The 126,078-nt window shown below is 41.3% G+C and overlaps 1 protein-coding gene across 1 annotated transcript; it reads left to right on the top strand.

Moving 5' to 3' along the window:
* Positions 1-6,984: 6,984 nt before the first annotated feature.
* On the top strand, positions 6,985-117,863 carry WDR27 (WD repeat domain 27). The gene is made up of 24 exons (XM_065401452.1): positions 6,985-7,179; positions 7,545-7,686; positions 22,057-22,181; positions 22,775-22,888; positions 26,389-26,440; positions 27,127-27,197; positions 28,177-28,291; positions 28,971-29,103; positions 33,296-33,399; positions 33,839-33,906; positions 38,286-38,419; positions 46,509-46,591; positions 51,688-51,766; positions 55,690-55,764; positions 59,386-59,489; positions 61,441-61,530; positions 68,263-68,384; positions 69,730-69,863; positions 77,587-77,684; positions 78,860-78,981; positions 93,457-93,554; positions 97,802-97,904; positions 116,792-116,890; positions 117,816-117,863. Exons 1-24 carry the CDS (start codon positions 6,985-6,987, stop codon positions 117,861-117,863), a joined length of 2,508 nt encoding a protein of 835 aa, XP_065257524.1.
* Positions 117,864-126,078: the final 8,215 nt, after the last annotated feature.

The following is a 126,078-nucleotide window of genomic DNA, read 5'->3' as shown; positions in this document are numbered from 1 at the left end:
GGCGGGTGTCTGTTGGAAGCGCGCACCTGATGCGCCCACTTTAATTTGGGAGCCGAGTGTGAACATCCCAGTCGGCAGGGTGAAATTGACCGACGCGCGGCTGGGCCGCTCGAGTCCAGTCCAGCGATCGTCTCCCTTAAGCCTTGTTGTGAGCGTTTAAGTCAGGTATGTATGAGCCTTGTGCTGGTCATAGGGGTGAATTATTGCACCCATGAAAAGTTCCCTTGTGTTTTAGGAGTACGTGTGTGAAATCTGTTCAGGTAAGCAAGGGCTTGCCCTGCTGGGAAGTAATCGACACAATCATTTTTAAACAGTAAATTATAATCAAAACTAAAAATATTCTTTAAGGCTTTGGTTCTCAATCTCAACCCTTTGGGGCTCAGGACCCACTGGTAAACCTGGATGGCCTGTGGCAACCCAGTAAGTAGGTTTTGTGCCCTCCCTGCCCACCACCCAAAATCTGGTTTATTAAATATTTCTGACCCAGGATATATAATATACACACTAATGTACTAAGTACACCATGTGTACCTAGTGGTGGCTTCTGTCACACAGGGCTGGCTGGGCTTGGCTTCCCACTCTTTTTGACCTTTGGGGTCACAGCACTGCTCAGGCTTGGCCCAGTCCCCCCTAATGAGGGCCCAGCTGGGTCAAATTTGTGAGAGTGGTGTCGTGACCTGGTAGATGGGATTGTAATGCTACTTACACAAACTTGTCCCAGCTGGTCATGCATTATCATGATGGAGGGGCAGCTGGGTCAAACGTGTGGGTGCTGCAACACTTTGAATGGGAAGTCAAGTTTAGCTAGCCTTGTGGGACTGGAGCTACGGGATCTGCCTCTGTGAGGTTAGTATAAGGCAGGCTCTGTATCTTGCCAACTTTGTAATATTTAAAAACCGGACACTCCAGCAGGAGGGCCGGAACCTCCCCATAAGAACAGCCATACTGGGTCAGACCAAAGGTCCATCTAGCCTAGTATCCTGTCTTCTAATAGTGGCCAATGCCAGGTACCCCAGGGGGAATAAACAGGTAATCATCAAGTGATCCATTCCCTGTCACTCATTCCCAGCTTCTGGCAAACAGAGGCTAGGGACACCATCCCTGTCCATCCTGGCTAATAGGTCCATCAATGGCTATCTTCCACGAATTTATCTAGTTCTTTTTTTGAACCCTGTTATAGTCTTGGCCTTCACAACATCCTCTGGCAAAGAATTCCACAGGTTGACTGTGTGTTGTGTGAAGAAATACTTCCTTTTGTTTGTTTTAAATTTGCCTATTAATTTCATTTGGTGCCCTCTAGCTCTTGTGTTATGAGGAGTAAATAACACTTCCTTATTTATTTTTCTCCACACCAGTCATGATTTTATAGACCTCTATCGTATCCCCCCTTAGTTGTCTCTTTTCCGAGCTGAAAAGTCCCAGTCTTATTAATATCTCCTTATACAGCAGCCGTTCCATACCCCAATAATGTATGTTTGCCCTTTTCTGAACCTTTTCCAATTCCAATATATCTTTTTTGAGATGGGGTGACCACATCTGCACATGACACACTATTCAAGATGTAGGCGTACCATAGATTTATATAGAGACAATATGATATTTTCTGTTATCTATCCAGATATCTAACAGCGGGAGTTTGCCTGGGAGTTCGCCTTGGGGGAGTTCCCTCAGATTTTTTTGTTTTTCAGGCTTCTGTGAGCAGTAAATACAGCATCTGAAGAGGTTTGAGTGGTAGCCATGTTAGTCTGTATCAGCAAAAACAATGAAGAGTCCTTGTGGCACCTTAGAGACTTAGAAGGAAGACAATATAGATAGTGAGCGATCAGCTGTTGTGACTTGCACAGGATGTGCCATGTTTGTCCTTCTCCCAGAGGATAGAAGTGACTTGGTCTGTAGTGCAAGCTGGTCTCCATATTGGAAGAGAAGATTAAAGGACTAGAGCCCCAAGTAGCAACCTTGCGTTGCATCAGAGAAAATGCTGACTTTCTGGATAGAAGTCAGCATTTGGTCCTGCAGGCACAGCATGCTGAAGCATCAGAAAGGGCAGTGCAGAATGGGGAAGAAAAGCAGCATGTGACCTCCAGAAGAAGAAAGAGGAGAACTCATGTACCCCCAATACAGATAGAGGTAAGAAACTGTTTTCAGGCTCTCTGCACAGGTACTACAGCAGAGAATGGTTTGGAAGAGTCATCTGAGGGAAGGGATCAGAAGGAGACCCCATTGACCAGAAGGAATGGGATGCATTGCCTTAAGGATGGGGGTTCCACAACCACCACTCCCAAGAGGAGGAGACAGGTGGTGATGGTCGGGGGCTCCCTCCTAAGGGCGATGGAGTCATCCATCTGCTGTCCAGACCGGGAATCTCAAGAAGTGTGCTGCTTGCCTGGAGCTAGAATTCAGGACATGACTGTCTGCTGAGACTGATCAAGCCCTTGGACGGCTACCCCTTCCTACTTCACCAATGATACTGCCAAAAATGACCTTGAGCGGGTCACTGCAGACTACATGGTTCTGGGAAGAAGGATAAAGGAGTTTGAGGCGCAAGTCGCGTTCTCGTCCATCCTCCCTGTTGAAGGAAAAAGTCCAGGTAGGGACCATCGAATTGTGAAGGTAAATGCGTGGTTGCGCAGGTGGTGTTGGAGAGAGGGCTTTGGATTCTTCGACCATGGGATGTTGTTCCAGGAAGAAAGATTGCTAGGAAGAGATGGGATCCACCTAACAAAGAGAGGGAAGAGCATCTTCACAAGCAGGCTTGCTAACCTAGTGAGGAGGGCTTTAAACTAGGTTTGCCAGGGGATGGAGACCTAAGCCCTGAGGTAAGTGGGATACTGGGAGGAAACACAAGGGGGAGGGTGCAACAGGGGAGGCCTCCTGATTCATACTGAGAAAGTAGGGCAATCAGCTAGCTATCTTAGGTGCCTGTACGTGAATGCAAGAAGTCTGGGAAACAAGCAGGAAGAATTGGAAGTCCTGGCACAGTCAAATTGGAATAACAGAGACTTTGTGGGGTAACTCACATGACTGGAGCACTCTCATGGATGGGTATAAACTCTCCAGGAAGGACAGGTGGGGGAGAAAAGGTGGAGTTGCACTGTATGTAAGAGAGCAGTATGATTGCTCACAGCTCCAGTATGAAACCAGAGAAAAGTCTTGAGAGTCTTTGGGTTAAGTTTAGAGGTGAGAGCAACAAGGGTGGTGGGCGTCGGCTAACAGCGTTTCTCAAACTGAGGTCTGCAGATCCCTGGGGGTCTGTGAGAGTACTCCAGGGGGTCCGTGGGCCCCACTGACAAACTCCTCCCCCTTCCTCACAGTACTTTCTGCTCGCTGCTGAACAGCTGTTCCCTGGTGTGCAGGAGGCTCTGGTAGAGTTGCCTGCCTGGGGCTAAGGCAGGTTCCCTACCTGCCCTGGTTCTGTGCAGCTCCTGGAAGTGGCCGCTAGGTCCCTACGGCCCCTAGGCACATGGGCAGCCAGGGAGTCTCCATGTCCTGCCCCTGCCCAAGTGCTAGCTCCGCGGCTCCCATTGACCAGGAACCACGACCAATGGGAGCTGCAGGGGTGGCGCCTGGGTGCGTGAGGGCAGCGCGTGGAGCTTCACTGGCCACCCATGTAGCTAGGGGCCACAGAGACCTGGCAGCTGCTTCCTGGGAGACATGGTAAGCGCCTCCAGGACCCCACACCCTGAACACCTTCTGTACCCCAACCCCCTGCCCCAGCCCAGAGTCCCCTCCCACACCCAAACTCCCTCCCAGAAACCGCATCCCAACCCTCTGCCCCAGCCCCGAGCCAACTCCTGCACCCCAAACCCTTCATCCAGAGCCCACACCCCCAGCCAGAGCCAACACCCCAACCCCCTACCCCAGCCCTGAGCCCCCTTCTGCACCCAAATTCCCTCCTGGAGTCCGCATCCCCCCACACACCCCAGCCTAGTGAAAATGAGTGGGGGAGAATGAGCAACAGAAGGAGGGGGGGATGGAATGGGCAGGGGGCAGGGCCTCGGAGAAGGGTCAGGGCAGGGGGTCCCTGAAAATTTTTAAATCAAAATGGGGGTCCTCGGGTTGCTAAAGTTTGAGAACCCCTAGACTGTAAGGTGGATAGAAAGCTGGCTAGATCGTCAGGCTCAACGAGTAGTGATCAATGGCTCAATGTCTAGTTGGCAGCTGGTTTCAAGCGGAGTGCCCCAGGGGTTGGTCCTGGGGCCGGTTTTGTTCAGCATCTTCATTAATGATCTAGATGATGGGATAGATTGCACTCTCAGCAAGTTCACATCTGACACTAAGCTGGGAGGAGAGGTAGATATGCTGGAGGGTAGGGATAGGGTCCAGAGGGACCTAGACAAATTGGAGGATTGGACCAAAAGAAATCTGAGATTCAACAAGGACAATTGCAGAGTCCTGCACTTAGGACGGAAGAATCCCATGCACTGCTACAGGCTGGGGACCGACTGGCTCAGCAGCAGTTCTGAAGAAAAGGACGTGGGGATTACAGTGGACGAGAGGCTGGATATGAGTCAACAGTGTGCCCTTGTTGCTAAGAAGGCTAACAGTATATTGGGCTGCATTAGTAGGAGCATTGCCAGCAGATCGAGGGAAGTGATTATTCCCCTCTATTCTGCACTGGTGAGGCCACACCTGGAGTATTGTCCAGTTTTGGGCTGCCAACTACAGAAAGGATGTGGACAAATTGGAGAGTCCAGCGGAGGGCAACAAAAATGATCAGGGGGCTGGAGCACCTGAGTTATGAGGGAACTGGATTTATTTAGTCTGCAGAAGAGAAGAATGAGGGGGGGGTTTGATAGCAGCCTTCAACTACCTGAAGGGGAGTTCCAAAGAGGATGGAGCTCAGCTGTTCTCAGTGGTGGCAGATGACAGAACAAGGAGCAATGGTTTCAAATTGCAGTGAGGGAGGTCTAGGTTGGATATTAGGAAAAACTATTTCACTAAGAGGGTGGTGAAGCACTGGAATGGGTTACTTAGGGAGGTGGTAGAATCTCAATCCTTAGAGGTTTTTAAGGCCCAGCTTGACAAAGCCCTGGGATGATTTAGTTGGGGTTGGTCCTGATTTAAGCAGGGAGCTGGACTAGATGACCTCCTGAGGTCTCTTCCAACCCTAATCTTCTGTGATTCTATCTTTCTTAATGACTCCCAACGTTCTGTTCACTGTTTTGACTGCCGCTGCACATTGAGTGGATGTTTTCAGAGAACTATCCAGAATGACTCCAAGATCTTTCTTGAGTGGTAACAGCTAATTTAGACCCCATCATTTTATATGTATAGTTGGGATTATGTTTTTCAATGTGCATTACTTTGCATCTGCTACTCTGATGCCCAGTCACCCAGTTTTGAGAGATCCTTTTGTAGCTCTTTGCAGTCTGCCTGAGACGTAACTATCTTGAGTAGTTTTGTATCATCTGCAAATTTTGCCACCTCACTGTTTACCCATTTTTCCAGATCATTTATGAATGTGTTGAATAGGACTAGTCCCAGTACAGCCCCCTGAGGGGACATCACTATTTACCTCTCTCCATTCTGAAAACTGACCCTTTATTTCTACTCTGTTTCCTATCTTTTAACCAGTTATGAAACCATGAGAGGACCTTCCCTCTTCTCCCGTGACTGCTTACTTTGCGTAAGAGCCTTTAGTGAGGGACCTTGTCAAAGGCTTTCTGAAAATCTAAGTACACTTTGTCCACATGCTTGTTGACCCCCTCAAAGAATTTTAGTAGATTGGTGAGGCATAATTTCCCTTTACAAAAATCACGTTGACTATTCCCCAACAAATTATGTTCATCTATGTGTCTGACAATTTTGTTCTTTACTATAGTTTCTACCAGTTTTCCCGTACTGAAGTCAGGCTTACTGGCCTGTAATTGCCGGGATCGCCTCTGGAGCCCTTTTTAAAAATTGGCATCACATTAGTTATCCTCCAGTCATTTGGTACAGAAGCTGATTTAAATGATGATAGTTTACAGACTGCAGTTAGTAGTTATGCAATTTCACGTTTGAGTTCCTTCGGAACACTTGGGTGAATACCAAAAGGATGCCTTTTTGCCTCTCACTGCTTCTTACTTTGTTGTTTAGCCACGGTGGCACTTTTTTGTTTCTCTTACTATGTTTTTTAATTTGAGGTATACATTTAAGTTGAGCCTCTATTATGGTGTCTTTAAAAAGTTTCCATGCAGCTTGAAGGGATTTCACTTTTGGCACTGTACCTTTTAATTTCTGTTTCACTAACCTCATTTTTGTGTAGTTCCCCTTTCTGAAATTAAATGCCAGCTCCGCCTCTTCCCCCCCCCCCCAAGGCGCCACTCCCCATTTGTTCCTCTTCCCTCTCACCACTGTCGTTCACTGCTCTTCCCCCACCCCCCTTCTGCCCTGGTTGGGAGGGAGTCATTTGCGGAGCTGCAGCCGCCTAACACAGGTAGGAGCCAGCCCCGGCTGTGTAGGGACTGGTGCAGGTGTTGACCCGGTGCCTCCCACACCCGCAGTCCCGTGCTTTGGGTGTCTGGTCAGGAGATTTGACTGGACACTGTCAGGTCCCCTGTTTGACCAGACTTTCCGGTCAAAAACCGGGCACCTGATCACGCTATCTGTACTCCTTATCCCTCCCCACAGGCTTCCCACATAACCCTTTGACGCATTCTTATTACCCAATTTTGGGTCATGGTCCGCAGGTATATTATCTAACTTTGCATGCAGAACACTGTCAGATTTTTGGAATTGTTCTTGTAATATTGTCATTCCTCTACAAGACATCACTGGGCACAATCCTGCAAGATGCAGAAAGCCTCTTTTGTAAAACTGAGTACTCTTTATCTCCAATTGTTCAGGGTATTTGGCACTTTCAGAACTAGGCACAATGTCCAATAATCTGTCTCTGGGAGTATTCTGTACTGGATGATTTGGAAGATGGCAAAATGGAAAAAACAAAAAAATCTTAATGAGAACTTAGTGATATTCTAATGTGATGTTTATTTCAGATGTATTATGGAAAGCCCAGTGGACCTTTGTTTTACTGAAGAAGGATGTAGCCATGACATAGTTCTTGAGAAACAAGTGTTTAGATCCAAAGTGCCAGAGTCTCATGTTCAACTTGCTTGTAATCTACATTACTGTGCTTTTCCTTTGAATGGAAATGAGCTATGCATCTGGAATACTGGCGATAGCCTTGCTCATCATCAGGTAAAAACCAAAACTTGTGTGTTTAGATTTTCAGTGTAATATTCTAAAGAGCACTAAAATGGATGGAAAACAGAAAAACGTTGGGTTTGGTGCATCATTTTTTGCAGTGTAGGCTATTGTCCTTACTGGACTCCACATTTTATAGCTGGAATGTGGACAATTATTTGTTATTTTGGCAAGCAGGCAATAAGCCATAATGCAGTTCAGTGAATGGATTTTAATCATTAAAGAAAATTCAGTTTGAATAATTGAGCATTGCTAGTTATTCAGATAAGTGTTAGCTATATTTTTTTTCCTCTTATTTGCTATGTCTTCATCATCATTGGAAATGATCTATGGACATAAAAAAATGTTATATTTGCCAGCCATTGCACTTGGTAGGACACCACCATTCAATCACGGCACTGGCATTTGGAAGTAAAATCAATCCACTTCTTGTCTGCTCTGCTTCTTGTGACTATGTGATAGTATGGAACCTGGATGAGTGCACAAAGAAAGCACTACAAGGTAAGGCGTTTTTATAGAAAAGTTACTTTTGAGTAGCAAGTGGTAAAGTGACGTCTTAAGGCTAAACTCTGCTACCCTTCATCATGATGCGTAGTACCTTATTCTTTGATTAGTCTCATAGGAATTACCATGGATCAGATCAGCAGACTTTCTCCTGAGGGAGAGGTTTGCTAGAGTACTCAGGAGGACGTTAAATTAATAGCAAAAGGAAAGGGTAGAAAGAGGGAAGATACGAGTACTCAGCATAAAACTGAGATGTTGAGAACAAAATTAATCAAGGAACCAAAGAACATGAAGAGAATAAATTCTTGAATTGCCTGTAGTCTGAACTGAATCCAAACCAATGCTGGGAGCCTGTGTAACAAACAAGAGGAATTGGAATTGTTCATTTATGAGCATAATTTCAATCTAGTTGGTGTTACTGAAACCTAATGGGATGATTCATGCTCATGGCATGTTTAACAAAAATGGTTAGAACCTATTTAGGAAGGACCAAGTCAGCAAATGGGGAGGGAGGATGGCACTCTGTCAAAAATGGCATTACCTGTATGAATTACTTGTAACTTGGAAGAAAATTATCTTGAATGCTTATGGATCAGTGTCCTAACAGATAAAGCACAAGATGAACTATTAGTTGGTGTTTGCTACGGACCACCAAATCACAATAGGGAACAGGATAATTGCCTCCTTATGCACTTATCTGTAATGTGTAAGGGGGGGGGAAAAGTTGTGTGATCATGGGGGGACATCAATTTGAGTGACATATGCTGGAGGTCTCATGCTGCCAGTACTAAACATCCTTGGATGTTCTAAACATTATAGATGACAATGTTTCTAACTGAAAAAGTGTTGCAACCAACATGGGGGAATTCTTTATTAGACCGTCTCTTAACAGATAAAGAGGAACTGATCATAGAAATAAAAAATATTGGTAGCTTAGGTACAAGTGATCATGACTTGATCACATTTATAATGTGCATGCAAAATAAAGTCCAGACCAGGTAGAGGTGTAGGGGTGTGTGTGTGTGTGTGTGTGTGTGTGTGTGTGTGTGAGAGAGAATAATTGAGAGTAATTTAAGAACCCCTTACTGGATGCCCCAAATGCCACAATCCTACAATCAAGGAAAAAGGCCATAATGGTTAAAAATATCAATCTGGTACAGAGGGTAAGTGAATGCAACTATATGAAATAAAAAGTAATAACTGAAAGAAAGGGGAAGTTGATAGCACAGTATATAAATCTGAAGTTAGGAATTGTAGCAAATTGCTAAGGGAAGTAAAAGGACACAAGGAGACCTCTATAGCCAGCAAAATTAAGGACAATAAAAAGGAGTTTTAAAAATGTATTTAGGAAAAATAATCCTGACAATGGTATTGATTCATTACTAGATAGAAATGGCAGAATTATTAATAATAATGCAGAAAAGGCAGATGTGTTTAATAAATATTCTGTTCTGTATTTGGGGAGAAAAAAAGTAGATGTCATAGTCTCATCATATGGTGATGCTAAAACTCTCTTCATTCCACTAGTATCTCTAGAAGATGTTAAACAGCAGCTATTAAAGTTTTTAGACTTTTTTTTTTTTTTTTTTTTTTTTAATAGCAGAAGGTCCAGATAACTTGCATCCAAGAGTTTTAAAAGAGCTTGGGTCATTAACATTAATTTCTATTAAGTCTTGGAACACTGGGGAAGTTCCAGAAGACTAAAAGAAAACTAATGTGCCTATTTTAAAAAATAGGTAATTATAGGCCTGTCTGCCTGATATTGACCCCAGGCAAGATAATAGAGCAACTGATACAGGACTTGATTAATAAAGAATTAAAGGAGGGGTAGTATAATTAATGCAAATCAATACGTGTTTATGGAAAACAGCTGCTGTCAAACTAACTTGATATCCTTTTTGAGAGACTACCGGTCTGGTTGTTAAAGATAATAGGGTTGACGTAACGTAACTTAAGCTTCTGTAAGGTATATGATTTAGTACCACTCAACATTTTGATTAAAAGCTAAAATGATATAAAACGAACATGGCATACATTAAATGGATTAAAACCTGGCTAACTGATCGGTCTCACAGTGTAATCGTAAATGGGGAATCGTCATAGCAGGTGTTTCCAGTGGAGTCCCACAGGGATCAGTTCTGTACTTTTTAAATATTTTTATCAATGACCTGGAAGAAAACAAAATCACATAAAATTGAAGGAGTGAAAAATAATGAAGAGAACCGGTCACTGATTCAGAGCGATTGGGGTTTTTTGATAAACTGGGCTCAAGCAAACAATATGTGTTTTGAATATGGCTAAATGTATATATCTAAAAACAAAGAATCTAGGTTATACTTTCAGGATGGAGCATTCTGTCCTTGGAAGCAGTGACTGTGAAAAACATTTGGGGGTCATGATGGATAATCAGCTGAACATGAGCCCTAGTAAGATGCTATGGCCAAAAGAGCTAATGCAATGCTGGGGTGCATAAACAGGGGAATCTTGAGTAGGAGTAGAAGAGGTTATTTTATCTCTGTGTTTGGCAATGGTACAACTGCTGCTGGAAGACACTAACCAGTTTTGGTGCCTGCAATTAAAAAGGATGGTGTTAATTTGGAGAGGGTTCAGAGAAGAGCCAAAGAATGAGCAAAGGATTGGAAAACATGCTTTATAGAGTCCGACTCAAAGAGCTGAATCTATTTATCTGAACAAAGAGAAGGTTAAAGAGTGACTTGATTACAGTCTTATAAATACCTACATGGGGAAACAAATCTTTAATAATGGGCTCTTCAATCTAACAGAGAGAGGAATAACACCGTCCAATGACTAGAAGTTGAAGCCAGACAAATTCAGACTGGATATAAGGCATGCATTTTTAACAGTGAGAGTAATTAACCATTGGAATAATTTACTAATTATCCATCTTTTTAAATCAAGATGGGATGTTTTTCTAAAAGTTATGATCTAGGAATTATTTTGGGGAATTTCTATGGTCTGTTATAGAGAAGGTCATTCTAGCTGATCACAGTGGTCCCTTCTGGCCTTGGAATCTATTCCAGTATCCTGTCTCTAACAGTATCCAGTACTGTACCAGCAACTTCAGAGGAAGATACAGGGAACCCTGCAATAGGCAGTTATGAGAGAACCTGCCTATTGTGGGTCTTACCTCACAGCATGCCCCACTTGTCCAGAAGTGACTCACCAGCGAACAGACTCTTGGGGTTGGATGTGGGGTTGCTGGGCCTTCCCCTTGGTTACTACCTCCTAGTGGCCGCCTCTGGGCCTTCAATGGCTTAGCCCTCTGGCTAGGTCACTTAAAAGTTCATTGCCCTTCTGGGGTACTCAAAGTCCCAAAATAAACAATCCCTTCAACGATAGACCCACGTTACTATAAACAAAGTCTTTTACCCTTCCTGGGTTCAACCTACAGTTTGCTGTTCCTCTTATGGACTGCTTCCCTGGAGCCTGGGCAACCCAGGAAGTTATTGCCTCCTTCCTGGAGCTGGATGTCCCAGTTCTCCTCCTGGAACTGTGTGTACTTTTCATTAGTCACTGTCTCTTAAATCAAGAATCCCAGCCCTCTTCCTGGAGCTGGGTAATTCAGGCTATTACCTCCTTCCTTAAGTCAGGAGTCTCTTGTTTTCTTCCTGGAGCAGGGTGTCCTTTAGCATGCTGTAGAGCCATACCCAGCTTCTTCCTCAGATGATCCTGCTTAGTCCAGAGGATTTCACACCCTTCCCCTGCTGGTTACTGCCCAGTTAGATGGGAATAAGCAGCATACATGCTAATCCCCATTGCCCAGCTCATTCCTGATTGGTCAGATGAGAGAGGAGCCTTACCCCACCCTCCCTACAGGGCTCCTGGCCCCAAACCCTTGAAGATACAGTGATGGGATTTTCTCCCAAGCACCACTTATTTCCCATACCACTTCCTCGCTATCCACATTCCCTTTAGGTCCTTATACTAGACATTTCAAACTCTTAAAGGGTCACTTGGTGGGGGGAAAGTCCACTAAATGTTACTACCTTTAAGGGACAGATTGCCACATCACAAAGCCACTAGAGAAAGTTTCTTTTTAATCCTCCAATAGTTAAGGGTTGGCTTTATGTCCTGAAGCATGAGAATATATATATCCTTTCCAAAACTCCTACTTTGCTTGTTAAAGTCTCTTGATCTCTACTCCCTGTTGAATTTGTAAACATTTGTATTGTGAAGATTTATTTTATAAATGTAAAACATTTTCATAATCATTTGCTTTGTGATCAAGCTCACTAAGGAACAGGAGAGGGGCAGAGACTTGGAGCATTGACATGAAGGAGGGACATTGGGTTGTGAGAAGTATGGGAAAGGCTGTGGAACTGGGAAACTGGTGTGTAGCAGTGTGTGGAGCCAGGGATCCTGGATCCATAAAGGGCTTGGGAGCAGGGTTCCCTATTGCCCAGATTTCCTATTTCCTCTACACCTGCTGGTCTCCCTCCACCCCTCAGCAGATCCTGTTATTTCTTTATTCTCCCAAATTGTCCCCTGCACTTTAGTTCTTGCTTGTTTTCTCTTACCAGATACCCACCAACTGCATAAGGGTAGACAATGGGATTCTGAGTCTGACAAATCTTCCCGCCCCCCAATTAACCATGGCAAGTTCATCATACAAAAACTGTCTCAGTAATGGACCTCTACTTATTAGTACTTTACTTTGTTGGTAACCTTCCCCCCCCTCCTTTTCTTCCCCACCATTTCTCAGCTCCTAACAGCAGCGGTGGACTGAGTGGGGGAAAATTGCTTGGTATAGAAGAAATAAATCAGAATAAATAACTTAACCAGGGTAGGGAGTAGAGCAATACTGGATTAGGGAAATCCCACCTCTCAACAGGTGCAAGGCATGCTCCCAGTGGAGGCACAGTTTAAAAGGACACTGGTAGCCCGAGAGAAAGGGGGGGTGAGGCTGGAGCCAGCATTGGCACTAGCACCAAGCAAGGCTGATGCTGAGAGCTGTGCAGGTAATGGCAACAGCGTTGTGAAGGCTGCGCTAGCAGCAGGGACTTGTGTTCCTCACTGTCCTCTTTGGGAGTTGAAAGCCCTAAGAGAAATTGACCGACTGAACAGGACACTAAGAGACTGAGGAGAGTTTGCGAAGCCAGTGACTGCGCCCCCAAACTGAGGAGCTCCAGACTGGTAGGAAGTGACCCAGGGGAAACCTAATTTGGGATAGCTAAGTAACTGGGCTGGACACCCCTAGGGCCCTGGGTCAGGACCTGGTAGAGTGGGTGGGCCCAGGTCTCCCTACCTTGCCTCCCCACCCTGCTCCTTTTTAGTAACTGAGCTCTGTTGGAACAGTTGGTGCACAAGGGAGTGATTGAGGCTGCAGCTGGGGATGACTACACTGGCAGAAACTGTAAGGCCAGTGTAGCCTCTTGAGCCTGAAAAAAACATTAAAAACAGGGCTTTTGAGTGGAGCTGGAGCGTGGAGCAGCTCCGGAGCAGTGGAGCTGCAGGTTTTTGCCTGGAGCTGGAGCAGAGCCGGAGCACAACTCCAAAGCCCTGATTAAAAATGTATAGAGATGGAGTTGGACAAGTTGCTAAAATGGGTTGTGGAGAATCAACAACAAGAGGCCCAGTTGCTGCAGCAGCTGGCAATGCTGCTGCAATCTCAGCCACTGCCATCTGATCCGCTGGAGGAGCGACTAACCCTAATCCAGCTCTCAGCCTTCCCTTGAAGATGACAAAAATAGGACTGGATGATGAGTCTGAAGCATTCTGAATGATGTTAGAAAACATCACTACGATGGCCTGGTGGCAACCCAGATGGTTCTCATCTCACCGTACCTGACAGGGATGGCCCAGACTGTATACTGGAGCCTAGATGCAGTGGTGGTGCAGGATTATTTCTTATTCAGGGCAACCATCTTGGATGCTTTTGGTATCTCCAATGAGACTCATCGCCGGAGATTTTGATGCGACAAATTTGCACCTGGTGCCCAACCTAGGGCAGTGGCACAGACCCTAACGGAACACTGGTAGCTCCAGCCCAAGGAAGAGATGGTGGTGCAAGTAGCAGAGAAGATTGTTAGAGCAATTCCTCCAGATCTTCCCACCTGGAGTACGAGAGTGGGTGATAAGACACTGACTGGAGAATCTGTTGGAAGCAGTGACATTGATGGGAAACTATATGCCAATTGCTGGGCTGCATGCAAAACGCTAAGACAACCCAACTCTACACTGGCCGACTCAGATGAGCAGGGGAAGAGCAAGGAGGGGAAGCATGAGAAGAATTTGGCTATCCACCCCAGTGGGGATGGTACCAACAGAGCAGAGATCAACTGCAGTGGTTTATCCCCACAGAGAGATGGGACAAGGTGGCTATTCTGACACAACTCAAGGCCCCCCCACAGGATCCCCATGAAGTGTGGGAGCCTAGACAGTTGAAGCACCTCCCCATCAGGTGACTAGTTTGTGTGCGGTCAACCGGGCCACTTCTGCCAAGATTGATTGTATATGGACTGTAGCTACAGACCAGTCTGGGTAGCTGATTTCAGAGCTTGCAAGATGGGATTGGAGAAACTGGTGGTGTCAGTACAAGTTAATGGAGTCAGGGCCCACAGCTTAATAGACGTGGGGGTGAGGGAGAAACTTCATGCACCCTATTCCTTCAGTGCATCCATGGGGTGCATGTCTGTATGCCATGAGGCAAGTCCAGCTAACAATACAGAATTGCACGGACACCCCTCATGTAGGGGTGGCCCTGAATTTAGTTTACCCTACTATAATTGGGTGAGACTAGAAGTTTTTACAGGTACTGATGGAATTAGGAAGGGGGGGTGTCCCTGGAGGGGACAGAGGGAGTTGCAGAAAATGCAATGAGAGGAGACCTCCAGGGGCTGGTCGGATTAGGTGGAGATGATGGCCCAGGGGAAGGAACTTCCACGTCCCCAGTCAATGATCCTACTCATGGCCTATGCCCTGTAATGGCTCGAGCTAAGGACTAGCACACTCCATCACCTGATGTAGAGCTGCTTTTGAGCTGAATTGACTTCATTGTCAAGCAGCAGAATGATTTAACATTTGTCTAGGCCTACAAACCGTTTGTCCATGTCAACAATATAGTACAAGAGCCACAAGTATTAAAACAATAGCCACAGTTTGAATTACACAGGGGAAAATATACTGATTGGCGAAAAACCTACAGACCAGAGAAGACTAGCTATAACTCCTTGTTTCAAAGGGAGGTGTTAAATCTGGCCCTTGTGATATACTGCAAAGGACATCTTGGGTAGGAAAAGAACATTGGAAATGGTGACCCTGTGCTTCTGTTGGCCTCATGTCCACCAGGAAGTGTGGGAGTATTGTGCTTCATGCCCCAAATGCCAGTAGGTTAGCCCCAGGAAGGTCCCTAAGGTCTCTCTAATATACCCTCTCTCTCCATTGTAGGGACCCTATTCAAAACAGTAGGGATGGGTTTAATAGGACCACTGGAAAAAGCGCAGTAAGGCACCAATACATCTTAGTGATCATGGACTAAGCTACATGCTACCTTGAGGCGATACCCCTCTGCTCCACAAAGGTGGCAGTCATCATCACCGAGTTGATGAACGTATTTGCCCGGCTAGGGATTCCTAAAGAAATAATTGCTGGCCAGGGAACCACTTTTGAGTCACAGCTAATGAAAAACCCATGTAACTTGCTGAAGGTGAAAGAACATTTGTTTATCACTGACAAACTGGTGGAGCATTTCAATAAAACCATGAAAGAGATACTTAAGAAGTTTGTGGCCTCTGATCCTCATTACTGGAATCAGCTCCTACCCTTCTGTTCTCCATACAGGAAGTTCCCTAAACTTCTATGGGATTTTCTTCATTTGAGTTGCATTATGGGAGACAGCCCTGGGGAATGTTAGATCTGATTCATGAAACCTGGAAGGGACATGAATTGGTCCACCAACTCAGGGCAGTATATATTGTGATTGAGAGAAGTTAAAATCCCTGTGTGAGTTTGCAAAGGAGAACTTATTGAAGACTCAACATGATAAAGAGAAAAACAAAGGTTCCCATATCTGAGAATTCCAAACAGGGGCCCAGGTGCTGCTTCTGTTATCCAACTCTGAGTCCAAACTGTTGGCTTGGTGCCAGGGGCTCTTTCAAATAATGAGAAGGGTTGGGGCTGTAGATTCTGAAGTTCACCAGCCTGGGAAGAGGTAAGCCTCACAAATATATCATGTCAATTTACCAAGGGTATGGAAAGAACGGGAGCGACTCTTCATCGCTCCATTCCCCGCTGAACCTGAACTCTGCCACAGTGGTTCTCCAGGTGGGACTGTATCAACTAGGGAAGGCTTATGACCCCAACAGGAACAGCAGGTATACAGTCATCAACACATTCCCCTCTGTGTTTTCGGCACCACCAGGCCAGATGCATCTATTGCTCCATTATATAGAGACTGAACCTGGCCAGAAAGCGTGCAAGCATTGCCCAGAAAAAATGTGGGAGATTGTGAGACAACAGCTACAGAAAACGTTGGCCATGGGGGTCATCCAGGAGTCTCTCAGTGAGTGGTGAAGTCCAGTAATGCTTGTACCCAGACAGGACAGCTCAACATAATTCTGCATTGATTTTCAAAAAGTGAATGCAATATCCAAATTTGATGTCTATCCCATACTGCGGGATAGACGAATTGCTGGAGAAGCTGGAGGCTGCCAGGTATATATCCACCCTTGACCTAACTAAGGGGTACTGGCAGATGCCAATTGCCCTGGTTCCAGTGGGAAAAAAAGTCTTTTGTATGCTCCTGGGCTTATTCCAATTTAGAACTATACTCTTAGATCTGCATGAGGTAATGGTTGTGTTCCAGAGATTAATGGATTGTGGCCACATAGTCAGTATATGGCTGCTTATATCAACGATATTGTCATCTACAGCAGAACCTGGGACAACCACATAAATCACCTCACAGTGGTCCTACAGACAGTCCAAGAGGCCAGGCTGACAGCTAACCTGGCTAAAAGTCAATTAGCCAACTGGGAAGTGAACTACTGGATAGGGATACCATCTGTCCGTATTTCCCCGGACATGTCCGGCTTTTGCGTCTCTAAATAGCCGTCCGGGAGGAATTGGTAATAAGGTTAAAATGTCCGGGTTTTTTTTCTCCCTTGCCTCCCTCCCTCCCTTCCATGCAGAGTGCAGCTGCTGATTGGGCGGCTGGGCCGATTGAGCCGGTCCCAGTGGCCTCCAGCAGCCAGAGCCCTCCCCTGCTCCCCCCTCCCTCTGTCTGCAGCCCTGTGTAACACACAAACTGACCCACCGGCCAGCGTGTTTTGCCTACCTGTGGAGCCAAAATGGTAAGGGGAGTCTGGGGGGGGGGGGCAGTCAGGGAGTGGGGGAGTGTTGGATGGGTCCCCGGCCTCTACCTGCCACCCCCCCGTGGGTTCCCCCCTCCCTGCCTGCCTCTCCCTTGCCTGCTTGTACTGCCAGAGCCAGCAGCAACTGCTGTCTGCTGCCCCCGGGTCCTAGCGTCCCCCATCCACTAATGGGAAGACAGGCTACCCTGCCCTTCCACCCTAGCCCTGAGCCTCTCCAACGCCCCAACCCCCTCAGCCCCAGCCCTCATCCCCCCACACCCTAATCCTCTGCTCCATCCCTGAGCCCCCTCCTGCATCATGAACCCCTCATCCTCAGACCCACAGCCCTCACCCCTGCATCCCCTCCTATCCCCAAACTCCCTCCCAAACCCCCTCCCCCTTCCCACACACCCCCTCCTGCTTTCAAACTCCCTCCCAAAGCCTGCACCCCCTCCCTTTGCACCGCCTCCCACCCCCAAACTCCATCCCAAAGCCTGCACCCCTCACCCCCTCCTGAACACCTGCCCCAGCCCGGAGCCTGCACCCAGCACCCAAATTCTATCCCAGAGCCTGCACCCCTCCTGCACCCTAATCCCCAGCCCAGGACCTGCACCCCAGACCTCCTCCCCCCACTCAACCCCCCCTCCCAAAGCCTTAGGCAGGTGGTGGGGGAGTGGGTTCTGGGCACCACCAAAATTTCTACAACCCTGCCACTCATGCGAGTGGATAAGGGTCGGGGCAGTCAGGGGACAGGTAGGGTCCTAGGGGGGCAGTCAGGGGACAAGAAGCAGGGGGGGTTGGGTTTCTGAGGGGGGCACTCAGGGGGTGGGAAGTGGGAGGGAGTGGATGGGGGCGGGGCTAGGGTGGGGCTTCCCCCCCCAGTGTCCTCTTTTTTTGATTGTGGAAATATGGTAACCCTACTACCAGGGGCACACTGTGGGTGGGGGGGACAGCTATGCCCATTCATAAGGAAGGTAAAGGCCGTGTCACAATGCCAGGTCTCCTCTATGAAGAGACAAGTACACAGCTTCCTGGGGCTAGTGGGATACTATAGGTCAACAGTTCTCAAACATTAGCAACCCGAGGACCCCCATTTTGATTTAAAAATTTTCAGGGACCTCCTGCCCCTTCTCTGAGGCCCTGCCCCTTGCTTGTTCCATCCCCCCTCCCTCTGTGGCTCACTCTCCCCCCCCTCACTCTCACTAGGCTGGGGCAGAAGGTTGGGGTATGGGAGGAGGGTGAGGGCTTTGGGGTGGGGCTGAGGATGAGGGGGTTGAGGTGCAGGAGGGGGCTGGGGCAGGGGGTTGGGGTGTGTGTGGGGGTGTGGGCCAGGGCTGCCCAGAGGATTCAGGGGGCCTGGGGCAAAGCAATTTTGGGGGCTCCTTCCCAATTGCCCCACTCCCCCCCCCCGGGGGCCAGCCCTGGGAAAAATAAACATTTAAAAACCTTCCGCATCTCGGCACAAACCCAGTTTTGAGAAACCTTGTAAAGGTGACTTGAAAAGAAGTTATCACTGGTTCTCAGCATCAGCTAGTGCTAAAAGGCACTAAAGCTCATTTAAAGGATTGGACAAATATTTTCCATCAAAACTTTTTTTGGATCAAAAACTAGGGGTTTTTAAAAAGCAGAAAAAATCATGGACAATGTCTGCTTTCCTTCAAAATTTGTTGTGGTTTTTTTAATTGAAAAGCTGAAATTAGTCTGCCAAAACCTGAACATGGTTTGGGGTTTCAGAAGTGTGTGGCCAAATATTTGCTGCTTGCTGTGTTTGATTGTTTAAAGAAACAATAAAAAAATTCTGCTTAAAAAAAATCCAAAACTTTTGAACCACCTCAGCTTGTGACCAAACGCCTGAGCCCATCCAGTCCGAGATTTTTCCAGGTTTCTGATACTCTGCTGGCTTCCTTGACTCATATCTGTCTCCATAACCTTGGGTTCATTTAGGTTAGAACATAAGAATGGCCACACTGGGTCAGACCAAAGGTCCATCCAGCCCAGTATCGTGTCTACTGACAGTGGCCAATGCCAAGTGCCCCAGAGGGAGTGAACCTAACAGGTAATGATCAAGTGATCTCTCTCCTGCCATCCATCTCCACCCTCTGACAAACAGAGGCTAGGGACACCATTCCTTACCCATTCTGGCTAATAGCCATTAATGGACTTAACCTCCATGAATTTATTTGTTTCCTAGAGACTGGCTCCATGGGGTCCCTCGCAAACTGGAGACAGTTACTGTGGGTTTGTCTTTAGTATAGCTTATGAACATATTCCACGAACTGAGCATTTGAGCTTGTTTCAGAATCTGGGATGAGCCTATGTTGTGAAAACTGAAATGCTCAAAATAGCACATGCATGTGAATGGACACAGGGTGCTAAAATTAAATTAACCCAGGAGTTCTCAAACTGGGGGTTGGGACCCCTCAGGGGGTCACGATGTTATTACTGGGGGTCGCGAGCTGTCAGCCTCCACCTCAAACCCTGCTTTGCCTCCAGCATTTATAATAGTGTTAAATATATAAAAAAGTGTTTTTAATTTATAAGGGGGGCCTCACTCAGAGGTTTGCTATGTGAAAGGGGTCACCAGTACAAAAGTTTGAGAACCACTGAATTAACCCCTCTGGAGCCTTGGGGAATGCAGGGGAGGGGGGGGTCTCCCTTGGTAGGATTGGGAAGGAGGTAGGTGGTGTATGATATTGCTCTTCTCATGTGATCCCTCCCCCATGGCTCTCTTGGCTCTATCACTATTAATCTAAAGTGGCTAATTTTATATGAAACTACCCTCCTCTGACCTGAAACTCCCTATGGCACTGAAATTAAATGTAGACTATAATTTGGCATTTGAGAAGTGAAAGGGATGGTAGCTCTAAGGGAAAAGATAACAGCTTGGCTCATTGTGTTAAAGAGCTGTCTGCAAGCCTCAAACTGCTAAATGAGCTTTAGGGTAGGGAAGGCTGTGTCTCCCCAAACAGCCTGCCCCTGCCCCCCTCCAACCCCCCACCCACTTCCTACCCCCCGACTGCCCCCCTCAGAATCTCTGACCCATCCTGCTCCTTGTCCCCTCATCGCCCCCCCAATCACTCCCCTGGAACCCCACCCCCCACCAACTTCCCCGTTCCCTGACTGCCCCGACCCCTATCCACCCCCCCGCCGAGTCCTGACAGACTCCCGGAACGCCCACGATCCAACCCCCCGTTCCCCGTCCCCTGACTGTCTCTCCCCCCCCCCCCCCCCCCGCAGCGCTGTCCAGGGCCGCTCTTGGGTTACCGCCGCCTCTCCCCTCTCTCGGAGCCTCAGAGCGCCATGTCCAGGAGCTGCCCTCAGGGCCGCCCGGGGGGGGGGGGGGGGCAAGTGGGGCAATTTGCCCCAGGCCCCGCAGGGGCCCCCATGAGAGTTTTTCGGGGCCCCTGGAGTGGGGTCCTTCACTCGCTCTGGGGGACCCAGAAAACTCTCGTGGGGCCCGGGCCCCCGGAGCTTCTTTCGCTCCTGGTCTTCGGTGGCAGTTCGGCGGCGGGGGCCCCCTGCCGCCGAAGACCCCAGACCCCTTGAATCCTCTGGGCGGTCCTGGCTGCCCTCCCCCCGGACAGCGCTGCAGTGGCATGGCTCCGGCAGGACTGGAGCTCACAGCCCCGCCCCCTTACCACGCGGCTCTGACTCAGTGGGAGGAGCTGCGGCCACGCCGCTGCAGCGCTGTTCAGGGCCGCTCCTGACGCAGCACACTGAGGCGCCGGGGGATGGGGGAAGGCGGAGGCGGGGCTGGGGGCCCCTGCGGGGCCCAGGGCAAATTACTCCACTTGCTCCCCTCCCCCCGGGCGGCCCTGGTGTGGGCTTCGGGAGGGAGTTTGCGTGAGGGAGGGGGCTCAGGGCTAGGGTAGGGGGCTGGGGTGTGGGGGTGAGGGCTCCAGCCAGGGGTGTGGGCTCTGGGCTGAGGCTAGGGATGAGGGGTTTGGAATACACGAGCAGGCTGGGGCAGGGGGTTGGGGGTACATGGGATGTGGGCTCCAGGAGGGAGTTTGGGTGTGGGAGGGGACTCCGGGCAGGGGGTTGGGGTGCAGAAGGTGTTCAAGGGCTAGGGAGTTCCTGCCCTTCAACAGGTGCAAGGCGTATTCCCAGTGGAGGAAAAGTTTAAAAGAGCACTGGTAGCCCAGGAGAAAGTGGGGAGTGAGCCGCATATGGAACCAGGAAGCGAGGCTGATGCTGAGAGCTGTGAAGGGAGTGGCAACAGCTTTGTGAAGGCTGTGCTAGCAAGAGGGACTTGGGTGCCCCCTCCTCTCCTTGGGGAGTTGAAAGCCTTAAGAAAAATTGACCGAACCCAGACAGACTGAGGAGAGTCTGCTAAACCAGTAATCACGCCCCAAGCTGAGGAGGTTCAGACTAGTAGGAAGTGACCCAAGGGGAAACCTAATTTGGTGTCGCTCGGTAACTGGAGCTGGGCACTTTGATATACCCTAGGGCCATGGGATCTGGTGGAGTGGGTGGGCCTGGGTTCCCCTACCTTGGGCCACCTTCCACCTGGCTCCCTTGTAGTAACCAAGCTCTGGGGGAGTAATGGCAGCACAAGGGGGTGATTGAGACCACAGCTGGTGCCCTCTCGGACAACTAGAGCAGCAGAAACTGTAAAGCGATGATCTGACCACTAGGCAAGCTGGTCATGAGACCTTCCTGCTATAGATACACAAATTAATTCCCCCCCCCCCCAATATTCTGTTATAAAAAGACAAAAAATGGCAAGCTATTTTGGGCTAAATTTGAAAACTGGATGACTTAAATGTTTTTAATATAAAATTGAGCAAACAATTTATTCAGAAGCTTCCCTAGAAGTTGTCTCCTGAATGTTAATTATAAATTTGGAGATGAAAGAGTGAAATTAAAGAGTGAAATAAAGGGAATAAAGTCCTGTTTTAAATGAAAAGCTCAACACATAACTTTTGAGTGGCTATTGACCTGTAGTAGCCATTCAGTTACTAAATTTATAGTTATGCTTTAAATTTAATACTATATTGAAGTGTTTGAATTTTTGTTTTTATGACACAATACTAATCTTTTAAAATTACTATAGGGTTAATGCCTCGAGGAATTGTTATAGGAACTCTTTTGGGAATGGTGCTTTATGTACGATTTAGTCCAGATGACCAGGCTGTGGCAGTATGTGCTGGAAATCGGATATATATGTTAAATGCAAAGGTGAGTTTTCTTTGGAGAGGATACACTGAATTTTTCATACGAAACAGAGGTTGAATCCCCTATTTAAGTGCAAAATAGAACTCAGTAAAACTTGATGGAGTTGCAGTGCCTCTATAACTTTGTTGTGACCTAGATTAACACTGGAAATAAATGGTAAACAATTATTACATGATTTTGAGAGCAGAATTGGTGCCAAGAAAAATATAGCGTGGTATCAGCCTTTAAGAAGTTGGGAGGGGGAACGGGAGGAAGGAAAAAAAATACAGGCATGTTGATTTATTCTCATTACTGGGAAAAACATTAGCACAAATAATAAGGGTGTGTAAATCCATTGAGGATAACAGAGACATTTATAGATGAACGTGAAAGCATTTTTATATGTTATGGTTGGAGAAGGGAATACAATAGACAGTGATTTTTGCCAGGGATACAATACATTTGGGGGTAAGAAAACAGGTGTAAGTTAAATAGTATAATGTGCCCCAATTTGACATTCTTTTTGTAGTGGTATGTTTTAATTACTTAAGTCAGAACAAATGAAACTTTTATTTTTAAGTTTGATCTACTTTTCTTTCTTGTTCAACTAATCACAGAATGAGGCTATATTAACTGAGTTGGAAGGCCATCTGGCTCCAGTGACTGCAGCTGAGTTTTGCACCTGGGAGAGAAATATGCTTATATCAGTCTCTGAAGACAGAAGCTTTAAGGTAAGGAAATTATACTCTACTTTTAACACATGTAGTCTATTGGAGTAAAATGGGCATTTCCCCCTTTAAATGTTTAACATAAGAATGGCCATACTGGGTCAGATCAGTGGACCATCTAGCCCAGTATACGATCTTCTAACAGTGGCTGGTGTTAGATGCTTCAGAAGGAATGAATAGAACATGGCAATGTATTTAGAGATCCTTCCACTGTGGTCTAGTCCCAACTTCTGGCAGTCAGAGGTTTAGGGATGCCTAGAGCATGGGACTGAGTACCTGACCATCTTGGCTAATATCCATGGATGGACCTATCCTCCAGGAACTTTATTTCCCTTCTCTATACTTTTTCCAATTCTAATATATCTTTTTTGATATGGGACAACCTGAAATGCACAAAGTATTGATAGTGTGGCATTATATTTTCTGTCCGATTATTGATACTTTCCCTAATGGTTCCTAACATTCTGTTAGCTTTTTTGGCTGCCACGGCAAATTGAGCAGATGTTTTCAGAGAACTATCCACAGTGACTCCAAGATCTCCTTCAAAAAGATCTCACAAAACTAAGTGATTGGGCAACAAAATGGCAAATGAAATTTAATGTGGATAAATGTAAAGTAATGCACATTGGAAAAAATAACCCCAACTATACATACAACATGATGGGGGCTAATTTAGCTACAACGAGTCAGGAAAAAGATCTTGGCGTCATCGTGGATAGTTCTCTAAAGATGTCCACGCAGTGTGCAGAGGCGGTCAAAAAAGCAAACAGGATGTTAGGAATCATTAAAAAGGGGATAGAGAATAAGACTGAGAATATATTATTGCCCTTATATAAATCCATGGTTCGCCCACATCTCGAATACTGTGTACAGATGTGGTCTCCTCACCTCAAAAAAGATATTCTAGCACTAGAAAAGGTTCAGAAAAGAGCAACTAAAATGATTAAGGGTTTAGAGAGGGTCCCATATGAGGAAAGATTAAAGAGGCTAGGACTCTTCAGTTTGGAAAAGAGAAGACTAAGGGGGGACATGATAGAGGTATATAAAATCATGAGTGATGTTGAGAAAGTGGATAAGGAAAAGTTATTTACTTATTCCCATAATACAAGAACTAGGGGTCACCAAAAGAAATTAATAGGCAGCAGGTTTAAAACAAATAAAAGGAAGTTCTTCTTCACGCAGCGCACAGTCAACTTGTGGAACTCCTTACCTGAGGAGGTTGTGAAGGCTAGGACTATAACAATGTTTAAAAGGGGACTGGATAAATTCATGGTGGCTAAGTCCATAAATGGCTATTAGCCAGGATGGGTAAGAATGGTGTCCCTAGCCTCTGTTCGTCAGAGGATGGAGATGGATGGCAGGAGAGAGATCACTTGATCATTGCCTGTTAGGTTCACTCCCTCTGGGGCACCTGGCATTGGCCACTGTCGGTAGACAGATACTGGGCTAGATGGACCTTTGGTCTGACCCAGTACGGCCTTTCTTATGTTCTTATGTTCTTATGTTCTCCTTCTTGAATGGAAACAGCTAATTTAGACCCGTCATTTTGTATGTGTAGTTGGAATTATGTTTTCTGATGTGCATTACTTAGTGTTTATCAACATTGATATTTAATCAAGATGATATAAAACAAATACCCATTGATTCCCTGCTCCTTAGTTGAACTGGTTGGGAATTTCCATCAAAATGATTTTTTGAAGGAAAAAATGCAGTTTCCACAAAATCAGAATTTTCCATCAGCAAAATCTAAATTAAATATTTTGCGTCAGGTCAGTTTGACCCTGATTGAAATATTTCAGTTTGTTTAACTGAACCGAAAAGTTTGATGTTGACCAATGTGAAATGAAACTGCATCTTCCTATGCTGCTGCAGTGCCTCATGGGAGTTTTAGTTTGGGTGCTTCATACCCCCATTCTCTCCTATGGGCAGGTTGCTTGGCAGACTACATCTTCCATGATGCACTGTGGTCTGCCCTTTGATCAAGTTACGTGATAGGGAAATGTAGTCTGGCTGGGGAGCCCAACCCATAGGGAAAAATTGGAGCATGAGACAGGTCCCACGAGGTACTGTGTTACCTGAGGAAGATGCAGTTTAATGTCAAACTAACTCTCAACATAATGTTCCAAGTCAGTTAAACACACTGAAATAAAATGTTTCGTTTCATTTCATTTGGACATTTCTGAATAAAATTCTTTTGTAACTTTTTGTTCAGTGAAAATTTTTGTTGTTTTGACTTATTATTGCTTCTCTGCTGTCAGTGGAGCTCTCATTTTAGTGTCACTGCACCAGAGGGCTGGGGCGAGTTCCTTGCACTCTTCCAGGAAAGTGACCTTGCGCATCCCAAAGTTCTGCAGCCAGTGTTCGCCATAACGATGCGATCCTACCAGTCAGTGCTTGTTTCTTGGGACAAGAACTGACACTCCACTGTGTTCAGCTGCTCCATGACTGTCAACAGCAACCAGGAATTGTTTCTTTCCATGGTTTCCAGCAGGGCTATTTGAAAGGAATTGTCATATTCTGCATGGTGACTCCTCTAGCGGCTCTGGAAATACTGGAATCAGGCGCGTGGTGTTTGCAATAGTGAAGAACTGTGTGGGATTCATGCTTCTGTAGAGATGGTGAATGCGTGGGTTTGATAGGCTTTTGAAAACAGGCACGAAATATGGGCTGTAGAAGAACAGTGGGATAGCTACCCAAGGTAGCTCTCTGCATCAGTGAAAGCACTGCTAGTGATGATGTGCTCCACCGACACAAGGACCGTAGCGTAGACGTGCACAACCAACTTAGTTTCTGTGGTGGCTGTGTGTTGACTTGACTTAACTAAGTCGACTTAATTTTGCAGCGTAGACATGCCCTGAGTGTTCTAGTGAAAATTGTTTTTTGATTTAGCTGAGTTAGGAAACGTTGAAAATTGCATTTTGTAGTAAAATTTTAACCATAACGTGCTATGTCATTTCTTAAGGAAGCTTGTGACTTGCATTTGTGCATGGCTAGCTTAGGCTTTGTCAGCACCCAAAAGTTATACTGATTTTAACTAAATTGTTTTAGAAACTGGTTAAACTGGTGCAAGTTCCTTGTGTGGCCACTCCGAAATCAGTTTGAATGTCTTTATGTTGATTTAGCTTAAGGTGATGAGGATCTGACATAAGTTAAATGATATAAAGCATTCTTAAACCCATTTAAATATGTCCTGACAAGAGGATAGCACTAATTTAATTAGTTTATAAAATGATTTAGTTAAATTTGTCTATACACACGTTTTACCAGGCTTAAACTGTGTAGTGAACAAATGCATCTCATAAGGAGTATGTTGAACAGAACCCTGTCTACTCATTGCCTTTTTTAATGTCTGTATTTCTCTAGATTCATCACTTGATGTAGATTTATAGTTTATATCAGTTTGCAATGTTTTACTTTTTACTTCAGATATAATTTTCTTATAATTTTATTTTTCATAATTATCTAAATAAATATTTACATTTTAATGTACGTTTTTTCCAAAGGTTTGGGACTATTGTACTGGATTGCTAATATACCAATCAGCAGTGTTAACAGGTATGGTTTTCTTTCTTTGTATGCCTGCCTTTGAAAGGAAAGCACCTTTCACTCTAAGAAAAAAATAAGTGTCCACCTTTGTGGGTTGATATACTCAAAATAGCACAGTTAGCCGGTAAGTACTAGGCCTTAATTTGCAAATTTGAAGTCAGTGGGAACTGCAGCATCCCTGAAAATATGGATTTAGTGCCAAGTTAGAAATTTTTGGCCTACTTGCGTAAAATATAACTTGCCTAACTAAAGGTATTGCATATGCACATTTTATCTGTGTTAGTATTAGTGACATGCTTGAATTAATGCCGTCTCATTTAGTACATATAGGTATTTTATGTTCTACTAGTCCCCATTATATCTGAGCACCTTGTTCTTGTCATTCATGAGATGTTATGTATGGCACAAGGGAATCTTCCCATTGTGTGTGCATACTGTAATAGCTTTTACATAAATGCTGTGTTAATATTTTCTTAGGACAATCACAATACATGGCATTTCCATGCTATTTATGCTCATTTTTATTCTAATTAGGATACACACATGATGAAAGGAGCTGTTTTGTTTTCTTTTACCACAATTTGAGAAGGCACATTAGCATGTGCTTATGGCCCATTGACTGAATTGGCACCATATTTTTAAATATAAAATCTGATTTATGTGTATTATAAAAATAACTGCATTTTTTTAAACAGCATTTCCTTTGCTAAGTCTGTTCATTGATGAAGAAAATAAACAGATTATTACAGGATGTGCTGATGGGCAGGTGAGAATCAAGCAAATGCTGTAAACATTAATTTTTGTCAAAATATCAAAACATTTAGGAACATCCCGTGTATCAGGAAGTGTCACAATCTCTGTATTTGGAATTGTTACAAAGACAACTTTAATTAGCATAATTCACTGCTCTAAACCTTAATTTTGATTACTGATAGCATAGAACTGAGCTTTAAAACTAAATGGAAAAACTTTTCTAAATACATTGGTGAAGCTGTTTAAAATCACATATCGGTAATAGAATATACTGTGTATGCAGACTGAGAAGTTGCAAGTTTGTTTTAAAATGAGGTGTGAAAATCAATTAATTTTTTTATTTATTGGCCAATCAGCATAATTCTAAGCTAGAAGTATATGGGCGAGTCTTGCTGGGAATCTTTGCAAATTGAGATCTGTGGTAATTTGTAGTTTAGTCAATCTTTAAGATTGTTTTTTAAAAAACATCTTGCTATAGCCATAAAATGCTTTATTCACCCACTGCACCAGTTCAGAGGAGTGTGGATAAAATGAAAGGCTAGACAGTTGTAGTGTCCTGAAAGTGTAAGCAATAAAGGACATATATGAGCCAATGAGATATCGCATGCAAGTTTCCAAAGGTTTCTATAACATTTTATAAAGATGATGGGGGAGATTTTCAAAGGTACAAACAGCAGTTAGACACCTAACTCCCATTGAAAGTCAATGGGGGTTAGGCTTCTTACTGCCTTCTGGCCGTTGAAAATCTTCCTTGGTATTGTTAAAACATGAATACATGTGATTGATGCTTTGTGTTATAAATTCTGAACTTGTGATATTAAAATTTCCTAAAATATGCTGTTTAAGCAATGAGATGCTCCAGTGTGAGGGGTAAATGGTATTAATTTGTTATTTAGTGTTTTATCAGCCTAATTATTAACTCCACACTGTGAATGAGTGTTATCGTCAGTGTCAAAAAACTAATGCTGACTGATTCTGTCCTCCTCCTTCAGCTTTGGATCTTCAGTTTGCTCAGTGGACATCAGTACCGTTGTGTGGTACATATAAACTTAAAGAAAGAGCGAGATAAATTCTACAGCAAAACAGGAAAATCTAGACAACAATTAGGTATTGTGATGTTTCTAGAACACTTTTCTATGTTATGCTTTAATTCATATTGTATGCTACTGAATGTATTCTCTTTATAACCACCATTAGTTGAATTCTGCCCTCAGATTTTCATGTACAGTTCTCACTGAATTCAATAGGAGTTAAGCACGTGTATCTAGGAGGACAAAGGTTGCCCTTTGTTTGTGTATATCAAATGCTGTACTTTGTGGATTAGATACTGTTCTCATTGAAGGCAGTAAGAGATTTACCAGAGGCTTCAAAGGAGAGGAGAATTGGGTCCTGTTGAGTTATTTGTCACTTGTATAACTGGAATAAACATTTGTTAATTCCTCTGAAGTTCTAAGAATCTTTATTTGTGCTATTTGCTTTTCCTCCCACATCAGTGTCTCTACGGCATAGTGACTGTTTCCATCTGATAATGACAGGACTAGGTTTCTGAGACCAGTCACCCTAAAATAGCAAAATAGAGTGGTGGTGTTTCAGAGAGGGATGAAGTATTTCTAGTGTGCTGGCTCTGGTATTCCCATCTGCTGGAGCAAAGGCCTCTAGATGTGATCCCTCTTCATGCTAGTACATTGTGCTACCACTGTGCTAACCTTTTTACTTCTTAATTCCATTTCAGTCACTTTTGATCCATTTCACTAGTCTGATAATAGTCGATGTCTGTCTTCTTTAGATCAAATACAGAAGTTTTCTAAGCTGTACCTCACAAATGACAGGAGACCAGAAGAAACAGTGGAAACAACATTGCCAGTCCTCAGAATTGAACACTGTGACCAATCAATAAATTTAGGCAAAGAAGAAAACTTGTAAGTGCAATAAATTATCATTGACTATTTGGCTGAAAACCGTGCCCAGCAATTTGATTTTGGCTCTCAAATTACTTTAATTGCTGGTTATTCTAATTTCATGATACAATAGTAACATTAGTTTGTTCATTCAGTGAGATGCAAGCCCTAGTAATTTATACTTACTTAAGCAGAATATATAAAATAATTTACAAAATACAAAATTAGCTTCTACTCTGAAAAGTAATTCTTTTTTTTTTGAAGAGGTATTATGAGATTCCATTTTTATGATAAAAAGCAACAGAGAGTCCTGTGGCACCTTTAAGACTAACAGATGTATTGGAGCATAAGCTTTCGTGGGTGAATACCCACTTTGTCAGATGCATGTCAGACATGCATCTGACAAAGTGGGTATTCACCCACGAAAGCTTATGCTCCAATACATCTGTTAGTCTTAAAGGTGCCACAGGACTCTCTGTTGCTTTTTACAGATCCAGACTAACACGGCTACCCCTCTGATACATTTTTATGATCTCTCTGTTTCCAAATCAACAGTGCTCTGTTTGCAGATTAAAAAGAAAAGAACTTTTTACAAGTACACTTCTACCCCGATATAACGCGACCCGATATAACACGAATTCGAATATAATGCGGTAAAGCAGTGCTCCGGGGGGACGGGGCTGCCGGATAAAAGCAAGTTCGATATAATGCGGTTTCACCTATAACGCGGTAAGATTTTTTTGGCTCCTGAGGACAGCGTTATATAGGGGTAGAGGTGTACCAGCACTGCAAACTCATCTTGGTATCTAAAAGTCATGTTTGGTTCTTTCCTTCTCACGCATTGCTGACAGTGAGAAAAGTTCTCCAGGCCAAACAGTGCCCATGGCAACACTTGTGTAATCTCATTGCTCTCAGTGGGGCTGTAAAGGTGTAACTCATTGGCCTTGCAGTTGGACTCTATAAACTATTTTGTTGATGTACAAAAAAGGAATAGAATCCAGCTGCCTCTCTGATAGTTTTATTTTCTCTGCCGGGTTACCAGCAGTGAAAGTAAGCTTTTGCTAAATTTTATCTCTATTTGGAATAAATTTTTTTAAAAATGTTGATCCAGGTGTTTGTTTATTTTGACATCAAAACATTGTTAGTCTTTGTCATAAACAAGTTTTTATATTTTTCCTAAGCACATTTCTCATTCTTTGAGATTATTGCCTTGCAGTTCAATTTTGGCTCTTTCCATAAGAGTAGTGGCTGAAATTGCAACAGATCAGTCTGGTCCCTTGCCTTCTGTGTTTGAGTAGTGGATTTCATTTTATAAAATTGCCAGTGTTACTGCCTTAACACACATGTGGACATTCTAGGTTTGTTCTGGCTTTGTTAGGGTGGCATTTTCCTTAATTCATGCCAGTTCTCCTCTTCTCATATCCTGATTATGTCCAAAGATATCTTTAGTTAAATTATCTTTGCTGGGTTCATGTTATAGGTGGGTAAAATTAAGGGTATATATGAATATGCATAGTGTTTGCATATATTCTTTTTATATAAAGATTTTACATTGTTCCTCTCAATTATTGCAAAATGCAATAATAATAAAAAAAAGCTTACTGTGTTATTGTGGTTTAGCACTGTCAAGTGGTGAAATTATATTCTTTATTTTAAATTCCATTTTAAACCCAGTTTGGTGCTCTTACCACCCCCCCCCCTCCCCAAACTCTGGTAGTGGCACAAGGAGGGGAATAAACAGAAAGAGAGCAAATCCTGATTATTATTTTTTTAAATAGATAATAGCAGGCCAGATTCAGTCATCCTTATTCGTGTTGAGTAGTATTTTACTGAACAAGTAGTCTCAGTAATTTGGTGTTAGAACACCATTCAGTCTTTCATGGTTGCCTTCTGTTTTTTCCTATAATTTTGAACGGGGTCTTGGAGCATCATTGGTTTTATTTTTATTTTTTTTGCGACTTTATTACTACATTTTCACTGATTACATCTTAGACTTTTAATTCCTGAAGTATTGGAAAACTGTACAATCTTCTCAGTCTTCCTTTTAGGGTCTGATAGAAAGCCCATTGATGACAGTGGAAAGATTCCCTAAGCCAGTTGGCTCTGGATCAGATTCTTAATGGGTGGTGCTGAAGGAACTTATAGTTTACTCTGAAAAGCAAAAGGATAAGTGCAGATCTGACAAAGCACCCAGTCTAGAAAAAACACTTTGCTATTAAATCTTCAATTTCATGTGTAAAAATGTATGTTAGTGAGGAAGAGAGTGGTCCACAAAGATCCACCAAAAACATGTGCATTTTGACTGCATTGCTTTGATATTATTGGAGGAATGAGAGAACCTGGAGAAGTTTGGGATTTTACTAAGAAGGTTTTGCAAAATATTTGAGAACTTTCTGCAGGAAAATATTTTCCCCACGGGGTATAGTTCTTGCCCCTATTTTATTTGGCTATTACAATGCAAATATGACAATATAACGTACTCCTTAATGGGTCTTGCATTTATTGTGGTTCACTAAAGTGTATGCAGCAATATTAATACTTAAGAATTATTTGTAAATGAACGTTACATACATGTACATAGAAAATATCCTAAATTTTAAGCAAAAGAATTCAGAAAATTTGGCAGAGCACCTTATAGTTGCTTGGTAAGAACAAAATCATGACAGGATACTAGATATCTGATTTAGGGAGTAATGCCAGGACTATTGGTCACAGGATCAGTGGAGATCATATAGGTTGTGTACTAGAAACTTTGTGAAAGAGAAACTGGTAGTTGCCTGCTGTTTTATTAACCTCTTATTAGTCTGACAGTAGCATTCACAAATATCTGTTAGTTAAACCTGTTTAGAAACTGAAATTCCTGTTGTGCGAGGAATTCCAAAATGTCTATATATATTTTAAGAATCAGAACAAAAAAACCCCCAGACATTTTGAAACTTCCTGCAGAACGAAATCCCCTAATTTGGTTTCAAATAAATTGAAATGACATTTTGTTTTGACATTATCTACATTTTATTTCAATACTATCAAAATCATTTGGTTTTGACTGTCAATTAGACTTTAGTTATATATGTTTATAATATAATATAAAAGTCTCAATGTTTGAGTATTTTGACATGTCATAATATAAATATGTTTATGATTATATTATATATTTTGATATAAATTGCTAACTGGTAATTAGTACTGCAATGGCTACTTGGTATTAGAATTAGTAATTGATATTCTAATTGTTTTTAATTGGTACTTGGTTTGTTCAACCGGTATTCTACCTGGTCACTTGTAATGGGTCTAACTGGTATTTTGTTTAGTAATTGATAATTTTCTGTTATAGTTGGTATAATATAGAAAAACAGGGAGCCCACCCAGAAGCCAGCCAGCTAGAATTCTGGGGCAGCCTGCCTGCCAGGTGGGCATCTGGGGAGCCAGGCAGCATGCCCACTAGGTGGGCAACTGGGGAGCAGGCTAGCTGGGGATTCTGATTTTCTGCCAACCTGCCTACTCAAGTGGGCAGGTGGGAGGCAGATCAGGCAGGCCAGCTTGCCAGCATATGTGGCTTCCACTGAAAATGTTGGCAGAACTGGCATGTTTCCTTGGAACATTTCAATTCCATCAAATCAGCATTTTCCAATGGAAAATTTCTGACCAGTTCTACTCTTAGGATGTCACTCCACGAGATAAGAAACTTCCCAGTCATAGTAATCTGAGTAGGAGGAAGACTTAAAAATGAAAATACATTAGTAGAAATCTTAGAAATACAAAAAAATTACCACGCTGTAACTGTTTTATATTTCAGGAATTGTAGTAAATGTTGAGTCACCACCATAAAAGAAACAAATACATAGAAGTAAAAAGTCCATATTAAAAACACCATCTGCTTTTTCCCATTCATCTTTTCTGTTTGCTTGTACTGTATTATGATTAGTTTGGCTTCTCTCTTTCAGAACCTAAACATTTTGAGCCGTTACAGAAAATCATAAATATTTCTATTCTTACTTCTCAAAGCCTGTCAACTTTTCTAATTTACTTGTATTTTCAAAAAATCTCCATTTAACATTGTAATGCCCAGTTTCATTTTTTTGGGATGCAATTTTTCTTTGTTTGTGTGGTGGTGGAATGGGGAATAGAATGCTTGAACAAAGCAGTTTGTGTGTATCTTAAGTGATAAAAAGGAAAATGTACAGATAACTCTTTTTCTTCCGTTTACAATTAGTTTTCCTGCTGTAAATGCCAGATGTTTGTGGATAGGAAGCTCTACTGGTTTGTTCATAATTAACTTGGCAAACTTTGAATTAGAAGCTGTTTTACATTATAAAGGTATGATCATAAAATATTTAATTACAGTTTGATATGATTCATAAGTATTTATTTTTTTCCCTCTGATCTGATGTGAATGATATAAGGATTTGTATGCAAAAATGGTTGCATAGGGCTGAAAGCCAGGGCTCCTGATCAATACGTGGTTATAATTCACATGCTGTCCCTTTTCCTAGTTGTGCTGATCAGTTGCACTAGCACACTGTTATGTAATGATTAGTAATGAATTTGCATCTAATTTTATAATTTATGGTTATTAGACATAATGGCTTTGTTCATGTTGCATTTTTACTGATGTAAACTGGGAGTATCTTTACTGAAGACAATGGAGTTACACTGGTGTAAAATTAGTACAGAAGTGATTTGCACCCAATATTTTATCTGATTTAATTTCCTGTTAAAAAAGGGACAATACAATTTTACAATTTTTCTGGTAAAGATTACAGTGGCCTCACCATTCAGTTTGCTGGATCATGCGCATTAATGAGGAAGGCAGTTAATGGGAAGGTAAGCACACAATTAATATGTTTATTAAACAAGTTATTAAGTATTCAATAACTTTCAGGTGAATGGTGCAAATACTGTTGAATTATTTTTAAACTTCTCTGCTTTATTTTCTAAAGTTTTGTTATCAAAATGTTGAAAGCATGCTGAATAAATTTTGTTTTACTTGCTGTGAATTGTATAGTACTTTTACTGAAGGTGGTTGATGATTCCACTGTATAGTCAATGAGTAACTTTAAAATCCCCACCACGTATATACTATTATTAGTAACAAAAACTTAAATAGATTTTTCTAGTTTTTGATATGAACCTCAGACAGTTATGTCAGGAACAACAAATGAGGCAGGTGCAGGTGCTCTGGTGGGGAAGAAGACATAAGAAGTCTTCCTCTCTCTTTCCCAAGCAGGGCCGGCCCACAACATTTTGGCACCTGAGGCGGGGAGCTCAAATGATGCCCCCATTCCCCCTCGCTTGGGCCCAAACTTTGAAAGGTCTCAATTCTGCCTTCTTCCTATTCTACTCCTCTCATGGTACTGCTCTGCTACCTCCCCAATAAAGGAGAACTAACAACTTAAAATGCCTTGTTCAAAAATGTTAAGTAACACCTGAACAGCAAATGTAACTTTTCTTGTCTGCATAGTAAACACTAGCATTTTTATCTGTTTGAATAATCAAAGTGATGCTTTCCGTGCCTTTTTGGTTGCGAAGATTTGAACTGCTTTCTGAAGGTCCACAGTCTGGGCCAGCTCATGCTCTATTGAGATGGTTGCAAGGCCGACCAGCCTCTCCTGTGTCATTGTGGAGCATAGATGTGTTTTTATTAACTTCAGCTTGGAGAAGCTGCGTTCTCCACTGGCAACTGTTACAGGAAGTGTTAGAAGTATGCGCAGAGCAACAAAAGCATTTGGAAAGAGGGTGGTCATCTTATTTGTGCACATATATTCCAGAACAGCCTTTGGAGTTGATCCTGCTGAAATGTATCTTGAAAGGGCTTTCAGTTCATCACCTAAATCACTCGCATTAATATCACGCATGTCATCATGTGTCAACACTGTCTCTAGTGCCCTGCATTGCTGGTGTAGGTCTTCTTCAGGTATAGTGAGGAGTTTTGGAATATCATACAACATCCCAAATATACTGCTGTGTTCCTTGAGCTGCATGAAACATTCAAGTGACTGTATTGCACAATCTAGCACCTGGTTAAAGAATTCAACTTTGAATTGTTGTTTGGGGTCTCTTATGGGATTATCCCGTGTCTTGTAATCAAAATGTCGTCTTCTTCGGTGACTCTTGTATTCTTGAATGGGTGGGAAAATAGCTTCAGTGTGAAGTTCCTCTGCCAACTTATGTGCACTCTTCAGAATGTTTTGAAATCCCTCATCTGACTGGTAAGACTGTAGGTATGACTTTGCTTTGTCCAGTTGTTCCATTGCTCCAGATATATCAAGGTCAACATCTTGGAGTCTCTTGCTTACAACATTTATTTCAAACAGTATGTCATGCCACAACACTAAGCCACACAGAAATTCGAAGTTATGTATGTTTCCCTCTGCCACTGTTCTCCCACGAACAGTTCCTGTCATAGCATTATCCTCCATAATGGCAACTATGGCATCCTCTATCTTCCCAATTAGGTGTTTGATAGGCTTTATCGCCTCCACTCAACTTTCCCATCATGTGGAACTAAGTGGTTTCAGTGTCAGAGAGGATGTTCCCAGATGTTGCTTCAAAATTTGCCATCGATGAGTTGATGCAGAGAAAAATACATAGATGCTTTGAATTACATTAAAAATTTCAGCAGCCTCACTAGAAGCTGATGCTGCATCACTGACCACCAAGTTCAATGAATGAGAACTGCATGGGACAAAAAAAGCTCGAGGGTTTAACTCTGGGATCCGTGTCTGCACTCCTCTGTTCTTTCCTCTCATGTTGGCACCATTATCGTAGCCCTGACCTCTCATGTTAGCTATCTCAATTCCCATATCTTCCAGCTTTTTAAGAAGCACATTTGTCATACCAGCTCCTGTAGTATCATCAATGTCAATAAATTCTAGAAAATGCTCTCTGACAGTCACCATTGCAGGGACATTTTCACTAGGTTCTGTTGTTGTTGTTACAAAATGCACCATTAAAGTCATTTGTTTCATCTGGCTGATGTCAGGTGTGCAGTCCAGAATAACAAAGTAATATCTTGCTGACTTCAGATCTGCCACAATCTTCTGTTTGACTTTTATTGCCAGAAACTGTATGATCTCATTTTGAATTGTTTTTCCAAGGTAGTGGTGTGTGTACATTTCTTGGGTGGTGACTCTTCTTAGATACTCCTGGAGTACAGCATCAAATTCAGCCATCAGCTCCACAATTTTAAGGAAGTTTCCATTGTTTGGCACATACAGCTGATCTGAAGTGCCATTCAGTGCTAGGTTTTGGGTAGCAAGCATTCTTACAATGGCAATGAGCCTTTTCAGAACATTTTGCCAGTAAAGAGACTCTGATGCAATCTTCTCTTGATGCTGATCATCTGTGGTGGCCTTTAACCTTAGTCTCATCTCAAGCTCTTTCCAGCTATGGAATGCTCTCTGGTGATTTGCTGCCTTCTCATGGCATGCCAGATTTCTAGCCAGATTTTTCCAGTCCTTTGTTCCTGTAGAACCCAATGTGGCTGGAACATTATACTGGAACAGTTTGCAACAAAAACAGTATGCAGCATTCTGGGTTTTTGAGTACATAAGCCATGGCCTCTCCACGTCGTCACCATTGGAGATTTCATGCCAGTAATGTGTTGGATGGAAACTTCTATTTTCATTGTCTTTGGGGAACATGAAATTTTTCACTTGCTGTGGCCCATGCGGTACAAGGAAGTCCCTCAGGCTACTGCTCAAGTGGGTCCCCAGTCCTGGATCATCTAGACTTAAGGAACTAAACTCAGCACAGCTGTTTCTTGCGCCTCCACCACACTCTTCTCTGATCTACACTTTTCTTCAGGAATGTGCATGGTTACATCCATTTGAGATGGAGATATGGATGCTGCAGTAGCTGCCATGTCACCTGCACTCTGACTAACTGGACGATCAGGCATCTCCTCACCATTCACATCCTCACTGGGGCCAGAAGGCTCCCCGTGAACATCTGTGTCTATGTATCTCAGGAGAGCTCCTTCCTGCTTAGATAGAAAAGCTTCCTTTGCTTGCTTTCTTTTTCTGAATGCTGCCCCAGAGGGGTGTTTTCTTCTTTCACTCATGACTGCTGTTCTGTGCCAGCTATAGTGGCTCTCAACACTCAATTGAAGGGGACAAATAAGCAGGCTGGTAGGAGGGCCTGAGTGAGGGAAGATATCAGTGTCTTAAGGGCCTAACTGGCTCCTACTACTTCAGTTGACTGTTCTCCTCAAATGGGTTCAGGGAAGCCGCAGGAAAAAGGAAGCTCCCTGAGAAGCTGGCGTTAATCAGTCCAGGCTCCTGGGGGTGCTAGAGAGGTACATAAGAGGCTCCTCCTTCTCCTCTCTCTCCCTGCAGCTCCTGCTGCTTTCTGTTATTCCTGCTCACCTTTTCTCCTGCCTACCTGTTATGTCTCTTGTGCCCTCCTTCCTCCAGCACAGCACTCCACCATCTCTGTGCATCTAGAGCAGAGAGGATACATATGCACCACCAGCAGACACAATTTTCTACACTCTGGGTCCTAGTGGCACCCCACCACAGTCTGACACCTGAGGTGGCCACCTCAGTTTGCCTCATGGTAAGGCCAGCCCTGTTCCCAAGCAAGCTGCAGGGCAGGATCCCTTCCAATCCTTTTGAGAGAGCTCTGAAAGTTATTTGATGATGTGGCAGCTTGTGCACCACATCAAGAAAGCATGACCTGTTACTTAGGGCATGTGAGTTTTTCCTGCTGGTATGGCCTATTTGCTGCAGTGCTTGTTGCCCACAGGACTGTGAACTGAGCCAAGGGCCTTATTCCTACTTAAAAACAGGAGCGTTTTTGTTTTAAAGATGACTTCTGCTCACTCATCCCTGCAGCCCAGGATCTTGATATAAATTCACTTCCTTGAAGACCCACAGAATTTCCTCCTAGATACACTTCCTTTTCATGCTACTTCTGTGGTATCACTTCACCCCAGGTATGCAGGCCAGTTTGGGGTGCAATTAAGTTCCTTAACCAGTTTGAACATATGTTTAGGAAGACAATGGCTGCCCTCCTGAGTACTGCTTAACCCTTTGATTTTATTCGGGTGGATCTAATCCATCTAACAGTTACTGGTTTATTTGCAGTTTTCATGAATGGCATTGAATAATCCCTCACTTTCTGCTGTCATCAATAATGTTTATCTAGAGTTATAGCTTAATTTGAAGTGAGGGGAATGTTACATCATGGTCTTGTCACTGCAGGTTTTCTGCTTGCTTACCTCGATGTTTGAAAATACGATTGCTTTGCTGGAGATTAACCTTGCTGCTTTGATGAGATCTCAGCAGAGTGATTTTCTCTTATGTGGAAAGGAGAAGGGGCTTTCAGTTATTGCAAGGTATGGGATGGTTTCAAATATTTCATGGTTCTAGTAGTGTCCCCATAGGTGCTCCACTTCAGATGTGTTTATATTCCATGAACCTTTGATCAGAGATTTTTGGTGGTAGAGCCCATTTGGCCCATGCGTGCACTCTACACATCCTCCTGCCCAGCACTGAGACTATATAGGGCTGTGCAGTCGAACCACCCTCAGTTCCTTCTCTGCTGCTTCGTCCTGAGACAGATTGTTAGTGTGCCTGTCATAAATATAAAGGGAAGGGTAACAGCTCTCCTGTGTACAGTACTATAAAATCCCTCCTGGCCAGAGACTCCAAAATCCTTTTACCTGTAAAGGGTTAAGAAGCTCGGGTAACCTGGCTGACACCTGACCCAAAGGACCAATAAGGGGACAAGATACTTTCAAATCTTGGGGGGGGAAAGGCTTTTGTTTGTGCTTTTTGTTTAAGGGGTTGTTCGCTCTTGGGACTGAGAGGGACCAGACATCAATCCAGGTTCTCCCCATCTTTCTAAACAAGTCTCTCTCATATTTCAAACTTGTAAGTAAAAAGCCAGGCAAGGCGTCTTAGTTTTACTTTGTTTTCTCAACTTGTAAATGTACCTTTTACTAGAGTGTTTATCTTTGTTTGCTGTACTTTGAACCTAAGACAGAGGGGGGTCCTCTGAGCTCTTTAAGTTTTATTACCCTGTAAAGTTATTTTCCATATTGATTTTACAGAGATGATTTTTACCTTTTTCTTTAATTAAAAGCCTTCTTTTTAAGAACCTGATTGATTTCTCCTTGTTTTAAAGATCCAAGGGGGTTTGGATCTGTATTCACCAGGAGTTGGTGAAAGGAAGGAGGGGGGGAAGGGTCAAATTCTCCTTGTTTAAGATCCAAGGAGTTTGGATCTGTATTCACCAGGGAATTGGTGAGAAGTTTCTAAAAGCTTCCCAGGGAAGGGAATGGTGGCAGCGGACCAGAACTAAGCTGGTAGTTAAGCTTAGAAGTCCTCATGCAGGCCCCCACACTTGTACCCTAAAGTTCAAAGTGGGAATACAGCCTTGACATGGTGGCAGAGGTGGGATCGTTTTAAACCCAAAAGCCAGTAAGATTTTTTTTCCCTTCTAGCTGCTTGGAAAGCAGAGCTGAAGGTAGATGCATATCTTATCTCTCCTTGCCTGAAGGCAGAGGTGTTAAGTTTTTTTAACAAGAGCCTTTGTTAAGAGAAGGGTTCAAAGTGAGCAAACTTTGACTAGTAAAAGGAAGTTACAAGCTGAATTGTTTTTTTTTCTTTTTACATCCTCGTGAGTAGCTAGTTAGAAAGTCTCTGTTAACTCAGCAGCAGCCAGAGCTGAGTACATCCCAGTTTCAGTCAACTGCAGAGGGGTGTGACCCAGCACAAGAAAACAGGAAAATGACTACCAAAAAAGTAGCTAACAAAATAAAACTGGCCAAACTAGAAGCAGAAGAAAATGAAAGAAAACATCAGAGACTGCTTCAAATTAAAAAACTTAAAACAGAGCAGAATGAAAGAGAAGAGAAAGCCAAAGAGGAGGCCCACAAGAGAGAGATGGAGCTGGAAAAAGCCAAAGAGGAGGCCCATGAAAGAGAAAAGAAAGCCAAAGAGGAGGCCCACAAAAGAGAAATGGAGCTGGTAGTTAAGCTTAAGTCCTCATGCAGGCCCCCACACTTGTACCCTAAAGTTCAAAGTGGGGATACAGCCTTGACAGTGCCTTTCTGTTCAAAACTACAAACTAATTACCCTTCCTACTTATCTATGTACCTAGTGAGCTAACTAGCTTGTATTTTGAAGGGTTAGTCTCAATTCCTTCCCCCTTCTCCTCAGATCACTGTTGCTCTAGAGTATGCCAGGCTCTCTAGGCTTCAAACGCTGCCTCTCTTGCCAGAAAGCTCTCCTTGTCAGTGACGGATATTCCCAGTGCATCCGCTGCTTGGAGGAGTCATATGTCCCTCAAAAGTGCTCCGTTTGCTCTGCTTTCCTAGCTTTGCCTGTAAAGAATTGAGAGATGAGACTCTGACTCTTAATGGTGGAAAGTTCTCTCCATTCAGTATCAGATCCAGGCCAGCACCTCCCCCCGGCCATCAGTTATAAGATTGGGGTACTCTATCCATTTTTCCTCCCTTCCTGCTGTCCTCTCCCCCCCTCCCCCACCTCCCCTGTTGCTCATCAGGGACTCCTCTAATGAGTTATTCCTAAGTCAGGAAGTTGACTCCCTTCTGCGTATAGGAGCTATAGAAAAGTTCCAGTTCAGCACAGAAGGGAGGGGGCTTCTACTCCAACTGTTTCCAGGTCCTGAAAAAAAACGGGGGATGGAGACCGGTTTTAAATCGAAGACTCCTAAATAACTTTTTGAAATCTCAAAAATTCAAGATGGTGACTCTCTCAGTGATAATTCCATCATTGTAACCGGGGTATTGGTTGTCGGCCCTTGATCTTCAGGACACCTATTTTCATATCACCATTCATCCATCTCAAGCGTTCCTTTGCTTTTTGATGATCAAGATCACTGTCAGTATTGAGTGCTCCCATTTGGTCTCTCTTCTGCCCCCAGGGTGTTCTGGAAGATGTTAGCAGGGGTTGCAGCTTACCTCGAACAACTGGGGATAACTATATGTCTGTCTAGATGACTGGCTACTCAAGGGCCAATCTTCAGTGAGGTTCTCTCTGCAGTAAGGAGAGCAAGGTCCCTGTTCTGTGAGTTAGGGTTGCAGGTCAACATCAAGAAATCTATTTTGACCCTGGTGCAATGGGTAGAGTTTATAGGGGCCTCCTTAGATGCAATATCAGCCAGGGCTTACCTGCCCACTGTCAGGTTCCTGATGTTAACAGCTTTAATCTCAAAGATTCAAATCAGCCCACAAACATCAATAAGAAATTTTCTTCAACTGCTCAGACACATGGCAGCATGTACCTTTGTGACACTTTGTGCCAGGCTACACCTTTGATGTTTCCAGGGCTGGCTCAGGACTGTTTAGACTCCAAACAAACACAGTCTGAGCAAGCTGGTGTTGGTCCCTTGTCAAGTTTGCGATTCTCTCGGTTGATGGAAAGACCCAAACAAGGTCTGTGTGGGAGTTTCAGGACTACAAGTGAGAGTTGGATTCTCAGATACTCAATCAGATCTTTGACTTGGGGAGTTCCAGATATAGATCTGTAACATGAGCGGACTCACCCCTGCGGCGCCTCCTGCTGGTCTCTCAGGGAATTAGCTCGACCCAGCCTCCGGAGCGCCCTCTGCAGGCCGGTGATCTGCCTTGCTCTCTACTTCTGGGCCCCGTGTCCCTCCCAGGGGTGCTGCGCCCTGGCAGTACCCACACGCTAGGTCTCCCCTCCCAGGGGAACCCCACCCACTAACCCTACCTCGCCTCAGTGTCAGGCTACTGCCAGTCACCATCTAGCCCCACTCCCTGGGGCAGACTGCAGTATCAGCCTACTCATCACAGGCAAGGTTGGGTTTGGGCCTGCTGCCTTGGCCTATCTCCGGGCTGCCCTCTGCAACCCCCAGTACCTCCTGGCCTAACACTAGGCCGCAGCCTGGGGCTTTTCAGGCTGGAGCTCCCCAGCTCCCCAGCCTTTCCCTAGCCCTGCTCCACCCAGGTACTCTGCTCTAATTCCCTGCAGCCAGGCCCTTCTCTCTCTGCACTCAGAGAGAGACTGCTGAGCTTCTGGCCACCCTGGCCTTTATAGGGCCAGCTGGGCTCTGATTGGGGCGTGGCCCAGCTGCAGCTACTTCCCCCAATCAGCCCAGGGTGTTCTCTCTCACCCCCCGTCCTTTCCAAGGGCTGTTTTTAAACCCCTCAGAGCAGGAGTGGGTGACCACCCCGCTACAAGATCATTGCCAACAAGAAGTGCAAATTACTTTGTTTGGCGGGAAGGGTGCTTAGACCATCTCTCACTGGGAGATGCCTTTCTTGTTCTGTGGACAAGAGGCCATCTCTGATACCTCTGCTTCTGAGGATGGTAAACAAAATCAAGCACGACAAGGCCAAGATCATATTAATAGTTCTGACATGGCCCAGACAGACCTAATTCACCTGTTTGTCAGGCAATGGTTCCTCTGTCCATTCCTCTTCTTCTCTCTTACGAAGCACATCGAATGTTTCACCCTACCCGAGGATCCTTCATCTCAAAGCTTGGCTTCTCGATGGTTCATAGGAATAGAGACTTCATGTTCTGAGGAGGTACAACAGGTATTATTGAACAGTAGAAAAGATTCCATGAGATATACGTAACTTCACAAGTTGAAGAGGTTCAGCATTTGGTGTGATCAGAGACATTTTCCACCCGTTCACTCATCCTTCTCAATATTTTGGACTACCTTCCAGAGTTTAAAAAGACAAAAATTATGTAAAAGTTCTATCAGGGTACACGTAGCAATTATAGCAGCCTCTCATTCCCCAGTTGAAGGATTTCAGTTTTCGCTGATCCCACAACTGTGAGGTTTCTCAGAGGGTTGCGGAACCTTTTCACTCAAGTTAAGGAACCCACTGTAATTTGGGATTTGAATCTGTACTTAAATGCCTTATGAATCTTCCCTTTTGATTCAGTGGCTACCTCTTCCCTCATTAATTCTTCTATGAAGATGGCCACATCGCCTCTGGCTGAAGGGTTGGAGAAATAGGGGCTCCCAGGGCAGGCCCTCTGTTTATAGTATTTTTCAAGGACAAAGTTTCCTTATGTCCCCATCTTAAATTTTAATCAAGGTGTCATAGGAGTTTCATATTAATCAACTCATACATCTTCCCATCTTTTTCCCAAAACCTTATCAGTCCAGGGAGGATGCTTCATTACAAACGTTGGATGTTAGGAAGGCATTAGCCATTTTTCTGGGCAGAATCAGGTAATTTGGGAATTTACTCAGACAGTTTGTGTCCATTGCAGATAGATCTAAAGGTTCAGCAGTTTTCACCCAGAGTCTCTCGACTTGGGGACTTCTGATTGTGCTGATCATGCTACAGATCATCTGACATTCAGCCTCCTTCTAGGGATTTGGTCCATTCCACGAGATCTCTATCTCTATGGCCTTGCTCAAATGTGTTCCTATTCTGGACATTTGCAAGGCTCCAACTTGGACTTCAGTATATACCCAAGATGTACCTTTTCCAGACATTATGCTGTAGTCCAGTCTTCAAGATCAGATACCGCCTTTGGGAATGCAGTTTTATCAGTCTTGGATGTGGCTCTGAAGCCCCATCCTCAACCTGCGGCTACTGCTCAGTAGTCACCTGAAGTGAAGCCCCCTGAAGAAGGAGAGGTTACTCACCCTATGCAGTAACTGGAGTTCTTTGAGATGTGTGTCCCCATGGGTGTTCCATTACCTGCCCTCCTTCCCCTTTGCTTCAGAGATTCCTTTGAGGACTTTGCGGGTTGAGAAGGAACTGAGGGCACTTTGACTGTACAGCCCTTTATAGCTTCAGTCCGGGGCACAAGGATTTGTAGGGCAAATGTGTGAGCTGAACAAGTGGTACTACCAAAAATCTCAGCTCAAAGGCGCATGGGGTGTAAGCATATCTAAAACGGAGTGCCTGTGGGGGAGACACATCTGGAAGAACTCCAGTTACTGCACAGGGTGAGTAACCTCTCATTTTTTCTCAGTGTACAGAACTATGGATTTGTATTCTAAATCTGAAATACACAGATTAAAAAACATTAGAGGTTATATTGGTCCATGATCACATCTTATTAATCTACTCATTTGCCTATCACTGTAAAATACTGTAGTTTAGCTAATATAGTGGGTGAAATCCTGAAATCCTTGGCAGACCTTCAACCGGCTTCAGTAGGGCCAGCACTTCACCCATACTGTCTTGGACTCTTCAGTCAGTATTCAAATAAATGAGCAATGAATTGGGTTTTTAAAAAAAATTCTGAGAGCAGGGGCGGGCAAACTTTCTGACCTGAGAGCCACATCAGGTTTCGTAAATTGTATGGAGGGCCGGTTAGGGGAGGGGGTCCTGGCCCGGCCCCCACCTCCTATCTGCCCCCCCGGGAATCCTGTCCCATCCAACCCCCCATGTTATCTAATGGCCCCTCTGGGACCCCTGCCCCATCCACACACCCCACTTCCTGTCCCCTGACTGCCCCCAGACCACCGCCGCCCCATCCAACCCCTCCTCTCATTCCTGACTGCCCCCTCCGGGACCCCTCCCCATCCAACCACCCCTTCTCCCTGCCCCCTGCTGCCCCATCCAACCCCTCCTCCTTCCTGACTGCCCCCCAGGATCCCTGCCCCCATTCAACCCCCGGTTCCCCCCCCAACCACCATCCACACCCCTACCCCCTGACCACCACCCTGAACTCCCCTGCCCTCTATCCAACCCCCCCTGCCCCCTTACCATGCTGACTGGAGCGCTGGGGGCGTTCCAGCCACGCCACCCGGCTGGAGCCGGGCCACACTGCCGCCGCTGCCACCACAGAGCACTGGGTCAGGCCGGGCTCTGCAGCTGCGCTGCCCCAGGAGCTCACAGCCCCGACACCCAGAGCATTGCGCCGGCAGCGGAGCGAGCGAGCTCAGGCTGTGGGGGAGGAGGACAGCAGGGGAGGGGCCGAGGGTGAGCCTCCTGGGCCAGGAGCTCGGGGGCCGGGCAGGACGGCCTCGTGGGCCATAGTTTGCCCACCCCTGTCTTAGAGTAATGTTTTGGGAGTCCTAATCCTAGGTCAGGTTTGGCTGTGCCTGTGTGGTCCTTGTAACACCATACATTTGGGGTGGACTTAGTCAACTGCGCATTCTTTAAATTTGCACTTTGCAAAACGCTAATTGGTATTTCTCTGTCTCTATCTGATAGCCAAAAATATAACTTATAGTATTTTATTCTAATATGAAGATCGTATTGTGACGGGTTGGATCACAGAAAACCCCTTGGGAACTGCCAACTGATGTGCTGGGATTACCTCTGAGCCCTTTTCCCTGGCAGCTTGGGACTTCAGTGCCCTGCCTGGTTCGAGCCAGAAACGCTAGCCTGCTACAAACACAGACCCAGGTCTGAACAACGTCCCCCAAAAGGCTTAACTGAAAACAGCTTAAGAAGTGTTCCTGTCTCCGACACTCAGATGCCCAGCTCCCAATGCTGTTCAAACCCCAAATAAATCCGTTTTACCCTGTATTAAGCTTATACAGGATAAACTCATAAATTGTTTGCCTTCTATAACACTGATAGAGAGAGATACACAGCTGTTTGCCCCCGCTCCCCCAGGTATTAATACATACTCTGGGTTAATTAATACATTAAAAAGTGATTTTATTAAATACAAAAAGTAGGATTTGAGTGGTTCCAAGTAATAACAGACAGAACAAAGTGAATTACCAAGCAAAATAAAATAAAACACGCAAGTCTACGCCTAATACAGTAAGAAGCTGAATACAGATAAAATCTCACCCTCAGAGATGTTCCAATAAGCCTCTTTTACAGACTAGCCTCCTTCTAGTCTGGGTCCAGCAATCACTCACACCCCTGTAGTTACTGTCCTTTGTTCCAGTTTCTTTCAGGTATCCTTTGGGGTGGAGAGGCTATCTCTTGAGCCAGCTGAAGACAAAATGGCAGGGTCTCCCAAGGGCTTAAATAGACTTTCTCTTGTGGGTGGAGACCCCCTCCTCTCTCCTATGCAGAATCCAGCTCCAAGATGGAGTTTTGGAGTCACATGGGCAAGTCACATGTCCATGCATGATCCAGTTCCTTACAAGTGGCAACCATTGCTTACATGCTACCTTGAATGTCCCCAGGTAAACTTCTTATGTGGATTGGAATCTTCCAAGGTTCCCTTGTCTGTTAAGTGTTTCTTGATTGGGCACTTAACTTGCAAATTCCTTTCTTAAGAAGCTGACCAAATGCCTTACTAAGGCTACTTAAAATCAAACAAATACACAGCCAATATTCATAACTGCAAATACAAACATGATACATGCATACAAATAGGATGAATATATTCAGTAGATTGTAACCTTTGCAGAGATATGTTACATGGCATATGTAGCATGAAACGTATTCCAGTTATGTCATATATACATTCATAAGCATATTTCCATAAAGCATTATGGGGTGCAACGTCACATGTATCTAATGCAATTTTGTTGATTTTTATCTTTAGTTGCTCTCTGTTGCCAAATTCTCCATTGTGTACTGAGTCTTTGAAGAAGGAAAGCTGCAAACCTACCAATAAAAAAAAACTTGGTAAGTGTAAACCAATCTTAAGGTGAACAGTCAACATACAGATTCTTCAGAATATTACCTCGTATAGCTAACTAGTGCTATATCTAGTCGATATATTATTTTCGTTGTCAACTTGTAAGTTGCATTATATTTTCAATTCTATGCTTTATTTAGTGCTACTTTCCTTCCTAAAAATGTACCTGTATAAGTGGTGTTCTTTAAAAAATTAAACTTTTGAGAACTGTCTGTAGGGAATGTGGAACCTTTGATTATGTGTTATGGCATGCACACCGAGGAGTTAGATAAAAAACATGAAATACTGTTGCCGGCAGATTGCAACATAACACTATTTTATTTCTTCGAATAATAACTTGCAAGATCCCAAGGACAGAGAGACAAAGCAGGCTAGTTCCTAAAACAAAGGGGCACAACTCACCTCACCTACTTTAGCTGTCTGCTTGCAAAATTGACTGCTTTTGGGTCCAGTTTTGCACACTTTCCTACAGAGTGCTCTAGTCTACAAGTAGGATGAGGACCCCACCTTGAAATTTGAAGTGAGAGTCTACAATTTAACAGAGGTTTTTAGTACACCACAGCTTTTCAGTTTGCACATGTGATTCAAGTTAGTTAGCTTGCTCTTTTCCCAAGGAGATTTACTATAATTTTCAGTATTGTCTTCTTTAAATTTGTATGTATTCATGGTCAGTTTTCCGGTCCTCCTCTTGAATGAGTTGTCTTTTGACAACATTTTTAACGAAAGCAAACCCCATGCAAATGCAGAGCTTACTTGATTGTAAAGATTTCAACCGGTCTACTTCCAATACCCGTGGTAGCACATGTAACATAGGATTGTTGGGGCTGCTAGGCTCCCCGCTTTGTTGCAGGATGCCTCTCATTCCCCAAAGCTCTGTCTAAAGTGGGAATCCTAGCAGCTCCTAGAGCTCCAGCTGGGGAACCAAAGGCTAGCAGACTTTCTGCTGTGGAGAAGCTAAGTGAAATCAACATTCTTGTCATTTTCATGGCTGCTATTCAGTGAATGGCAGCCATAAAATTGACAAGAATGTCAGTTTCACATTTTGTTTCAGGAACACTATAGTGTTTATGAAATGAAGTTTTTGAGGATCTCTGGTTCAATGGGAAATGTTGCTTGCATTCCAAATCAGAATGAAAGCATATTAATAAATACTGAAATCCCTGAGTTTTGGCTGGCTGTAGTCACATGTGCACTTTAAAGGGTTAAATTTGGCTCACTATCTTTTTTTTGAGTTGACATGTACAAAATATTTAACTTCGCATTATAAAAATAGAGAGTCCTGTGGCACCTTTAAGACTAACAGATGTATTGGAGCATAAGCTTTTGTGGGTGAAAGCCCACTTCGTCGGATGCATGTAATGGAAATTTCCAGGGGCAGGTATAAATATGCTGGCAAGAATCAGTCTGGAGATAACGAGGTTAGTTCAATCAGGGAGGGTGAGGTCCTCTGCTAGCAGTTGAAGTGTGAACACCAAGGGAGTGCAAATTTGACACCATCAGATCAGGATTAAACAAAGACTGTGAATGGCTAGCCAACTACAGAAGCAGTTTCTCCTCCCTTGGTGTTCACACTTCAACTGCTAGCAGAGGACCTCACCCTCCCTGATTGAACTAACCTTGTTATCTCCAGACTGATTCTTGCCAGCATATTTATACCTGCCCCTGGAAATTTCCATTACATGCATCCGACGAAGTGGGCTTTCACCCACGAAAGCTTATGCTCCAATACATCTGTTAGTCTTAAAGGTGCCACAGGACTCTCTGTTGCTTTTTACAGATCCAGACTAACACGGCTACCCCTCTGATTATAAAAATAGTTTTAAGTATTTCAAAATGATTTTCTATAAGTCTGCCATCAGTTGTACCCCTGTATTTGGCTACACCCATATAATATTCTTGACTTGGGTGAGCTCCACACATTTTACTGAGAGCAGAATTTGGTGCTCTATCCAAATTTTAAACTGTAATACAGTAGCTAGTTAATAGCTACTTTATAGTTAGTTATATAGTGATTTAATTTCTACTCCTTGACTTCTGTGAATGTTCAGAAATATGTTGGTAAAAGTTTTTTCTCTTTTGGAAAAAAAAATTCACATGGGAAATGAACATGCACAACCACAAAAATGTCACCTTCTATTCTTATAGAAGCACACAAGAGACAACTGTAATGAAATAGGCAACTAAAAAGGAAATGACAATTATGCACTATACTGTTCAAATGTCTTTAAAATTGAGTCAGTTATGCAAAGAAATATTAATAGAAATTATCAATTTTAAAATAATGTAATCATATTACTATTTATAATTACCTTTTAGACAGTAACTTCATGAGGACTCAGACCACATAAAATATCCCATACTTAGTATTAATTTATGATCATATAGTAAAGCTTCCATTATTGGAACTCTAGTTTGAAATACATGTTTTACAAAGTTGGTCATATGGCTAATTATTCAACTGTTCTGCCAGTTGTTTTAAGTTTTTGCTGCTGCTTCTAATATACTGTACAGAATCATTATTCTTGTACTTCAGGTGTTACTGCTTGTCCCCTTTGGAATGTTTTTCTATTTAAGATGACAATAAGTTAGTTAATTTATGTTTAATTTGTACACAATAATTGTCAGTTACTGTAATTTTCAGAAGTTGAACATGGAGACATTATGAAATTCATCTTACAAAGGAACACAGGTTCAGATGCATTCTTCTATTTTAATAACAAAACTTCCAATCCAAGAGAACCAACGCCCACTTTGATTAATAGGACATACTAAAAGTGTATAATATATGATAGTAATATTGTTCAGATGAGGTTGACGTAAGTTTGACCTTTGTGGAATTGATCATTGAAAAAAAATAATTCTGTTAAGACTTAATACTCTCTTCGAAACATTTTACAGCAACTGGCGAACCATTATTCCAGAACACATTGATACCTGTATGAAGTATTTAAGATGCTTCTAACAGGACTCGTGAAACAAAGTTTATATAAAATATTTGGCTAACTTGTGCTTTGTAGTGGAAGTATTTTTATAATTAATTAATAGTGCTTGTGGTATATCTCTTATAGTTACTCTCTGAATTTATTATACTGTTTACGCTGCTTTTGGTGTTCTGCAGCAATGTAGTTACAGTTTAATACAGTAAGAGTAAGAGAATTTTTGACAAATATAACATGGTAACAATTCTGGAGGTTTAAAATAGGCTATATTTTCTGATATAGTGAAATCACTGGTTCCGTGTCAGTGTTGTTAAACTGCTCCTGAGCTGAAAATTAGAGTTACCACATGATCCAAGGTTCTTTAAATAGAGGTTTGTAGAAAGTAGGTAACTGCTGAGATGGCATTTGAAGTTAGAGCGGAAGTTTTACGTGTCTTAAAAGGCCGAATTCTGTTTCCAGAGTCACATATGGTGCTCATTAACTCAATTGGGAGCTGTGTGTGTAGCTGGGGCAGATGTAAGCCTTACAGAGTGTAATCCGTGTCAGTTCATGAACAGGTGTTAGAAGAAACCAATCACTCTTCCTTCTCAAGTGGAGGAAAGTGGTGCAAAAATAGCTGTTGGAACTAGTGCATGAGAAATGCAGAAGAAAAAAATATGTAAAGTAGTACAGAGTACATGAATCAACCAGATGAGATGACAGTGGAAAGGAGAACTATTCTGTCTTTGAATAATTGGGTCATCAAAAAAACCCATGTATGATTAAGCCGTTTGCTATTGTATGGGAGATGTATTTGTTGAACCTTGTCATAACATCATAGGACAAAATTGGGATGCCTTTTGTCTCCCATCATTGTATAATTATATATTGCTCAGACTTGTAGTCAATGGAGTTTCTAATAGTCAATAGCATTTGTAATGGAGATATAAGACATCTGCTTAGGGAGGCTGTTATGTATATAATTTCCCTTTGACTTTAGTGGGAGCAGGATCATGTGCATTCTTTAAAGTAGACTGATGTCTTACTTTCAGTTAGCTCCATAGTTCTCTGCAAAGAGTGCTTTGTGTGAGCTGTATAACGCTGTCAGGATAGTGAATCCAGCTATGTCTGTGTTCATAACCATTGGCAACTTACGACTTTTGTAGAACATCATCCAAGCAAAGTATATCAGGCTGTCCAGTATATCCTTCAAGAGGGACTAGAGATCAAGGTATAATTTGTATGGTTTGTCCTCACACTTCTAGCAAAAGATCACTGATTTGCCTTTTGACATGAACCCCCTAAGACTCATGAACAGTGTGTTAACCTGCTGCCAGATAATATTCTTCCCTATGAATTTCATCTGGGGTGGGGGGAAGGCTGCTTTTAAGTAAAAGCATCTCATTACTTAAAGTTTTTCAGGTACTGGAAGAAAATTTTTGTCATCTCGTTGTCCCAGTTGTATAGAGGTGGTGCAGCTACCTCCACAGATACGGCAATTTCTGCAGTATCCTTGGGAGATCTTATTGAGTTCAGATAGCTTTGGAGACCATTGTATTATAAATTCAAATCTTATGTACTATTGTGGGATTGTATATTACTTGTCTAGGGCAGTGGTTCCCAAACTTGGTTTGTGGCTTGTTCAGGGTAAGCCCCTGGCGGGCCGTGAGATGCTTTGTTTACCTGAGCGTAAGCAGGTACAACTGCTCGCAGCTCCCAGTGGCTACAGTTCGCCGCGGGGCTACAAAACTATAAATCTTCCTGCAATTGAAGGCTTTTACGGAAGCTGGTATCAGAGATATCTATGATCACTTTCAAATGAATGCTGTAGAAGGTGAAATATTAAATCTGATATTTAATAATTAAAATTTTAATCTGATGTTTAGCATTTGTTGTTTTATTGATTTGTCACATAAACAGCAATATGTAAACAAATATAAATTGTATTCTCTCAAATGTCCAGTTACTGGTATTCTAGACAATTAGTTTGACACATCTTCCATAATCATTATCCAATTTTAAATATTTAGAATGTAGAACAATTTATATATAAGGAGACAGCAATTGTTCGATTATCTTAAAGAAATAATTTCCCTCTAACTTGAATTATGGAAATGTAATGTTAAGAAAATTCTCTACTAAAAGTTCAAGCTATTTTAATGCAGGTATGAAGGGCACAATGAAAGACCAGTCACTGGTTTTCCACAGTAAAATTAAGTCATCAGGCTACACAACAGCACCACAGTGAGTAGAAATGCTATTAAAGATATTTTATATGGATGTAATATTACTGTACCTTGTTTCCTTTTTTATTGTGTAGAAATACCTTGTGGCAACTGTGGAATAAATGATGCTTTGAAAATAAAATAATGGTACAAAATACAGATAAATAGGCTGCTAACGATGTGTTAGAAATTAAAATACTCAGTTTATGAGCAATCTATTATAGTTCATAGTTCATAGATTCTAGGACTGGAAGGGACCTCGAGAGGTCATCGAATCCAGTCCCCTGCCCGCATGGCAGGACCAAATACTGTCTAGACCATCCCTGATAGACATTTATCTAACCTACTCTTAAATATCTCCAGAGATGGAGATTCCACAACCTCCCTAGGCAATTTATTCCAGTGTTTAACCACCCTGACAGTTAGGAACTTTTTCCTAATGTCCAACCTAGACCTCCCTTGCTGCAGTTTAAGCCCATTGCTTCTTGTTCTATCCTCAGAGGCTAAGGTGAACAAGTTTTCTCCCTCCTCCTTATGACACCCTTTTAGATACCTGAAAACTGCTATCATGTCCCCTCTCAGTCTTCTCTTTTCCAAACTAAACAAACCCAATTCTTTCAGCCTTCCTTCATAGGTCATGTTCTCAAGACCTTTAATCATTCTTGTTGCTCTTCTCTGGACCCTTTCCAATTTCTCCACATCTTTCTTGAAATGCGGTGCCCAGAACTGGACACAATACTCCAGCTGAGGCCTAACCAGAGCAGAGTAGAGCAGAAGAATGACTTCTCGTGTCTTGCTCACAACACACCTGTTCATACATCCCAGAATCATGTTTGCTTTTTTTGCAACAGCATCACCCTGTTGACTCATATTTAGCTTGTGGTCCACTATAACCCCTAGATCCCTTTCTGCCGTACTCCTTCCTAGACAGTCTCTTCCCATTCTGTATGTGTGAAACTGATTTTTTCTTCCTAAGTGGAGCACTTTGCATTTGTCTTTGTTAAACTTCATCCTGTTTAACTCAGACCATTTCTCCAATTTGTCCAGATCATTTTGAATTATGACCCTGTCCTCCAAAGCAGTTGCAATCCCTCCCAGTTTGGTATCATCCGCAAACTTAATAAGCGTACTTTCTATGCCAATATCTAAGTCGTTAATGAAGATATTGAACAGAGCCGGTCCCAAAACAGACCCCTGCGGAACCCCACTCGTTATGCCTTTCCAGCAGGATTGGGAACCATTAATAACAACTCTCTGAGTACGGTTATCCAGCCAGTTATGCACCCACCTTATAGTAGCCCCATCTAAATTGTATTTGCCTAGTTTGTCAATAAGAATATCATGCGAGACCGTATCAAATGCCTTACTAAAGTCTAGGTATACCACATCCACAGCTTCTCCCTTATCCACGAGACTCGTTATCCTATCGAAGAAAGCTATCAGATTGGTTTGACATGATTTGTTCTTTACAAATCCATGCTGGCTGTTCCCTATCACCTTACCACCTTCCAAGTGTTTGCAGATGATTTCCTTAATTACTTGCTCCATTATCTTCCCTGGCACAGAAGTTAAACTAACTGGTCTGTAGTTTCCTGGGTTGTTTTTATTTCCCTTTTTATAGATGGGCACTATATTTGCCCTTTTCGAATCTTCTGGAATCTCTCCCGTCTCCCATGATTTTCCAAAGATAATATCTATTGATACTTAATAATACCTCATTTAATCAATAGGGATAGACACATGGAACTTTTGTTCACCGTACTCAGGGGTGAAAGTAGCTCTGAAAACTTACTGGTCTGGGGGCCTTGGGCAGAAGGGTAGGAGCTGGGGGATCAGCATCCCCTGGCCCGCACCGCCTGGGGCTCCAGCGGCGATTTAAAGGGCCCGGGGCTCTGGCCGCTGCCCCCTCCCCCATTGGTAGCCCTGCTGGTAGGAACGCGGCAGGGCCGCCAACGGGGGACACAAAAGAGGCAGCGATGTTAAAGCACTGCCGCGGCAGCGCTTTAAGCAGGGCCCTTGCTTTAAAGTCAGCTGGGTACGGGCCAGTACCAGCGGCCACTTTTTACCGGTATACTGTACCGGCCCACTTTAACCCCTGACTGTACTTCTCTTGCTTCTTTCCTTCTCTTTCACTCGATGACATTCTCTCTCCTTCAACATGTACTTTTGGTTTCTGTTTTTCTCTATTAAGTCTATTTAATAAAGAGTGTGCAATAATTCCCTCTTTCCTTTCTTTCTTGTATATGGTTCTTGCTGTCTTACCATCTCTCTCTCTCCTTCCCCTAATTCTCTCTTTGCTTCTGCCAAGGGAACCAACATCTTTTCCACTCCTCTACACAGCTGAGAGGCAGCTTAAAGGGGATGAGGGAGGAGCACCAGGCTAGTAGTAGGGTAACACCGACAGACCCCAGTCGTCAGCAGGCAGGATCGAACCTGGGACCTCTGAAGCTTAATGTATGAGCCTCTACTGCGTAAGCTAAAAGCCACTTGGCTCTTAGCTAAGGCTGTAGCAGACTCATTAATCTCTAAGGGGTCTCGGTGCCACTAGAGGGGACACCACACCCAGGAGGTGTGTGGGTTACAGTAGCACTGTAGAAGCAACTTCCCCGTGGTGCCTGACAGTGCAGGAAGCCCATTAAGACTGCCCACAGTAGCACTCGGACAGCTCAGTTCAAGCTCTTCTGCAGCTGTCTTCAGTAATAGCCAGTGCTAAACCTGCCAGTAATCGCTCCTCTTCTGCTGCTGCTTCACAATGGAGGAGATAGTAGGAGGGGAGGTAGCCATCAGGCCTAACACCAGTTGTTTCATGTGGTAGCATCAGTTTATGCCTAGGGCAACCCTTGCTTTGAGTAAAAAAGGGAGGTAGGTTAGAGATGTCATCAGGGCTTCTTTCTCTCCCCCATTTTCATCAGATGCCAAGTCCTTTAACCTTAAAGGTTATCTTGTTTATATTTCAGGGCACAAGTGTGCCCTTCTCAGACACTTTTAACCATCAACTAGAATCTGTACTCACTGGCACCGACTCATGACAACTACCATTTCCCCTAGTTTTTCTGTATGGGCAGAGGGTGAAAGTAATTTAACTAACATGACATGTTTTAACCCCATAAAGATTTTTGTGCTCATGTCACAATGTGACCATCCAGGTTAAATAAGTGACTAAGTTAGGTTGCCTGCATGTAACTGAGAGTAGAATTTAGACCAGTAAAAGTCACTCAGTGTTAACGTTAGCTCACAAAAACATTATATCCACGCTGGGTGTAAGTTGTACATAAATGCGCAAGATTCTTAGATCCCAGAGCCAGTTACTTATGCGTGTGTGTAAATATGTGTATATTGTGTGTGTGTATAATATTTGTGTGGATATTCATAAATATGAATGGTTGTGGTAATATGAAGGAGGAATTATGCTACAATTGTATGGGCCACCAGTTTGGGTCCTTGAAAGAAACTTGGAGAGAAGGGTAAAATTGTTTGATTTGGGCTAGGAAGGCTTATGGTTCTGTGAGATGATTGATTGGGGCTGGGAACAATCATATGTGCTAGAAACTACCATCTCCTATTGGCAACTTTTTCAAGTCATCTCAAAATTTGTAGAATGAGCTCTATCCACTTGGTACAGTGACATCCTACTAACTACTTGTGTAAAAAGGCTGCTGTTCAGAAGTAGATATCTCAGGCCTTTATGTTCTTCAAAGTGTAGCACCTATCTAGTGTGTTATTACAAGCAATATTTGGGAGTGAACTAGAAAGTAAGATGATTACAGGGATCTATTCTTCTGTTGATATGTACATATTTCTCACTGTCACTAATGGAACAACTGCGTGTATGAAGAAGAAAACAGAATCACTGTTATTTTAAATAAAATACTTATTCCTGAACAATGTTTCAGAAGTGCCTTTATATAGGTATAGCAAAGCCTGTTTTCTTCTTCTTCGCAGAATGACCATGTTTTCTCCAAAGACTAACTTGAAGAAAAATAACAAGATATCAGAGTGGAAGAGCAGTTGCAAACGGTAGGTAATTCAGTAGATTCATTAAAAAATATTGAAATGATGATAAATAGATGTTTTACTTGAAAAGGTATTTTGTAGATACCTACTTCATCTATTGGACATTTTTAAATTGGGTATATGATTTGAACTAAAATGCTTCTTAGGTTTGCTATGAGATGCATTTTTTCTGATGTACAGCTGGAAGAACTGCTAAATGTTTACTCTAAAGACATTTTAGGTTACATTCATTAATCTTAAGTAAGCTTTACATACAAAAGATAACATATATTTATGTTCTCTCTATTTTTAAAATGACGCATTTAACTTAAAAAAGCATATTGGTGCTAAACGTGTTTGGAACCATATTCCCATAAAGTGTTTTTAATGTGTAGTTCCAGTCTGAAAAGTTACTAAATATGGCTTCATGAGGTTCTGTGCTTATTGTAGCTCATTGAGTTCATATGTGTTCATTTTACAAGTGGAAATATATTTGGCCTGATTCACCACTATGGTACTCCAGTTCTACGCCTGTGTCAGTCCATTGAAATCAAAACTTTTTCCCTCTCGTAAACATATGCAGTCCCATTGAATATAATGAATCTGCACAGATTTTAGTTAGGGTGGAATTTGACCTGTAGAATCATCATCACTGGCAATGATACACAATCCAGGTCTCAGTGTGATCTTAAGGAGTTGACAGTTTTATGCTGAGTCGTGAAATGGATGTACCACACCCATTTGATCCTAACTGCCAGCCCTGTAAATTCACCCTGGGATCTGGCTTATCTATGTTGCAAAAGCAAAAATTAAGTGTGACAGTAGTGGTTTCTCTTGGCTTTTCTCTTTTATTAGCATTTCTGAAATGTATAATAGCATAGTGCTAGATGGTGCACTCCTTAATCACTTTGGAAAGCATTTAGATGAATAGTACTATTGATATTAAGAAAGACTTGCATAATCTAGTATATAGTATCTAATTCCCACTCTGTGTTGACTCTGTGGTACTAACGAGTAAAACAAAACAGTTTTTATTTGTGACTGAAATAAGCAGATACAACACACCAGGAGTATATATATGTTGAGCAAGAAAGTGTTGTTTTTACATCTTCACTTTTCAGAGTAGAATCATATTTTAAGGCACTATCCTAAGTAATTTTGTTATCAGCAAGAAATAATACAACAAACTAATTTTATTTTTTGGTGTGGGTATCTGAAAAAAGCCTTGAACTTGGAATTAATTCATTATTAGGCTAGCTGACCAAGGCTGCCATTATAACACGTAATCAGCACATCAATCATATTGTCTGTAAACTGGAAAATACTGGTTCATCTTGAAAGAATTAGTGGTTATTTTTTAATTGGCAAGCAGAATAATGTAAAGGTATGCATATGAGAGTCCTAATTCCTGATAACTTTTGCATAGATGACTGGTAAATTATTGACATGGATGCAAACAGATACCATACTTGTAACCTTCCTTTCTGATGTGAGTCCGATCCTTCAGTGGGATGCATGCAGGTGAACTTCAGCATCTGCATGGGGCGCCTCTGAGATTTTGTGCAGGTGCAAGTGTCTGCATGTCTACATCTCATTGCAGGACCAGGGCCTAACGTGTCATTTCAGTGGTTTTTCTGACCTTTGGCAGGGAACAGTATTCTGCAGATGCTTATTGTGGCTCTGGTTTAGCTAAGGCTGAGCTGAGTTTTGCATTAAAAGTAAGAATTCACCCTCTGTTTATGTATAGGCTTTGAAGGATTAGATTTTTATTGGCGGATGTTAATAAATACAAACTGAGTAAAAATATTTAAATTGATCATTAAAATTCACACATAGGCAAAGTAAGTAAAGTGCTGCTTGAGAACATATTGGAGTTTGATTTAAGGATATTTACTTTGTATATTTTGACATGTGATGTTGACAATTTGTGTTTTACTGTTATGAAGATTTAATTTTTTGAGTTTCAGCATCTGCTGTCATAAGTATTGTTTGATTCCCCCCCCCATAATTTCCAGTAACTATGAACATTTAAATTAAAAATTGAAAAAAAAATGTTTAAAAATATAAATATCCATCAAAATTATATTAAATAATTATGCTGTCATGTCTAGTTATGTATGGCGAATTCAACATATCTTCACCTGCTTATATCACATCGTTTTTTGAATGCAGAATGGATTTTCTGAGAATTTACAAGGAAATCCATTAATTAGTTTGCGTTAAACAGATTTAAAAATGGGTTCTTTAAGAAATTTAGTATCCGGTGTTCTGAATGATCTCAGTAATGGAATACCAGAGTATTCAAACTTCCCATATAATTACAATTATGGAAGTTTTGTGGACAGGCTATATTTGAGAAGATCAGGTTGTAATTCAGTTAAGTTACTGTGCATCCAATTGTTATGATCGTAGACAGGGGCAGGTCAACAGCTCATATCACTCTTAACTGGGACCACTGTGACTGCAAAGGTAAGAAACAATCATAACCCTTCCTTTACAGCCAATTTCCATTCTACAGTGTTATTAGTTGTGGTGAGTGTATGAGAGAGATTCAGATCATGGCATGTAAAGAGCTCTCCTTGATAGGTCAGTTGGTCCAGTTGTAATTGTTTTTTAAAGATTCCCTGACCCCATGCTACCTTGGAGGTTAGTGCTTGAAAGGCTCCCATCCCCATGACACAGCGGCCTTGATTCCGCTGTGTACTAAGGCAGTAATATTACAGGAGCTGCAGCAAACAGCTGTAAACCTAGCTTAACTGGTCAGTATGCTTTAGCTGCTGTAGGGGAGTGTGAAGCACTCATAGCATACCAGTGAATCTGACCCTAAACGTTAAAATAAATAAAATTATCTAATTTAGGGTTGATATTGCGTATCTTCAAACCATTAGAAGTATTTGCTTGGTAGCATTCTCTTTAGGATTCTTGTTTAGTGTTAATATATACAAATTTTAATATTTAAAAAAAAAAAAAATTCCCAGACAAAACTGTTATGATGGAGTTAAGGCTGAGAATAAATATCAATATCTTAAGGGAAAGAAACATAAAAAATACTATAATTACCCCAAAATCCAGCATTATAAACCCAGGAAATTCAGAGTTAAGCTTAACTTTAAAAGAAATCCAAACATGTCAATGTATGGAATACACAGTTAAGGCACACAAAGAACCTTAACTCTGCCCTGTAATGACACCATAAGGGGAAAATATGAAAAAAAAATTAAAAATAGTTTTAATTTGGAACCAGAAGCACTAATATGCATCAATCATCATCGTACAGTTATTGCTTGTTGTGACTACAGGGCAGAATTTAGGTTGTCTGCATGCTTCGTGTATTTGCACAACTTCATATTTAGGATTTTTTTTAAGTTAACATTAACTCATAATTTACTGGGTTTCAATGCTTGGTTACTGTGGTAATTAAAACATCCCAGTTATGTTTTTTACCCTTAAGTTACTGATATCTATTCTGACTCAACTTTTTCTTACCACAAGTTTTGTCTGGGAATTTAAAAAAGAGGGAAGATGTATGGATGAATTATACTTTTAATGTACTCTAACTGTAATATAAATGTTTAGCATGTAAAGTGAAAATGTACTGTTCTTATGACATTTAACTATGTTTTCCTTAACTTTCATTTTTAAAAGAAAAAATAAAGAATATCTATTGGAAAATTCTCCTCCAACTAAATCTGAGAGACAGATATCAGTAGCTAATAAACCAACTTCTATTTGCTGTATTCAGTATTCAGGTATGTATGACCACTGAGATATACTATTGTCGCTGACATCCAGGAATTAAAATAAGGGATGTGGTTTATTTAGGCATCAGCTTTACTCATCTGGGAACTGTCTAGCAATAATTTGTATAATGTTTGGGTCATTTTTCCTTCCTTAATTGTCTGCACCCGGCGGAGGGTTGCCATCAGCCCTCCACACCCGGTCCCAGCCTCTTGCTGGGACCTCTGATCTTCCCTCCTATGAGGGTTGAGGGGTTGGGAAAGGAGGTTGACTCCTCACTCTACCAGACATTAGGAGCCCTACTCAAATCCTCGGCTTCTTTAGGGAGATGCCTTCCTCTAAGTTCATTTCCAATTCCAGGTATCAAGGAACTGGATCCCTTTAAAATGAATACCTTCACTGGACATCTGTTTGGGGTAAAAAGGGGTGTTTTAAGGTGTTGAGCACCAAGTAATTATCACAAAGATTACTAAAAATGTATAGTCTAGAGAAACAAGATATAGTTAGTCAGATCTTGATAATTTTATCTCTTACTGACAGTTCAGGAATGTGTATCCGTCTATTTTAGACTAAGAGGGAACACCACAATTAGAGACAAGCAAAATAATCACAATTATTAACTATGGCTACTTTTATTAAAGAAAGGAAAATTAACATCAAAAAGACTGAACAAAGCAGAACACAAACTATAAAGAATGGTTATTTCAGCTGCAATCTCTTCTCTATGTCTCTGTGAAGAGCTTTCAACAGAGATTACACCCTGAGTGGGCCCACTCTGGTTTGGACACTCTTCTCGTAAGATAAAACCGAAGTATATTATTCCCAAAATCAGCAGAGAGTCCTGTCTTGGTGTATCAGAGATAGCTAAAGCAATTTATAGATGGGCAAAGGAATTTTGTTTAAGGGTTGGTGGATCCTGTCATGGATAATTTAAATAATTTTATAAATCGGTAGACATAAATAATCTTAATTAAATCTTATGAAACTAAAGTATTTAATTCAAATACATGAAAGAAGCCATTCAAGGAGTGATCTTCAGACTGTCAAATTAATTAATATTCAGAATCTATATTCAGATTGAATCCCACCATTTATCTCTTGTTAGCAAGGTTGGTTGATATTCCTTCTCCAGGAATACATAGTCAAAACAATTTGCTATTTAACAGGAGAATGCCTTTGGGAAGATTAGATTTCATAGCTGGTGGGGTGGGTGAATCATAGCATGGATTTGTCCCCAAGCTAGGAATGTCTCTTTCCTTTTTTTGTTCATTAATTTTTTTTGGCTTCTGGTTTGCAAACTTTTTTTATACTAATTTACAGTGGGATTCTGCATTTTAAGCCCCAAACCATCTTTGCTCTTTCAGAAATATTATTTGGGTTAAACAGTTTTCCCATCCCACAACATCCAGGAAAACATTAAAAGGCTTGATCCTGCCAACATTTGTACACATGAATAACTTTACTCATATGAGAAGTGCCACAGAACTTCTTAGTAAAATTTGCAGGATTAGGCTGTAAAGCTATGGCGAGGTGGGCTTGTGCCCATTGCTTCAGAAGTTATCAGAATACTGACAAAGGAGTCTTGGTGCTCTCATAAGAATGTTTATTTTTTATTCTGGTACCCTTGAAAGGGGGGATGTGACATTTATACATAGTAATTTTTATAAATCAGGAAGTAGATAAATGTGACTGCTAAATATTTCTGTAATATTTGTTTAGGATTTTTTGTTTAAATATGTGACATTCTGCCATGTAATGAGTGATATTTCCCCCCCCTGCATCTTAACTGATTTCCATTGAAAGGGAAAATGGTAAACAAGTTAGGTGAAAGCTGATTATATATTTTTATGTGCTGTAACATGTTTTTCCCTCTTTCTGATATATTTATGATTTAAAAAAAACCCTATGATATTAGACACACACTCCTCACAACCCATAAACCTGTAGGGAATCTTTTTACAGGGGATGGAGAGCTGTTAGCTTGTGGCCTAGCTGACAAATCTTTACTGGTATTCAATTCCAATCTGACAGGAACACCGGCTGTTTTTTCAGGTAAACTGTTTGTAAATATAGTTTATATGGAGTGATGCGTTTTCAGTTTAAATAAACTTGTAAATTAATTAAAAGATTCCATTCTTGTCACTATATGAAGAATTTAAAAAAAAAACCTACTACTTCTGAGTGAGGATATAGTAAACTTGTATGTCTGGTTAACGTTATTCCAGGCTTGAGTTGGCTTGTGTTTTTCCAGAGTTCCTCAGATCACTGAGAAGATAAAAAATATAAATGTATGACAGGTTTCAGAGTGGTACCCGTGTTAGTCTGTATCAGCAAAAAGAACGAAGAGTACTTGTGGCACCTTCGAGACTAACAAATTTATTTGGGCATAAGCTTTCGTGGGCTAAGACCCACTTCATCAGATGCATGGAGTGGAAAATACAATAGGAAGATATATAGATAGATATAGATATATATACACAGAGAGAGAGAGAGAGAGAGAGAGAGCATGAAAAGATAGGGGTTGCCATACCAACTCTAATGAGACAAATCAATTAAGGTGGGCTATTATCAGTAGGAGAAAAATCTTTTGTAGTGCTTTGCTAATTTTTGTGTGTGTTTTGCTAGATTCTCCAAATTCTATTTATTATAGGTAACCCTTGATCCACTGGATCATGGTGTATCCATAAAAGGTCTAGCCAGGTTCCTTATGAGTCAGCTTATGGCTGACAAGCCCTATTCTAGAGCGATACTGTTTGTTACAAATTTCACAGATCCATGTCTTGTCTGAGTTGGAGTCCAAGATTACAGTACACTGCGTTCTTCTTTCTCACTTTGCTTCCATCCTCTGGATCAAAGCTGCTTCATGTTGAGCTGCACCCAGTGCCAGATATTCCCTCCAGATTGGACAGGATTCTGCATGCTCCTCCTAGCTTTCTACATTGATGTTGAACAACTTCATATCACTTTTGCACACGTTTTGGTACTGCCATAAAGGGCGGCCCTGCTTTCTAGAGCTGTCTTGAATCTCTCTGTACAAAATATTCTTGGGGATACAGTCTCCTCCCATTCTCCTGACATGACCGAGCCATTGCAACCTCCTCCTCTTGTTAGTACAATAGAACCTCAAAGATATGAACACCAGAGTTCTGGACTTACTGGTCACCGGCTTCACCCCTGCGGCTCCGTTCCTGGTTTCAGTCTTGTGGGGGGGCGCCAGGACTCGGGGCTTCAGCCCCGCAGCCTCGTTCCTGGCTTCTTCCCTGCAGGGGGTGCCGGTTTCAGCCCCAGCACTCCCCCTGTAGCTAAAGCCCTGAGTCCCGGCGTGCCTGCCTCCCTTGGCTGAAACCGGGAGTGGAGCCATGGGGTGCCCTGAGTCCTGGCACCCCCCTGGGGCTGAAGCCCCGAGCCTCAGCACTCCCCCCAGCTCTAAAGCCCTGAGTCCTGGTGCTCCTGAGGGTCAGAAGCCCTGACCACCTCTCCCTCTGTGGCTGCAGCCTCTCCCCCCTCCCTCCAGTGGCTGAAGTCCATAACGTCTTGTTTGGAGTTATGGACATTTCAGAGTTACGGACAACCTCCATTCCCGAGGTGTCTGTAACTCTGAGGTTCTACTGTCATTTACTGTAAGTGTGTCAGTCCTGTGTGCTCTAGCATCTCTGTGTTTGGTATTTTGTCTTCCCACTTTATTTTCAGGATCTTGCACAGGTATCTCATATGGAAGCTATTCAGTCTCCTGATGTGCCTAGCATATGTAGTCCACATTTCTGAACTATAAAGCAAAGATGAAAGCACACAAGTCTCATAAATTTGCATCTTCACCTTTGTCGATAGTTTGCAGTTATTCCATGCGTGTTTCTGTAAAAGCCTGAAATTCTTAGCTCCTTTTCCAATTCTGTTAATCAATTCAGTCTGAAGGTCAAGATTCCTACTGATCATAGAACCCAAGTAGCAAAAGCTGTTGACAACGCCAAGAGATTTACCCTCCAGAGTGATGTCAGGTAGTAGTGAATCAGTTAGAAAGTCATTAAGTTTTCACTTACGTATTTCTGTTTTTGTGATTTTTTTTTTTTTTAAGTTAAAGGGTTTTTCCTTTCCAATAAAACATTAGATAATATGCAGTTATGCTAAAAACTATGGAATAAGATTTTTTTAATAGTATGCTCCCCTCTTTCTTAAAAACAGGCATTGTCTATAAAGCAAAAGACCAAATCGATTTGTTCTTTAAATCTAGATTGCAGATGTAACCTCTAAACTAGTGTACACCGAATAATCCCTCTTCATGCTAATTTAAAAGCCTTCTCAAAGGCATATGTTTGTTTATAGTGGAATGGTGCTAGCACCATAATTACAGTTGTGCCAGAGTTTTCATTAAAAAATAAGCTTTGATAGGAGGGGGGTGTTGTTTCTAACAGAAGGCATTTGTATCTGATGTTTCTTGTCCTCACTTTTAAGATGATTTAGTCTGTTACCTTATTGTATTGTTACAGCTGTCTTTGCCCAATCAGTGTTCTCAGCCTTCACCACCTTGCCAGTTACTTCTTCCACAAATATTTTTTCTCTTTATCCCTTTCCAGCCTTTATATATGATACACACTGAAAAGATTTGTAAATCGTATCTATCTTTAAATCCTTTCTTAAGATGCATTCAGAACATTGCTATTTGAAATAGCGAGGTAGATGGCAAACTACACTGTGGGCATAGTTAGTCTACACAAAAATGTGCTTGTTATTGTTTATCCTGTGGCATATGCCTATCTGTGTTATTTACTTCAGCTTTTTATCATTAATCTAGACTGTGAATGCCTTTTATACTGGGATGATCTCTTAAATACGTTTATAAAGCCTCTAGTAAAATAGGGCCTGATCCCTGCTTAGAGCATCTATGTGCTACTGAAATATAAATAATAATAGTATGAGATCAAACATTTCAACTGTATAGCACCAGATCTGTGTTTTGTTTTGTTTTGTTTGTTTGTTTTCCCCCTTCCCTTCTGCACATCTCAGAATATCAGGAAATCCTGTATTGATTTCCTACTTACTTTCTAACAACTGTGCTGCTATTTGGAGCACCAGATTAATATGTTTACAACTTCATTTTTTTGTCAAAGGCACTAGTTCTCATTGAGAATGCAAATTCATGGCAAGTTTAAACTTCAATTTAAAAAAAAACCAGCAGCAGCTGTTAAGTTATTTGAGTGCCAAGAAAGCATCTGGACATATTTTTTGACTGGTCGAAAACACCTTTTTGTACTACATCATCATGGAGGAGCATTACAGCCCTTATATACCAAAATCCAGAACTGGAACTCCTGGTTTAAATTAAACTTGTTTTTATCGCCTGTAGTTGGACTACATTCCTATTCAGATTTACTTCTAGGTGCCACAGCTCTTAGAGCGAGGCGAAGAGTATGCTGGTCAGCTTTAAAAGGGTTACAGGTAGCATGGCTCTTTTGAAGCCAATCACTCTACAAAGCCAGCTATCATCCTATTCAATGTGCCTTAGGATTGGGGAGCCCTGAGTGAAGACTCTTTTGAAGCCAGTTGGCCTCTTCTTTACTGTGCTCTGGGGTTCAGGGACCTAGATTGCAGAAAATGTAAGTGTCCTGGATAGCTCCTGCAGTTTTCCAACCCTCAGATTTTCCTAAGGTTTCTCATGTGCCCTGCCATTTTTGGAAAATGGGAGTTGTGTTATACTGTATTTTTTACTTTTTACACAGATAACTCAAGTACCGGAATAGAACTTTACAAAATTTTAAAAACTAAACAATACAAAACGCTTCCTTTGTTCTGAGAATAAGTACTGGCTTTGAAATTTTACCTGAAGGGGTATCATTGTTTTGGGTGTGAAAGTTATTGCACTGTGATACGGACATAAAATGGAAGTGTCTTCTCTACCTTAATTATTGTGTTGATTATTATACAAATAATAAAGTACAACAAAACTCAAGATATATTAGGCGGTTGACAGGTAAAGATGTTCTGAGTCCCTGACCTGAAAAGTTTACAATCTAAATACTATAATTTATAAACCAGTTTATATTGATCCACTTTATCACTGAAAACCTTAACTACAGTTTTTTCTTGTTACATGCTGCAACAGTACAACACCACAGGGTAATTAAAGTAATATAAAGATCTGTTCCAGGCAGAACTGCAGTTGACTGAATTATAAAAATGTGCACGAGGGGGCAGCATAGGAACTTTAAATGTCAACTGAAATTCAACAAATTTCTTATAGGGAAATAAGATTAACAAAACATGATAATTGGCTTTTATGTAACCTTTTTCTTTGAATTGTATGCAATTATTAGCAGGACAAATATATTCTAAATTAGAAATTATCAATTAACGAATTGATTTCAGTATAGTGTGCCTGAATTTTGAACTGCTGTCTTCATAGTAGCTAACTCTCTTATTTTAACAGCCTCAAACCAAACTAAAAAAGGCTGCTTCTTCCATAAACTGTTTGTTGATGAGGGGTTATAGCTATTGTAAACTACGATCTGCAATCAATAACTATCTCTTTTATGAAATATTTTCTTAATAGTTAGCAGCTGCTGTAGGACTGTCTCTACAGTGGAAGCCACTTATTTCCTTGTGGTTATAACAACAAATTGCTAGCAATAAAAATATAAAATTGTACCATTGTAAGGCCTACATCTTCTCAGAGTTGGAATCTGGAAACCATTTAATAGTATTTAAATGGATATTTTGCCTTCAGGTCAAATTCCATTAAAATATGATACATATAACTAACTATTCATGGTTCTTTTCTTTGATGTAGTATTGCCTATATACTTTAGTAAAGAAATTTCCTTGAAGGTAAAACTCAAGTCTCCTTTCTATTGACTTCACAAAATTTGATTTAGGGCTACCATAATCTGTAGGTGAATTAAGAGGGAGGTTCTTTTGTAATTGTTGATCTTGATGGTGGTGGTGGGGTTGTGTTCTGTAGAATCAAACCTTGTCTGACAAAGTGTCTGGTAGCACTTCAGATGGCTGAGGCAAATGCAAGGGTGCCTAAACCATTTTACAACCACCTTCCAATGCCACACTCCTCCAGGTCACAGATACCGTGCCTTCTTGACATACTCCTTTCAACTGTCCTCCTAACAGCCCTATTGACTTCAGCTGGAATTTTTGACACACAGCACCTCTGATAATCAGGTTCCAAACGCCTTACATTAAGCATCCAAACAGTGAGGTTCACAACATTTTGAAAATGGAGGCCCTTTGCTTCTAAGCTTTCCATTATTTGGATAACTTTGTAAAAGAGAGCCTGATTCAGAGCCTGAAGACCGTAAATGACAATGGAAGTATCACCCTCCTAGAGTTAGAGTTCTTTTTAGGCTGAGACCTTTCATCAGCAAAACTCTTACAGGTCCTAGTGGAACTGCAAAGGTCCAGGAAAGGGAATCAACCATACTACTTATACTCTGGTTTCAGTACTGTAAGTTTGGTGGTGTTCAACCTTTTGCTGGGGATGGGGGTGAGTCCTAAGGGTAAGTGGTCATAGAGGCTGATTAATCAGAGAATAGCATTCTCTGACTTTGGAAGCCTGACATTAAAAAGGTTCATTGCAGTTCTATTTTCTGGGGAAGTTTTGTGCTACAATTTGACTAATATTAGTCTGATCCGCTGCTAAATTACCTATCTGAATGGGTTGATTTTAAGCAAACAAACTGTGCAGTCTCTATTTTAGCAACATATTATGCAAGATTAATTATATATTGGCAATAGTATATTTACAGGCAATTCAGTGTTTCTCATTTGCATTTTTCTTTTTAGACACATCACAGTGAAAACCCAATGTCTGAAGCAAATCTATTTTTTTTTAAATCAACCCTTGCACAATATGACAATGTGTTGACTCAGCCATACCAAAACAATTACTTCATATGACCTGGCTTCACATCCATATTTATGTGGCCAGAGGATTTTTTACAAATGTGCCTAATATCAAGAGCTAAAATTGTAAACCTGATTTTCAGTGAGACAAATAAAACTGCTGTTGATCTTATGGAACAAATTGAATCAAACTTCAGAAAGTATTTTATGTTCCAAGACAAATTACCTTTATGAGCTTTTTGAAAATCCTAATGGTATTTTATATGCAAAAGAAGTCTTTAGATCTTTAAAAGATAAATCATCAAACTGGTACAATAACCAAGTCTTGCCATAGGCGAAAACTCCGCTCTGCTTAGTTTATCATTATCTCACAAGTAAAGATCTCCAAATGCCCCATTGTTGCTAACGTATATAGAGGCTTGAAAGGATTTCATTTTTATTTTTTCATTAGTTTTGATGGACAGTGATTTTTACATAGAAGTATTTCTTTAGTGTTAATTGACGTTGATATTGCAGGAATTTAAAAATATTCAGATACTATTTCAAATTTTGAGTAAATAAAAATGACCATGTAAAAATCAACTATGTAATAAAATCAGGAATAAAACATGTATTATTTTATATTATTTTCTCACTAATTCCCTGATAGCATTGGCAGCAAAATGTGCGCCAGTTGGAAAAGTATCAAATTGTTACATTTTATAGGATACCTTTTTACCATTGTGAATTTGGATTATTAATGAAAGACATTTTTCATCTGTTTTTGGGTGGAGAGAAAAATCAGCAAGGATTGATGTTTACTGATTTAAATCAAACTCTTTGAAGCCTATATCTAAAAGCTATTTTTAAAATGCTGAATAATTATATCCAATCAATATGTTATCTCCGGATGAATGTGAGAAATAGATTTTCTGATATTTCCATTATTATTTTTGTTAGGTCATGATGGTGCAATTAACTCTGTTGGCTGGAGTCATGACAAGAGGTGGTTAGTTTCTGCATCAGAAGACAGAACATTAAGGATCTGGTCAGTCCGCAATACAGAACCTGCCCTATTTCTGGTAATGAGTAACTCATGTCAGTTAGACACATAGTAGGCCCTGTTCTGCATATTATCAGTACCCAAAACTCTCTTGTGGGAGCCCAGCTTAGGACACACAGTGCTTGACTCAGTATTACCAACTTCAACATATGAAAAATCATGAGTCAGACCACCAAAAATCATCAGATTGGCCAATTTTTTTAAAAAAAAAGACTATATTGGGTTTTTTAGGTCAGTCTCTGGATTTTTGAACCCCCCCCCCCGCCCATCTCCAGAGTGTGTGCATATGACAATTAGTGTTGCCCACTCTCCCACATGTACTGGATAAGGTGATTTTGGCCCCTGTTTGCAGGAGCTCTCACCCTGACATCTGCCACTCTCCTGCCCTGCAATTAATCCAACCCCCCTCAATTCAGCCCCCTCTCAGTTCAGTTCCTAGGCCTCCATCATCATCACCCCATCAGTTCAGGCCCACTGCTCCACCAACCTCAGTTCACCATCCCAGCACTCACCCCATCTGCCCAGAACCCACCATCAGTACAGCCTCCCCACCTCATGAGCCCCCATCCTCTTCACTTCAGCCCCCGTACAGCTCCCAGGCCATAGTTCAGCCTCACTTCTGCTCCTTTTAGGGTTCTTCACCCTCCTCAGGCCTGGGGTGGCTGTAGTGGGGTCCCCTCTCCCACTTCCCAGGCTGGCAGGGGAGCAGATTCCTGGGGCAGACTGTCACTCATTTCTAAGTAAAATTAAGCCTCACTCATGATCTCAGTGATTGAACTCTACAATGTCAGGATTTTTTTTCCAGCCATGGCTGATCATGAGAGAGGCTTAATTTTACTTGGAAAGCATGTCTTTCGGGATAAATTTGCGAGAGTTGGCATGTTGTCTGACTTTGAGTTGCTGAGTACTTACAGCTCTGACACCAGTGAGAACGATGGGTACACAGCACCTTTGCAAGTCAGGCCTTGCATGTCTCAAGTTATATAACCAAAAATTGAGGCACCCAAACTTCTGGAAGTTTTGGCTTTATTCACTATATAATTCTTCATACTTTTATTGGCTCTAGTCTGTAATACCATGTTTAATTTCAGTCTGTCCCTGAATTCTGATTTTAAAAAAATGGAAGTTTAATATGTTAAACCAGATTATATTAGATTTAACTGACTACAGATGTTATTAACGTTGGTGCCAACTAATTTAAACAAAAAAAAGAGTAGACCTTGGGATGAGTAAGTATTGTCAACGAAAAGGGCATATCTTTACTCAGTTAACCTGTTATATCTTAGTGCTATAAATTTCCTGGAAAAAATTATATAGTATATATTATATAGATTCTATTAATAATTATTCACTTTGCATTTCAGGGCAAGGAGATGTTCCATAAATCTATACGCTTTGCACAGTTTTATTACATAGATACATTTATATTGCTGTGTTGTGGAGCTGAATTTCATCTGCTAAGTTACTATCTTGACACGAGCAAGGATGACCTAAAACGGTTGGTAAACATTTCCATTAATGGAACAGTGGAAGTATTCTATCAGTAGGTGCTTTGTATTATTTTAACAAAAGTAATCTTACATATATCTTTGTCCGGGCATCACAGAATGAAAATTAATCCTGTCCCAAAAGTTTTTTGATCAAGAATGTATTATCAGAGGCAAAGGTTACTACTACTATTGTCGTTAAACTTCTGAAACTGCTCCTTACATTCTGTTGCCTCTGCTGAAATATGTATTCATGCCTTAATTACTTCTCATTACAGTTATTGCAACTAACTTTTTTATGGTCTTCCTAAATATTTTCTGAACTTCAGAGGTAGCCAAACTTCATTTGCCAGAGCAGGAAAGCAACCATATCACTTCAATCACTTTCACTGGCTTTCTGTCACCACATACAATTCAAATATTGTTTTCTTAGTCTTGAAACTTCTGCATGGATTTCCTCCATTCTTCTGTAGGCCTGTTCTACTATATCCACCTACTCCTCCCCCATTACCCTGTTTTTCTAGTTCTTGCCTTCTCTTAGTCCTTTTCTCAAGTCTCCCCACTGTTACAGGTCATTCTCTCACTTGAACTGACCCAATTATACAGAAATGCCACTGACTTCCTGTTAATCTTTTAATTTACAACTGAAACTTCACACCCTCCCAATCTCCCATTACTACATGTTTTCCGTTCACTGTTGCTAGTTTACAGCAATACTTTTGTGCACCCATAAAATTCTAAAAATTCATCTTTGATCTTTATGTTTTTATGTCACCACTATTCTGCAATTTCCTTTCTATTATTTTTCATTTCTATTTTTTTAAACTTTAAAAAAATGTTTAGGCAAACGGCTCTTTTAACAAAAAAAAAAAGCTTTAAGATTATTTATTTTGTTTTATAGTGGTACTGTAGATTTTGGGGCAGGGATAGGAAAGAATTAAGGGCAAAAGAGTATGGATATAGTGCTTACTACTGTGAGTTAATAGTAAGCATGTAAGCTCCTAAATTGGGGAAACTGTCATAACTTCATTGGCCCTGTGGCTCCAGTTCACGGTAAGCATGTGCTTAAGTCCATCCCATCATCTTCACTGGGACTTAAGACATGCTTAGGTGCTCTCTTGAACAGGAATACTTTCCTGAATTGAGGCATAGGGCTAGTAAATGCACATTGGAACTCTAAAACTATAATCTACAGTACCAAAACACAGAGCTAAAATAAACAATTACCTTTAATTTTTTAAAAAAAAGGTTTATGTCTAAAAAACCTGTTTTTGAAAATATAGACTTTAGATTCATATATCTTAAAGTCGGAAGGGACCATTATTATGATCTAGTCTGACTTTGAACAGTAGATTGACAACAGAGATTAATTCCTACTTTGAACAAAGTATAGATGTCTGCTTAGAATTAAGCACTCAATTCCCGAGCACTTGTGATTCCCTACTTTCCATCATTTTTAGGAGTGGCCAGAGTAATAGTAACTCTATCCCCTCTCCTTGATGGAGATTGCTGTGATCCTTATTTGTATGAATTTAGACTTGCTGCCAGCTGTCTGAACAGAAAGTGTAGTTGCACCTTTTTCCACAGTTTTAGGAACCAAGGACTACAAAATGCCAAGAATTATTATCTGTTTTACATTGGTTTCTATTAACTTTAATGAAATAAAGAATATTTTTTAGCTTTGTAAGTAAATGTATTTTCCTCAGCTTTCCACAACATCTCAGAACCCACACTATAAACATCTCGCGTTCTGCAGTGTTTACCCTGCAGCATGGTCTTCTAGTGGTTATAGTGGAGAACAGGGAATAAGGAAACTTGAGTTCTGTTCCTAATTCTGCCAGTGATCGATTGTATGACTTCAGACAAGTAACTTAAATGTTCTGTGCCTTAGTCTTCCTTTCTGTAAAATGGGGGTAATACTCCTTACCTACCTTTGTAAGTCCATTTTTTGATCCTAAAATGAGATGCTATAGAAATTCCAATCCTGATATTTCAGATCCAAATGACTACAGCTTTATTTTGTAACTCTAAGCTTGTTTAATGAATTGATTTTCTTAGTATTTTTGTGGACTTACTCAGACTCTACGAAGCAATTATGTTGTAGGATAACTGTACGATATCTAGATATCTCTATTTTTGTTCAAATAGTTTCCTCTCGATGCTGCAGGTATCCATTAAATTAGTATCACTTAACAGAGCAACGCCAACTCCCAGCACCATGCCATTAATTTCCTGGGGTTATTTTTTGTAGTGCTAAAAAGGACAAACTTGAAATTGTTGACATTATTAAAAAAACCTAAAATTATTCTAAGGGCAAGTTGTTCTTTATTACCAAAAAACCCCCGGTATTTTAAAAAAGTTTAATTTGCTTTGACATTTTCTTTATGGCTTCCGCCCAGTCCATTTTATGGCATTTTTACTTTTATAAAGCACAGTGTCACTTCTTTTGTTTCTCACAACTCTCATTCCATGCTCTGCGTTTGGAAAAATGCTTGTTGGAACAGATTCAAGAAGTCTAGAAGGAACCATAAAGAATGCTTTAATCCTTTAATTAGAAGAGCAGGGTAATGCAATCTGGATGGCCAATGGATTCTCTCATTTTTTAGAGGTAAAGACAATACAATAATAAATAGTAATAACAATCTTAATACTTTTCCCATTCTGTGGGGCCTTCCAAACAAGAGTGTCAAAGAGTTCTGTAAGCGTTAAAGAATAAACATCACAATATCCCTGTGAAGTGGGTAAGTATTTTTTAAATGAGAGAAGTGAGTCAGAGAGAGCCTTCTTTGCAAATGTCACACAAGAGGTTTGTTGCAATCGTAGGAGTAGAATCCAGATGGCCTGACTACTGCATCTATGATTAAATGCAAAATCATCCTTTTTATCGACAACTTCCTTTACACACTCTGATGTTACCATTTAGTTAAATTTCCTCATGTCAGCATACATAACTGCTGGTAAAAGCAGTGAAAATTCACTATCTGCCATTAATTTTAATTTGTTTTCAGATTGTAATGCTTCACATCCTTACATGCATTCAGTCCATTTAAAGAATGTGAAGCAGACACTTTTTTTTTCTTTTTTTTTTTCTTCTCAATTTTGCAGTCAGCCTGACATACCTTTTAAAGAACGGAATCAACAGTATGTAAGGAATTCAAAATGAGATAAAAACACTATTCAAATGACTGTGAACTATTAATATGTATATCATTTATTTTAGCACTTATTCATAGTAGCAGTATGTACCTAATAAGTGAACAAACTATGGAACATGTTCTCTGACATTTTAGAATGTCAAGCTGTATTGGAGAGAAAGTGTGTGAGGTAATATCTTTTACTGGACCAACTTCTGTTGGTGGAAGAGACAAGCTTTTGAGCTTCACAGACTTAACAGAAGTTCATCCAATAAAAGATACTATCTCACCCACCTTGTCTCTCTCGTTCTGGGACCAACATGATTACAACAACACTGCAAACAAGCTGTACCAGCACATGCTGTACATGGATAGGCAGAATTCCATGCTAAGTGTTTCAAGCTAAGAAAAGTCCTTAAAATGCTGATAAATAGCAAAATGTTGAGTTCAGGTACTTCAGAAGAGTTTATGTTCAACAGGATACCCAGGGGATCAACTGCACAAAAATAAGCTTGTTCTAGCTCTCTACCCAGTACTTATTAGGGTTTGTTGTTGTTCAGTAAATCCGATTTCTGACAAGCTCGGTAATAGTGCTTAATATTAGTAAATCCAATCCTCCCTTTTGTCATGGCCTTTGTAAAGTTGATTGCTTAACCCTGGATTTCTTATTTCCCCAAGTGAATTTGTTTACTATGGATTGCCATTGATTGGATTGGCAAGAGACTCCCTGGAACTAAAACTGGAAGTGTTTGAAAGATGCAGTTGTTAAAAATCTAAGCAGTCATCCATGCTAGTAGATAATGCGACATCAAACAGAAAGGATTTAAAACTAGAAGGGCCAAGCAAGTCACTAAATTGAATATGCAGAGATATAGCTAAGAATACATCCCTCTAGCGCAGGGCTCTGTTACTAGTCATGTAGGTAATGAAACAGAAGATACTGAAAGGAAAGTCTCTCTTGAGTTAATGGAACACGCAAGAGAAGTCTCTGCATGTTCATTTGATGACATTTCAGATCATATCACCAGGAGGCCTGTACCTGATAAAAATATTGAGAGTTGCACGTCTGCAGAAAATGGAGAGGGCCTACAGTTGTATTCAAAAGTGAATAGCAAAACTCCATGGGTGCTGGGTCTAACGATGTAAACCACATGGCCCCCAAGAAGTGATGGCAGGGTTTTAATCAAAGCAGTGCTAGACCCAGTCACGTGCTAAGAGATCTAGGGAAGAAGAGAGCTCCACGAGTGCCTTTGGGGGTGTGAATTCTAGTGCCTTTTTCACTGAAGGGAAATGAGTGTGTGGAGCACAGGCCTGCCACCCTCTCCAAGATGCTTGAGGGTGAGACCTAACAAACCAGGACTGTGGGATTCAGTTAGACTTGGTTGTGAAATATCTGAATGTAAGTGATAGGCCAAACTATGATGTGATGCACGCAGCCTCAGAGCTTTGCCGTTTGACACCCCAGTAAACTCTTCACAAGATAAGAAGTTCAGTTTACATCCAAGTGTGTGTGTGTGTGTGTGTGTGTGTGTGTGTAATCCTTTAAAAATATAAAACATTGTGTTATTGACTGGGCTAGTTTGAATATGGCTGCCACCTAACCACAGATAGTGTGTGATGATGTGTTCATGGGCATCCCCAAAATAAAGTGTGAAGCAGAGAGGAGGTTGTAAAACGAATTATTATGTAATCAAACATTTTGGTCTAAAAACTGAAATATACTGCTCAAATATACACTGAAATGCAAGTACAATATTTATATTCCAATTGATTTATAATTATATGGTAAAAATGAGAAAGTAAAACATTTCAGTAATAGCGTGCTGTGACACTTTTGTATTTTTATTTCTGATTTTGTAAGCAAGTAGTTTAAGTGAGGTGAGACTGGGGGTATGCAAGACTAATGAGACTCCTGAAAGGGGTACAGTAGTCTGGAAAGGTTGAGAGCTACTGGTCTACACTACACAGGTTGACATAAGGCAGCTTATGTTGACCTAATTATGTTAGTGTCTACACTACAGTCTTCCTCCCCCCGATGTAAGAGCCCTACTGCACTGACATAAATCCACCTCCATGAGAGGTGTAAGGCTTATGTTGGTGTAGTTAGGATGATACACCTCTACCTCGATATAACGCTGTCCTCGGGAGCCAAAAAATCTTACCGCGTTATAGGTGAAACTGCGTTATATTGAACTTGCTTTGATCCGCCGGAGTGCGCAGCCCCGCCCCCCCCCGGAGCACGGTTTTACCACGTTATATCCGAATTCGTGTTATATCGGGTCGCGTTATATCGAGGTAGTGGTGTACAGTGTCTGTGTAGACACTGCATTCCTTACATTGACTGTTGGCAGGAGCCGTGAAATTGATAAGCAAGCCGGACATCTAAAGCCCAGCTGTCTCCCACTCCCCTGGAGAGCTGGGTGGCTGGACCCCACTCCTGGTTGGGAGCCGGGGTGAGAATGGACCCTGCTGGGAGCTGGGGCAAGAAGCCCGGGCAGCTGGACCCGACTCTCGGCTGGGGGCCCAGACAAGAATGGACCCTGCTCCCGGCTGGGAGTCAGGGTGAGAAGTCTGGGCAGCTGGACCCTTCTCCCAGCAGGGAACGGGAAGTGGAGGGGGAGGGCAGCCCGCCGGGAGCCGGTGGGGTAACAAGGCTTCCGGCAGGAAGCTGCCAGAGGAGCTGAGAGACTGGGCTCTCAATTCCCCACACTGCCCCTCTTAGATTAGTGGAAATGCTCCTGGTGAGGATGCGCACCACCGACCCAAGGAGGGTAGTGTGGACATGCACCACCGCAGTAATTACTGTGGTGGCTGTAAGTCAACCTAATATAGGTCAATTTATGTTTCTAGTGTAGACATATCCTAAGAGGCTGGGGTATGTGGTGGCAGTAAGCTTTAAGCCATGTTTGCATCATCCTAATCCTGGGCTGCTCTGGGGGCTGGAGAGGACCGTGGTGGCATAATTTAGACAGTCCTGGGGGGGTCAATTTAAATTACGAAAACATCCCAGGTTGCCTTAAGGGCTTCAGCATTGTGTGCTTGTGATGAAGTCCTTGGAAGGCAGCCTTTTGGCTGTCTTCCACAGTGCCTCCAACAGGTGTATCCTCCCCAAACTTCAACCAGGGCTTTTCGGGCCCCTTTACACCTCTGTGACTGTTTGACCCAACACAAAGTGGGCAGAGTGGTGGTGAGGTTCTTACTGTTGGACTTAGTTTTAATTTCCTCTGCTCAGTTGTGATGCTGAAACAGAAATATTTTTTCTTTCCTTTTAATGAATTCTTATCCTGCTCTAGGATTATCAGGTGAATAAAATTTTAAATAAAAACACAAAACATTTTGTTCCAAATGAAATATGTATCACTTCCAGAATACCCCTTACTTTATGCAAGGAATACTAAGCTCCTGTGGATCCTTTCTATCTGCTAACTGCAGTCAGTTTTCTGAAGTCACCTCCTCTTTCATAGTCATATCCCTCATTTTGTATAATCTTCCTTTCCATCTGCAGTCAAGCACTAAAAAGTTTCCTTTCCTCTACTCCTCACAATTGCACTCTGTCATTCCAACCTCCTCATCCCTCCAATCAGTGCTCTGACTAACTCTCCACAAAATCCTATACACCATCACAGCCATTCTTCCCAGAGCAAAGCTAGCGTTCTGTCCCTGAAAGTGGAGAGGAAAAAAATTATATACGGTTCCTCTGTGTGACCACAGTGCCTCCTGAATGTGCTGGGGCCTCTCATCTGGGATGGATTCTTCTTTTTTTTTCTTTTCAATTAACTTTTGTTGCTTTCCCTTCCAGTTGTTGGGGAAAGAGTATTCTACTCTTCGAGCCTGATCCAGTTCTCATTGGAGTCAATGGAAAGACTTCCATTGACTTCAGTGGGATTTGGAACAGGTCCTTTATCTATTGTTCATGCATGTTGGGGAGGGAAGATATCTGTGCCTGTTTCTCCAGACTCAGCTCACGGGATTTGTTTGTTCCATGTTTACCACTCTATCTCATGGAGTACTGAATTCACCCGTGAACAGTGTTTTACCTGAACCATGGCAGAGCAAACAGAGTGCCTGTTGCTAAAACTTGATATCTTTCCTGACCAGTCTGCATTTGGATACATTATGAGACCTCAACCAATTTTTTTTAAAAACCTTTCAGAATAGATCTCTAGTACCGTGCCGGGGGTCAAAAAAGGTAGGGTTTGTTTGTTTTCTCATCCATTTTCTCTTCTCCCTCATAAGCAGCACGTGAAATACAGCACCATATCTATTGATATTTCTACTTGCATAATCATTATAATTGGAAGATTTACTCTTAACACCTTGTGGATGAAGGCTGAATTATTTTGATTTTAAGTAGGTGGAAAGTTGAACATCAGTACATTAGAGCAAAAAGTACTCATGCCTACTTTAGGTGTATACATGTTTTTTCCTACTATGAGTCTTCCAACTAAATTGTTTTTTAGCTGAACCTTTATATTACTGTGGCTTTGTCTGGTAATAAAAAGGGGATCTTGGCTTCCAGATGTTTCACTAGAAGTTTACTTTTGGTCATAAATTATGACTCTTTTTGCTAAATAGTACATTAATCTCGTATCTTTTGCAGATATAAACAGAAGAGCATTTGCAAATCAGTACAGAAATTCCCCATGGCTTCTACTGTGGAGATTACCAGCCTTTCAGCAATAAATGATTTCTACTCTTGTATCCTGGGTCCTGGATAATTATTGTTTCTGTACAGTATTTTAGGCTGAATGGCATGGAAATATTCAAGTTAAAAAGTTGGCATGAACTCTATAGCTAGTATCTTTTTCTACAATTATAATACTAATGTAATTTTTCATAGTAGTCTTGTTGGACTCCAGCCTAGCAGATTCATGTATTTAGATTGTAAATTCTTTGAGGCAGGGACTGTTTTATAATATTATATGTTTGTATATAGCAACTAGCACAGTGAGGTCCTGCTCCATGACTGGAATCCCTAGGCATGACCACCAAATAAATCAATAATACTTAGAGTAAAATTATTTTATATTTTTATGAAAGAATTGTTGCCTTAAAAATGTCAGATTCCAAGGCCACAAGGGACCTCTATGAGCATCTAATCTGACCTCCTGTATAACACAGGCCATAGACCTTCTCCAAAATAATTCTTAGAGCCGATCTTTTAGAAAAATATCCAATCTTGATTCAAAAATTGTCAGTGATTGATAATCCACCATGACCCTTGGTAAATTATTTCACTGGTTAATTACCCTTAATGTATGTGGACTCAGGAATATTTTACTTATAATCTGATTTCTGACACTGACCTTGCTTAAATCACTTCACAACTCTGCTTCAGCTTTCCCATCTGTAAAATGGCAGTAATAGTACTTCGCTACCTCACTGGGCTATTGTGAGAATAAATTTGATGTTTTAAAAATGTTTGGAGGCAACTTCCCCTCCCCCAAAATACTATATAAATGTTGCTATTATATATGCCTATATAGTGATGTATTCTATAGATTCTATTAGCAAGAATTTGGGATGACCATTTTATGCTTGGCAAAGCCACAAGTGAATAATCCTATTCCACACACATGTAGTATTGTATTTAAAAAAATCAATTTTCTTGCAGGCTGCTGACATACTTTGGCCTATTTGCTAGTAAGAATCTGGCTGTTGAAATAGTTAAGGAGTTTGTTTCAATTGAAGTATGTATATATTTGTGCCTATTTTTGATCGGTACGGGTATTCTGCTTATGGACATTTAGTATATATTTATGAATCAAGTAATTTATAAAACTAGATGTTATTAAAACATCGGTATTTTTTTTTGCTCTTGTCTCCATTAGATCTGTTTGTGTTGTTTGAACTTTAACTCACAGAGGTTACAGATATTATACTTGCAGCTGGTAGCAACCGAACATTAGAAGTTTTTGACCTCAATGCAGGCTGCAGTGCAGCAGTGATACCAGATGCTCATTCTAGATCAGTCCACCAGATCTGTCAAAATAAGGTAGGTTTTTTTTTTTTTAAATATTAACATACACAATGAATAAGGAGCATTCAGAAAACATTAGGTGATGATTTAAAAAACTTGCTCTCTCTCCTGTGCAATGTATTTAGTGTACAATAAGATCAAAGGGCTAGATCGTCACAGCCTTTATTTAGCTGCAAAGAGGAGTAAGCAAGATATTCTCTTGCTCCATGCTCGGCCCTGCTCAGGTGCACGACAGTGCTCCTCTTCTTACTCAGGGTAGATTGTAACATTACAGTCTAGTATAACATGAGCTATTTACAGCAATCAAACTCCAAAATACATTTTCGACATCACAATGATTTTATAGCTTTCTATTATCCCTATTTGATTTTCTCGTTTAGCTTTGCAATACCCTGTTCAATGAAGCTTCTTAAGAGTCCTCCAAATCTATTTATTTCAAAACATTTTAATGCAGATGGATTACATTTACATTGTGTTTTTTTATGAGACCCAGATAGATTTTGTGATAGAGGGAACAACTTGAATTAATAGTCTTTTGCTAAGGGCAGTGAAGATAGGTCTGAGTTTCCCATCATTTTCCAGATTATTTGTGCATCCTTAAAATCTATGCTGCCCCGAGCCAAAGTGGTCAGTGAGTTGTAATGAAAGGTACTCCCTACCTCCAGGGCTAAGTATCCTTCCAATTTTCTGCTGCCAACACAGGACTGAGTTAGGCTATGTACACGCTACAGCTTAAATTGGTATAAATTATGTCACTCGGGGTGTGAATAAGCCTCCTTTCGAGTGATGTAAATTACACCGACCTAAGTGCTGGTGTGGACAGGGCTATGTGAGTGTGAGAGCTTCTCCCGCCGACATAGCCTCCACAGCTTGCAAAGTAATTAAGTCCACGGGAGAGTTCTCTCCCATCGGCTTAGAGCGTCTGCACTAGTAGTGCTACAGTGGTGCAGCTGCAAGCTCTGCAGTGTATTTAGCCTTAGTCTCTGCTCTGCTCCTCTCTGTACTAATCTGCTGTTGTGAATACTGTGCCAGCTAAAAGCTTCAACTAAATGTTCTCCTACATAATAGCAGATTATTACTTTTTAAAAGGTCCAAGCAGGGGTGAAAGTAATTTAAAGGACTTACCGGAACTCCAGAGTCCTTAGGAGGGGCGGGGCCTTGGCCGGAAGAGGTGTGGCCTCTACTGGAAGAGTCGGGGCCTTTAAATCCCCAGGCGCTTTAAATCAGGATTTAAAGGGCCCGGGGCTGTGGTAGCAGCAGCTAGGAGCCCCGGGCCCTTTAAATCACCGCAGGAGCTACCAGCTGCAGAGGCGGCTGGGAGCCCCGGGGGTGATTTAAAGGGCCCGGGGCTCCAGCTGCTGCAGCAGAGCCCCAGGCCCTTTAAATCACCATCGGAGGGGGCTCCCGGCTGCCGCTGCTACCCCAGGGCCCCGGCCTCTGGCAGAGCTTTAAAGGGCCCGGGGCTCCATTGCAGTAGTGGCAGCCGGAAGCCCCTGGCCCTTTAAATCACCACCCGAGCCCCGCCACCGCTACCCCAGGGCTCCAGCAGCGGGGCTCGGGTGGCAATTTAAAGGGCCCTGGAGGGTAGCGTCAGTGGGAGCCCCAGGCCCTTTAAATCGCCACCCGAGCCCCGCTGCCGGAGCCCCGGGGTAGCCATGGCAGCCGGGGGCTCGGGCAGTGATTTAAAGGGCCCGGGGCTCCGGCTGCCGCTACCGCCCCGGGTCCTTTAAATCGTCCTCGGAGCACTGCTGCCAGAGCTCTGGGGTAGCGGCGGCGGGGCTCCGGCAGCAAGTTAAAGGGCCCAGGGCGGTAGCGGCGGCTGAGACCCTGGCCCTTTAAATCGCTGCCGGTGCCCCGCCGCCACTACACCAGGACTCAGGCAGGCTCCGGGGAGGATTTAAAAGGCCCGGGGCGGTAGCGGCAGCCGGAGCCCCGGGCCCTTTAAATCACTGCCCGAGCCCCCAGCTGCCGGAGCCCTGGGGAGGTGGAGGTGGGGCTCCGGCGGCTATTTTAAGGGCCGGGGAGTAGTGGCTGCCGCAGCCCCAGACCCTTTAAATAGCCACCGGAGCCCCACCGCCGCTACCCCAGGGCTCTGGGAACGATTTAAAGGGCCTGGGGCTCCCAGCAGCGGGTGGAGCCCTGGACCCTTTAAATCGCCACCAGAGCCCTGCTGCCGGAGCCCTGGGGAAGCGGTAGCGGGGCTCTGGCGGCAATTTAAAGGGCCTGGGGCTCCAGCCGCTGCTGGGAGCCCCAGGCCCTTTAAATTGCCGCCAGGGGAAGCCAGGCCGCCCCGGTACGGCGCACCGGCTTACTTTTACCTCTGGATCCAAGCTTTTTGTTATTTTGAAGAGTTCTTGTAACAAAACACAACTGCCCGTTTGTACAGATACAATAGTTGTCAGTGAGGTTTGAACCATAGACCTTCAGTGCCAAAAGCACCACTTGAGCTAAAGGAGAACTTTTACCCAGGAGACAGTAGTAGAGTGTATGGCACTAGTCACCAGAGACATCACATACACTGAGCTGATGTATTATATACACATACCTCCTACGCTCTGCTGGCTCCCTGTTCTATTATGGGCTCAGTTCAAGTGCCTGATCCTCATTTTCAAAGCCCTTACACAAAGGCAATTAATCTATCTACTGGATAGGAATATGTGGCCCTTCAGGGATACTTCTCTGGGGCCAGGGTAGAGCAGTTTCATTGCAGGTAGTCCGTGATGTTGGAACCCCGTACTATAAGAAATCTGGATATGTCTGACATTTGGAAACAGTGCAAAACCCATCTTTTGGGGGAAGGCCTTCCTCCAGTGATGCGGAAAGAATGACCCAGTGACATTTCTCATGAAATAGTAACCTGTTTAAAAGCAAAACCTGAACCAACCTAAAATCCCTCCGTTTGTGATTAGAAATAGCTACAGAAGCAGACATGTCAGTGGAGGTGTCTGCAAACTGCTTATGTGTGGAAGCTGAACTAGTGCCTTGTTCGGTTTCTTGTCCTAAGAAACCAAGTTTAGTTGGGAGTTGGTGGATGGAGGCAAGAAAGTGAGGGAAAAGAGCTTTGGAGACTAAGGAAGCATTAATCTTCATCTGCTCTTCCCTCACTGTGAGCCCAGCAGCCCTTTTTGGGCACTTGCAGACCTCACTGTCCATTACAAAAATTATTTTTTCCAATTTAGTTTTTGTAATGGAAAGTAGTCATTGGATCACAAACTGCATCAGAAAGTCAACTGGGTTCATGGAGACTGGAGGAGAGAAAAGGGACCTCACAGGTCCTGGGAATGTGGAAAAAAAGAAAGTGTTTGATTTTTTTTTTTAAATTTATTTACAATATGTATAGCCAAAACTGGGGAGAGAAGATGGTAATTTTCTTTTCCCTACTTTCTCTCTGCTTTCTTCTAGGAAATACTTCTCCTAGTGGAAGGATATCTTAAATAATGCCTCTCCCTCAAGTTGTTTTTTAAAACAATTTTTTATAATAATGAAATGTGGAATAACTGAGACATAGTTTAATAAAAGTAATCAAGTTCAGGGTGTATATTTAGTAGGCTATTGGCGTAATTCTCCAATGATTGATTATAGGCACTCTGCATTCAGTCTACCACCACACAATCTAATCAAGTCACACACTGATGATAATATTAATTCACGCAATGGAGTAGCTTATTTCTACATTAAGCGCCAACTTCTCATTTGCATTTATGCTTCAGCACATGGACTTTCAGATTTATAGTTGGATCAGAGGATTTGGGATTTTTAATTTTTTTTAAAGTTTTGATTCCCTTATACAACTACAAAGTTTCCTATATAATCTATAACTGAGCATCTTATTGTATTACACTTCAGCTTTTAGAATATTGTTCAGCTGTGATCACTTGATATATATTTTTTCAAGTGTTTTGGTTGTCAGACTGAAAAATCTGCATTACACATTATTTTGAATGACTTTATGAATATTCTGTCAGATAACCAAAACCAGGCATAAGCAATGTTGTGAATAAGAGTTTACTAATGTGTTTCCTTAATTTTCTTCCAGAAGTGAGTGATTTAATTAAAAAAGAATTTCAAATTAATATAGCCCTCCTTCAGTTCTGTGATTAATAGTTTAGTACATGTTCTCTGCCATGTGCAGCTGGTGTTTGTTTGTCAATATTATGAGTTAAACATTTTTTCAAGGATTCCTCTTGTGTGACTTGATACTGCTTATTGGATTTAGGATCATTACAGCCCAACTGTAGTTACCATGGTGGAAAATAGTTTCAGTAATTTTATTACAAACCCCACTCCTCCCCAGTTTTCTTCTGTTACTTATAACTAAGGCTGCGTTTTAGTTGTGGGTATTTTTAGTAAAAGTCATGGACAGGTCACGGGCAGTAAACAAAAATTCATGTCTGTGACCTGTCCATGAATTTACCCCTAACTAAAACTTGGGCTGGGGCACCGTGGGGGTGGGAGGGGGGCGGGTGGTGGCACCCAACCCCTGACCTCTGCTGGAGGATGGGGGGCGGGTGGCGCATGGCCCAGGACCCCTGCTGGTGCTGAGGGGTGTGGGCGGCAGGGCTGGCAGGCTCCCTACCCAGCTCTGATTGGCATTTCCCTACAGCTCCTAAGGGAGGGGCGGCCAGGGGGGCTCCGCGCACTGCTCCCGCCACAAGTGCTGGCTCCGCAGCTCCCATTGGCCGAGAACCACAGCCAATGGGACTTACGGGGGGTGTCACCTGCGGGTGCGGGCAGTGCACGGAGCCCCCTGGCCCCTCCGCCTAGTAGCTGCAGAGACATGCCAGTGGGAGCCGGGGAGCCCCTCCCCAAGTAAGTGCCGCCCCGCACCCCAACCCCCTGCCCCGGCCCTGAGCCCCCTCCCACACATCCAAACTGCTGCTGCTGGCCCAGGGGCTGCCCAGCTCGGGCAGCCCCTGATCTAGCACCAGCCACTGCAGAAGTCATGGAGATTATGGAAAGTCACGGAATCTGTAACTTCTGTAACAGACTCGCAGCTTTACTTATAACACAACTATAAGAACTGATCTTGGTCTGAAACTTCACATGGAACAGTCAGAGAAGAAAAATGTTTTCAAATTTGATTTAAATAAATTCAGCTATTTGTTTCTGTGCTAAAGTTGTTTGTTTATGGTTTATGGTTTTTTGCACTCCCATAAATCACCATTTTTAAATGAAATTTTGTAGGTAGTTACTCCATAATCTGGATTTACCAGTTTTTCTATTTTATAGTATTTAAAAACAGTGACATAGGACTAGATTATCCTCTCATATGTTTGCTACAGAGAGAATTCAAGCATCATTAATCACACTGGAAGGGCCCAGAATTGGTCAGATGAAGGGAAATTTTGTCTGCTGAATAGCATCATTCTTTAAACTCTGAAGTCCCCTGTCATGATTACAGGGCTAGCTGCACCTCTGTCCCCTTTGTGGTCTGAGTGCACACCCTCAAGTATTAGGACTCTCGTCTTTATTTCCCCGGTGGTTGAATTTTCATAATTCTCCCACGCCTAGACCTGGGTTACAGTATCCTGTGGGTCAACCATGCTTACTTGGAAAGTTAGACTGAGTTCTGGCACCTAAAGTTCTTCCCTTCATGAGTATGTGGCCAGTGATGTACAGTGACAAAACAGTCTCCTTACAACCAAACTATTGTTTATTTTGCAGGCGGAACAAAGCTTTGAGAGAAAAAGGTTTTTAAAACTACAAAGAGTCTATACGTATATCTGTCTTACCTAAAGTCTTAACATCCTCTCTGGTCATGACCTAGACAGGCCTAGCTTCTTCAGACACTCCCATCAAGGTCCTTTGTCTCAGCCTACTGTTACCTTTCTTGAGCGAGAGTGTCCTTTTTAACATGCTTCTTCTGTATTCCCAGGCTTTGACCCTTGTGGTAAAAACTAGTCCTGTAGGCTCAGCAGGAAATCAAGCAGGGTCTTCAGAGCCAATGGATTGTCCCTTAGCAAATTTCAAATGTGTGCTGCGTGGTGGCTTATCTTGAGCCATTCGGTTTTCCCAGGCAGCTCTCTATTGACTTGACTTAAACATCCCAGTAACCAGGTCCATATACAGTATTGATAAATTATCACAGAGAAGCTCCAAATCAGTGAGATTCTTCCACATTAACTTGACATTTGGGATCTACAATTTTAGGAGGGTTTCACTGAGTAGGGGTCGTGCTTAAATGTGGCATGACTAAGATACACTGGATCATCATAACCTGGCAAACTTGCAGGGAAGCATCAGCAGGAAAAAAATCATTCTCATGGATTCATATTCTTTGCTGGGAAGCTCCCATGGAAAGGGTATTAAAGGCGAAGAGCTGTACCATGGGTTAATGTGGAGGGACCCATCCCTCCCTGTAAATGTTTTTCAGACCTTTTTCCAGCCCTCAGATTTTCAGGATCTCTCCATGAAGTTTAGGTCAGTTGTGGGGCTGCAAGCTAACACTCATTGTGCACTCCATGGACAGCAAATTCTGCCCACACCCCTTACTGGATGATTTTTTAGAAATATATGGAACTTTCAGGGTCTCTCTTGCTGTGAAGGGGGATTCCTCAGAAGGGAATGATTCTGACCCTAAATTACTTATTTTAGGAAAGTATTGAAAATCCATTTACAGTGCTTTTGATCATGGTATTAGTGCTTGAAGACAGCAACCAAAGTGTTAAGGAGAATCTGAATCTTACAGCCGAATCTACAAAAAAATATTTTGTAGTCAGACTTGATAGAGAAACTGACTTCTTATGTCAACAGTCCCTAGATGTATGAAAACTGGACTCTGAAATGAACTCCGTTATACTGAGAATCAACAGATTATGGTTTATTTTTATTTTTTTTATAAGTGTCATGAGATCTTATTTAAATCCACATAAGTAAGTGGGTTAAAGAAACTCATGTGTAATCCTCCCTATTATTGGAAGGTTGAGTTAAATGATGGGTGAGCTTATGTACTATACATGCTGCAATGTCTAGCACATTGGGGTAGATTAAGGATGGCATTTCATCCTCATTTCTGAATGTCTTTGCTTCTGTGGGTTTAAAATACTTCCTCAGTGCTACTTTCACATAACTTTTTGTGATTATCTGGAGATGTGGTCTGGTAAAACCCTTAACTGTGCTAAACTCCTTCAGTATTATTTGTAACACATACATGCTTAGACTTTTTTTGGCTTCTCTTTTTGCCCTGTCAGCTGAGTGACTTCAGGTTACTTCAGCAGAGAACACTTTAAAGCTGTGGACAAGTATTCATTTGGGAGAAAAATTAGAGGCACAAAGGCAGACTGTGGTATAGCAAAGAAAACTGAGCTTGTTTTATGGAAAATTGTAAATTAAGTTTCTAAATCAACTTTTTCAGTTACATAAAATACATTAATACTTAAAACTAAACAAATCAGTGGAAAAAGAAGTCGTGAAGTCAACTATTTAGTTATCGATGTGTATATATTAGGGAAAAGTTCTTATAAGAGAGCAATCCTGCACTCGAGAAAATAGTAGGGACCAGAAAATCACTAAAGAAGTTTATTTGGTAGCATGCCTACTACCGTGTGCTTGTTTGCTTATTTATTTTTATGTAGATGCATCACATTATTTTTATGGTTCTGGTCCAGTGTAGAGGAGCAGCTATTCAGAGTTCGATAGAGCCCTTAGGTTCTAGCTGACTACATTAAAATTTATCTAGCTCAGAAATAGTGGCCCTCTTGAGTGAAGTGAGTTGCAGGTTGTTGTCTAAGTAAACTGACTACTCGTGCTCCTTTCTGCCTGAAAATTGCTGAGTAAGCAAATGAACCTTTTGTCTCTCTCAGAAGGTTGTCGGGTATGTCTGGTAATACTGCCTATTGGGGGGAGACCTCTCTATTATGAGCTTAGAGGAAATGAGGGCTGACATGTAGAGAGCAATAGGATATACCCATCAGCTGTTCTCCGAAGCTCCTTGCCTGCAAGCAGGAAAAAAGAGCAGTAGCAGTTAGAAATCTCCTGGTTTTGCCTCCTTGTAAGGGCCATACTGCAGGTTCAAATAACTCTTTTTTGCATAGTCATCAGGAGAATAGTGTGGCTTATTGGCTAGAGCACTGCAGTGGGATTCAGGACATCTGGGTTCTATTCCTGGCTCTGTCACTGGCCTGCTGGGTGACCTTGGGCAAGTCACTTCACCTCTCCATGTGTTTGTTTCCCCATCTCTAAAATTGGGATAATGATACAGACTTCCTTTGTAAAGCTCTTTGAGATTTACTGATGAAAAGTGCTGTATAAAAACTGTGTAACGGGGTTCACTCACCACTCTGGCACCTCCTGCTGGCTGTCTTGGGAATTAGCTCTGCGTGTTAGTGCATCCTCTGCCTCGCCACCATCACTCCTGCTCTAGGACCTACGTCTCTCCAAGGACCGTGGCATCCTCTTCACTGACACAACCCTCCGGCCGTGCCACACCCTGTGCCTCCCCCCTTCCGGGGGAACTGCAGTCCGCTGTTCAGCCACTTCCCTTAGTGGCTACTGCAACAAATTGTCTGGCCACTTCCTTGTGGCCCCAGCATCCTCTTTGCCCTTGCCTCAGGGCCTCAGCCTGCAAACCCCAGCAGCCAGCTCCCCAGGTCCCTGCTCTGCTCTGTCCAGGGTGCTGGCAGGTCTCTCAGCCCTCCAGAGACACAGTCCTTCATCCCTGGGCTCCTAGCAGAGAACTGCCTTCCTCTGCCCTGCAGCTCCCTTTTTATATGGGCCTGCTTGGCCCTGACTGGCTGCTCCCTTCAGCCCTTCTCTGACTGGCTGCCTCGTGTGCGGCCTCCCTAGGGCTCTATTAACCGCTTAGAGCCCAGTGTGGGGCAGGTACCCCATCACAAACTGTGTATTCTATTACTATTAGGATTCTTGAGGTACTTGTTCCAAGTGAAGGGGGCATGGAAGTTGTTCCATCACTTCAGAGATTTGTGCCGGGGAGGGGGGTGTGATCGCTCTTGCGGCTTCCCTGTCAGAAGTCCTTTTTCTGCAGGGAAGCAAAGAAATCTGCAGGGGACATGAATTCTGCATGTGTGCAGTGGTGCAGAATTCCCCTAGGAGTAATTATATGCCAAAAAAATAGACTCCACAGGATTTTGTGTCTGTGTGGATTATTGTGAGAGGATCATAGTCATGAGGACAAACATGGTTTCTGCAAATAAATGCTCCCGCATGGAAAGAGGACATGTACTGTCCTTGAAAGAATCCAAACCAAGGAGATAGTGCAGACAATTTATATCCTGGGCCCCTACTTTGGTCAGAACTGAGACATCTGAGCACTGTTTTTTGTTGTTTGTTTTTTTAAAACACCTAATAGCATTTAATATTTCACTCTTGGACAAAAATGAATACTCTAAAAATTATTCTGCTAGGATGAACGGGAAAATACAATTTTGCATGTCTGAGCTATAGATTTGTAACTACATTAAAAGATATTAAGGCTGTATAAAGAGAGAATCTAGGAAACATCAAAATTAAAGTGGAAATTTAATTCTGTCTTTCCTCTTATACAGCAACATTATGGTAGTTTCTAGTTAAAGTATCACATACTATGTCTAAAGTTTAGGACTATCCTGTAAGGTGCTGAGGTGCCTTCTGAGACCCATCAACTTCAGTGGGATTTTAGGGCACTCAGCATTTGTCAGGTCCCTCAGTGCACTGGTTGGACAGTGTCCATGTGCATTGAATGGAGTGAAATGTAGTGAACAAGATAGGGATCCTTCAGATCCGTGCCTTATTTGGGGCCAAACTTTATTTAGCAACAGCAGTATGAATAGATTGGAGTGGAGTGAGTTTAGCATCTAAAAAGACCTGAGTAGAGAAGATTACAGTTGTAGAGGAGGGAGATTATTAGGGAAATTTGGCTGTCAGGATAGAAAATAAGAATGATGCCCCAAATTGGTAACACATACTGTCATGTGGTACCTTTCTTGCCTACTCTATTCTTGTAATATTTCAAAATCATTTAACTTGCACATGAAAACTTAGTCTCAAAAGGTTGAGCAAATTCATTGTGTCTTAATTCTTTTAAGAAGCCATAAATATAAGTGGGGAGTCTATATTCTGTGAAAATCAGAATGTATAGACACAGTGGTTATGTTGAATAACATGGAATACATTCTCTGGAATGGGTATTCAAGTGTAACAAGAAGAATGTAGCTAAAATAATAGAATTGACTGGGAAGTCACCAGGGCCGGCTCTGGCTTTTTTGCCGCCCCAGGCAAAAAAGCCTCCCGCCGCCCCCCCCGCCCCGAGCGCGGCAGGGGAGGGCGCCGAGCCCGGCCGCGGGCCGCTCTCCCCGACCGGCCGGAGCGCCGGGGGGAGGGCAGAGAGCCCGGCCGCAGCTCCGCTCTCCCCGGTGGCCAGAGCACCGGGAGGAGGGCGGCGAGCCCGGCCGGGGCTCCGCTCTCCCCGGCGGCCGGAGCACCGCGGGGAGGGCAGCGAGCCCGGTCGCGGCCCCGCTCTCCCCGGCGGACGGAGCGCCGGGGGAGGGCGGCGAGCCCACTGCGGCTCCGCTCTCCCCGGCGGCCGGAGCCGGAGCACCGCGCCACGCCGCCCCCATCCAGGTGCCGCCCCAAGCACAAGCTTGGTGGGCTGTTGCCTGGAGCCGGCCCTGGAAGTCACTATTTTAAAGATTTGTTAAATAATACTAAACTGGTTTGCTTGCCTAGTTGAATAAAATCATTGTACAAGGTAAAATGGACTTGTACAGCACTTTGTAGAATGCCAGAAATGAAGATATAAGCATTATTTGAATAGTGTTCAGAAAAAATATTCTGCATGTCTACCATATTGTGCATTGTGGCTGTTTACTGGAGCAATAAATGATAAACAGAAGTTTCAGAACTGAAAATAAACGTCAGAAATGTGTAAGGATGGATGGCCTGTAATCTTTAGAGTTTACCTATATCTTGTTTTTCTAACAAATATTCCATTCTTTCATTTAAAAAAATCATTGTTGTACAGAGAATGTGAAAGTATTTAGACCTTGGATGTTGCACGAGAACTTGCAAGATGAATAGCAAGCACGAGTGAAGGCTAGATATGAGCTCAAGTACAGTTAGGAGTATAGAACATAAAACTGGAAGGGACCTCCTTGGTCATCAAATCCAGTCCCTAGCTACTGCAGGCAACTCCATCATATAATCCCATTCATAAATTTATCAAACTCTGTCTTAAAAATAGTTAGGTTATTTGTCACCATTGCTTCTATTAGAAGTTTATTCCAGAACTTCACTCCTCTCTGTTGGTTAGCAACCTTCTAAATTAAACACTAGTGACCTGCTTCAATACTGATTGAAGTTGGTGGGTACTGGATCAGGGCGTGGTTTTAGTCCTCTACACCTAGAATTAATATTCAAGCCTCTTCTGCTCCCTTACACTCATGAGCAGAGGATTAGCAATGCGTGGTATGCATGTGGAAAGTAAACATGAATGAGGAGACATGATTTCAAATGCATTTCTCACCATGCAAATAAAGCATTTATCTATGCATTCCCATTTTTGGCCTTACTCCTAGTTACTAGGTGGGACTAACCTTGTAACCACATAAAAGTACTTTAAAAAATACAAGGTCAGATAATTCCCCTGTGCTCCATGTCTTGCACATCAATTTTTGACATGCTGTTATGTGCATCATTTAACATGTGCTGTGCAATATTCAGCACTTTGGCCCCGATTCAACAAAGTTCTTACGCACAGGTGTAACTTTAAGTATGTGAGAAGTCCCTCTGAAGTCAATGGGCCCTATAGCCTCATGGGGACTGTACTATCAGTTATACTGAGTGGAACAAACACATGAAAAATGCAGTTCACAGTAATGTGCCCAAATGTAATAGTGCCAGTAAATGTGAAAGTAGATCATTTTTAATCATTCGCTAAATAGATCTTCCTTGTTGGACTTGTGCACTCTTCTGTGCAGATCTAAGAGTGTTCATTCATGGAAGCAATATATTCTGATAGAGAACTCCAGTTACTGGTAGGTAAGTTAGCATTCTTTGATTAGACACAGGCACCTGGATTTAGTGTTTCCTTTAAACAAAAATGCAATGCAAAATAATTTTTGTATGATGTCTTTAGAAAACACTTCACACAGGCTTACAGCTTGCAAATATAAGCAGCATATGCAGGACTTTATTCAGCAGTGGTAGCATCCATACATATGACAACATCTAATAATGGCTGGACATCATAATTCTGTGTCAGGGACACTAGAATATTGGAGGATAGAGAAAAGTTTAAGAGAGTTAGGAGTTAGATTTAAAGGGACATGGTGTTAACAAGCCATAGAGAAGAGAGAGGGTTTGAAAAGGGCTTGTCTGATTTTTCTACTACCTCGCACATTGTGAAATCATTTACACCTGTGTAAAGTAAGTGTGAATTGGGTGTAATACACTACCAAATGACTATATAAGATGCAAGGCAATGGAAAAAATCAGGTCTCATGTGTCTGCCCTGAATTATGGACCGGGGGAGAGCTTGGACCTCAAATCAATTACCCAGGTTCAGAAATGGAAGGAGGATAGAATTAAAACTAGTGGAATTCAATGAATTCAGAGAATAGGAAGAGATGAGACTGAAGCACAAGGGACTTGATGCTGAAAAGGCCCTTGGAGGCTACCAGGGAGATTTTGCAATGAGTACAGAAATGGACAAGAAGTTAGTGAAGATTCGAGGACAGGGTTGTGGGACAGGGTGGAATTAGATTTTCCTGTTTCCAGTTATCAGTTGAAAAGAGCTGATGTATTTTGGCCATATTGCAGTTTGGAGATATGAAATAATGTTACAATACCCAAGACAATTGTTGGCTCCATACTCCAGTTGACTTCTGTGATATTTGTTAAATCAGCAGCATAGTGCATGTTGGAGCATCCTATGAAGCAGGAGATGGGGATTCTCAATTTAAGGAGAATTGTACAAGAAAGAGAAGGTGGGGAGGCAATTACAAGTCTATTAAGTGAATGCTGGATGCCTCATTTAGCTTTGCCATTTGGGGAATTAATTTGTATTTCTAGAGTTGTTATCACTACTCTATCTGGAGATCACTTTTATGGCAGTGCTCAGTATCCATTGACTAAATATTGGAGTATTTCCCAGCTGTACTCCAGCTCTTGTGAAGAACAGAAGATTCTTGGCAGCTGAGCACCGATTGCGGGAAATGACCTTGAGGTTTCTGTTGTATGCAGCCAATTCATGAACTTGAATGGGTGGTGAGGGGAGTTGCACTGTTTATTTTTAGTTCCCTGGTAACAAGATTTGTAGCTAGCAAAAAAAGATGAAGGTTTGTCAATATAGATGTTTACAAATGAGAGGAGTTAGACTGGATTTAATTATTTAAAGACATGAAGCCAAATTCAGTCCTGGTGTGAACGAGTGTAACTTCTATTGAAGGCAATGGAAATTACGCCACCTTATGCCAGGGCTGAGTTTGGTCCATTGTTTGGTATTGGCCTATTCCTGTATTATAGGGTTTAACTCTGTAGAGGTGGTTAATCCCTGCATTTTATTTTTTCTTCTATTTCTTTGTTTGCATGTTGATGTAAGTTCTGTTTATAACCCCAAACAAACACCATAACTAAGTTGAAAGTTGCTAAGATATTCCTTGCTTGTTTTGCATTTATATAAAAACATATTTAGTCATTCTATGGCTGTTACACTCTTAAGTGGATTATACTTCGGTGGAGAACATTATTATCTCCTAACATATGTCACCTTTGTATAATTGACCCATCTTCAGTGTTTCTCTGAGACAGAATGTAAAGTATTCAACCCAAGGGCTTGGCAGCATGATAATTCCTTGTGGAAGGGGGCAGGGAGGAGGGAGTTTTATGGTTGGAAAATGGAAAATATGGTCTGAACTTCTCCATAAGGCAGTGTGAGATGTGAAAACATTCCTGTTCTCACTGCCAGCAGCTGGTATGCTGATCATATATTCCATAATTCTTAGCAAGGTAGTTAGAGAGCCAAGAGGGGTTCTCTAACGACTACACTCTCAGTGGGGTGTTCCATAATTTCTAGCATGAACTGTTGCTAAGGAACCTCAAGTGTTTCCTTAGCTTCTTTATTAAAAGTTCTTTTGCTCAGTGTATCAGTTCCTGCCAATGGGAGTAGCTGTTTCCCTGTTCTTGTTGCCTTATTAAGGGCTGTTGGTCAGGCTGCAACCTGTCTCTTTGTGTGAAGACCATGAAAGGACTGTAGTATGGATTTGCTTACAACAGATACTTCCTCCTGCAAACAGTTCTAAAGTTAGCAAGGGATACATTACAGGAAGAGGGCTTTAGAGAGGTGGTCTTGAAGGTTCATGTTCTGAAGAACCTGAAGGGTATGGTGTGTGGCAAATTCATGTGAAGTACATACAAATTGAACCCTGGCGGTGTTGCAAAGCCCCAGTTTTATATTTCAGCTCAACGTAGGTAATGTCTGTGTAGATTTTAACTGAATGCATGAAATCTCTAAACACCTGAAGTGCTGTCATCTGAAAGAAATTTCTAATGTTACAGGGATCAGCTTTTAGCACTCAGCCACTTGAAGCTTACAATCTTTTCATGACCACAGCCACTGGTGATGGCATCAAACTGTGGGATTTGAGAACACTGAGGTAAGGCCGGATTACTTACATTAGAACTAAAAAGTCAGATATTATCCTTATTCAGAGTCTTCATACTTTCTTAAACAAGTGAGGTATAATTAGTTAATATCTGTACTATGCTCTGAACATATAAGGCACATGCTAACTATTATATGAAGAAAATGGCTAGCCAGCAGTAGCTACAGTAAACTCAAAAGTAGTTTTTTTTTTTCTTTATAGTAAATATGCAGGACCTGATGCGTCTCTTCGTTACATAAGTGGTTTTTCTACTATTCCAATATAAAACTAGTATAATGGAGTGCGGAATCAGGCTTGCAATCTTGAACTTTTTTTTTCTTTTTTTCTTTTAAAGGATAATCTCAGATTGTTTGTTTAGAATATTAACTGTTTATAGAAAATAAAAGTTGCATTTTAGCCCTTGGTTGCCCAGGGAAAGCTCACTAAAGTAGAAGCCATTGAACAGTCAACACTTGTCAACTATTGCCACATATTTACCTCAGATATCACTTATTTCAAATACAAAATAGTATATTGTGCTATGGCAATGACAGTGTTTCCAAAACATCGTGCCAGCCTATCTGTTATAACAGATGCACCATATGAGCTCGTGTTTAAAATGGGAATGGGCTTTTATGTAACTAAATTATTATTATGAATCATGTATATTCATCCAGAAATGTATGTGGTGCTTTCTAAAACCAGACTTCCCCTCCTCCAAAATACAATCTAGCACAAGAAAAACTGCCTCCTCCACACAAAAAAATCCCAAACCAAACAAAAACAAAAAGGAGGGACAGCTGTTCAGGAAAGGGAAGATTTGGGGAGATCTCTGTTGAGGAGGGTAAGGTATGAAATATTTCTAAAAGAAAAGGGTTTTAGAGAACTGATTTGAAAGAGAGGGGAGGTGCATTAGTTTTAAGTGATATTCTTGAGTTTCTTGTTTATGTTTTTATTAAATGTAATGTTTTATAGTTTGCCTATTAGTTTGGTTATTTTGATTAAGGAATACTTGATGTTATTTTCAGTTATTTTCACTTTTTTTGTTTGTAAAAGATCTGCTAAGCCTATAGAAGGGCATGTAAGGTCTTGCCAAAATATGGCGCCTTATTACCCACACCAGTGTCAAAAAGTAATAAAACTGGAGACTTCTGTGGTTGGAAACTATTATGTTCCTATGTTTTTGTAATCAGCTGGTCTAACTACTATTCTAGAAGAGTAATAAATGAGTTGAGAACTTTTCACAGATCACTTACCTGCCTTTTCCTTTTTAAAATATTAATATAAGCAAAGCTAGTGAATGGTAAAGTAGTTAAAAGTAAAAGCTGGGTAATCAATTAAATGCATGTGTCCTGGGGGGAAGGGAATAATTTATTTATGTTCTTGCTTCTTGTTTAGTTTGGCAGGGTCATTATATTCACTGAGTTCAGATGGCTAAATTAAAAAAATTAAAGCAGGTCCTTTGTGGCCCATATTTAAAGTACCTGTCTGTAAATATGAACTATAATGCTCACTGGCAGTGACTGCTGAAGTGAAGTTGCAAAAAAGATTGTTATATCCCCAGCTTTTCACTAGCTTATAACTTTCTAAAATGTTCTCCTGTTCAGATGACATTTTCTGTCCTTGCTCTACTCACAAGTGGAATTTTCTGGAAAAATTGACTTTTTTTTAGTCATTTTTTTAGTTCATGCAAGGAAGAAAATAGTTTACTCTCCCCTTTCTACCTACTCCAGTAGGTGTTATTCACATAGAGAATTAAAAAATGGCTGAGTTTAGAGTGTTCTGATTTATCATGGAAGGAGTCTGCAGTAAAGGGGCATTGAACAGTTATGCACTTTACAAATTTTTGGTTTTATGTCCATAAAGCTCATAATACACAAAACACATGGATCTCCCCCATTTTTTTGTTTATGGGTGTTACTTTGAACATGTCTCTAACATACGCATTCTTGACCTGGTTTTTCTTGCTTACACCACTCATCCATCTCAAAATTTGCATTTCTTTGGAACAGATCATTTACTCAAAGTTTCTTCTTTGTTGCCCAGCACTCAATGCAATACATTAAAACTGGATGGACCACTGTTTTATAGATTTTTCCCTTTTAATCCTACTTGTATTTTCTGTCCTACTGGTATTTTCTGTCAACTCTCCGTTTGAGCCCAGCGTTTATTATCCTAGCTCTAATTTCATCCTCCATTTCCCCAGATTCTGGAACCCAGATACTTGAAACTTTTGCATTTTCAGTATTTATCTGCCCTTCTAGTTTCAAGGATAATTTTTCAGTGTTCGTATTATTGAAATGCTATACCATATACTATTTTTTTTCCTCTGCTTATTTTGACCTGATGTCTCTCCAACACATCTCTCCATTTATCAAGATCCTCTTCTAGACTGTCTTTCTGCTCACTGCTTAGAATATCATCTGTAGACAGCATGCACCAAGGTGCCTCTTTCTGTATGTTCCTTGTCAGGGTATCCAGGACAAGGATAAAGAAGAAAGTCTCATTGCTGATCTCTGATGCATGCCCATCTTTACTGGTACTTCATCTGTTTCACCACTAGAAGTTCTCGCTATTGACATTGCATCTACATACATGGCTTGAACAAGCCGCACATAAAGTTTTGGTACCACTTTCTCCCTCAGACACTACCATATGACTTCTGGTGGAACTCAGTCAAACGTCTTTTCCAAATCAATGAACACTATGTAAATATTTTTCCTTTTCTCTCTAAATTTTTCCACTAACTGCTTCAGTGCAAAAATAGCATGTGAATGGGGAAGTATACTGTAAGTCTTCATCAGTATGAATAGTGTACAGGAAATGCAGTAATAATTAACTCAACAATAGATCTTTCGCTACCACTCATTTTTGCTTTGTCTGATAGATTTTAAGTGTCTGTGTAATTATATATAATACATGTTCACAAATCTATGTGAAATGTATGCCACGATGTGTATCCAAAATCCCCATGAGAAAAAGAATTCTGCTATTGTGCATGAACTAAATTGGTACTCTGCATGCAGAAAGTTTCTGTATAAGAATGTTTTAATGCCGATACATTGTTTTGATGTTTCTAGAGGCTACAGCTTGCTGTGAAGACCAGAGACTTAATCTTGGCACATAATAGGTTTCATAAAGATGTACCATTTTATTCTGTACAAATATATCTGGAAAGTCCATATAATTGAAAATGTTTATAATATAGTGCAGTAATATTTAAAAAACGTCATTCAAGCTGAATTTAGACATATCAAGTTTAAAAGCAATTCACAAATTAATAGTTAAGGTAGGAAAGTGCAGTCCATTGACTGTGCTGTTTCGACATACAGTAGTTGTAGAGAACTATACATTGCAAGTTGTGAACTAACAGTACAGAAATAGGCACAAAGTGTCCAGAACTCACATAAGAGATAGAGATAGGAATTTTGGAGCTGCCTGAGTCAAATGAAGTTGGACCCTATGTGTATTAACATTAGCGGAGAATTTAAGCACTGGGCTTGAGAGTCAAATTGGTCTACTAAACTGTGGCTGGAATATTTGCTGATTGGGTGATCCCAGATTTAAATTTACAGGAGTGTTTGTCTCTGTCCCAGAAAATTTAAATCTCAAACGGAAAAATTCGAGTTGGTAACTTTACATTCTAACTTTCCAGTTAGAAAACTGGAACTTTATAACTTTACATTCTAACTTACCACTGTTTCAAATTTATTTTAGTAGATTATTGTATTCCTTTAACATCAATTACTCCTATCCAGGGCCACCCGGGGGGGGGAGGGGGGCAAGTGGGGCAATTTGCCCCAGGCCACGGGCCCCGCGAGCCCTGGCTGAGAATCCCTTTCCTGGCTAGAGGCGACTTTTTACTTACCCAGCGGCGGTCCGGGTCTTTGGCGGCATTTCGGCGGCGGGGGGCCCTTCAGTTGCTCTGGGTCTTCGGCGGTGGGTCCTTCAGTGCTGCCGAAGACACGGAGCGACTGAAGGACCCACTGCCACAGACTCGGAGCGCCGCCCGGTGAGTATGTCCGCTCCCCCGCTTTGCCCCAGGCCCCCTGAATCCTCTGGGTGGCCCTGCTCCTATCCGCCTGCAAACATGATATTGAAGATTTAATTTCTGGTACTGTATTGGTAACTAGGCAGATGTTGATCTGAATGTAGCAAAACTTCACAAAAATAAATGATTGTAACTATCAACTCTGCAGCTAGTTTAAAAAACTACTTTTTAGCCAGCGTTAATTCGGTTTATTTTAATTCCTCTAAAGGTGTGAACGTCGATTTGAAGGACATATTAACCGCTGCCACCCATGTGGAATAGCTGTCACTCCCTGTGGGCAATTCATAGCCTGTGGATCAGAAGATAAAAGCGTGCGTAATAATATTTTATGACTTTTGTTGCAAACTATAGAGCTGCTTCTAATATATTCACAAAAAGTGTCCTTTCATGCATTCTTCTGGGGCCTTAGATAAGAGCAGAAAAACTGAGATCTTGTGTGCTTTCTTTGAATACCAGGGATCCTATTTCACATTCATAAGACTCTGGGCTTCCCCTCATGGTGTTGGCCAAAATGTCGTCTTCTTTTTACTGTTATGTAATGTGCTGTGTGCCTGTTGGCTGCATTTTCATTTGGTTGAATGTAGAGAGAGTGTGTGTGTGTGTGTGTGTATATATACATATATGTATATGTATATATAATTAGTTTAAGCATTTTGAGATAAACTTTTTACTTACCTTTGAAAAATAGTAGATGTTTTGGATTCCAAATACCTGAAAGAGCATACATATCTGATTCTTGACACCATAAAGATGTATGCATTGCATCTGACATACAGTGCATTTTCTTTCATGGCAGAGAAAATAATTTTCTTTTAAATAGTTCACATTCCATTATTTCTCCTTGAAAATACAACAGACTCTCAAAATTCAGAAAATTCAGTTTTTAAAGGCTAATTTATTACATTTTATGCAATGCATGATTCAGAGTTCTCACCACCACTAACAGTGGATGGCACATAGTGCCAGTTATGGCAATTCCTGTGATGTGCATATCTGAACAATAGGAACTGTATAGAAACTACAAACTCATTTTGCCAAACTGCCTTCAAGTGGTGATGACTTTTATTAATGGGTTGGAGATGAATCAGTGACCTAAATGAGAAGGCATTTATCTGTACATAGATCCTGTTGGAAATGAATCCCAATGGTACAAGTTCAATTGAGGGTGTTCTTGTTTAAAGATGGTTTCTCTTTTCTCATTGGCTAGTACCATCAGACCCTACTGTCACCTGTAATTACTTCTGGTAAATGTGCATTTGTTTTAGATGTAGCAGACACTCTCAAATAAAAGCAGACTATAATTTGTACAAGTATTCAAATAATGTAAATTTTGATAGGCTATGCATTTCTTTGCATAATTTTGACTATATCGTTACGCTTGATAGCAGCCCTTGCGCCATTTCTTCACTGATTCACTAGAGGGTAGTTACTTTCCGGCTGGTGATATATACTTTGGGTACTCTGCACCATGTGGGATCAGGTTTCTATTGAACATAAATCCCCTCAAAGCTTTTTGGTAGGGAATCTGTTTTACTTTCATCTGTACTCCTTATAAAAAGCAACAGAGAGTCCTGTGGCACCTTATAGACTAACAGACATATTGGAGCATAAGCTTTCGTGGGTGAATACCCACTTCAACTGACGAAGTGGGTATTCACCCACGAAAGCTTATGCTCCAATACGTCTGTTAGTCTATAAGGTGCCACAGGACTCTTTGTCGCTTTTTACAGATCCAGACTAACACAGCTACCCCTCTGATACTATACTCTTTATAGTTAACTCTTTAAGGCTATATGAGTAGGATGAGCAAACATTGATCTTAAATTCAGAAGCAAAAGTAACTGCAATAGCAGACTGTTGTTGAAACCCTGGCTCCTAACACCATATGCAGGCAAGTGTTTTGGTGCCTGGAAGATCTGTAGTAATTAAGGTTCTGTTGATATTTCTGTTGTCTGAATGCTGGAAATCTGCTTTTCAAAATGTTCTTCGGGAAAAAAAGTCATTTTCAGAAGAGAGGGTTTTTTTCCCTTTAAGATGAAATATAATTTAAATTGGTGGTTTGAAGTTTCAACTGTATGCTCATGATTTATATATGATACGTAAATTATTAGTTGGGACTGATAACTAAGGCCCATGATAGGTAGTATAAAAATACATATGACCAGATTGTAAACCCTGTTCTGCTCCCTTTCTGCCTCAAGTCCTGTTGGGATACTGCTGATATGGGAGAGTCCCCAGTAGGTGTGGAGTCAGCTGAGTTAGCTTCTATGCCTCTCTCTTCACCCTTTGGTGCTAGGGGGGATTTGTTGTGGGTGATGAGTAAAAGTGGTTAGAGCATGATGCATTATTCATTCCAGCTACCACAGCTGGCATATGGTCTTTGTGGGACTCTGCCAGCTAGCACATTTCAGTGCAGCCCCTGGGTTGCTCTAATTTGCCTCTGGCTCTGGACAGAGAATCATTGAGCTGTTTAGCTTGTTGTCTTTCAACTGGCACTCCTACTCCTATGGTTCTGCTTTACTCATAGGCCAATTGCTAAGAGGTCTTGAAAATGTCAGGAGCCATGAATACAGTGTTGTAGCATGCTTTCTCAAGTATAATTTGATATTAGGAAACCTGAATCACTACATCAGATTTTTAAAAAAAATCATTCATCATATTCTAGGAGTTACAGCAAATGTTTGATGTGCACCTTATTCCTTAACTTTATTATAACCCACTGTTTACTGCAACTCACATTGTTAACAACATAGATCATTGGCTAGTGGGATATAAATACTATATATGATGTTTGGCACATTACAGAAACTTGTTAATATCTGTCTGCTTGAGACTGAAAATAAATTAGGGGCTAATCAGTGAAATCTGCTCTTAGAGCTCTTTGTTCATTGCCCATACATTTATACTTCTATGTTTGACTTAAATCAGCACTGGAATTTGGGATATTAATATTATTGCATTATATGGGTTTAGATATCATTCATCATTTTTTGTTGAACCAATTTTCCTTGAAGATTCAGAAAGTTTAGAACTCCACTATTTGATTTTTACCAAAGGATCTGAAACTATCCGGTCTAGTAGGATAATATTTTAGTTTTTATCCTTTTAGGAGGACTTCTTTAAAATGTTGAAAGTTAATGTACTTTATAACTTGTACTATTCTTTTTAAATTTAAAAACAAATCAAAGCACTTGACATTCCAGACATATTGTCAAAGCTAATAACATCCTGACAGCTGTATCGAGCTATAACTGAAACAAGTTTTTCAGAATATCTAAAGCCAGCCTCTCTTACAGTCCATATTCCGTACTTGAGCATCTGCAGAAGCTGAGGAAATTTTTGTAAGGGTGTAAGAAATACAGCAACGTGGGCAAAGACCTTATCTTCAAGCACTGGATTCTGGAAAGAAGTTTATGTAACTTTTCTCTGCCCAACAAGTCAGTAATGATGATGTATCTTAAAGCCATCTGTGATTCCATTTATCAAGCACAGTGCTTGCACCTCTTCTTTAAACAAATGTGAACTGAATTTGAAACCAAACGAGCCACTACTGTAATATAATTGAGACATTAATCTTAAACTGTCTTTGTATTCACTTTAAGAAAAGTGTTTGACAAGGAAGAAAATGTGTTGGCAACATTGATTAAAAGCAAAATTGAAACCATATTTCCACAGGGTGCAGAAACAGATCACTGAACCACGTTATTATAAACAAAGAATTGCAGATGCTATCCTCCTTTTCCCCCTTCTTATGAAGTATGTTAGACCTATTTTTTGCTAAGAACAACTCACCACAGCTCCTGTTTGGTTTGAGCAAGAGCTCTGTTTCCTTTTGACTCACTTGGCAGAACTATTACTAGTTAATGATGAGGATTCCAGTGCAGTGGTGTGGAAGCTGTACATGCAGGAGGTCCAGCCCATGGGATGAGGGCCTCTGCTAATTGACCATGTCCTGTCAGAATATATGCTCTCTGGTGTCAGACAGCAGTTGATAGTGAGAGCAGGATCAGTTCTAACAGAAAAGTTTCCATAGCGTGAAAAATATACGTTCCAGTAACCAGATACCTGTAGCGTCCTGGTCCTGAATTTAGTCAGAATCATGTCCAGTGATTATAGAGCACGCTAAACCAGAAATGTTAATTTTAAAATAGCCTTTTTACTTATGGCTGTTAATTATCTATGCTGATTTTTGTAAATAAATAAATGGATGTAGTAATAATTTCTTTCAGACCAATCAAATGGATCATTGCAAGTCTCTAAATAGAAAACAATTAAGGGTATGAAACAAAAGCTCCAACCAGTATCAGTGCTCCATTTTGCTGAACTCTGTATTAAAAACATTTGCAGAAACATTTGGTGCCCAAAGAGATCACAATCTAAAAGAAGAAGAAAAATCGGAAGTGTATGGGAAATAACTACTTTTAAGCACACATTTTTGAATGCATGTGTGTCCTGGCTTCATTTTCCTATACTGTATTTAATGAGGTTTTAGTTAGCTGACTGGTTTAATTATACAAGAAATTATTTCCTTCAGGTTTCTTTTGCTTTGAATACCTTTGAGTAAATTCCAAGATTGCAGAAATAAAGTGGGGAATGTAGAAATAAAGATTTAGGTCTTTGATTATATTTAGATTCAGTTTTTCCAGGTCTCTCTGAACTATAGAGTTTAAGGGGCACAATTTGGCCTCAGTCCTGAACTGCAGCTTGGTAGCATGCACCCCTGTGCCCACATGGAGTCTCAGACTCCAGTGGGACTTTGCCTGATTGCTGTGGTTTACACTGACTGCATTGAAAGACTGGAGCTGTTTTTTAGCATGAATAGTTTCAACCTTAATGACCATTATAATTATGTACATATTGTGTAAAAAGTTCTAGTCACTTTTTGCATTTTCACTGTGTATTTCACTGTGATAAAGGATTGGCTATGGTAATGTATTTTTAAACTTGTTCCAAGCAGAGAATCAAATTTTGGGTGCTCCAGAGTTGAGGTGCAAAACTGGAGTGTGTGTGGAGCCTGTTCTTCCCAGTCCAGTGATCATGAACAGGAAGCAGTCATAATGCAGCTGCCCACACACCTTGTTTTAGCATCACTATCAGCATGCAGCAGTCCCAACAGAGGAAATTTGTGCAGACTGCTGGTGTAAACATATTTATGGTCCCAACTTCTTGCCCATCAGCTTGTGGTTGGAGGGCTGTGCTAATGGGAGTGCAAGTGCCACTGGAGCCATTACCCCTGTTCTTGGTCTCTATGGGTATAATGCCTCCAGCCACTACCATGCCTATAACACACTTCTTCCCACCACCTAATGCAAGCCTGGCTCTAAGAGTCATAACTTGAGCCAAATTTGTTTCAGACATAAAATTCTGGCTTTGGCATAACATAAAACCTAGAGTTTCTTGAAAGCTGACCTGTTTAAGTCTAAATGACTACTGAAGTTGCTGTTTTATAGAACTTTAGTTCTAACAACCTGTACATTTTAGTGATGTGCCAACAGACATTTACGTGGTTATAATCCATTTACCCAGCTATAAATCAGGTGCTGTCTTAAAGGTTTTCCCAAATGGATTACCTTTAAACTGGTAACATAAATTCATTAGTGTTATTGTGTGATGTTTGCTATCTTTGTCTTATGTAATAGAATTCAAAAACAGTTTATTTTTGTATGTTCTTTCACCATAGTGTGTAACTTTCTAGATACTTATTACTTATATTATCAGTACTTCTTTGTGAAACAATATAATGCTGACTGACTGCTAATTTCATCATCTACTTAACCATATGGTAGCAGAACTTTGGTTCTAAGAATACATACTCTAAAGAACTCTTTCATTTTGAATAGTTTTTAAATTACTTTTCTTGTATTTCCTCCTTCCACCCCCAATTTTATTAACTGATTTTATTGGATTTGACATTTACAATAAGTAGCTATTTTAATAATTCTTCATTCAACCTGGGAAACGAATTTTAGCTGTAATAAAGTGTTGAGTGCTATTCAGCATTTATCTCCTGAGACTGTCTCCTTGTGAGGAAGGATGGTCCACTGGTTAGAGCACTAGCTTGGGCAATAGAAGATCTGGGTTCAATTTTTGCTCTGCCACAAGCATCCTATGTGACCCTAGGCAAATCACTTAGTCTATCTGTGCTTCTTCCCCATCTGTACAATGGGAATAATACCTGGGCTAAATACATTCTATAGAGTGTGAGTGATTTATACTACCGCAATACCGAATGCAGATAGAATACCACTCCTAGGCCAATCTCAAATGCGTCCATTTAAAGTATATGTATACTTTCTGCCAGGTGGTGACAGCAGCAACAAGGGTCAATATCCAGGGGTTTCTCTTAATATTACAAAACAGAACTGTCTTGAACCCCCATCCAGAAATCTAGAAAAACTGAACACTACACTGGGCACCTGTAAAAGGCAATACTTCCCTACCCACAAGCACGGAATCTGTGTATAACAAAAGAAAACTTTTATTAAGAGGAGAGGTAACACAGCATTAATTTGGGAGAACACAACAATGATTCAAAAGCATGTACACAATAAGTAAACACCCACCCCCACAGAATCTTGGGCACTACTTTGCCTTAGTTTCCCACCTTGCAATATGAAAGTCCAGTGGACAAGTGTCCCTTCAATATGCCACTCTCCTTTTTCTTCTGTTGCACCCCACTTACGGTTTGTTAGTCTAGGGTCTAGGTGTGTATTCGGGTGGGTTCACCTCCAATTCCTGAGGGGAAGTGTGTGTGCTCAAGTGATGTTTCCACCTCTGTTCTCTGCTGTCATTGCTGCTGTTGGCTGCAATGCTGTGTTCTCAGGTTCCACCACCTAACCCAGTTCTTAGTGATTTCACTAGTTAGCAGGGAACCTCACTGCTGCCGCCTCCTCTTCATTTTTTCACCATTATCCTGCCCCCACACCAAGACTAAGGCTCAGCTCCCTAGATCAGCTTATTAGTGATTACAGCTCTAGTCATCATTAACAAGAAACGAGGACTCGCAATTAAGCCTAATCAACTGTTTGTAAACGCTGGAGGGAAAGGGTCCTATGGCATCTAGGACCCTTTAAACAGAGTTCACACCACCATGTAGAAACACCTATTCCCATCCTTTCTGTTGTTCAGATGGGATTGGCATCACTCCCACCCCCTCTCGGTGAGTGAGGATGAATTGAGGGTGACTTTCTCACTTAGGGCATATTAAGTACAGTTCTTCTGCCCTTTAGTCATACAGTAAAAATAACAACATTGTATTATCCCTGTATCTAAGACTTAGGTGAATTTTAACCCAAAACAGTCAAAATTGATCACTTTGGCAAAGCAGGTCTGTCTGCTGATCACCTAGAAGAGACAATAGGTGTGTCTGTGCAAATGTGGTCTGTTCCTGAGGTCTTTTCCCCCAGTTCATCAATAGATGGCAGGAGAGAGCTCATTCAGACCACTGGCTTATTGAAGACATACAATATTGTCTGACTTTATAATGGCTCCTTAAGAACCCGGATGGCCTTCCCGTGGACTGCAGAGACATGAGAAATGACTTTTTTCTTCATGAAGTCCCTTGTCACTAAGATGGAGAAACCCCAGCAGGGGTTCTTTTTATTCATCTGGGGTTAGCTAAGAGATTGCTATGTTTCCTTACTAATATGAATCAGGACTTTGCCACCTCCACATAGAGTTTAGAAGCAGCACAATCTTTTATGATGACTCAGAATGCAATGGTTCACTTGCTCAGTGGAAATAGGTGAGCAGAAGCACAATACACCTGTGTTGCACTGGCTTACTGTTTGATTCTAGGTCAGTTCAAGTTTTTGGCTTAATCTGTGGTGCCTTCTGCAGTTGAGGCCCGGCCACCATGGACACTGCACCTTGTTGCATACCACTATGATAGCTGAGAAGTTCGTATTGGCGGGAAGAAGGGTGTACTTCCCTAGCTAATGTGGAAATTCCCTTTTCTGATGATCCCACAGGATATGTCTATGCTGCACCGCAGCTGGCTTATGCCAGCTGACTCAGGCTAAGGGGCTGTTTAATTGCTGTGTAGACATTTGGGCTTGGGCTGGAGTCCAGGCTCTAGGACTGTGCAAAGTAGGAGAGTCCCAGAGCTCGGGCTGCAGCCAGAGCCCAAAGGTCTACACTGCAATTAAACAGCACCTTAGCGTGAGTGCTAGTCAGCTGGCATGGGCCAGCCACAGGTGTCTAATTACAGTGTAGACATACCTTCAGAGCTCAAGTTTGTGAGTCAACAGAGCACAAAGCAAAGGCTAACTTTCAAGCATTAAATAATTCTAAAAGTTTGGCTGAAAAGTATATATAACTCATCTCTTAGCTAAGGAATCTTTTTTACAGAGAAAGGGCCCAGTTTTCAAATGTGGACACAGTGGGTATCATATCAACACTTATACATGTTAAATGGTTATGCACATAATTACCCATTTTTAATGCCAAGTTATATTAGTATTTGGACACTTTATTTCATTGGAAAATAAAGCTTAAGTTTGCAGACTTGATGTTAAAAAAGAAACATCAGATATTATATTTACCTTAAAGAGCTATGTCATCAGTTGCAGAATTTTATTCAGTTCCATTGCTAGGTATCATCTGTATTTCTAATAATAAACTGCATTGTAGTCTCAAACATATTGTGGAAAGGGAAAATCCTGATTTTGTAGCTTTCCTACGGCAAATTCTTTTCTCTGTATTAGATTTAAAAGTGTAAGATGACTCTATATATGTTGTTAAGTGTTCTAGGGTTCCTGTTACTGAGTCAACTTCAGTATACAAAACAGGAAATAGAATTACTGTATTGCTACAATTTTAGATTATAGAAAACGAGAGAGAATCTCAGCAGCAGCCAGGAAAGAGGCATTTGCAGGAAACAAAATTTAAAATTTCCTAGATCTTAGCCTAACCACATAATCCCTCAGGAGAGAGATGGTGGAGGTGAGGAGAGTTTTCCAAGAAGAAAATATTAAAGCATTAGTTCTGTACTTTGCCAAGCTTAGGAAATATTATAAAAGTTAAAACATTTATACTTTTAAAACCACTGCCTACATACAGCAGTGATTGGTGCAATATAATTAGCATAGGCAGACAGATAAAGCTTATATTTGAGGCCTCAAAATTGGCTATCGACTGTTAACTAAAGTAAGGGAAGAAAATGAATCATAAGCTTCTGAGAAAGGAGATTTACAGAAACAAAACTGGAGTTTGATTAAGAATTCTGCTTATAAAATTTTATTCTCTTGGAAATTTGAACAACTTTAGCTAGAAATGTATGCTGTGCTGCTCACTTTAAGTACATTGTGGTTTTAGAGATGTTACTGGTTTTGGTGGTATTCTTCAGTTATATGGGGTATTAATTATTTTTTATTTTTCCTGTTATGGTTGTACTGACAGAGCTCAAGCAAGGATTAGGGGTTAGGGTGACCAGACAGTAAATGTGAAGAATGGTGACGGGGTAGAGGGTAATAAGAGCCTATATAAGAAAAAGACCCAACAATCGGGACTGTCCCTGTAAAATCGGGACATCTGGTAACCCTAATTAGGGTCTTTTTGTAGGAGGCATTAGTTTAGCAAATAACACAAAGACCGGCTCTGCACTAAACACCTCTAAAACTGTAAGGGATTTTTAAAGCATGCCTACTTTATTTGATCAGTGTTCTGGTGACATGTCTGATTAGATTGACACTTCCCTCGCCACACCAAAATGTGGACATGTATGTAGGCGATCTGGGGACTACAGAATGTGAAGCTATGCTTATATAGGGTGACCAGATAGCAACTGTGAAAAAACGGGACGGGGGTGGGAGGTAATAGGCGCCTATATAAGAAAAAGTCCCCAAAAACGGGACTGTCCCTTTAAAAACGGGACATCTGGTCACTCTATGCTTATAGATACTGATGAAATTTGTTTTATTATACATGGAGCTGGCAGTGACACTTATGATTAAGGTTGCTGAACACTTTCAGCTGTAACCCCTATAATGGTCCACTGGTCTGGAACCTGGGGTTGTGGTAACTGATGCCTCCATGTCACCAATGGGAGCCAAGTGAAGCAGCATCCAGTGCTTACTGCATCAGTAGGCACTGCAGGAAGTACCACCTAAAGAGGCCAGAGTGACAGAACCCAGGGGATGCCTGATTGGGTCACACCAACAATTGAAACCAGGAAACTACCCCAGGGAGCCATCTGAACAACAGTGCAGATGCTGGCTTGCTACAGACCTTGTCTTTTGCCACATCTTACTCCTGACTTCAACCCTGGCCCGGCTTGACCTTGGTACCTGTTTCCTGAGTTGAGCTGGTAACTTGTCTCAACTCCTGCCTTTGACCCCAGCCCAGAGGACACTACTGGACTGGTTATCTCCCTGCTGGCCTTTATGAGCACCTTTTCAGTTGCTGATAACTTTGTCAAACCTTAACTGCTTGGGTTGAAATTTGTTGTCTACATCAGGCTGATTTCTTTTTCTTCTTTAAAATTTCATCTGAAGTGGTTCACCTGTTTTTGAGAAATGAGATTTAGAGAAAAACCCATTCTTTTGTTAATGTTAAAAAAAATCCTTACAGCCATTTGGAGAAGCTCTTTCACCTCCATTCTTTGCAGCAGATTTGAAATTTGGACTTGAAATTGGCTGGGGAGGAAGGGGGGTTGCCCTGAGGTCAGAGAGATGCCTATTATTATCATGTGAAAATCCACCAAGCTTTCAGAAAACTGTTATTTGGTAGAGGCTTACAGCTAATTTTTTCAGAGTCTGTCCGCACTGAGCAAGGCCGCTGGGGAGACACAGGACTTTTCCTACAGTTGCTGCTTGCAGTGTGGCATTGAGCATCAGAGCTTGACTAAGAGAGTTTCTGTCTTGTGCTCTCAGGCAGCATGGAGGAGAGGAGGAAGCAGCTTGATTCAAAGGGAGAGGAATGAGAAGCAGGGTAGACATCAAGGACCAGAGGGACAAAGCCAAGCTAGGCGCAGTAGGAACAGAGCAGCAGAGGGTCAGTTTGAAAGCACAGAATGTAAGAAATCAAAGTGTACAGAATCTCTTTTCAAACAAAGGTTTAGCCTATTCAGCACACTCTTCAACCCTCCTAGCCCAGAAGTATTAAGTAATTTCCCATTTGAATAAACCTGCTTCTCCTCAAAGAAGAACCTTCACCATTTTCCCTCTTTCTCTTGCTGTCTTCACACACAACCTTAGAGAAGAAAGGACTGATAGACATACATTAAGTGCGCACACACCCTTTCACACTCCAGTTTTACTGAAAGTGTTCTGCAAGCTTAAAGTATAAAAGAAAACACAAATAGGTGTGTGGTTATGGGTGCAGGAAACTTGTTTGGAAACTAATGCACTAATGTTTTTTACTTTTGGCTGACCCTTGAACAAAGATGGAAAGGAAATATCAATATCTACTGAATCAGTATTTTTATTACAAGAAATTAGTTCTAATATGAAAAAAAAGGATTGACTTTGGCTAGAGTCTGTAGCAGACTATATGCACACATGCATTTTGGGTATTTTGGAATACGTCCTTGCCTGCTCCAATTTCTATTTTATGACATTTGGTTTGCAGAAAATCTGTTCCACTTCTATAGTTGAATTCATATTCAACACTTTTCACAGTCATTGGTGTTATGGTATCATTTATTATTCATTTACTTTTTCTAAAAGAATAGTGTGTTAAAATCACCTATGTGAAAGTAGTAAGGATAGAGTATTAAAACAGTTTGTGACTTTGAAACTGTAGTAAAACTAGAATTGTGGCAGACTCAAATAGAATTTATTGATGTTGGATTTAGTCCATTCCTTAGCAGTGCCTGAATGCAGCTTGTTTAAAAATAAAGGAAATCATATTTAATAATTAAAGTTAAAAATAACTTACTGAAAGGTTCTTCTTGGATCTCACACCAAGTTGAGGGTTTGATTCAAAAGTTCACTGAAAAATTGGAAGCTGTTTCTGTACATTATGTTTGTCCTGGTAATGTGTTTTCTTATTTGCGACACACTTATTGTGCACATGCTGTAATATTCCTGGTAAAATATATCCCAGTACTTAGTATTGGCTATATGGACACTCAGACAGAGACGCATGTTGTAATAGCTTCCATGATGAAATAATTAGTGACTTGCTTCAAAAACTGCCTCAATGTTAGACACAAGCTATAACCTTCCATAAAAGCTTACAGTACAATAATAGTCTCATGCAGAATATCCATAAACTGTCTGCAGACTCCAAAAGTGGGTGGCAGAGGAGGAAAGTATTGTCTAGAGAAATTCAAGAGGAGTCAGGGCAAGGGCAAATTAATACATATACTATTGTGGCAAAGCAAACTAAATTGCTACTGAAACCTTAAAGTTGCATTAACTTACAATCAGCAAATCTTTGCTGTGTTGTGGCAAAATAAAAATGTATTATTGCTGTTTAAGCACAAAGCATACAGAGGTCTTCCGCAGAAAGGGGCATGTGCATGTTTGAGTGGAGTGGGGTTAGACGCAATGGGCTTGAGAGAGTTTGCTGCATGTTTCCATGTGCCATGTCTCCTTTCTGCAGATTCTCCCATATATGTAGCAGTGCAGTGCTTCAGATATTCCTTAGTGTAGGGATCAATTTCACCTTCCTGTTGGAAAACCTTCAATGGAAGCCTAAAAGGGAGAAAACCTCTGCAAAAATTCGTCTCACTCAGTTTTATCCCCAGTTGATCTGTTGGACTGGGTCAGGATTTTCTTTATAAAACAGACTACAGAAGCAGCCCCCCACCCCATCCCTTCAATTCCTGGGATTTGTCCTGATTCCGGGATATGAATCGGAGGCCCTATGCATCAACACCATCTCTGTATCTCTGGCAGCCGGCCCTTTGCTACGCCATTTTATTTAGCTGCCTAACTTTAAGCACCCTCATTTGAAAATTTGTGTTAAGCTCTCTTTTCCATTTGTAAAATGGAGATAATATCCACCTGTGTAGAGAATGATTTGTGATTTTTTTGGGGGGAAGAAAGTGCTAAATAAGCATTAAATATTAGGTCTGTCAATTAATCACCGTTAACTCACACAATTAACTAAAAAAAAATTACTCACGATTAATCGCACTGTTAAACAATAGAATACCAATTGAAATTTATTAAATATTTTTGGATGTTTCCTACATTTTCAAATATATTGATTTCAATTACAACACAGAATACAAAGTGTACAGTGCTCACTTTATTTTTTTATTACAAATATTTGTACTGTAAAAAACAAAAGAAATAGTATTTTTCAGTTCACCTAATACAAGTACTGTTGTGCAATCTCTTTATCATGAAAGTTGAACTTATAAAATGTAGAATTATGTACAAAGAAACTGCATTCAAAAATAAAACAATGTAAAACTTTAGAGCCTACAAGTCCACTCAATCCTACTTCAGCCAATCACTCAGACAAACAAGTTTGTTTACATTGACGGGAGATACTGCTGCCCGCTTCTTGTTTATGATGTCACCTGAAAGTGAGAACAGGCGTTCGCATGGCACTTTTGTAGCCGGCGTTGCAAGGTATTTACATGTCACATATGCTAAACATTCGTATGCCCCTTCATTCTTCCGCCACCATCCCAGAGGACGTTTCCATGCTGATGACGCTTGTTAAAAAAATAATGCGTTAATTACATTTGTGACTGAACTTCTTTGGGGAGAATTGTATGTCTCCTGTTCTGTTTTACCTGCATTCTGCCATATATTTCATCTAGGATGATGACCCAGCACATGTTCGTTTTAAGAACACTTTCACAGCAGATTTGACAAAATACAAAGAAGGTACCAATGTGAGATTTCTAAAAATAACCACAGCACTCAACCCAAGGTTTAAGAATCTGAAGTGCCATCCAAAATCTGAGAGGGATGAGGTGTGGAGCATGCTTTCAGAAGACTTAAAAGAGCAACACTCAGATACAGAAACTACAGAACCCGAACCACCAAAAAAGAAAATCAACTTCTGCTGGTGGCATCTGACTCAGATGATGAAAATGAACATGCGTCAGTCCGCTCTTCTTTGGATCGTTATAAAGCAGAACCCATCATCAGCGTGGACACATGTTCTCTGGAATGGTGCTTGAAGCATGAAAGGACATATGAATCTTTAGCGCATCTGGCACATAAATATCTTGCTACGCTGGCTACAACAGTGCCATGTGAATGTCAGGTGACATTGTAAACAAGAAGTGGGCTGCATTATCTCCTACAAATTGTAACCAAACTTGTTTGTCTGGGTGATTGGCTGAAGTAGGACTGAGTGGACTTGCAGGCTCTAAAATTTTACATTGTTTTATTTTTGAATGCAGTTTCTTTGTACATAATTCTACATTTGTAAGTTCAACTTTCATGATAAAGAGATTGCACAACAGTACTTGTATTAGGTGAATTGAAAAATACTATTTATTTTGTTTTTTTACAATGCAAATACTTGTAATCAAAAATAAATATAAAGTGAGCACTGTACACTTTGTATTCTGTGTTGTAATTGAAATCAATATATTTGAAAATGTAGAAAACATCCAAATATATTTAAATAAATGGTATTCTATTATTGTTTAACAGTGCGATTAATTGCTATTAATCACAATTAAGCTTTTAATTGCTTGACAGCCCTACTAAATATATATTATACTTTCAGTTCTGCATAAACAAGAGACCAAGTTCTACACTGGTTTACCCTGTGCAAACATTTTAAACAATGAGGTTAACAAGGTGTAGCACAGAATCTAGCCCAGAAAAGTCTCAAACAACGTATATCTTTCTTGAATTCAACTATATGAAAGGCACTGCATGTCAAAGTAATGTATTTGTATAGTTGAAAGGGCTATACATTTACTGGTTAGCACTAGTCCACAGGATTTGTGGAGGTCAACTACCAACTAATTTATTTATTTCTAGAATATTTAGAAGTAAAATAAACCTGTCAGTGTTACTTTAATACTAACTTTGTCCCTCCCCTCCCCTCCCCCCCCCCCAATCCTCAGGATGAAATTGACAGGTGTTTTAACATAAAACAGTTCTGCTGGTTTTAAGATTTAAAACAAATATTTACTTCACTTTTGCACTATACAGGAAAAGAGTTATAATTATGTACAACTTTCTGACTGCCAAAATATATAATTTTCCTTCCAGGTTGATGATTAGCTGCAGATATTAAAATATACACCAATTAGGACATAAATGAAGGTTGGCCATTAAATATCATCAGTGGCCACATTTTCAACTTCTGCTTTTGAAACCACAAGATAAATGTGAAAATAAATGCATTTAATAGTTCGATTGCAGGATCCTTTTGTGAAATTTCTGGTTTTGGTAAATTAAGGATTTTAAAACTGAAAAGTCTGTATGATCTGTTTTACTCTGGACACCTGTTATTTATGAAGGAAAGGAGTATCTGCACACCACAGAAAGTATGGGGAGCAAAGACATCTTAAGATGACAACTTCCACAACATAAAATGTAGCTTCATACTGAAGATGTTCTCTGAAAAACCTGATCTTTGTTACTTATGGAAGCTTTGGATAGTCCCAGTCCAATGAATTTGTGAAAACTCGGTTTGAAAGAATTACAGTAGAACCTCAGAGTTACGAACACCTTGAGAATGGAAGTTGTTCGTAACTCTGAACAAAATGTTATGGTTGTTCTTTCAAAAGTTTACTACTGAACATTGACTTAATAAACTTTGAAACTTTACTGTGAAGAAGAAAAATGCTGCTTTTCCTTTGGTTTTTTTAGTAGTTTATGTTTAACACAGTACTGTACTGTATTTGCTGCTGCTTTTTTGTTGTTGTTGGGTTTTTTTTTGTTTTTTGGTCTCTGCTCCTGCCTCATTGTGTACTTCTGGTTCCAAATGAGGCGTGTGGTTGACTGGTCAGTTCGAAACTCTGGTGCTCATAACTCTGAGGTTCTACTGTAGATTTTTATCTGTAAGTGTCGATAAATGTCAGTTTTACCATACATACAAATTGACATATTTCCATTGATAACAATTGAAATTTACAGATAGGCAAAGAAAGAAAAATGCTGCTGGAGAACTTGAGTCAAAATCCAGTGATTTAGACTTTTGAGTTAATCTTGTTACAAATAGACTAGTGAATGAATAGTAAAAACAGGTCTGATTTGTTAATTTAAGGATATTTACTTTATATATTTTGACATGTGATGTTGACAATTTGTGTTTAATGGTTTATAAAGTTGTTGAATCTGTCATTAAACAATGGTTTACCCCCATAATTTCCCACAACTGTGAAAAATCAAAACAATAAAACTAAAAATTGCTTAAAAGTAAACATTGACATCAGTCAAAATTCTAAAAAATGAATTCTGCCATAACTTACTGTAAGTCAAATTCCGCCACCCTCACTCACGCTCAGTAGCACCTTGTTCTGTAAATAGTCCCATTGAGTCAAATGGGATTACTCATGGACTTTGTGCCCTTAATTCAACCCTCCTGTGCATATATACTATGAGACCGTCTTTAATGAGCACATATTAGTGGCCCCGTGTGTTAATTTTCTGCAAACCATCCAAACCATGTGGTGACTACAGAATATATCACTTCCCCAGGGGCTTTCCTATGGCATTCATCACTGTAGTATCTGAGTGCTTCTCAAACATTAATGAATTTAATGAGGTGATAATATTATTTCCCTTTTACAGAGGGTGATTGAGGTCTGGTGCGATTAAGCCTGAAATTATCAAGTGTCAACTAATTGGGATGTTCAAGCTAAAACTTTCCAAAATAAATAAATAAATTCCAACCTGAGGCAGGAGCCTGGCCTGGAAAATTTCATCTCTAATGGCTACAGTTGGGCAAAGTTATAAACCACTCAAGACAGGGATTTATGATAGTTAAGGTTGCCTAACACTACCCGTGTGCATCACTGCCAGCTCTCTCTCTAATACATTCATGTAGTTTAAAAGGAGAACTATGTTCCTTCTTAGCTCAAATCTTGTGAAAGGTGATTTATATGCTGTACAGTGGAATGAGTAGTCTATTCTTGTAAAGATGTTTATTAATACAAAGAAAGCTAATGTATAGGATTAACAGCCAATAGTTATCAATACATTATTGGACAATGTTAATGCTTCTATATTTATGGTAGGGACTCATAGACTTTCAGGTCAGAAGGGACCATTGATCATCTAGTCTGTCCTCCTGAACATTGCAGGCCACAGAACCTCACCCACTCCTGAAATAGCCACCTAACCTCTGGCTGAGTTACTGAAGTCCTCAAATCATGGTTTAAAGACTTCAAGCTACAGAGAATTCACCATTTACACTAGTTTAAACCTGCAAGTGACCCGTGCCCCATGCTGCAGAGGAAGGCAACCCTTCCTCCCCCCCCACCGGGTCTCAGCCAATCTGACCTGGGGGAAAATTCCTTTCTGACCCCAAATACGGTGATCAGTTAGACACTGAGCATGTGGGCAACACCCACCAGGCAGATACTTGGGAAAGAATTATTTGTAAGAACTCAGAGCCCTCCCTATCTAGTGTCCTGTCTCCAGCAGTTTGGGGATTTTTACAAATTTTTCAGCCAGAGAAGTGACATTTTGCATAAGTGCCACATTGCTGCTGCACTGGGGACTGGAGAATAGAGAAGCTGCTCACAGGAACTCTAGATCCCCTGGATGATGCAGCTCTAAGCTCCATTGTAGCTACATGGGAGTGCAGGGCAGTTGTAGGCTGATGCTGAGGGGAGATTATTGCATGAAAATACTGAACCACAGCCCCATGTAAAGGGAATGCAGAAGAATAGGTTGCATAGATGCTCCAGGCTCTATACCTGAATTTGGGTGAGGATTTTATTCTCACCAGCATTTCTGTATTTTCCACATGCAAAGACCTTTTACTCTGGCTTTGAGGGACCAGAATTTTCCTGTGTCCCTTCCTAAAAGAGCCTAAATTTGATATTATAGTGTCTTTTAAAAAATAAACAAAGTATTGTTACAACAAAGTCTGCCTATTCAGGAAGGCTTTCTTATCCTAGGCTCCGAAATGCTTTCATGAGTTCCATGTTCATCAGCACAACCGCAGAGATATAGTGAAAAAGGAACATTCAATTTTTGGAATTGCTATAAATCCTACTCAGATTGCTTTTTCACTCATACAGTGTTTTCTCAGATACCATTACCATGTATTTTCTTCTACATTTTCTTTGCTGTATGCTAAATCAGTTTTACTCAATGTTCTGTGTATTCCTTATACATTGTCTTTTTATGTGCTTTGAATATAAATACCAGACAACTGTATGTCACATCTAATTCCTTTCTTCTTACCAGTTGAATGGTACAGTAGAGCAGAATCATGCATTGGCATCTGATTCCTTAAAATCGTTCTGCATACAAAAATACAGGATTTATTTTCAATACATTTAACTCAATTAAGCAAAACAAAAGAACTAATGTTAGAAGTTTAAGAGCCTGATCCAAATCCCTTTGATGTCAGTCAGCTTTAGATTCAGCCCTTAGTGCATTTCTGCTTTGGTACCATTTCATCAGTTAAAAGCTTGCAAACAGTAATTTTTTTCTACTAAATCTACATTCTCATGTTTGGCTGACATACATTTCCCTACCCCACACACTCTCTTGAAACATTTTTTTTGGTCAATTCCTTATCAGTGTGTCTGTGTCTCTAATTATTTAGGCGTTCCACGTTATTGAGAACAATGTGTCAGCCGACAGCTGCTAAGAACCATGAACAGAGAGAAGACAATATTGTTTTAATGTGGCTGACAAACAAATAGCAGCTTTTTAATCATAGACATTAAGATGGTAGGGCTTTTTAACACTTTTTATGCAAAAAGTAGATATTTAGATTTTGAAGAACATCTTTATAGCAAAATAACCTGTTTAAGAAAGGTCATACTTGGCACGATTTCAGTGTCTACTTGAAACACATCTATATACCATTTTCCCTCCCAAGAAAAAAGTTAGAATTGCTCTTTTTCTAAACCATTTTTCCATTAGGATACTTTAAAAGCTAACATTTGCTAAATCATTCTTGGTATTATAAAATGTCAGAACTATAGAATGTCAGATCTATAGAATTTATATCTGCCTGACTATTGTGAAGTATTTACTATAGCTAAAACTTGTTAGCCAGAATGCATATTTCTATCAAGCTATACTTTTAAAGTGTTCAGTAGAAGTCTTTTAAAATGAAAATTTAAACTCTTGTTGTCTTTTAGGCTTACATATATGAGATGCGTTCAAGCACCTTTTCCCATAAATTGGCAGGACACACGGAATCAGTGATCAACGTGGCTTTTAGTCCCTCGTCTCCACAGGTACACTTTTTCCCCCTTTCATTCTTTTTGTGATTTAAATGTATACAAGCTTCATGATAAATGCCCTTGATGTCAGTGAAACATTCTGTCTCCCTTGTCCATCTGTGTGATCTGAGTGACATACAATGGATTGTAATTATTATTATTGAGTGTTTACATTTATCTTTGTTATACACTAGCATTCATAATGAATTGAGTCTCTCATATAAATAATTTAAACTGATTTGGAAAGAGCTCATCTTCTGTATAGTTTACTTGAATTCAACTTGCCCTCCAGCATCAGTTTATGTAGTCTGAAATGTACTGGTGTTGCGAGTCGAAAAGATAGCAGAGGAGACAAGATTGAGGCTGCTATTGGCTCTCAGCTTCTCCTTATCCACAGCCCTCCAATAAGTGTTCTCCCTATGTCAAGCCTGCTGCTGTTCTTAGCTGTCTTCCACCTGTGTTTCCTGGGTCGGCGGTAAATGAGGGTGAACCATTAAAGAATTTATCCTCCCCCAGTATTGCTGCTGCTTGTTTTGAGGAGATATTTTTTGAGAAACAAGTTTTGCAAGTCTGAAGGCTATTTTTATTAACCTTAGAGAACATCACTCATGTGACGTGTCAGCAGAACATTTTTAATTAAAATTTTATAATTATTCCTGGGTAGGTGCTTGAGGCTGGCAAAGTTCAAGTGGTGGTACTAAACTCCTCCTCCCCCAGATATCAGTTTAAATAGATCTCCTATGCTTAATATGTGCAGTATTCTCTTGTACTTTCCTTTACTTACTATAGGCAATATACTGAAATTAAAAAATGGCAACTTTTACTTAGTTATCTACAGCAAATGCCAAGTTAAGAACTGTAGCTGAAGATACTTTTCTAGAATACTTGCATTGCAGGTTTTCCATTTCTCATCCTCCTTTCTTCTTTCCTCCTTTTACAGGAGGAGAAATACTGTTTGAAATCTCATTGTAAAAGAAGTGACCTTTGAATGGTTTATAGACTGGTTAAAAATAGAGAGACAAAAAGTGAGCATCCTAGGGGGGTTCTAGCTACATTTGTTTCCAGTAATGAGCTGATGCAATAGCAGAGGGAGAAGGGATTTCTTGGAAGAGGTGATTCCATGCACAGATATCCTTAAAATTGGTTCTAACCATATTGCCGTCACCCAGTAATATGCTTGCAAAATGTCTTTGTCAGATGTTGTGACAACTTATCCACTTTTGTCACAACAATGAGTTTATCAGTAAAACAAACAAAACACACACACACCCTTTATCTGGTTACATTTTGCCTGAGCAGTGTTTAAAAAAATAAATAAAACCAACCAAATATTTGTTACAGCAAAGCTAAAGCTTAGTTATAATAACAAACTCAAAGATTATGAAAAGATGGGTGCAGCAAGTCTAGGTTAGTGTCAGGATGAAAATAATACTAATGAATTCAATAATACCTGAATTGTACATTTTAATAATTCTGGAACCATGTTATCCTTCACTAGTTTATCTACGGCAGCAGTTCTCAAACTGTGTGGCGAGACCCCAAAGTGGGTCATGACCCTGTTTTAATGGGGTCACCAGGGCTGGCGTTAGACTTGCTGGGGTCGTGTAATCATTTTTGTTGTCAGAAGGGGGTCGCGATGCATTGAAGTTTGAGAAACCCTGATCTATGATTACTGTGCTCTTAATATATGAGAAATTTGCATTAGAAGACATTTAAGTTGTTTCTGGACTTATTTTCAAGGATTAAAATTGTCCTTTAAAGTAAGTGTTTTTGCGGTGCCTAGCACAATGGAGTTTTGATCCTGATTTGGCAAGTGCTACATTAATACAAACTGCTAATGTCTATGGTTAATCTTTGACGGATTGTCTCATTTTTATGTTTGATCCTTTCTATAGAATTTATTGGACTATTTAATGGAGTAATTGTTTAACACTTTCCATTTTTTCTATATACAAATAAATGACTGCAATTCTTATATAGCTAGCCTCGTCCTTTATACTGTACCGCATCATATACTCTTTGCATCAATACTTAGATATCCTTTTTCTGGCAATAACTAGACTGGGACTCCAGATATCTGGGTTTTGTGCTATTCCCAGCTCTGCCACAGACTTCCTGGGGGATCTCAGGCAATTTACATACTTGCTTTGTATCCCTCAGTTACCCGTCATTGAAATGGGAATAATACATCACGTTCTGAGCAATGTTTCTAGAAAAGTGCTAGTATTTGAATGCTAGAACAAAGTTAGAGAAATATTAGGGTCACGGATTTTACTTTCTTTATTTTATAATCTGAAGGGGCAAAAAAGATTTACCTGCTAATATATGGCTTAAAGTGCAGATATAATTGCTATGACTAATTCTGTAATAGATGTAAAGGTTGTATCTGTAGATGAATGTATTATGGAGAGAGGTGTCATCACACTTGATGTCTCACCAGTCCATACACTGTGCGTTTTTTTGCGTTCTTGAATATGCATATGCTTCAGTTGTAATATGACTATGATGCTTATGATGTAACCTATGGTACAGAGGGTGTTAGGTGGATTTTTATTATTAATTTTGTGTTTAATTCAAACTAGTATACAACGGGAAAAGTGGTACACTGTAAACTATTTGGACCAACTTCAGATCTGCAATAAATGGGTGAATGGCCAAGTTATATAAGCCTTTGAGTAATTGAAGTTGGAACATGCTGACAGAGTCTTAGATTTTAGCAGCTAAATTACCCAAAGATTCTGTCCACACAGCATACTCCAGGTTGGTGTTAAGCTGGACTTTCCCTGCAATTGCAGCTCTGGGCTACTGTGGGTTATACTGGGTCTAGGTCCAGCTAACAGCATGTGAACTGAGTGTAAGGAGCCTGTCACTTTTGTGTTCTCAGACTCCCTTCTCACAGATAGATCTGCACAGGAGCCATAGAAAGCATCATATCAACTTTCTGCTGACCTGCATGCATGAAGTTATCTGTACAGCTGCCAGTTGGGAGACTTGCTTGTGGATTTCTCAGATAGTTGAAGTTAGCACTAAAATCACCATACTATTCAGAACTGGCTACAGATAACTGGATGTGTCTGAAAAAATGAATTATCCTTTACTAGCTTCTACCACAGTATATTTTTCCTGGTGGTCACATCTGGAGATTTCAATTTAGAAAAAAAATCCATGTGAAAAGTCCATTCTTCTGCTGTACCGGGTCACCAGTGACTGTTCACTTAATCATCAACTACATGTCATTTTCCCACAAGCAAGCCAGTTTTTGTAAAGTCAGGGAAAATTCTTTTTCAGATTTTTATTTACTGATTTTGGCTTTGATTGGTGTTAAATCAATCTTAGGTTATCCTTTTATAGACTGCATTTTTTCCAATATCATGATAGCACATTGCACATTGAGACTGCAGTAGCTTGTCAGAGCTTGAATTATGTGGTTTTAGGACATGGGGCCAAATTAATATCTGTGATCCCATTGAAGTGAGTTGAGTTGCACCAGAGAGGTCTTTGACTCAGAATGGTTTCTCTCTCTGCAGCCAGTTCAGTTTTCTTTTTGTCTGCACTAATTTACCAACATGTCAAAACTAGAAGGATGCGTGGTTCATTAGTTTTGAGACAGTTACTCTTTAACCCTTTAAAGAAAAACATACTTTGTGTCTGAGGGGGATACTTGTCCACTTGCTATCTACTTTAAGCTTCTTTCCCAAGAGACTAAACTTCAAAGAGTAAAAAGTGCCACTGAGTTGTAAAAATCCTTTTACAGAGATTATAGACTCCTAGACTCTAAGGCTGGAAGGGACCATCATGATCATCTAGTCTATCCTCCTGCACATATCAGGCCACAAAAAAACCTCACTTACCCACTCCTGTAATAGACCATAACCTCTGGCTAAGGTACTGAAGTCTTCGAATCATGATTTAAAGACTTCATGTTACAGAGAATTCACCATTTACACTAGTTGAAACCTGCAAGTGACCCCATGCCTCATGCTGCAGAGGAAGGTGATCCCCCCCCACCCTCAGGATCTCTGCCACTAGTAACCTCCCTCCAGCCTGACAGCTCACCTTTCAGTATGACTCATTATAGTCTTCCCTTTAACTAATTCCTCATCCACCTTTCAATTCTAATATGAATCCCTATCTTCTCCAATTTAACTAATAATTTCCCATTTGGAACTGTATCAAATGCCATACTGATATCCAGGTAGATTAGATCTACTGCATTTCCTTTCCCTAAAAATCAGTTATCCAAGAAGGAGATCAGGTTGATTTGGCACGATCTATCTTTTGTAAAATCATATTGTATTTTATCCCAATCACTGCACACCTCTATGTCCTTAGCTACTTTCTCTTTCAAAAATGTTTTCTGCACCAGTAGTTCTGGTTCCTCCATTTTGGAACAGCGAGACATCAAGATGATATGGAAAATTCTTGTGCAGATATTCCAATGTCACCTGAATGGCCAAGGATAGATACAGACTTACAAAAACATGCTTTTTAAGGAACAGAGAGAATATAATAAGTTCTATGCACCTATTCATCCATTCTAGAACCTTCTCTAGCTTAGTTTTTCCCAATAACGTGAGCTTCATGTTCCAGTTCAGTTGTTAACACTGGCTGATGAACCAGAGAAGGCTGAGAGAGAGACCATTACATGGTTCTCCCAACCTGGTCTGTCTTTTATGCCAAGTCTCCAATCCTTCATCCACAATGATTTGAGATCTGTCAAACTCAGCCTTTTTATATCTACTACTTTAGCTGGAGAAGAAGTTGTTTCAGCAGCCCATAGGTCTTTGAAACAGGTAGTTTGTAATGGTACTCTATCTTTGTTAGGAAATGTGGGTCTTAGCCAAAACTTATGTTGCAATTTGGTCAAGAGAGATGCTACCACCTCTGCCTTGCTGAATCCAAAGAAGACAGCTGCATTAAAAAGAAAGAGGCCTACCGTTAAACTTGCATATGACATGCCATTCAAGGTTCAGTATGTTCTCTTCTCATGACATTGGGCTAAATTCTTCCCTCCCACCTATGCAATCCCATAGACTTCAATGGGACTTCACTGGTGCATGTGAGAGCAGAATTTGGCCCAAGTGTCTCTAGACTAGATGTGTACTTCAGCCCAAGTCCTTCTGTCCAATGTAGTCAAATGCAAATAGATACTTTAAATCTTGTTAGTAGAGTTTCATTTAAATATAGTAATAATAAAAAGAAAATGCAGCTTATAAAAGTAATCTTTTATCAGCAAAGTTTTTAAAAAAAGAATATCAAGATAGTACTTAGACAAGACTTCAGTTATTTAAAATTTATATCACTCATTACTAAAGTTAGAATGCCACACATCAATAAAACAATTCAAAAATTAACGGAATGCGCCTTTAAATTAAAGGCATAACAGAACACCCTACACACTTATAGAATCATAACTGTCCAATTCCCAACTATTAAATGGATTCAGAGATCTATCCAAAGCATAACCATATAAATACAATCTGTACTATGCTCTGAATTTTGCCAAATGTAGGCCAACATTGAAAAGGACGACTAGCCTGACTTTCAAGGCCTGGTTCCTCAATACTTACTGGAAATCAGGCCCCAGACAGATGTGAAGTTGGGCATCCAAAACTCGCTGGCTACTTTTGAATATCTTGGCTTTGTGCTTTCTTGAACTACTGGAGTGAGCAGCCTTCAGAACTGCAGGCCCTGTCCTGCTGATGGCGCCAGGGACTTGGACCCCATGAACCAATAGTTGGAATGACCCAGCCAATTGGAACTTCCTCAGCGAGACACAGGGAAAGAGGGATTCTCTCCGTTAATTCATTACCAAGCATCTTTATTTGCGTATGTAGTTCTCATCTGTTTCTCTACATCAGGGGTTCTCAAATTTCATTGCACCACGGCCTCCTTCTGACAACAAAAATTACTACATGACCCGAGGAGGGGGGACAGAAGCCTGAGCCCGCCCAAGCCCTGCTACCCTGAGGGGAGAGGAGGCGGGGTGGAGGGGGCAAACCTGAAGCCCCAGGGCTTCAGCCCTAGACAGGGGGGCTGTAACCTGAACCCTGCCACCCAGGGCTGAAGCCCTCGAGCTTCGGTTTTGGCCCCGGGCGGTGGGGCTTGGGCTTCAGCCTGGGCCCCAGCAAGTCTAAGCGAGCCCTGGCAATCCCATTAAAATGGGGTCGTGACCCACTTTGGGGTCCCGACCCACAGTTCGAGAAATGCTGCTCTACATCTATCAGGCACACAAACTGGTGGGAGAACACAAGCTTCTTTTACAGATTCTAGTAGAAAGCACTGACATTGTGGCTCAGTTAGTGTAGGACTTCACATTCTGCAGAAGATAAACTTGTTTATGCCAATGAAACTATTCTAAGCACACATGACAGCTGTGAAAAGGTGGGGGGTGATTTTTTTTAAAAAAAGCTTTCCATAAGTTAACAAAGCTACACAAGGACAACTTAGTTTAATCAAGGGACTCTGCAAGATTACATATGTTGCCAGCAAGCCACAGCTGTACACCACATGAGTATGGCTAAATGTCATTGCTACTATCAGGGATGTGTAGAAGTTTCTCATTCCATAGCACATTGATAATAAAGTACTTTAGTGTATTTCTTACAAGTTTAGCTATTTTATTGAATAGTGTTGTAGTTTTAGAAATATTAACTTTGTAGTGGTGAGGGAGAATACTATACATTAGACTGCACAACTGTTCAGCTTTATAGTGAAAGTCCACTTACAAAGACTCCTGACCCATAGAGAGGCAGGTCACTAGTGGATTGAGGAAGGAGAGGGTTGACTGGGCAAAAGGGAGGGAAGTTGCTAACAGAAGCTAGAGGTGCAGGAATAGGATCTGTTGGGGTCCCTGCAGGAAAGGGAGTTGTGGAGAGTGGGGAGTCACACACCTGGCAAGCTGGAGAGAGGGAAGCAATCACAGGGGGAATGCTATAGAGAGGACTAAACTAACTAATGGAACTAGAGAGATAGTACCCACAAATGTGCTGGAAAATAAGAAACTATATTGACTAAGGGATGGAAAATTCTGGTCTTTACAACAGCTTGTAAAATAACGTAACACAGTTTGATAAAAATGTGACATAATATGAGAGGGCCCCGCTCTCGCGCGCTCGCTCTCTCTCTCTCTCTCTCTCTCTCTCTCTCTCTCTCTCACACACACACACACACACACACACACACACACACACACACACACACACACACACACACACACACACACACACACACACACACACTTCAAAACACCATCTATTTAAAATCTTAACAGTAGCTATTAAGGAATGTATCACAAAGAAAAGTCCTGCAATTAAAATAAGGCTAGACCAAATACAACGAATACGAGATGGAATAAATCACAGCCCATATCTTACAGTCCTTGGAACAGCTCAGAGAAATCTGGGTCTTAGCAAACAGCAGATAAATTATTAAAAGAAAAGACAGACAACTTCTGTGTCAAATTAAAGTATCAACAGAAAATGATTCCAACCTTCCAGAAGAGTATCATATAGTCATATACAACATCTTGGTCCAGCTGCTGGGACACGTCTGAGCTGTGCTCAGCACAGTACAGGAGACGAAGCAAATGTACTGTTAAGTCATCTTTTATGCCTCCTCTACAATGTTCCAATCCCCAGCATAAAGTAGAGTGGCCTCAGGATTGCTATACTTTGTGCCAGCTACCAACAGCCCCCAAGTGCTGACCTGGCAGCCAGGGATGCTGCAGCCATGCCCTTCTTTCTTCTAGACAAACCCCCTTTTATATGGGAGGCTGGGAAGAGTATATGCTGATATTGTGACTGTCACCCAGTAATGTCCCCATGACAGGAAAATGCTCAGGGGGGCATGTTTCTAGCTGTTTTATTTCTGCAGAGTAGACACCAAGATCTGTCCATATCCATACCTATTCATGTATAATGATGCCATACCAATCTCAGGAGACTGATTCATCTGCAGGTTTGCTCACAATTAATTAACCAAACCCCAGCTTGACTTTCTACTACCATTGTTAATGTCACATTGTTATTTCCCATGTGACATCATTTACCTTTAGAATAGAGATGTCTGGTTCATGACCCTAGGCCAGGAGGTTTTGGCTTACACTCACATCTGGGCCTTTGCTCTTAAGGGAGGCATGGTGGGGGGACCCAGGTCCCTGTGAGAAGCAACACAGCATTGTCCTCTTTGCACAGAGTCTAAATCTGCTGCCCTGGGCTACTTCTACCTATGTGTTTCTTCAGTTTGGGGTATGGCCCCTATAGTCCAAACTGTCAATAGCTTCCCCAAAGAGTCCAAATGAGCTTGACCTGCTGGCTCTCAACGGGGTTGTGGTTGGAAGGCACTGCTTGAAAGGCTTACCTGCTCTGTAGTCACCTCTCAGACCCAATCTTCGGTGTGGCTTCCTAGAGAAGGATTCACCTCTCCTACAGCCTGTCCACCACCCTTTGGCCAGGCTTCTGAGTGCCTTTTAATGCTCTCGTACAGCCAGAGCATTCTTGGCAGGCCCAGAGGGGCAGGGCTACCTGGGCCCAGTATTGCCTTTTATGCCTTTTGGGCCCAGAGTGGGGTTATATACCCCATCATAGGGCCAAATTCAGAGGGGAACTCTAAAGGTGTGTGAGTTTTTAAATTACATGTTAAGCAGTATGCAATGTTGTTGTAGTCATGTAAGTCCCAGGATATTAGAGAGACAAGGTGGGTGAGCTAATATTTTTTATTAGACAAACTTCTGTTGGTGAGAGACACAAGCTTTCAAGCTTACACAGGTCCTGAAGACAACTGGGTTTCAATTAGAAGACTATCTTTACTCCTATGATACCAAATGTCATCAAAGAATATTAAAAGCACATGTAATGGAGTAGATTACTTGTCAGAGGGCCAGATCTGTTAGGAAGGAGGCTGGGCCAGTATGTTCAGGATTTCAGGTTAGGACTGTATGCTGCAAGAGATTAAAGAAGAAGCTCTAGGGTGAAACTCTGGTCCTATTCAAATCAACAGGAAAACTGCTGTTGACTTTGGTGTGGCCGGAATTTCACTCCTGATGTCCAGCAAGAGCAATATAGAGGTCTGGCCCATGGCCCATTTGTATAGGGGTATGAGTGGATCTGTAAGAGAATTAAGTGGGAAGAGAATGAGAAACAGACACTTTCTATGAAGTAACTTCTGCCTGAGTAGGAAATAACCTGAGCCAAAAATAAGTT

Source organism: Emys orbicularis, chromosome 3 (assembly GCF_028017835.1).
Source record: "Emys orbicularis isolate rEmyOrb1 chromosome 3, rEmyOrb1.hap1, whole genome shotgun sequence".
Lineage (NCBI taxonomy): Eukaryota > Metazoa > Chordata > Testudines > Emydidae > Emys > Emys orbicularis.
The sequence above is the reverse complement of the archived record's forward strand: the minus strand, read 5'-3'. Positions and strand labels throughout refer to the sequence as shown.

Bases quoted from the DNA above. Each gene is read 5' to 3' on its own strand.
- WDR27 (XM_065401452.1), top strand. From the start codon at position 6,985: ATGGAAAGCCCAGTGGACCTTTGTTTTACTGAAGAAGGATGTAGCCAT. The intron at 22,182-22,774 runs GTGAGTTTTCTT...AACTAATCACAG, and splicing joins TATATATGTTAAATGCAAAG to AATGAGGCTATATTAACTGA. The intron at 55,765-59,385 runs GTAGGTAATTCA...CATTTTTAAAAG, and splicing joins TGGAAGAGCAGTTGCAAACG to AAAAAATAAAGAATATCTAT.